This window comes from Acartia tonsa, chromosome 3, assembly GCF_053477335.1.
Source record: "Acartia tonsa isolate MP-2025a chromosome 3, ASM5347733v1, whole genome shotgun sequence".
Lineage (NCBI taxonomy): Eukaryota > Metazoa > Arthropoda > Copepoda > Calanoida > Acartiidae > Acartia > Acartia tonsa.
Window position 1 is genome coordinate 12,982,483 of NC_137262.1, and position 111,561 is coordinate 13,094,043.

General features: G+C 30.9%; 1 protein-coding gene across 2 annotated transcripts; it reads left to right on the forward strand.

Moving 5' to 3' along the window:
• The first annotated feature begins 8,696 nt into the window (after window positions 1-8,696).
• LOC145313354 (uncharacterized) lies at window positions 8,697-111,213 on the forward strand. 2 transcript variants are annotated; one of them, XM_080152714.1, is made up of 3 exons: window positions 8,697-8,770; window positions 37,643-37,784; window positions 107,572-111,213. In XM_080152714.1, exons 2-3 carry the CDS (start codon window positions 37,739-37,741, stop codon window positions 110,382-110,384), a joined length of 2,859 nt encoding a protein of 952 aa, XP_080008840.1. In that variant the 5' UTR covers window positions 8,697-8,770; window positions 37,643-37,738; the 3' UTR covers window positions 110,385-111,213. The 2 variants fall into 2 exon arrangements, with proteins under 2 accessions (XP_080008840.1, XP_080008838.1); XM_080152712.1 differs by lacking the exons at window positions 8,697-8,770; window positions 37,643-37,784 and adding an exon at window positions 105,876-106,003.
• The last annotated feature ends 348 nt before the right edge of the window (window positions 111,214-111,561 follow it).

Below are 111,561 nucleotides of genomic sequence, written 5' to 3' on the forward strand. Positions count from 1 at the left end.
GGATTCGCCCCTAGCCTCTAGGAGCTTTGCCCCAAGAGGTAATTTTAAAAACAATAAGTACTACTTGTTATGGTAATTTCAAATAATTTTTAAAAAATTGGACGGGGTAGGATTTTTTTGTTTTTTGATGGGTTGGGGGTGTCCCACCCCAAAGGAAATAGCTTAAAACCACCTCAGGACCAGTAGATATATTCCCTGAAGAGTAGAATCCAATCGGTTCAGTGGTTACCGAGATCCACAAATTATTTCGTTACTAATACATCGGCTAAACTTAATGTCAATGATATCCCTTTTATAATCTAAGTCCTTACCACTTTTATTTAGGGTTAACGTAGACAAATAGACAGAATTAATGCAATTATGACAGACGTTTCACGATCCTCGTATATTGTTTACATATAGCTTTCAAACTGTTTCAATAGAACACTGCCTAAATTTTTCCACTCTTTATTTCTTCCCTTTTTCCCCCAACTCATCTTATGTAAATATATTTTTGTAAATTCCATGGGTTTTTTTTGATTCCTTGTATGGCACAAGAAGCTGACAAGAATTTTTATCATTTTGGCAGATTTTTATTAGCCCAAGTATTCTTTTGTTCTAAAGTTATTACACAATTAACTAGCAATGGATAGAAAACAACCTAAAACCATCCTAGACTGCTAAATGATTAAAAAAACAGTATAATACAAGAGGAAAGGTGCCTTATAGTTGAAAACCTTTCTGCGACATATGCAATTTTATTCTGTAAACTGTAGACCACCAGCTGGTTCAGCGGCTCATAAGATCTTCCTGGAAATACATAAACACATCCAACTTTATTATTAGATATGTTTTGTACTCTGCTTTGATTTGATTTAAAACAGTTTACGAATATCCATGACAAACTAAGTTATGGATAGGGCAAAGAAGAATATTCTCTCACTCACACAAATTTACTAACACCTAGAAGTTCAATGTTTATACAAGACCGCCAAAGTTCACAGAGATTCTGCTATCCAAATTTTTTCTTCTAGATTTAGGAGAATTTTTTTTATTTTATAGGCTTGCACTTTATATTGACACTAGCGGCTCCGCCTTTAGAGGCATATACAGGCACTTGAGTAAGTTGAATTTGATAACCCAATTTATTATTTTAGATTTAAAAAGTAAAAGTAAAAAAAGACCTAGCTCCCATTTTTAATTTTATTTAAATTTTTTGAAGATGGAGAGTAATTTTTTTCTAGGGGCGATTTCTCTTGGTAGGGTGGATATACCCTCCACTAAAATAGTTCTAAACCTTCCCTAGACATATGAGAAGCGTCACTGTAAAGGAGAACCACATCAGTTCAGTGGTTAGCGAGATCCTTCGCTACACACAAAAAAAGCACTACTTTATATAATAGGATGACAGGTAAAATAAATTCAATTATTTTACCTGGAGAAATTACTGGGATTAATGGGAAACTCCATTTGGTTTAATTTGGTTGAAATCAGGAAAATTACAAAAATTGTTGATAGTTTAAATACATACTTTTAGCTTACAACTAACATTTTAAACAATATTTATTGGAATAGTTTACTATTTAAAATGCAAAATATCAATGTATTTTGAGATGATCGACTTTTTATTATTAACTTTTATTATTTTAGTGTGAACACCAGAACCACATATGCTAACTATTTACATTGTCAAGTAATTTTAAAATCACCAGATGTTGAAAATTATCTAAATATAAAACATTTTGGTGATAGGGAAGGGATTGGCTGAACATTTTTGAGTTGGAATTACCAATTTTAAAGATTAGAGTTTTTTTTTAATTTGAGAAATATCTATCAAACTTTTTTTTTCTTACTGGAAAAAACTGGATTTGTCGACAATGTTAGGTGATTAATCATTATTGAGTCAAAATGTGTTACTAATATCTCATCTCATTGTAAAAACATGCTGTAATTTTATTACTAAATTTCATTTAAAAGAAACTGGCATGCACAGCGATTCATCAGGTTGGTGTAAAACCATAAGGGGGGGGGGAAGAGTAAGGCATCCTTTCAATATAATTTTAAAAGGGGGTATTGACATCTCTTACACCCCTGGGCAAAAGAGTGGAGTCAACCTAGATTTCTTAATGTGAAATATCCCTGCTAATAAATTATTTTAATTTAGTTCTTTTAGAAAAACTTTTTATTGATTTATGACGTAAAAGATAGAAATACTGTACCTGCAGTTATTGATACTGACTATACATTTTTATTGAGTAACTTTTTATGCAATTTTCATTGCACTAAACAAAATATATAAAATCTTGAGGGATCCTATTTTTTTCAGCATATTTTGCGTAAATTTGCAGTTACTGGTAATAGTTGCATGCCATCACGTGTGCCCTACCCCCCGCTGCTCACAATACCTTGCTAAACATCTTGAAACATTGTCCAGTTTAATTGATTAGCACCAACATATCATACCACCTCCCATCACCCCAAAGAACTTTTTTAATGCAATTTTCGGATGCGTAGAATTCGAACACATTTTTTTAAATGGTGAACCAACATTAGTTTGTTTGTAGAGGTAGATTAATTTTGTCCTGTATTTTTATACATATTTAGGCATAGTTTTATTATCTGTTATTCATAATTTGGCATATAGTTTTTTTTAAAGCAAAGCTTTTCTATAATAAGGGTCGGTCCGTCTGTACGTCTGTCCGTCCTTGATTTAAAATGAATTTTGTCATCTTTGTGCATTTGAGCAAGTCCGAAGGAAATTTTCAAACTAATACAAAGGGATACTGACAAAACATACATACATTAATTTCCACACATTCCTAACAAATATTTTCGGTCAATCATTTTTCTAAAAAGGTACATTAAAAGTTTATTTCAGCAAATATTAATAGAATTTGGTTGTTGTGAAAATGTTAGATTTTCATTACAGAACTTTTTTAACAAAAGTTCATTAAATTGACTTTTCTTATCATTTTTTTTGCTTCGTTTGAAAAACATAAAATATTTCTCTTGATAAACAAAAATTTGCAAGCTATAAAGCTTTCATCAAATAGAACCGTAGCAAAATTTTAAATTTTTTATCTTTGCATTTATGTATTTATTACCCATACACTTTATTCTTTGTTTTTGATATGTAACTGTATTATGATTTTGTTATAAAACCTCCATAACACAAGTTTTCGTTTATTACAACAACTTAAGAATCTGATGCAGTCAATAATACAGTGTGTTTTTTTTATGAGAACTTTTTTGAAAGCAATTTTACCCCACTTATAGTTATCAGAATTTAATGATTAATGGCTTATTTTCTTCGTTTTTTAAGGCAATTAATAGAACACCAAAAAAATATTTCAGTTTTTATTTAAAAAGTACAGAAAAATCTAAAATTCAAAACTTAGGTGTCAACATCTAAAAATGGTTTTAGCGCATTTTTCTTATGCTCAAATATTCAACCTTTTCCAAGAATGGCTGCTAAACACTTCAAAGTTGAAATATAGAGCTAAAAATGTATACAGATACTATTAGGGACATGTACTAGAACATATCAAAGTTTGAAGGTTATATCTCAACCAGGGAGGGAGTACTGGCCCCCCAAAGTCGACTACAGAAATCCAATTTTTTTCTTGCAAAGAGTAGAAGATTTAGGCATAAGAAAAATGCGCTAAAACCATTTTTAGATGTTGACACCTAAGTTTTGAATTTTGAATTTTTAAATAAAAACTGAAATATTTTTTGGTGTTCTACTAATTGCCTTAAAAAACAAAGAAAATAAGCCATTAATCATTAAATTCTGATAACTATAAGTGGGGTAAAATTGCTTTCAAAAAAGTTCTTATAAAAGAACACACTGTAAAATGTTCCTGGAATCAATTATCTCATAAACATGAGCTCCAAAAGCTGCCAACGGCCTAAAGACTCAAAATAATTATTCGAACATCATTGTAATCTATGAAAAAATTCCTACAAATAAACTTGAATAGTTAATAATCAATCATGTTTGATTTTCTCGCAGTGCACATAAATGCGCGAAAGAATACTTGTTTTAAGTGTTTTTTCTTTAGTCACGCTCTTCCTGTGCATCAATGGATCTTGGCTATTTATAGGTCTTTGGTATGCCACTTATAACGATATGCTGGTAGTACGTTAAGTCGTTGAGCATATAGTGTCGTTTAACGTTGATAATAATTTTGGAGAAAATCTATCTCAGGAACATTTTACCGTGAGCTGCACAAGATCCCAACTTAAATTTTGGAGATGATTAACCCACTAAGACTTGACCTGGACTTTACACAGTCCTGCGGGTTCTTCCTTATCTGACTGTTCAGAATAAAATACGATTTCAATGGCTCTTAGGGGCTGTATCAAATTGAATTGAACTACTTCGACATTATTTCCAAGATTCTATTTTTGTCATTAGGACTTAAGTCCCAACTTGCTAAAATAAGGAATCCCACAAATAAAATAATAACCAATTATATTCATTTTCAGTTCGTTTTCCTTAAGTTTTATTACAATTTACAGTTTTTTTTGCCAATCATTTTCTAAATTATTCCAACACTGCGCCATTAAAATCTAAAAAGTGTTATTAAAAACGTAAAAAATTGCACATTATCTATTAAAAATTGACCATTTAGCAATCAAGGCAACGAAAAAAAACTACCCAATGCTTACTAGGCACTAGTAGGCCCATACAATTGACTGAATAATAAAGATAACTTGTTTTTCAACAAAAATTTATTATTAAGAATTTTTTTACTTTTGCTTCTCTTTATAAAGTATTTAATCAATAATGCGCCAGTAGTATTATTAAAGAAAACTTTTGGACACATTACTTATTGATTAACGAATTAAAATCTATAAAATTAATTGCTTAAAGAAGCTTTACTTTGCCTTGCTATTAATGAATACTTATGGCTTCGCTCCTAGCATTTAATCTAATGGGGACGAAGCGTTAATAGACCGCAAATATTAGATTCGAAAATAAAAAAAAGCATAAAACCATCCAACGAACTATGCTAATCTTGCCTAAAATGGACAACTTAATTGTTCCAGCGGTTGGCGAAATCTTAACGGACACAGACACAATACCTTTCCTATTTCATATAATGGGACATTAGTCCTTTTTTTGAGTGTAAAAACTGATTCTCTATATGTATCCGTCTATTGTAAGATAAGGCCCACAGTGCTTAGCTAACATTAGTTATTTTCTTAATTACACGATGCTACAACTGATAGGAAACAAAACATTGCTGCCCATTAGTTTTCATGACGAAACATAAGAGTTTTGAAACCGTTACACTCGAGGCATCCCCATCCTTGATTATTTGGCGTTACAACAACACCACAAAATATAGCATGTTTAGGTTCTTTAATATGATCCAAAATGATCTGCTTTCTTTTTATTAATGTTAAAGACAGAGGACCATTTGACTGCATGACTTTTGTCATGTTTTTTTAATGTTGTACCTGTTCAAAGGTTAAGCCATTTTCAATGCCCACTGTTTTAAAAATTCGCATGACAATGTATTTTAATCTCTAGATGTTTTTTTTAAATTTATTATTTTTACTGTTTTATTTTGACACAATACTTGATTATTTATCTAGATATGATGTATTAAATTATCTTCATCATTATAAACCAGAACCCGACAGCCGCGAGGCAGCCGCCTTTTCGACTTTGTGAAAGTAAGGCGCCAAAAATTGCCGTCGAGCGCAAAATTTGAAATAATATACAGAAAAAAATGTTAGCAAGAAATAGCAACTGCAACCAAGACATAATGAAATTTAAAGTTGCAACAAGGGGCGACGTTTTCCCTCAAAGCACCTTGTCGAGCAAAGAAATCCCTCACTTATTTTTTTTATTATGTGGAGTGGTTTTTTTTCCTTTAGGTTAGGGTATATTGAGTACTGGATGGCCCCGTAGGGTTAGGGCACCGCATGTTTAGGGCCCAAGGGTTAAACCCTCCCCACCCCCGGAGAGGTTAGATCTAGAAGAAGGAATAATTAACCATCTCAATATCATCAATTTATTTTAAAAATAAGGAGGGTTTGTCAGTGCTCAATAGGCACATTGTGGGAAATACCCAAAAGGCGACGTCAAAATCTTAAGCTCAGCTGAATCCGTAGCCGCTGTCGCTTGTAACAATGCACAGCTGCAGATCAGTCAGCGGCTGCCGAACCCTGATTTTTAAGTTGATGCCTTCCAGTTAAATATGTATCTCATCACGCTTATGTAACAGTAAAAAATATAAATTATAAAAATGATATTAATATTAATTCTAATAATATAAATTATTATCAACAGAAATCAAACTCATGAAGTCGAGACTGAGATAAAAAACTATTTATTTTATTTTCAAATAAAGCTTCCTAATTTGGCGCAATTTTAAACTCAAAATAAAATCTGAAGGCATAAGTTTAAAAAAAATATATTTAAGTTCTTCATTCCTATATCAAGATTGCATTTTAAATTTTTGGTAAGATGTTTAAGACTAGCGGCTACGCCCCCCTAGAAGCCTCTAGGGGCACTTAAGGTAGGAGTGGGAAAAGTCGACTCCATCCCATTTTAAATTTGAGTTTCAAAAGAGTAAAAATTTTTTTTTTAGGGGGAGGGGGGTCAAGACACCCTCCCAAAAAACCTTCCCAGGACCTATAAGAAGCTTCCTTGTAAAGGAGAACAATATAGGTTCAGCGGTTAGTGAGATCTTTCGGGACAGATAAAAAACGTTTACTACTTTATATAATACTACTTTGTATTATAGAAAGATGAAAATAAATGTTTGAAACGATACTTTATTAAGTTGCGTTAAAGTCACTAACAAATCATATTTGTTAGACAAACGTTTCTATTAATTTCATCTTCAAGAAAAATTTATTATCTCGTTAGGGGATAAATCGGACCTTTCTTGACAAAATATTGGCGAACTCTGTTTTACTTGTTGTTTTTGGCACACTCTGCTTGACTTAATTCAACTTTTTTCCTAAAATATTGCCATACTATGCCTTACTTGATAAATATTGGCATTCTCTGCTTAACTTGATGAACTATTGGCATACTATATTTTACTTGGGGGATTATTGGCATACTCTGCTTTACTTGAAAAAATATTGGCACACTCTGTTTTACTTGTTGTTTTTGGCACACTCTGCTTGACTTGATCCGATAGACTTTATATTAAACCGACGAAGAACGGAAACGAAGCTTCCCCAATTAGCATAATTCACAAAGTAGTTTAGAAATATTTTGCATCAAAATAGCAAAGTATCTTATGTTATTGATTAAATATCGTTAGTAAAGCACAGCTCAAATAGAACCGTCCTTTACAAGAACTTGTTGGCTAAATTGAACAACATGCCACTTTATTTATAAAATATTTACTTATGAATGGAATTTTATGAAATCCTGTTTATTCAAATCAAATTAAAAGGTGTTGTTTACTTAAATAGCATCTTGCCTCTCATTACAGATTTAAACTAACCAGCCCAAACTAGGTTGTGTGTGTGTGTGTGTGTGTGTGTGTGTGTGCGTGTGTGTGTGTGTGTGTATGTGTGTCTGTTTGTGTGTGTGTGTGTGATATGATGTAACTAAAACTAGATACGTAAGCTTCAGGGGCTATGCACACTCTAAAAAATATAAATTTCAAAAAAAAATTTTGACACATTTTTCGTGATTGTTTTCCTATAGGTAGACTTATTGTAAAGCTAAATATAAATCATTATAGAAATATAATTAATATCGAAAAGTCGAGTATTAAATTTGCAGCAAGAATAAAGAAAAAAATATGGAAATTCTTTAATGGACTTATAAATATAACACCTTTCTATACCTCATTTCAATTTTAAAAACTGCCAATTAACAATTATGATGCTTAAGAATTGCTGTGCTACTAAAAACTTCAAGATTATAAATGTTATTTAGTTTTCTGTTTAAGCTGACGTTTTTAGAGTGTATGTGCTCCATCTATAGTTGTTTTTAAAGAGAGAGGCATCTCTACATTTTGAGTCAATCTGTCTGTTCAGCTGTGACTGACAGCTACGACTATTAATTAAGTCATATTTATATCATCCCTTGACATTAATTTACAAATAAAAGACGAAGCATTTCTATAGTACCAAACAGCAATATCGTACGTCAATATTAAGATGTTGACTATTTAGCATTTTTTTGTTCTGTTGATGGTTTTGGGATTAAGATTCTTTGAACGAGTAGACACAATAGTGTAGTTGAAGAATCTCTATAAATAAGTCTTTAGAGATTTATAGAGTATCCATTATTTTTAAACATACCGTATTCAACAATTTTGAGGAATATTTAAATGGAACTTTCATTTTTTTTAATAGTTAATTTGTAATATGGTTTTGTCTGATTTTCTGATAAGTCTCGAGCTACGATTCTATGTATGTTTACAATCTAGTTTGTTAAGAAAGAAACGGATGCCAAGAGGTCACACTCCGGTCATTTGACCACACCATAGTATGTGTCATATACGTCGTATTTGTGTGTGTGTGTCTCGGAGGCCTTAATAGCTGCGCCCCGTATATTACGGAGTTACATACCAACAGTACTCTAAAAGCAACTCCGTATTAACACACACACACTCACACACAAAATCAAGCAGCCATCGAACGACGTCCAACGTCGTGAATTCTAAATTCACAGGACACGCACACACACACACACACACAGGCCCGCTCACACACTCACACATTCCGCAGTAACACCGCATTCTATAAAGATTTTGAGCGCCTGTATTCAAGTTTCAGTCAGTATATGAGCACAACACCACACAGAAGGAATGTTTAATGTTTTTTTTCCCGCATTTGCCAAAATTTTTGCAAATATTTTTCTTTTAAAATTAATAACTTGCTCATATATTATTCGAAAGAATATGTCTAATTTTCACAAAAATTAGGTTATATTCATTGAAAATGTGATTTACCATGAACTAAAAGTGATTTTTTAAGTGACGATAAATATGAGACGAAGTGCAAAAAAGTAGTCTGGTACACCTTTTTGTATAACACAGATAAGTTGGTATATCTCTGGATACATTTTGAGAATAAATTGTGGCTAGACAGCTGATAACTTACAATATATGTTGTTAAGATAAATTATGTTTATAATTATTGCATTGGCTGGGCTGGAACCCGCGGCCTATGCAAATAATTTTCACTATCTTGTTTAAATAATGGTCGTTAAAATTGATAAATTGGAACTGGTGCTATTAAAAGAAACAACAACTATGGAGCAGCCCCTTGTCTTGCCCATTATTCATTACACATCAACCTTAAAAACGTCATATTTTTTTTATCGATAAATCCCTTTTATTTCCAGTCGGCCATCTAATGGTCCCTCCCGTTAAGTTTCTTTTAAAAGCTTCTATGTGTAAAGTTAAGTTAGGTTCAGGAATATCATAAAGAACCTGGCAGGATTTAAGTTTAGTGGCTAGAATTTATTAGGTCAGAGGGGAGAGGCAGGACAATGGTAGATTTAAAGAATATAACCTTTTCATCATATTATCGGTCAAAAAAGCTTTAAGTAGGGAAAGGACTTCAAATATGTTTTATGGGTACATGCATGTTTCTGTTAAGTCCGGGGTAATAAAAGTAGGTGGTGCTAGTTTCTTCTATTTATTACAGCCTTATAAATACTAAGTATATCTGATCAGTTAACAAAATAGAAAAAAATATTTTTTTTCACACATTTCTTCGGAGTTTTTTTTTACAAGATTTTAATATATAGGACATATCGTTTTTATTTAATTGTTGCCTGTATAAATATTTAGTTTTTTCATTCAATTGCCTTATATAGACTAAAACCATCTCAGAATTTAAAAATAAAACTAAGATAAAATTGGTATCTGAGAGATTCATTAAAAACATGAAACTAAACGCAAAAAAATTCTATATGGACTATATTTTAACTGAAGCAAATATTTTTGTTATTTGACACAAAAAGCCATTGATGAAAAAACTTAAGGATGTGGTATCTTCATGGAATTTAAATTTGAACAGCTTTTATATAAATACATCCATGTAGTTTTATCTTTTTATAAAGAAAAAGATTTTAAGATAACATTGAAAAGAATTTGAGGAACTCTTCCTCATAACTTTGTGGCTAAAAACTAAAGCATATCAGTTATCACATTTCTGGGGGTTTAAATTTCATCTTAAGATTCTTTAGACATTTTTACACAACAGTTTAAATAAAAAAACATGCATATAACTTTACCATAAGAAATTCTTGAATTTTTTAGCTGTTTTTTGTTTTTATGATAATAACTTTAAGAAAAAAAACCTATTTTTATAAAGAAGCATATCTTTTTAGATTTTTAAAAGTTTTTTTTCTTTTAACTTAATTTTATATAATCATGAATATCTTAAAAAGCATATTCATTCAGTAAAGTACTACAAGTTTCTTCGCCCCTAGTCTTAAGAAGAAGGGGAAATGGCCTAAAACCACACCTTAGACATTTAGAAAGCAAAACATCATTATATTAGACATTTCTGAGATCTTAAGCTTCAGACAGACAAACCTTACTACTTTATATAATAGGATTTGAAAATATCTTAATAAAGATGTAACTTAAGAAAAGGCCTATAATTAGGTAACTATAGTGCAGGTATTATCAACAAACATTCCCTATCATCTGATAAACATGTCTTTAAAGTTGTATTTTATTATTGTTACGCAAAAACAAGGAGAATCATATCCATAATTAGTATCCATAGTATCCTAACAAAGTAGCATGAGAAACTTTTTAAAATCTTATTGAATATTTATTATTGAATTTATAGTTAAGACATCTCTGCTAAATAACATGGTGTAATTTTCAGGACAACCTTTTAATGGTTTTACTTAGCGTAGCCCTTACATCATGTATTAAGTAAAAGTTTTTAAATCCAATTGATATTGGAAGAGAAAAAAACATTTATGTCTAAATTTCTTTGGGAATGCAAATATTTTCAAATATTAGACATTGCGAGTTTTTGAGTAGCTTTAGGACAAAAATTCCATAGGTATGGTACAAACACACACAAACACGAGGTCTTCCAGTCAAAATTTATGCTTATCTCCACCTTTTAGGGCGTTTCAAATTTGTACACGTTTATATATACATTCTTTAAAAACTTGAAATTTACAGATTTGCCGTGTTTTTTATTTGTCAGACTGTTTTGATATTTGAATTTTAGTATGTAGCATCTAACAATTTGTAAAAAAACTTTTATTTTAGCCTGAGAATCCAACCCTTTTCAGTCAAAATATATACGAGATTAAATATAAAATATTTTAATTTTACATTCTAAGTTTCAATTTCATAAACTGAAAGATTTAAACTCAAAAAAGGGAGGGAAAAATCTGAGGTAAAATAACTCAATTCAAATATTTGATATTGACATGAATTATAATTTCAACAAGTATGTTCTTAACTATTATAATACAAACACAGAAACATCCACAATAGGTATTTTATATTGAAATACAAAAGGTCTAATCTTCACCAAACGCCGAAAAGGTACACCAAATATTATTTAGGTGTATAATTTAGACACAAAATTACTAGGGATATTTTTGCAAATAAAATATTTTCAACAAGTCATGTAAAGCTGCTTTAAACAAATTCATTTTACTTTTATTTAAAAATAGAAATAGAAAGATTTTTAATTGTAGTTTAAGTTTTGTATCTAATTTTTGTACAAATGTATAGTAATTTGAATATTAAATTAGATTAAAAATAGTATAGCCTATTATATACATAGTATTTTCTCTTTAGTCTATGCTAATAAGAATGAATTCCTATGATTGTAAAAGTTATATTATTTACCTCACTATGAAATGATGAAATCCTTAAAATGTGTTACATGCTGGCAGGGGTTCTAATAACATCAACAAACATTCAACACATACAAGTTATACTATCAATGTTTGATTTAGGATAGAGCAGGGGAAAACTAAACTTAGAAGCTTTTTTGTATTAAAATCTTATATTTAGAAAAAATCTTAATTAAATAACTTAGGGAGGGAGGGCATATTGGTAGTTTATTGCACTAGTCCTCAAAGTTTTATGAGAACATTTTCTTATTTGTTAGCTTAACAACTTTGGGGACTTTAATTGAATTTTAATTAGTTGGTTCATTAAATTGAGTGATTAAATGTTTCAACTACTTATTAATTAATGTACATAGGGAGTATTTTTGTGTATCATGATTGGGGATTAATTTATTGGCCATTGTCTTATCCCTTTAGATACCTGAAATTACTCCACTTCACCCTTTGGGATGTGTTATGAAATCAAAATGTACAAAAAATAAGATAAGATTTGTGTAAAATGGAAAAAAAGTTTCTTAATTCTTTCAGTCAAAACAGTACAAAAAAGCTTAATATTATGATCTAAGATTATATAAAATTATTGGAAGATTTATTTATGCATAAAGCTGTTAACAAGCTAATAGGGTCAGACCATAGTTTCATGCTGATATATAACTTTGATCACAACCTTTCCTTATCAGTGTTCCCATAGGGTTAAAGTGGTAATATAAAATAATATAGATTAAGCTTTAATGCGGAGATCAGCAGTCGCAAGTAAGCCCGCTTGGTACCTTTAAAATTTGCCTAAACAGAGAGATTGTAAATTTACAACCATGTTTATGCATTAAGACAATTTTTAAAATATAAAGTTGTCAATCCTCATACGGATTACAGGTTTCTTGCGCGCGGCTGTTGAGCCTTTCTTTATAGGCTAGTATTTAGTTTCCATCACAAAGGTTTTATTTAAAAACTATGCAAATTAAAATTTGAAGTTATGTTTATGTTATAATTGTTGTTAAAACAAATTTTAAATGTCTTTTTTCACTTTATATTGAATATTTCAATGCTAGAAAAAGTCACATTTCAAAATTGATTTTTTAATCTAAGAAATACTGGTAAATGAGACATGATTAAAGAAACTGAAAGAGGTTACATTAAAGAAACGAGCATCTATGAAATTTTTTTATGATACTTATTAAAATCAATATGGCTTTGGTATTTAATACTAAATGCACATTATTAATCAGACCTTGCTCAAACATAAAACTATATTACAGAGTGGCTCTTTAATATAACATTCTTTGTAACTATTACTCTAACAAGGATGCGAGCATTCAAATTCTATAGCTTGCAGATCAAAAACATACCTGCAACTAAAAGCAAAGAAGTGCTATTGTGCAATTTACTTTATTTAATAAGATCACGCGGCTAACATAGCAGTAATAGATACTATCATTAATGTTTATTACTGCGATAAACATGTTCGTCCGTCAACTTTTTCATACATTCATCCAACCAATTGACATTAAGGATTAACATCAAAATTGTTTGACGAAAAAATAACTTTGATACAGACGAAAAAAAGTTTCACTTCTGCAAAGAGCTCCCCCTTTTACCCTTTTCACTACTCATAGGCTGTCATTAATATTGTTGAAGCCTGTGAGTGTATTTTTGAAACTCATTATCTAATAATGCTCACACTAACAACTGGCCATTAGTGCTGCGATGATTTTGCACATTCTCGACCTATCATTCAATCAGCCTGGAAAAAAATCAGAGAATTAAAGGCTTAAACAGTTGTAAAAAAAATTATGGGGGATTGGGTCATTTTTTTTCTAGAGGCGACTTTTCTTGCGAAGTTTTTGAAACTTTACCTCAAAGTAGTTCTAAACCTTACCAGGATCTATGAAGGAGAACCATAACGGTAAATAACATTTTGGTCGGCGAAAATCCAATTAGACTTTTTTTGTATTCTCATTATTCAAAATAAAATGATTTGAGATCTCACTTATCATATTAGGGCTGGCTTTCCAGGAAAAAAATCTTTTTGGTTTTAGGCTATTTTCCCTCCCCCTTCTGGAGTCTTAGAGTGAAGTTTACTAAAGAAGAACATATTTCTAAACTTTAAAAAAAAGAAATGTTTTAAGAACAAATGCCTTATACCTTGTAACGCTTTAAAGGGCCTTCTAGTTTTACATGAGATAGGGGAATAAAGAAGTTAGATATAGAAATATAATTCATTGATATGTAATATTTGAAAATTTGATTAGTAAGCTTCAATTATTTACATCTTCTTAATCAAGGATAATAAAGAAAAGATGGGAATACTGTGTTCTAAATATGATATTTTCATTAGAAAGCTTATTTAGGTTAAGCCAGAGAGAGAATGAGAGGGAAAATTTGCTGTTTATTACACTAGTCCCCAAAGTTTTATAATAACGTTTTCTTTTCCGTTGGCTTGAGAACTATGGGGACTTTAGTGAATTTTGATTGGTTGTTCATTAAGTAGAGGGTTCTAACGTTTTAACCACTAATTTCAATCTGCAGAATTTGAAATTTTTGTGTCATCATTGGGGCTTTACGTCAATTTAGCGGCCATTGTTTTCTCCCTTTACATCCCTAGGTTTATCAATTTATCTTTTAAATTTAAGAACCTGTCAATAAACAAGATGGCTAATTTAGAAAGTTTACTAAGACCTACGGACCTATCCTAGTTGTATATTAGCTACGCTGCTCATAAGACACACTTTTTAAAAAGATTAGCCATGTTTATTCTAATACCTTTTATTATGATGAGATTAGCCGAGAATTAAGCCGTGGCAACAAACAATATATTATAACATCTCAATTTTGAAAGGTCAGAACCCAAATATCAATTAGTGATAACAGATTTTATTTCATACTTATACAGGAATAAATTAACATGTTATTAATTTTATATTTTAGCTATACCTAATTTGGTAATTGTTTATGACTTTAGATGCATATGAAGTAGAGGGACAAAGTAACTAACAAATCAGCATGTGACGTCATAAAAAAGAGGGAGATGAGAGGAGATGTGGGAAGGAAAACCCCTAAAAAAGAAATGGATTATCCCTCATTTTTATGACGTTACATGGCTGATTTTTGAGTCACTTTGTCCCTCTACCATATAAATCCTTTCGATTGTTGGTTAGTGTTTGAACATTAAGAGCTCCTAATTCACAAAAGAAATTTTTTCTATAATTTTTTTTGCTCTTCAAAGGCCTACTCTCTATTTAAGTTCTTTTAAAAAGTTTATCTGTTTAAGAGAACATAACTATTTTCAGCATTTCAACTGGTATTAAATCTTACTTATGGTAACATTTTTAATAAAACATTTTAATGATTTCTTTTCCTACATGACTTTGGTAACTTTTAAGCCGGATATTCCATTTAGTTTTCCAAAACAGATTGTTAAAATTGGTTATTTGCATATTAAATTCATAACAAATTTTGTGTATTGATGTTTTTCTAACCGCAAACTTAACCAAAAAGTGTATTTTGGTGGCGTATGTGGGGTGTGAATTCACATCTGCAAAAAAAGGCATTTCTTAAAAAAAAAAAGCGAAGTGATCAAATGAGTTTATTGGTCTTAGTAATGAATAGAAAGCCCCGCTGGGGTTATGACTTCGTGTGTGTGTGTGGTTCACCTAGTGATTACATGAAAATCTCGTTGGATTACATAATACTTTTCTATTCTTATCTGCTAAGATGTTTGAACACTTATGTGGGAACAGTTTAAAATAGAGGGAGGACGAAACAATTTATAGGAGATTTTTACTGAGGGGTGAAATAGCTTAGCTTGCTTCACCATGAAGTTTGCTAAATTGAATTGAAATGAGATTTACGTGTTTTGACTGACTGATTGATTTCGGAACAGGGATCGTCATCTGCACTTAAAGTGACTTTAAGGGCGTTGCCATTTCTACAAAAGGCTGAAGATGTTTTTTTTTGTCAAAATTGTTTGAATGTAAATTTAAACACATAATAAAATTTGACAATTTTTAAGTTTCTTATGTTTTATAAAATTCTGATATAAGGTCTCTTAATTGCAAAGCAAATCAATTAACTGAAAAGCACTTCAAAATTGGATTTGGTTTGAAATTGCTTTTTTTTATTATCTTTAGAATTAAATTATTAAATTTTCCCATTAGTAATTCTCTTAGCATTAAGATTTTTTGTTTGACATTGCTGACTCAGCAACTTAACTTCTCAGTGGCTTCTGTTTTTTGCCATTCTAGCGGTTTGTGGCGGCTGCTAGCTGCTTGTTATCCCTGATTTAGTGTTACAACTTGCAAGTCCAAGTTTCCAGCTGAGTTAATGCGCTAAATTATCATAAATTTCTTTTAAACCTTTGCGGATTTGGATTTAGAATGAGGGAAGTGTATGTGTGGGAGGGGGGGGGGGTGGAAGTAATAAATTTAGTTTTTCAATTTATACTTACTTTAATTTAATATTACTACTTTTATGGCTTTTTGGAATGGTCAATCTTGATTTAAAGCAAAACTAGCTAAAGTTCTACGTATGAAAAAACATTAAATTTCTAAAAAGCCCTACTTATGTAAACATTCCAATTTTTGAGGTTAATTTTACATGAAAGATCAGAGGCGTGTTCTTTAAATATTGGCAATAAGTTAGTGGAACCATCAACATTATATTGATACATTTACTCCTTGAATTATCAAAATAATGTATGAAAGAAGTTTTAATAATCAAGTATGATATTATTCAAATTTTGAAGATCTTTTACAAAGCCAATTGACTATTTTTTAAAGCCAAAACTTCATTTAATTAAACTTGAAAAAAAGCTTAAATTTTTATAATGATGTAATAATCTAATTCTATTTTATTAAAACTATAACATACATATATGTTTTGTGTATGATATCATACAGATACAACATCTTAACAAGACACCTTTTTATTATGAAACTATTTCTTGTAACAATTTAAATTGGCCAATCATCGTTGTCTACAAGCTTTTTGTCTCTTTATTTTCTTACCAGCCCTAACAGTATAGAGACCTCATGTTTTTGTCCTTAGTTCTCATAAATACTAGCCTAGATGCTTTTTATTCCTTCTCCTTGTGTGTCTGCCCAGCGTCTAGTCTTCATATACTTATCATATTAGGGTAACAAAAAAATCAATGTTTAAATGAGTGTGTGTGTGTGTGTGTGCTTTTATAATATATAGATACTAGGTCGGTTACTTAAAAAATGAAATAATTTGAATGGAAACTGAAAAAAGAAGTTTGTGTGAAATTGTTTACATAATAACAACATTAGATTTAGTCATGAAGCCATTTCAATTCATTTTTTGATCATGAGATTCTTGTATCTGAAACAATTATGCTCTAAATATTTGTGTTATTGACCATACAACCCATAGTTATAGAGTAGGTGCGCTTGTTACAACTTTTAAACTGCAAATATTTTAAGAATTGGACCTAAGGATAGCCTGATTATTATTTTGTAGAGCTTCAAAAAGACGCAAACCAAAATGTTGGCAGAATGGATATACAACACGTGGATATTGTGAAAAAGGGGAATCTTCATCGTCAATTTAGGTTGTTAATAAAGTCTTCGGATATTGGTCAATACATTCCTCCTTGGTTAGGCGATTGGATGGGATAAAGTAATATGGGAGAGATGGTGGGAAGTATGGTTATATTAGCCAGCTGGGAGAAACATTTTATCAGGGTAGGCGAGAATCTTCTACAATATCCACGTATTCCATATCCATTGTTGGCAGTCAAGTTTATATTTTAGTCCAGAAACAGAGAGAGAGAGAGAGTGAGTGAGAGAGACAGAGAGAGAGAGAGGGAGACAGTGAGGGAGGGAGAAGGAGGCATGTCTTTAAAAACAAGTCTAGGCAACCCATTTTTATACAGAAAGGGTAAGGAAGGATATTATACATTTAATGTGGAATTATCAAAAATGGACAGTAGAAGGGGAAGAATGAGGGGGAGGGGTGAGACAGGCCTAGTAGCCAGACACTCATTTTTAACTGTTTTAACGTCGTCAGTCAAAACGCCTTTTAGAGTTGAAGCTGCCTTAATTTCATGACTTCTCTATTTTAGATTTTGGGTAGCGCAGCTACTCTTCATTTTAGTTGTCTGGACATTGAAATAAAATACCAGACAATTCAAATTCAATAAATTTGATTTGTTGTGTAAACGCACATAAATACAAAATTTGTGCCCCAAAATATTAGTCATTTAAAAATTATAATAAATAAATTATTTTGAGATGTTGTCAATAAAGAAATTAACAAGAAATTATTTATACTGATGAAAAAATATATAGACAAAATTATTTATGTTGATGAAAAAATATATAGACAAAATATTGTTTTGTTTGTTTAATATTAATTGATTATTTTCAAAAGAATTTAAATATTCTCTAATTATAATTGCACTTTTTCCTCTGTGCATGATTATCCTTGTTTATTTTAAAAGGAAGGAATATAGTTGCGTGAGAAATAGTTTACTAACACGTTTATAACTAGTTACAAATATTAAAAGGACCCTCCTTGTTAAAAAACATCTTAACAGAAAGTATAAATCTTTGTATTCATGAGATCGCGAAGCCCTTTAAAATTTTTTAATTTACACATCGCCTTACAACCTTACGGATTGTATTACACAGCTGTGCATCGCTATTGACTAAATTCGCTTGCCGCGGTCTGGTTCTAAACAAGAGGACTGCAAGCAAGTTTAGATTAGCGGCGTACAGTAATGTTCAGCGATGATAGCCGTCAAAATATATTTCTTAAAATCTCTTTCATTATTGGTTTTGGATTAATTTGTTTTACTTAAAAAGAGAGTCCCTTTAAATATATGTTTCAAAGGTTTGTGTAAACATGCCACTAATATTATTTCAGTGCACCAAGATAAATACTAATAGGACCTAATAAAAAAAATATTAATAAAGTTTAAATATGAATAATAATAAAAGAATTACTTCCTTGAACAAAGACCAATTTTAAAAACAACTAAAAGCATAGATTGCTGAAATTGTTAATCCTTTAGCTCAAATGTAGATTACTAGCGGCTGCGCTCCTATCATCTAGGAACTCTGTATTCGAATACGTAATTAAAATAGGAAAATAGCCCAAAACAAAACTTAGGTTAAAATATTAAACAGCTTATGGTTAAGTAGTTATCGAAATCTTAAGCTATCTGAACCTATAAAAAGCTTAATTGTAAAAGAGAACCATATCGGTTCATCCGTTAGAGAGATCTTTTGATACAGACAAAAAAAGCTTACTACTTTATATAATAGGATAGCATAGAGTGATCAAACAAGTTATTTTTATTTGATAAGTCAAATACACGGTGTTTCATGTCAAACAATCTTCAGTTGGTTTATAAATAAAAAGACATGGTGCTTAAATGAGTAAAGATTGGATGATTACAACAAAAAGAGTATTATGTATGTAGAAAAGCACCTCATTGATATTATTTTAAGGAAGTACCAAATTTCAAAATAAAAATCCCAAATATTCAACTATTGAGCAACATAGTGTTACTTATAAGAACAATAATCTGATTCTTCTGACTGTTTAAATTGAAATGTTTGAAAATATCTGAGGTTGTTATTTGAAAGAATTAGTTAGGTATTGCACAGTATTGCACTGCCTGCTATCATAGTTATTTATTCGGGTTTATGCATTAATAATGCATCTTCAATTCTAATTAATCGATTATGCATAGCTTTATATATTTTACTGAGAAATGGTGAATATATTATTAATTGAATCTTACACCAGATTTTCATGTTCTATAATAAAGCGAGACTTGCATAATGCTAAAATAACGATTACCCCCTTCAACTCCCTTTAACCCATCTCCTCCCCTTCAACTTGATGAACGAACTGACCAATAAACGAGTTCCATGTTAGCAACCTAAGCTGACAATAATTTTTTCCTGTCATATATCCATGATTAGTCTACATCCATTTACAGAGAGTAAGAATTTAAAAAAAAAATAATATAATCTTACTAAAAACAAAAAGCTATTTTTTGTTTTGTTGATTTTAAATGTTTTCCTTATTTTATTAACCCTGAGATGCATTTTTGTGCCTCTACCATACACCACACACACCCACACAAAAACACACGCACACACACACACTCATACAGAGCCCTTTAATTTATCTTTGAAGATGTTAAGGGTTGGGCAGGGGGGGAATACGTGGCAGGGAGGAGAGGGCCTGGGGGGGATAAGTTGCGACCATGCAGTGTTTTTCTAAGGAATTCCTATGCATTTGAAGGCACATTTGTAATATGTAATATGTATGCATCTATTAATACAAAGTAGCGAAGATACTCTATAAATAAATTTGTCATTTGGTTATCTTTTAAAATATGGACAGTTTTTACAGATGGAAGTCTATTTTTTTAATAATAAGACAGATCAAACCCAGAAAAAGGGAAAAATGAGCTGATTTTACACTAGTCCCCAAGGTCCTATAATAACGTTTTCTTATTTGTTGGCTTAACAACTTAGTGAACTTTGATTGGTTGGTTAATTAAGTGTTCAAACGTTTCAACCAATAATTTTAATCTACAGAAGGGGTAATTTTATGTATCTTCATTGGGGATGTATATCATTTTATCAGCCATTGTCCTATCACTTTAGATTCCTCGATTAAACCATATATTTTTCATACATTATATTTTCTGAATAGATAGACAGATTAAATATTCTTCCATAAGCCTATCCCTGTATTTCTGAAATGCAAACCATATTCACAAGTAAAATCTATTTAAAAAGCTAGACTGATAATAAGGGGGTAACCCTGTAGCTGTCAGGCTGTTTTTATTAAAGTTTTTAGTTGTAAAAAGTGTAACAGAATGACTGGTTCATAAGATCTTGTTAGCTTCCCTCTAGGGCAAACACTTCCCAATCGCCCGGAGTTCATTTTCAAAGCTTTTTTGCCACTTTTTTGTCTAAGCTTTTTGGTTGATTTTCTTGCCTTAATGTCTGTCTGTCTATCTGTGTGTCTATGTCTGGGATTGAGCCATTAGACAAAACAATGGCGGCTTAGTGAAAATTATCCTTATTAGCCACAAATTAAGGCTTTTCTCATTTTTTTTTATTTCTTAAAATTATCCCTCATTATCATAAAATCTTAGTCAAATTTTCTAGAGTAAGATAATCTCAGATTATTTAAGGTTATAGTTTTGTTGTCAACATTTAATGGTTATTCATAGCATCGTATTATAGACATATTTCCAAAAAAAGTTAGCCCCGAGGGATCGAAGTCACTGGCTAACAAAACTTGTTTAATTTTATGATTTTTAGTTTAATAAACGTGGAAAATTGACTATATTACGATGTTATACATGATTTTTCAGGAAGGCCTGATTCCCGGATCTAATGCAGCGAATATAAATCAGTTTCGAAGCCATACTGCAAAGATCATTTTGGGTCATTATTAATCTATTTTATTCATAAAAATTCATCAATTTTTCCTTAGATTTGATTACTATACTTAATTATATAGAAAAGTAAAGGATGATTTTTAATAGACTTTTTAAATACCTAAAGTTTTTTAATACAATGGAAAGGAGCCCAAAAATGTATATTTTGTACAGATATAATGGTTTTCAAATCTTAGTATCTGTAATATATTATGCAGCACTGTAAAAAAAAAATACCGCATAACTAGAAAAATAAGATATTCATAGGTTTAATTAATTTTATTTAGGCAATAATACATTGATTAATCCTATGATTCTTTATTCACTTTCCATATAACATGAGATATACATGTTTTTACTACGGTTAAAAAATTGTTTTTATGTTGCGCATACGAAGACATGTTGGAAAATTTTGTAAAAAGTTTAGTGTTAACATTTTTTTAGAGTGCATAAAAGTGTAAAGAATAGGGAAGGATAAATGATAAATTGGTTCTCTGATTTGAAAAGAAGACAAAATGATTAGATGGATGGATATATCAAATATCTGATACGGAGTTTTGTCCATTTAGATTACGCTTTTGTACTGAAAAACTTGGTTTTAATCTGAAAAGGAAAAACATAATATTTTCATGTGAAATGTAAGAATATACCAGTATTTCATTAATTTAATGTTTCTTTTAAAGTTAAAATACCTCTAAAATAAAAGTTTTCAAGGGAAAAAAGTTTGTTGTTCGTGTTCTTAACATTTTAAATTATAAACCTTTAGGCACTTGGACTGTAAGCTGAGAGGGGCTAATTTCTGTTAATTTCTGAAGTGCTTGTTTCTAAAAGATCAAAAGATCAAATTCCTTTACCAATCCAAACATCATTTTGAACCTTGATTGAAAATTTTAGGGGACAGGGGGGGATGGGATAGTTGAGGGGGGGGGGGCATGGCTTAGCGTGACACAAGATATAAAAATTACTGTAAATGACATTTTGTGTTTGTTTTACATCTTTTTCGTACTTCTTTTCAGGGGCTCAGTTATCTGAAAATACATTCTACTTATCTCTGTACTTTCAACTTAGAATATATAAAAAATTTTAAAATGATTTTTAGGTAAAAAAAATAGGCAAAAAACTTCATTACAAAATTTACTACAATTTTAGCCTAGATATGACAACTGGCACTTTAATTAAACAACTTTTGTCTTAAGATCCATTATTTATTGGTTTATCTTAAGCTTTTATGGACAAGGCACTCCTACTACTCATGATAAATTTTCTTGCCTAAAAGGAACTAATTTATCTCAATTTCTTTGATGTCATTTAAAAGGTTTCTCAAAAATTAGTTTTAGAATTTTGTACCCCAATATAAAAACTAACCAAGAATTATGTTCACTAAGTGCACATATCAATTTCTTGGAACAACGGAAAAGCTTCACTTCCTCTGTTTGATATATATTTAGGAAACACATAAATTTTCTGTATTATCTTATTCCAAAATTAACAAATATTTTAGATTGAGGTTTACAGAAAATAGTCCTTAAAATAATTAAAATTGGATTTAAGGAGAGTTTTTAGAGAATCTAGACCAATATCATTTCTACTTTAATTTCTGTTCAGTGTTATTTTTATGATACGCGCCCAAAAAAATATCTCACTCTAACTATACTAAATGCTCAATTGGTTATACTGTTACTGGCATTAACTATTCTGTTATTTACAATGTTAATATTGGTTAATGTCTATGCTTTTTATGAACATAATTGATCTTGTTATGTTTTGGTTTGAAATAATGATTACTAAAATTTGAATTTGGCTTTATTTAAAATTAGAATGAATAATAAAATACATTTGAATGTATTTTATATGAAACTAGCGTTCGCGCCCTTAGCATCTAGAAGCTCTATATTAGAAAGGGTATGAAAGGGCAGAAAAATAGCCTGAAACCATCCCAAGATTTTAATCTGAAAATAAAATAGCCTAAAACCATCCTGGGACGAATTTGAAGCTCCATATAATATAATAAAATGAACAGTACATTGTTTAGGAAATTAAATTATTTTGAATTTCATGATGTCGCAGGAGTATAGAATTTATGAAGAAAATTAGCCAGTCATATCCGACACTACAGTCTGACTAAACTATTAATTAGCAGGGATCTAAAGAGATAAGACATTGTTCGATAAATTGATGTACATCCCCAATGATGATACAGAAAATTACCCCTTATTACACTACATAATGAACCAACAAATCAAAATTCATTACTACCTTAAGTTGTTAGGCTAACGAAAAAGAAACCGTTAGTATAAAACTTTGGGGGCTAGTGTAAGAAGCAGCCCCTTCCTTTTTGATTAATTAGTGTCTCACCGTTTTTCAGTTCTGTCTCGAACTGCAAAATCCTTAAATTAAAACAAATAATATATCTAAATTTTGTAAACTATTCACATTTTTGGAACTTTAAAAGGTATTCTAATGAATTAAGGTACTGGCCTCTTGATTGATAAAATATGTAGAAATAGTTTTTGTCTAAGAATGATTTCTTTCTTAATTTAGGTAAAGTTAGAGGAAGGTTAGTTTTTCCTTATTTTTAAATCCCAATTAGTTGGGCTTAAATATAAAGAATCAATTCTGATGCCAACCTTTACACAAAACATTGGTAAATTTGCTTAGATTAAAAGAGTAGGAAATGCTTTCAACGCGACACATGAGGAAGACAGGAAATATGAGTATTACTTCTGCAATTCTAAACAAAATTTATACACTCCTTCGTTTTCCTGCTAATATTTGAGTTTTGATCAGTTTTGTGTAAAGAATTTGGTTGATTTTTTTTATCTTAGATGGATTCTTTCTACTGCTGTGGAACTTACTTAACCTAACCTATCCTATCTGTGTCTAAAAGCATTAAAAGCAGAAATGCAAATTATTGAGTTTGCTGTAAAACAAACTTTTTTTATCTTATATTTGCAATAGATTATACGCAATGATTCACTAAATTTAAAATTGCAAATTATCTTTGTTTATACCAAAAAATGCAAACTTTGCACACAAAAAAAATGCCGCGCAATAATTTCAATTTTTTTTCGCGGGAAATTTTCAATTATGTTTTTTTTTGCCGACCCGTGTGTGTATGTACTGGCTATATAGACTGATATAGCTCCAGCTTCCTGTTAATTTCAATTTGATTTGCGTTGGCGGTGACTGATAGTTCCACCACACCAATAGGAACATTTTGGAGGGGGAGGGGGGGGGGGAGTATTCTCACAAAATTACCAAAACCAATTTTGACAAAAATTGCTTGTTAATATTAATTGGACAATTGCAAGGCATTGGTAAATTTCCATTAAGAATAGTAAAACTATTTACAGATTGATACTAGAAAAAGTAAAAAAAATACTATCTTGTTTTTTATTGGGCATATTATACAGTTAGAACCAATTTTGCTTATTATTTTTTTGCTGTTAAAGGTTTAATACCTAACATTTTTATAGAATTCATTTTTTTCATGTTTTTAGCATTGCACTTTGAATAGCTAATTTAGTTATATTAGATGAACACAATTTAGTTTTAAAAAGAGAAATAATTAATGTATAGCGCCTACAATGGTAACCATTAATGTTACTGCGCACACCTTAACTCTTTTACTTAATTAATAAACAGTTCAGCCAGGGAGGAAGGGAGGGCACACTGGAATATAGACTGCACTAAATTCTAGTAAACTCATCCCACCATTCATTAGCCTTATTGGGTTGTCAAACAATAATTTTTATCTGTTTAAAGGTTAATTTTGTAAATTCTAATTGGAAAGGTACATCAATTTACCGTTCATTATCCCATCCCCTATAACCCTGAGTTTACCAGTCCAATAAATCTTTAGTAAAGTACATATTAAATTGAAAATAACAAGGTCAAAAAACTTTTTTTTAGCAATTAAATTTTGTTAATTAAACAGTAATTCTTAATTAATGATATTAGTTTCTTTTTCTTGCAGAAAAGAATTGCAAAGACATACATATATGGAATGTTTTAGAATAGCTGCACATGTAAGATATTTCAAACTTATATTGCATAATCATATCTTAACAGTTGTAAGAAAATCAGTTTTTTCATTTTATTTTCTTGACTAGCCGACTTGGCAAAAAAAAATGTTAGGGATAAAACAACTAAATGAAGACAGTTTTACCCAATACTTTTTCACCTGTCAAAAAAGAAATATTTCTAATCATTTTAGACAATAACATGATGCTTAGAAATGCTTAAAAAGGTATATCAGAAGAGATTGAGACAAATTTTTTTTGAGACGCATTATCCCTATTTCGTGTGAAGTGCACAGCTCTAAAAATGATTGAATATCCCAATGAGAGTTTTGAAATGATTAATCAAGTATATCAGTTTCTTTGAATTAGTTTGTAGCAACTTTATTATTAATTATATCATTTACCATGTTGATATTTTTGTGCATTTTTAGACTAGACGGATAGATTCTTAATTTATTATTATTGTCAGGGATACAGAGATGGAACAATGGATGGATGGTATAGTACCCCCTTCCCCTTACCAGTTTGAATTAACAAAAAACTTTTTTTAAATATTGCTTCGAAACCGATTAATATCCGCTGGATTAGAAGCGGATCTCAGCCATACTGAAAAATCATTTATGTATAGCATCGTATTACGGAAAATTTTCTACCAATAATGTTAAAATTAAAAATCATAAAATTTCTACCAGTTTTGTTAGCCCGGGCCTTTGACCACTCGGAGCCAGTAAAACTAGCTTAAATCTTTTAATTTTTCATTTTTATATCCGCGGAAAGCTGTCTATAAAACGATGCGATAAAAAAAAACTATTTTAGAATGCAGATTAAAATTGTTGGAGTAATACATTCAAAATCCTTAGTTACATAAGTCATATTTTTCAGAAATTTAATTTAGTTTTCCAGTATGGCTTCGAAACCGGTTAATATATACTGGATTAGAACCAGTTTTCAGCCATGCTGAAAAATCATGTGTAGTATTGTATTACTGACAATTTGTGCATTACAAAAAAATATACCTGTTTGGTTAGCCCCGATTTTAATATTATAATTTTTCATTTTAATATCTACGGAAAGCTATAATACGATACGATAAATAACTTCTTTTTTATGCCTAACTTTTTCATTTGAATTCCTGTAGGACTATTATAAGACTGCTGTTTTATATCCAGTTAAGAAATAATGTAATGTTTTATTCTGGCTAATTAAGTTTCTAAACGATCACATTTAAAATTATTGCCTGTAGTCAATTTTGCACTGTAAAAAATGTTCCAAAAATAATTGTCTTTTTTCTATTACGGTTTTTGTTTTCTTGATATGTGTAATTTATGGTACTATTTGGAGTTTTCTGGCTGTAACTAAGAGTTTAATTTTGAAACTTTATAGTGTACTTTTACTACTTGCATTTTGTGATTTAGATAGAAAAGTAATAAATCAAAATATTTTTTACAGTGTGGGCTGGATTTAGCTACTTGTCCTACAATTGGGAGGCACTTTTTACTTGATAAATTCTAGAAAAGGTTCAGTTCATTATCAGTTTCTTAATTGATTATTGTCAATTTAATAACTTTAAGGTGTCAAAATCACAAAAATTGATAAAACTTCCAACCACGATTTAGGTTGATCCATGTGGAAAAAAGGTATACTATGTATATCTATTTGGATATCGTATAGGCATTTATTTAACGTAAGTAAATCATTATTAACAAACTTTTTTAGTAAAACTGAACCTTGTATTGAACCTTGGAGCACCTCATTTAACACTTTTTGTCCCCTCTAGAATACAAGGCTTGAAAAATATTGTAGATCGGTGAAGATATAACCACAGGAATTGTGGTCATTGCGGTCATTAGACAACCCACATTTTTAATTATCCTGTCCCCATTCATTTAATTGATTTTGTCACGCCTCTAGACTGAAAGAATTCGGTAATTTCCCCCCAAGGTATATCTGTACCACAATCCACCCCCTTCAAGATTATTTTAGAAAAAAGGGCCTTTACAACATAGGAAAGATATGAACTTTAATGCCACATTTTTTTAAAAAAATTATTCCATGGGGGGTGGATTATGGTTCACTAGTTAAAATAAAGAAAATTGTCGAATTTGCTATGGGTTCACACTTGAAAAGGCATTTAAAATCTATGTATTCTAACTTATTTAAGAGCACCATTTTTATTTCAATTTTCCTTGTTATTGATAGTGAGGCTACTCTATAACTGAAAAAATCCTACTTTAATTCCTTGTTTATTGGCGGATGCATTAAATTAGTTAGGTAACTGGAATATCTGTTCTTTAAAAATACTGTAACGCTTGATATTGCTGTGCTGCCTATGAAAAGAAATGTTCTTGTTAATTTTATTTAAGTCTGTTTTCTAATTTATTTTGTCAACTTAATGAAAATTTTTTAAATTAAGATTTAAAAAGATTGTCATATGCACAATATAATAGGATTAGAAATAAGTTCATTATTAAATGTATGGCTAAGTATGATTAATAGGGGAGGATAATAATGGGGTTTGGTCCAAAGACACTTGACCTTAAATCCCATAAGTGACAGGAATATGTCACCGAAAGAAAAAGATATTTTTCCTCCATAACTTTTCTTGAGCTGCCTTGACCCTGTCCTTTCAAAGTTGCATGCTACCATATAGGACTACAAATACTTTATGAGTTAGAATCCTAATAGCTAATAGGCTAAGACAAAAAAAAATATTAGGCTTTTAGGGGGGTAAGATAAGATCTTTATTTTTAGTAATTCTATAAGTGAGATTTATTATTTTAGCTATTCAATCTTAATAATAAGAGTGGGACATATGTTAAGTATAGAGGCATCAATAGTGCAGCTCTATTTTTTTGAGGACTAGGTTAGGTTTTCTCATTTGATTTTTGATCTTCAGTAATATGTTTAATATGTATGTATTCATAATGACCTACTTATATTGTTGAGATGGAGTTAAAGCATGAATATCTACTTAAATGCATTTTTTAACCAGGGCTCGGCAGCCGGGCATTAGCTGCCAATTTAAACCTGACCCATTGGGAGCTTATAAAATTTATTTAATGAACAGGTTTCCATATTTGGAACAGGTTCAGATATCTGTTGGTTTTTAAAAGTTATGTAACGTCCTTTCAGCTTACAAACGGCTGCCGAGCCCTGTTTTGAACCGTTTCTCTATCTATCTCTTTTCATAAATGGAAGCCACAAAAAGTTTGGGCGTGTTAAAGGAAGAGGGAGGGAGTGGGGGGGATTTTAGGGAGTGATGGGGAATCAGGGCAGGGAAGTGGTAATTAAAATAAGATTTCCCCAGTTACTTTCTGCACCACTTTTAAACAGTCTTTAAACATAAATCATATCATTTATATAGGAAAAAACTTAAGATTTCAAAAAGCACTTTTATACGAGAACTACATTTTCAGGATAGCTTAGTATGAGGCCTGGCAAGGTTTAGGAATGGATAGGATTTTATCAATTAGAAAATTTAGATCCTAAATGTAATATTGAGTATTTATTTGACTTTATAAACTAAAATAAAAATTTCAGCAAACAGTTTTTGTGCTTCTCGTGTGCATAACTGTTCTTGTTATAAAAATATGTTAAAGGCTTGATCTCTATGGCAAAGTTAGGCCTATTTGTGCCTCGTGCCAGTTTCCGCCAATTTTTGCCACAGTAGGACTCTGCTTCTAATCCTAGGATAATCACCTTTAAACCCCCCCTGCCTGCCTGCAACCTTTATATAAGGAGCGTTTATTCTCCCACCTCTCTATTGCAACCTTTTTGCTACCCCCCAATCCTCCCAGTAACCCTTTTTAGCACCATCTTAATGCAAGTTAAAAGGCAATTAGGGTTAATTGATGAAACTTGAGTATATATGGACTTGGCATGAAAAAAGAATTTATAACACTTTTGTCAATAGTTGTTACATTACTGCGTTCCTAGCCTTTAGGGGCGACTACGTTATTGATATGACGTATTCTCTTTACTATCTACAAGTAAATAGGCTAAATTTTATCATGATTTAAAAAATATATTTTTTATCAAAGTACTATTGCCATTTACAGATTTTACTAAATTAATAGAAACACATTTAATTACTTAAAGCTTGGATTGAAAATTTTTGAAATTAAGATTGGAAATTAAGATTGAAATAGATTGTCATATGCACAATAAAATAGAATTAAAATTAAGTACATTATTAAATGAATGGCTAAGTATGATTAATAGGGGCGCATTAAAATAGGGTTAGGTCGAAATACACTGGACCTTAAATTTTATTTATTAATTACTTAAAGCTTGGAAGTATACTGTACATTGCAGTTGATAGATCTCAAAATAAAACAAACTTGAAATGATTTTTCTAAAATTAGGATATTTTTAGCTTTACAGTTAAATTGAAACACATTCTAAAGTGCTTAGAGTTCAATTAAAATTAAATTTGTTAATAAATTTTTCTAAAAATTTAAATAGACAAATTTTGAATGATTTAAACTATTTTAAAGTTAATATGTTTTTCAACCTATTTTTAAAAAATACACTATTCTAAAAAAAAAAGAAATATTTTGATTTTAGCCATCAATTTCAATTCATTTTGTCTGTTGTAGAAATGAATCAAGCAATATAAGCTGGGTCGTTTTAAACTACGTATAACAAGCATTATAAGGGTAAAACTGAGATGAAATATAAAAAATTAAAAGATGAATGAAGTACTTCTATTGTTAGCATACCCTAAATTCTTACAGTTCATTAAATGTAACGAATGAAAATTAATTATTTAACAATATCCTTATTATCAAGAATATGATTTTTAAATACCTATTACTATATCCAGTACACAATTAACAGAATTTAAAAAAAATATTGATTTTGTTAATCAAATATACTATTAGCTAATTATTGACAGAAAACATTGCAGTTTTCTTTAAAAACTCCTAAATTCTTTTTATGCCCATTTTACAGTGGTGTAGGGTTGTCGTTGGCTAATTGTAAAACAATGGCTCACCACTATAACATGAATATTAATTGGCCATAATATGGAGTTTCCTTATTGCTGGGGTTTGCTCAAAGCAAAGCTTCTCTATAAGTCATCCTTGTTGGTATGTCTGTTGGGCATGTAATATTAGCCTGTAATATTTACTTGTCCAGAATTGTACTTGTATGACTATGTATGAAATTGACTTTTACTCTACCATCAAGAGTGTTTATTTTGTCCTCATATCATTTATACTTGCCTATTTGTGCCATGTTAGAATAACTTTTTCTAAAAGCTTCGCTAAAATTTTCTGTAAACGTTCTTGTTCTTCTTATCACGATCACTTATTTATACTTTATACATATTAGGAGTACTTATACAATATATATATATACAGCTTTACATATTATAGAATTAAGGGCTTATATTGTTGGTGTTAGAATTATGAAAAAGTGTTAATCTACAGTAAAAAAAACAACCAAATCATCTTCTTAACACAACTGAGTTTAATTTATTCATTTTATGTAACCAAAAAACATAAACACCCAAAAATGAACTGTATAATGTGAATTATTTTGAAGGGTTACATTCCAAAAGTTTGAGTCGTGACAAACGCCAATACTAAAGACAGAATTTTAAATTAAGCAGGCGTACGTCGTACACACACAAAAATTAATTTTCATTTATGCTTAACGTTCTTAAAGTACTGTTAAATAGCTCCTAAATTTTCTAAGTAGCTTAAAAATGCTATAAAATACCATCCTATTATATAAAGTAGTACGATTTTATAAATTGATTTAGTTCTCCATTTTCGGAAAGCTTCAAATAGATCTCGAGATTGTTTTAGGCTATTTCTTTTTTTCAATTCTAGTCATGGTAAGGTTTTAGGCTATTTTTCTTTCCTTCACTACAAGTTCAAAACTCTTGATTATAGGGGCGCAGCTGCTAGTTTAAAATAAGCATACAAAATCAAATAAGATCCAGTTTAATAAAGCTAACCAAATTTGATAAAAACATAACATATTTTGTCATTACTAAAATATGGCCAATTCAGTTAATAGTAGGTAATTTTATTTTCCCCGGCTCCTCTACGTGCAAATAATTTAAGTAAAAATGTGCCTTTTTTGAAGGCCATTTTAGACAAAGTATTATCCAAACATAACATTTAGGAATTTAAAATATGAACAAAAAATGGATAAAATACAAATTTTGAATCACATTATTCGAGTGTCTGAGGCCAATACTTAAAAAAATTTAGTTTTAGATAAATTTATGACTTAAAATCTTTATTCTATAGACTTTAACGCAAGTTAAAAAGCTATCGTAAAACTAATTAGATTTTGTTAATTATATTTTTTTGTTCTCCATAAATAAATTCATAATAAACTATGGAAATGTTTTAAGAAAATAATTCAACAGTTTATTAAAATGTCAATTTTTAAGTATCCGACTATTGAGCCTCGATCAATCTGTTACATAGGCCTGTGTGTCCGAGCCTCGCTCAAAATTCTAATAATTTCCCGTATTTTATTGTTTTCAACACAATTTGTGCCATAATGGTGAGCGTGAAGTGTTGGAAGTATTTTGTCTGGACAAAAATGCACCTCGCTCGATGGAGCCAATATATGTTAACGAAAATTATTTTAAAAATAATTAACAATATATTAAACTTTGAATATTACCAGTACACAGCGTTGGATTAAAAGCTTATTTAATTGAAATGCAAAAATTGATATAAATAAAGTAGCATTATAGTTCCACATACCGACAAATTAACTAACACGGTAAAATGTTTGGTGGCTTCGCTACAAACTAAAACTTTTAGCACTATTTGTCTAAAAAAACTGTAATAACAAATAAATGAAGACATATACTATAAATCAAAGTATCACCATTCTAATTGCAAACAATTTTATATAACATATAATTATTCTTATAAGTAAATGATTTATTACTTAAATGTGAGAAATTTTATTCAAAGTAAACCTTTTGTGCATTAAAAATTTAAGAAAAATTACTTTAATAATTTATTTGAACTTGCATTGCACACACAGACACATGCGCGCACTTACACACACACACATACACACACAAACACACACACCTAGACACACAGACAGACATACCACAGTTATAACTAATTTGCTTTTTGTTTCTTATTATCAATCATAAATATAGAATCCACTGATTGGCTCATTAAGTTACATTTTTCATACAATTTTAATTCTCATTTGTTGCGTAGATTTTTTTAGTATGTAATAATAATGAAATAAAACATTTAATAATATATTTATTTATTTGTCTAGCTTCATATTAAATTTGATTTATTGAAATTGATTGAATTTATGTAGAGCTTTTCTATAATTTAAAATACAATTTTTGTATAACTTGAACTTCTAAGGAGATACGAAAAGTGTCATGTGTGACGTGATAAAATACCTCTTAAAAGATAAGATGAAAGGAAACCACTAAAAAAGAGATGGATTAGACATATTTTTATGACGTCACACCTGACATTTTCCGCATCTCCGAACTTCTAATATAAATGCCTGACCAACCAATCTAGGTTTATTTCCCTTTCTATTTCCTTTTCAATACATTTTGCATTTTTGATGATAACCAACCAGTATTTTCATCAACTAAAACTTTAATCTTAAGCCCACGTAGTTTTAACAAGTATAAAAAGGTTTTAGGACTAAGAATTTCAAAATCATAAAGTAACAAGATAACTGACTGTATGTGTGTATTTATAGTCAGATTCTAGAATTTTTTGTTGACCCCTTTCCAGTATTTCAACTAGTCAAGTTCAGATAAGATTATAGAAAAAAACCTATGCATTTAAAACTCCCAGATTTTTTCTTGGCCATAAAAGGACATAATCTAATTATTAAGAAGCAGTGCTTAAAAATAATCCTTGTGGCAATTATAATCAAGTGCGTACAAGGATATATCCATGATATATTGAAATGATGTGTTTAGGAAGAGGGGGGGAGGGGGAGTGGGACTTTTTTTTGGATTGTGTGACATAGAGAGAGTGGCACATGGGTTTTAATTTAGGGATACAGGGATAAGTAAATGCAGGATAAAATAATATTTCTGGAATTTTTTACAGCGCTAAAAAGATGCAATTAGATTCTTACGATTTTTGATAGAATAATTTATCCTCAGTTAACCAATCTCTTGATCCCTGGCCTTAATTACAATCTTGGACATATCTATGATAAACACAGATAGGTTAGGCCTAGTCATTATACACTTGTAGTTCCAGGCTAAATCCTATTTTTGAGAAATAGACCATACATCCACCCCCCCCCCCCCTCCACACAGTTTCTTGTTCTTTTTGACATGCTTCGCTTAATTAGTATAGGTTAAATAAGAATCATTTTAGCCCTACAAAAAAAGAGTTGGTGTCCCGTATGGTTTTCTGCGGAAAAAAACTTGAAATTGTTGAAAAACTGTAGGGATGGGGTGGAATTTAGTTTGGCAAAAAAGGAGTAATTGGGCTCTATCTAGTTCTAAATGTGTTTTATAAATGTTTATCTCATTCTTGCTCATACAAGTTTTTTTTGTTTGTGCAGCTCTTCTTTAATTCATATTTTCATGGCAGATTTTTTAGAAAATTTACTGCACTTAAATTAATATTTTCATATTTCCTCTTCTTTTAAGTTGTTTAATTTTGCTAAATGATAACTTTTTCCAACTTTTAATTGAAAATTAGATAGGTACAAAAAAATACTACAATTATCTAAACATTCAAATAACTACTTGTTTCACTACTTCAATTTCAGTTTTTTGCCGTTTAATGTTTTAACTTTATTATCGAGGAAAAATTGTATCATTAGAGTAAATGATCCCAATCATTTCATATCTCAATTTTCTGTGAGAAAATTTGTAAAAATTGCAGGATTAGTCCCTCCCGCCTTCCCCTATGATAATATTAAATCATCTCTTGGCTTTTTATCCCGAGTTTTTGACCGAGACTAACTCCGTTGAAAAATTCTAGGAAGGACGAATCTTTTTATTATGCATGGACTCTTGTCTTTATATCAGTGTAATAGTATAGTTCTTTCAAATATGAAGAAAATAAATATTTTAAATTTTAGCAGTTTGGAAAAACTTACATAGAAGAAAAAGAAAGATTATCAACATTGGGACAAAATATATTGTTTTCTGTGTGTTTGTTTAAATCCTATTATATAAAGGAGGAAGCTTTTTTCTGTCTGTAGCGAAGGATCTCCCTAACCGTTCAACTGAAATGACTCTCTTTTACAGTGTAGCTTCATATAGGTTTATAAATATTCTGGGGAAGGGTATGTACACCGCCCCCAAGAGAAATTGCCCTCCCCCAACCAAAAAATAAAACATTTTTTCCTTTTTAAAAATAATATTAAAAGTGAAGGGCTGACTTCCCCCTTTCTCTCAAGTTCCTAGAGGCCTCTAGGGGCGTACCTGCTAGTTAAGGATAAAGTAACATTTGTATTAGAGTACATGTTTAAGGTAGAAATATTTGTTTCATGATGAGTTATCTCTTCTTGTTACTTGAATTTATTGTCTGTAAAACATTTAATTGGTAGTATTGAAGAAACATTGGTCAATACAGACTAAAGGAAAATTTGGGAGGCATTTGATAGTCACAAAAAAATAGGGAAATGGATGGGAGGATGGGGGAAATTCATTAAATGGATCTATTGGGGAGGTGGGGGGGGTGTTGAGAGAGAATGGGGAAAAGGGGGCAATTTGACCCCATTACATTTTCTCAATGATAGATGTTTTTATCATTTTAAAAGGTATAGAGAATTTAAGAAGAACATTTTTGAAAAATTACGGAGTTATATGATATTTAGGTATTAAAGAAAAACATGTGCTTGATACGAATAATTTTTTAAATTTTGTTATTTTACCTCCCACAATTACTTGGACCCTTATTAGGTAAAGTTTTTATTCGATGCTTTATCCCAAAAATCTTGACAAAAAAAAGTTTCAGCACAGCCTCCTTCCCCAATATTATCATCATCAATTGGATATGACTGGCTTTTTATTTGACTAGAGACCTTCACTAAACTTTTTCAATGCTTTTTCTCATCATTTTTACATAATAATTGAGTCTTTTTATTTAAATATGCCTTATTTGAGGTGGTTTTGGGTTTTAAGGAAAATTATATTTTGAAAAAATAATGAAGGACATGTTTTACATTTGCAGCGCCGCAAAAGAAAGAAAAAATATATTATTTTTTTTAAAAATTTGCGAACCTAATTTTGAACAACTCCTAAAAATAATAAACGACAAAACATTGTTTGGTCATTAACCCTTAAAATTTGCCTGACATTTAATGTTGAAATGATCGACATGAATAACCAATCATAGTCTATGGTCTGCTGTGCAGGTTTTAAGGTTTTCTACACAGATAAACTCTAAAAGCTTTTTGGAGAAACCTATCAGTTGCCAAAGAAAAATTTTTACAAATATAAATTTGATGAAGATTTTTCTTGTTTTCTAATATTTTATTTTAAATATATAAAACATGTAATATAATATTTAAAGATAATTAAAAAGTGAAATATTAACCTTCGGATTTTTACTATTTTTTGCGTTTGAGATATTAGTCATTAATAAGTCTACCTTTATTAAAAATCTTGGTGCATCAATCTCATCCCAGCTCTAGCCACATACATCGACGACACGCGTAGTGGTAAAAAATGTAATAAATCAAAAGTGCAACAATTTTACGATCCTTTGTCACCGAAATTATCCATTGGCGGCAGTTAATTTCAATGTAGCTGACAATAAAACGGTTGTAAAATTGAAATCATTATAAAGGTGAAACAAGGGTAATTATGCTTCATTATCGCGAAGCCTGTAAAAATATTTTAGCATATTTGCGCGTAGGAGGTACATATATTAAAGAGGTAGGGGATTTTGGGCCGTTTATTACACTAGTCCCCAATGTTTTAACCTCAACAGCTGTGGGAACTTTTATTACATTTGGATCGGTTAGTTCATTTAGTTGAGTGTTCAAACGTTTCAATCACTAATTGTAATCAACAGAAGGGGTAATTTTGTGTATCATTGGGGATGCACAGTACATCAATTTTGATCCCTGGACTAGTAGAGTAGCTTCATTTCAAATTTTGATTTAGTTAGAGAGGAATAAGTGAGTGAAGTTCATGCATCGTGTCCTTTAGCAAATTAATTTCAAAACCGAAATTAAAATGTACATTGATATTTTGTTTGTAAAATGCACGTACACATTTAATTTCTTTTCTCAGTAAAGTTTTGATGGATTTTGTCTAAACCATAACACTTTGGTTAAGTGTGACTTCCGAATTTGCGGGAAGTTCTAGAGATCTTAGTCTTACAAGGCAAAACCCCCAACACCAGGAACCATCAAGTTCAACAGCAGGTTTGAGTATAGATTTATTGACACAAACTATTTCAAAGTCCTGAAATTACAAAATCAATTAATACAAAATTCCAGTTTTTATATCCACACAATATTATTTGCTTTTTAAAAATCTTTTTTTCTACGGTTAAAGAATCTTTGGGTACTTTGGCTTTAAAGGAAAATTATTTGGTTTAATAGATCATTGTTAAATGCATAAATATAAGCACATAAAAATTACTAAAACATAATATTTGAATCATAATAAAGTTTCACATGTAGCTGGCTAAAGCCTTAAAACTTAATAAATCCGTCCTATATGCCATACAATTTATCTATAAAATGAAGAAAAAACTACCTGAAGTTCTTATGGTTTAAGCACCTGGCATACTAGGGTTATTCACGCACTCTGAGACCAATGATAGGCCTGACTCAATTCTCCAAATCTTTATCCACACACATATAATTCAAAAGTAACGTGGAGAGACCCAAACATAAACAATATTCAAATGCCGCGACTCTTTAGGAAAGTTAAACAAAGACGACATTTTTTCTTGACTGGAATTATGGAATAAGGAAATTAATTTTGATCTTGATAAACACAAAGCTTCCTCGAAAAGAGGTTAAGACAGATTTATTATTAGATTTAAGAATTTGGTTGAAAGAAGATAAGAAAAATTATTTTCCAGTATGGCTTTGAAACCGGTTAATATCAGCAGGATTAGAAACGGTTCTCAGCCATACTGAAAAATCATGCCTAGCATCGTATTACAGACAATTTTCCACTAATATTAAAATAAAAGCCATAAAAATAATAACTGTTTGTTAGCCAGAGCCTTTGGCCCCAGGGCCTAAACAGATTTGTTTATATCTTAAAATTTTTCATTTCAATATCCGCGGAAAGCTGTCTATAATACGATGCAATAAATAACTATTTTTATTTATGATTTATTTAGATCGACTACTTTTTTGCACTGATTGGTAAATCACATTTATTTGATAAAAGAATAAGGAAAAAAACATAAACATTGAAATTACAGGAAAATCTTATGTTAACCATGTTGTGAAATATGGGTTTGTGATGATTGTGTAGACTGTAACCTACAACCCTTTCTTCAACCATTCCTCATCATCATGATTCCTCTCCTCTCCTCATCCTTCCTCCTCTCCACATTTACAAGTAAGTGCTTTTTATTTTATTCTAAGCGACGCTTTTTGCATTTAGGGCCCGTCTGTCCGTCCGTCGGTCGTCATTTTTATCGAAAAGTATGTATAATTTGGAAAGCAAAGCATGCGTTATATGACCTTACTAAAAAGTCTGAACTTCTATGATAAGCAATTCAATTTTTAAGCTATTTTTACAGCAATGTCTTATATGATTCCTAGAACAACAAGAATTTGGGACCAATGTTTGAGAAAAATGAACAAAAAACAACTTTACGTCGAATTTTCCTTTTCTTCTTTTTATTCTAGATATACAAAAACTTTCGTTGAAAATAGATATTTTGCTGTTAAATCATATTCACATATCTTTTTAGATATGGCATTGTGTAATGTGTAAAGCAAAGAATTTGCGATACCCCTTTCTAATTAATATGCTTTTTGGTTGCCTTTTAATGTCCGTTTCAAGTTCAAGTTGAACAAACTTTAACCACGCTCATGCACAGACAAAAGTTGTTTCAAACAAATTAATGCAAGAAAATGGTACGTTCTTTGGCGATATTTGTAAACACAGTGCACATTTTCTGTCTGTTTGGTAATGGACGACAAGGCATTCCAAAAGGTTAACTTTAGATGTCATTTACCAGATACAGCACTATGATCTCTTATAGTCTCTTTCGTGACAACGCCTCTTAATGGGCGTTTCGTCGTATTTTTACAGTAGCTTTTGACTAGGTTAGGATAGGTGATTTCCCCGCAGGGGCTTGGAATGGGAGAAAAGCTACTGTGAAAATATGACGAAACGCCACTTAAGAGTCGTTGTCACGAAAGGGACTGTACAAAAATTTTGCAACTTTAACATAGTTACATTGGCTAAGAGACGGATGGAACGAGTTTAAATGAATATTTACGCAAGCTTAAAAATTAAATCAAGCTCCTTTAGAGTAACCGGACACTTCAAATATCAATCTAATGCCAACTCAAATTTACATACAAAGTATTCTTATCATATAAAAAATAAAAAATCAGTTTTTCAAATTTGCTAAAAAAAAGAAAGTCTATGACTTAACATCAGCTATAAATTTAATGCATTTTTTGGTATTTAAAGAAAATATTATTTATTTTGTGGGCTTTCGTTAGTAGGCTTTTAATATAGCATATAGGCCTTAAACTAAGCTATTTATAAAAAGCAGCAAATTTTAAGGTTCTTGTATAGCAAACTAACTTATCAAAATTATTTGAGAGTTTTAGTCGAAGATGTTTAAATTTGATAGAGATGAAAAACTTTTTGGTGGATAAAACTTTTGAATCAATGTAAAAATCAACAAATAATCAATTAACATTCAATATTTTCATATATTGTATAATTATATTCTCTGAAATTGCTAATAGTTAAATCCAAATAGATTACAAAGTGTGAACACCGCAAACTACCACTGGTTGAAAATAAATCAAATTGCAATCCTAATTTTCAACGGGTTGCAAACTAAAAGCCTTTTATATGTACACATAGTGTTCTGTATTTTGCAACTGAAGGAAGTCTAATCTTTCCCTTAGCAAGTTTTAAAAATGAATTTTATCTTTTACAGCAGCTGAGAAAATCTCAATTTAATAAGTAGATTTTAAGCACGTACAGACTTTAATTATAATGTAGCTACGCTTCTGATATTTAAGGTTGGGGTACATGCAAATTAAGAGATTATATGTACTCAACGTTTCTTTCAGTTAGCTATGAGGCCAAATATTTTCCAGCTCTTTTTGAGCGTAGCTGTTCTATATTTTATTAGTCTATTTCCATAGTAAATTTGAACAAAAATACTATATATTAATACACAAAACATTTTTATATTTTTTTTTTCAATTTTATGTACAAGTTTTGGAAAGTTAAATTAAGAGGAACAACTTTATTAACGATTTAATATCTATAATTACCAGATTTTTTTTGCGACTTTGTAGATTGAATTAAAAGGAAGTCCTAAATTACCAAAAATATCCAAATTAGTCCACTAAATACTCTCCAAAAATACACACACACACACATGTGCGTAATGTGTGCTGTATGCATATTTTACTCAAAGGTATGTGCACACACACACACACACACACTCACTCACACACACACACACACACACACACACAACCCATCAGAGTGTACAAGCTGTCAGATTGCCCCATAGATTACATACTAGGCCAACGTTTTTTGTGGCCTAGGTCAAACGCGTTTGCGACTTTTTTACTTGAATCGATTAGACATGCGATGGGTTGCTTGTTGTAGTTTTAAGGCTTCGATGAGTAAAAGGGGGGAAGATTTTGTGGATAGAAAGATAGTTTGGGGGAGAAAATGTGTGCTAAAAAGGTCTTGGACAGGATTTTTAGAATGTAATTTGGACACACCAATTTTTTAACCCCAAAATACTTGAGTTAAGCATGGTTTAGAAGGGATCATTTTGTGATCATATTAGAATTTTTCATACACGGTAAAAAAGATATTTTTACTTTTAGTTTATGAAGGTAAGCTTAAAAACTTAATGGAAAATTACATTCAACTCCTAACTATACAATTGCTTCGTAAAAAATGTAAGTTGACAATTATATTCTAATTCATAGTCAAATTCAAATAAAGATTAAAGTGTACCTAAATTTAATTTTCTATTCTGGGAAAGTTTCTTAATTCACACTATTTTGCAAATGATCAAATAAAATTTTGGTCCATTTTTTTCTAGAGAATTTTATATTCAAAGAAAAAAATATTTTTATTTTATAATACAATCTGCAAGTAAAACAATTAACAAAGTAATTGTTCTTCGGGTGCTAATAACTCTATCACTAATCAGATAATCTTGAGTTTAACCTTTTGTAATTATTTATTGCAACACCTGAAAGCTAAAGCAGCTTGAGGAAGAGAAAGATTAATAGGATTTGTGTAAAATCATATGTGATACAATCACAATAATTATCACCCATTCAAAAATTGTACATAAAGTTTCGTATTCTGCACTGTAGCAACTTAGCAAGCTGCATGATTAGAAAAGGCATTGATTTCAGGAATCTCTATGATGATAAACAAAATTACCTGCCATGCTGAATTATTCGTCGAAAAGTTTAAATATTGCAATTTTCAACCAATAAATCCTTATTTCATAAAAGTACCCAAAGTTTTTGATCCAACGGTTGAGAGAGCATTATTATAAAATATTGGGTACCAGTGTCCCCTCTCCCTGATTGATACAAAAAATATAAGCGCTTTTGAGAATAAGAAATCAAAGGCTTTGATTACTTGCATTTAAGCCTATTTCCACTATATGTATATACATATATATTGGTTATTTGGAAAAAAAAATTACTCTTCTATGTATCTTAATCTAAAAATCCTAGGATCTATTAATGTCCGTTTAAAGATCATTCTAACCAATTGAAAATAAAAGTTTTCCTTTTTAGGAAAGTTTCTGGGCAGATTTATTGTATCTTTTTATATTAAATGGTAGCTCAACCATCCTAAGAGAAAATTTGAGAAATCTTTTTGTTCAAGAAATGTAATCTAAAGAAATGTCGTTGCATTGCCTAAAACATACACCTTGAAAATAATTATTAACATAAAAGATTCTTTGATAAATAAATAATGTTAATTTTAAAACAAATTAATTGTAATATTAATGCAATAAATTAAGAGATATGATGTAACATAAATTAACCATTAAAATTATCAGCATCACAAGCAATAAGTTGAAGCATTTTTGCATTATTTTATCACTTTAAACCACATCAAATGTATTTACCAAGTGGATGAGAGCACCCTAGGGGGATAAAAGCCCTACGGGAATCAGGGATAAAGGTTTAAGAAATTATAAATAATATTTTTGTAATGAAAATTACACTATTTTGATATTAATAAAGTGATTCATTTCTAAGGTAGGTTGGCTGGTTCTTACGTTCGTAACTGATAGAATTGACTGTTAATTTAGGCATGTTGAGATAACAATTTTAAAAATATATCTACTCAATAAGCTAATATCAAATTAATAAAATCCATCATAGATATATACATATGCTTAAATGCTACACTGCTTGCCATGTAAACAACATTATTGTTCTTGTTTTAGTTTTAAAAGTTTTAAAAATCTTTGAAAATTATTGATAAAATTAACTGAGAATTAGTAATTATCACTTTTACTCTGATGTGTATGGATGAGTAACTTGAACGCGTTAATAAGGATATAGCGTAATTACTTAACACATAGATTCAATAACAAATAAAATATTATTTAGCAATCTATAATCATAGCATTTGACTCCATAGAAATAAATTATAATATCTTTATCATGGAGTTAAACATGATTTTTTTATCATATAAAATTAGCATATTAACATAATCTACTGATGTTTTATTTAGAAACTCGGTTGATATCAAGGGATTGGTACCCGCGAAAAATCTGTAAATTTTAAACTTTTTCGTTGCTTTATAGTTTTTTATAACCTTGTTATCTAATTCGTTGGGTTACAATTTTTTTGAACTTTTATGAAATCTTGATTGGTTGATATAAACTAGCACTGAATTTAATCTAGTGAAGGGTTAAATTTGTGTATCATAATATAGGGTGTACAACAATTTATTATCCAATGTCTTATCCCTATATATCCCTGAGTATATTATATATGTATATATTTGTCGGCCATAAGTTTGATAATTACAGGATCTATAATCAGTGTTGCTAGCTTGTTATACATTCTTATTAAATTTTACGCTCTGTTTGATGTACTAGGGACACATTATAATTAGTTTTGGAAACTAAACATTAAATCTTCGCTGCAATATTAAGTAAATTTATAACAAATTAAAATAGATTGAAATTTACAGAAAAAAATAATTGTTTTGTATGAATATAATTAACAAGAACAATACTATGAACGGGTGGTGTGGATTTCAGCACATTAAATAATGAGATTAGCTTCTTATTGATCCGAAAATGTGTGGATAATCCTTATATAAAAGTAACAGGATGTGAATATTTCTATGTATTGCTTTACAGTAAAGCTTCTTATAGGTCCAGGAAAATTTAATGCCTATTTTGGGGGAATGTAGCTAGAATTGAAAATCAAAAGCTGAAAATTGAAAATTGAAACAACTAAAGTGCCTCAAAAGGACTCTAGGTGCATAACTGCCACACTTAACATAAAATAGTAAGAAATACGGAAGAATTCTATGTTTAAAAGGTTTAAACATCCAGCTGGCTTAAAAACCTCGATTTCTCTGCGGCTTACAGCTGTCGAGCCGTGCTTGCTATTATCCTTGTTAGTCTAATAATTTGTCTTCAATTGAAGAGTTGCCTCACTGTATAAAAAGTGTAATAACCAGGTCAACCTTAAAAACAAAGTCAAATTCATATTTGCGTGATGTGCAATTTTTCAGGGGCGAGGGAGACAAAAGAATATAATTTAATTCAAGCTTAAAAGATCGTCAATATAGAAAACTTAATATAAAAGCAGGGTGGACGGGGACATTGTACTTTAAAGTACACAGGTACCCAAAGTTTTATAACCTCAATATCGTATTCGTTGATTTAAAAACTTTGGGTTGAATTTTGGTTGTTTCTAGACTAATAATTTTGTCATCATTGGGGATTCAAATCATCTAAGCATCTATAGTCTTATTAACGAATCTCAGGGTAAAACATTTTTAAAATGTCTATGTACCTAATCCCAATAACATTCTGTTGTATGCGCATTCATGTGTTAAAATTTAATATACTTATTGCTTTAGTAATTTACAATTTTAATATTTTTATTGAGAAAAAATCATATATTTGTTAAGGTCAATATTCGCTTGCTAGATTTTTTTTGTAAATTCAGTTTTTATGCAAGCAGTTAATTAGGCACCAAAATGTGTTTTAGTTGGCGGCTTATCCGCGGCTGCGAAGCCTAGATACATAAAATGGCTATTAAACCCTATATAAATTTAGATGGCATGTTAAGTATTGATAAATGTTTTGGCAGGACTAGAGTAAAAATGCAGTTTTTGTGCAGATATTTTTATTTTTGGGATAGTTTAGAACTAGTTGCCCTGCGCAGACGTAGCGAGACTGCTCTATTATCCCCCTTTTACAGTTAGTATGTTCAACTTTTTTCACGAAAACCACATTATTGTTTGTATTAGAGCACTTATTCTTTAAGCAATACAATTTACTTTGATTCCAAGTTTCAAAGAAATCAAAAAAAAACAAAAAAAGACAGTTAATTCATGATAGATAGAAATACAAACCCAATAAACTTAGTGAATAAACTTGGTGCGCTACTTATAAATATTTTATCCTTGTGTTTTACAAAACTATATACATTGCTTACAGGCATACAAACGAGTTCCCTACAAGGTGCCCCTGCAAAACACCACAAAAAAATCATCCTAAGTAGCATTATTGTCAATAAATACATCTTTTAATTTTATTCTATGTTATGAAGAAATAAAATCAGCTTCTTGGTAAGATTTTTTTAGTAAAATCATAATGTTTCTTAGATTAAATAAAACATAAACTTTAGCTAAATAAATTAAACTTTTTGTTGAAATGTAGAGACGCCTAATTCACAATCCTTAAAGATCTAAGTTTGGTGGACGTCCCGTGAAGTGTTTTTTTTCTGGCAGCGAAGCTTCTCTTTTGTTTTGCACGTTGGTCTGTCCTTAATTTTATCTGTAATTTTCTTAAAAGGATATAAAGAGCAATCAATTTTGGGTCTTTACCCTTACCCATTCTGTGTTTCCCTCTAGTGTCTTTCAATTCAATCCTTTGTAACCAAAAGCTTTTCAACCTTCGGACGTAATCATCCTTGCTTCATTTTTTCATGGTGAGATTGTTCATTACTCTTTTTTCCTTAACTGACTTCATCTGAATAAAAGTCAATATATTAACGTCTTTCTCAAAATATAAGACAGTTCACTTTTGTTTTAGCCGGATGAGAAATGAATATTTTTTTACATAGGGTGACCTAGGGTAAATTTATCCAATAAAAATATTTTAATCATTAGGATACAATGGTGATTTGTCTGTAGATTAATGGGCTATAAATGATTCTTCCCCCAAAACTTTATAAGCTCGTTTTGCCCTAGATTAGATTACAATTGTAGGGGGATTTGACATTTCTGATGTAGATCATCTTCTATTGTAATATCCCTGATAAAACACAAAATAAAATCTCAAATTTAAAAGTTAATCAACGGTTTCATAGTCAAAATTACCCCGCACTACCCGTCCAAATATCTGTTACACTACTTGCTGTGAAATAGATTATATTCATTAGTTATTTATTATTACATCTAGCTAAAACTAAGATTTGGTTTTCTAACTTCTTGGGGTGAATCGTTGTAGGGGGTGACTTAAATTAATAAACTGTCTATAAAAGGTTGTTTTAGTTAAATAGCGTCGCCTGTATTTCTAGAAATTAACTTAAGATTTTTAAAATTTAATAACTTTAGCTACAATAAGGACAACTTAGGTCAAGGTCAAGGGGGAAAAATTGCGGAGAAAATTTATAGAAAGATGATATAACACGATTTCAGGTTTAAATGTTTGTCATGTAATAAAAGTTTTTGTTTTTACTTGGGGTTGAAAAAAAACAAGGATAACCTTATTCATAAAAGTTAGAGTTTGAATTACTTTTTAAAATGTGCTGTATATTTATACCAGCAGCTATGTCCATAGTTGTCACTAGGGGCACTTAAGGTAAATGACCCCATAGTCTTTTAAAGAAAAAAATTGGAAAGTAATTATTTTGTGGGCGATTTTTCTTTGGAGGCCTGAGATAATAGTTAAAACCTTTCCTGAACCTATAAGAACCTTCACCTTAAAAGAGAACATATTGGTTCAGCGGTTAAAGAGATACTTCGCTACAGAAAAAAAGCTTACTACTTTATTTAATAGGATTAATATTTTCAACTATGATATCAAGTACCTACGAAACAAATTTTTCAAAAATATTCTAAACTATTTTTTACAAAATATTTTTAGTGAATGATGAATATATGTATTATAGAGCAGCTTTTATTTTAAAATAGTGTGAAAAGTCAAGATCAGGGTGGGGGCATTCAGGCAAAAAGGTGCTATCATGATTCGCGTATAAACACAAAATACGCCAAAAAATGTTTCTTTTTAAACCAAAAAGTTAACAAGGTTGAAAACATTAAAAGCATCAAAGCAAAAGATAACAAATATTTAATCTATTTTTATTGGCAGATGAACTAATACCTTTACCCCCCCCCCCTCTCCCCTGCCATTTCCCTTATGTTTCAAAGCATAAGACTATCAAACTTGTAGTGTAGCATTGCTACAATTAAGTATTTACAAAAAGCTTATAGACATATAAATATACACATTCCAATTACAAAATATATGTGTAATGTGTATGTGTATGTGTGTGTGTGTGTGTGTGTGTGTGTGTGTGTGTGTGTGTATGTATGTGTGTACAAACGTGCACATGTTAATGGTTTAAATAAAGAAACAACGTTGTATATTTAGCTCATGTCCATATAATTTAGCAAATTAGCATCCAGTAAACAAAATAATAATAAGCAAAAACATATTGCCATCTATCAGTTCTATATTTGTGCCTCTCAAATTTTGCAAATTATAGAGCAGCTTCTCATTTAAACAAGGATGATTAAAATATAATTCAGAGAAAAAAAATAACACAAGTCAAATTAAAAATTTTAACTGATATTCTTTACCAAACGTTGATTTTTTTTCTAATTTAAAGAAACACTTTTTTTCTCTTTATATTTGTAAATACATAATTTGAAATTGTATAGACAGGGTAAAAGGTTGTGTTAAATTAATCTACAACCATCCCCCCCCCCCCCCCACTTTCAAACCCCATATTTATAAATTTTCTTATTATATAAAATTGTAGGGTTTTCTTTGTATGTACGTATAGATCTCACTAACTACTGCACCTCCTTTTTTTTACGTTTGAAAATAAGGTGCTAACTTCCCTACTCCTTATTCAATATGCTCCTAGAGGCCAATATGGGCGTAAAGTTGATTTTAACGTATATTGTCCTATCATTATTTCCCTGAAGAAAGGTAAGAAGGAAGGAGGAGAGGTGAGGAGTGACGTCTGTTTAGGGTTAATTTGATTTAGAGAAGCACGAACATCATATACACAGCTAAATTATTACATTATACTGGCGAATAAGGGCGTAGTTTGAACAGCTAAGTCTAAGGTTCACCTTTGAACATGAATAGGAAAGATATAGAGTTTTATTTCAATTTTAAATTTGAATTCTTCACTTAAAGCATAATGTAAAATTCTATAGCTCAACATATCTGATTGCAGTATCAAATTGACTGTAATTTTCAGGGAAGCTTTTTTGGCAAGCTTTTAGGATGTTTTTAACTAACCTAATCCCGCCCTAAAAAATTAGAATTATCATGATACCTGAGAAATAGAAGGGACATTGGACTGTAAATTTATGCTGCTAACCAAATTTTCATTAACACAATATCTCATTAATTAATTGGTTTTTAAACTCTGGTTAATCTTTTTTTTATAGTGAATTAAAAAAAGCTATTTAAAAATCATATCATTTTTAACGAGAATTATTATGTGTTTTCACTACAACTCCTTGTTTTTTTTTCAAGGACTATTAAAATCTTATATTTTGCTAAAAGCATGAAATTCTACTTTGTTACAAGTTGATATTAAAACTATCTAATCTTTGAATAAGATCAAGTTTCATCAAATGGTATCTTATGTATGATACCTTAGCAAGAGTTCAACAAAAGTATGTATATATACTTGCCAAAATTCATTGTGTTTTATGCTTTGCACAATAGTAATAATAATAAAAGTCACATTTAGAAATGATAAAAATCGCATGAATGTGTTATGGTATATATTTAAAGACACAATGTTCTGCTATTTCACGAATTTGGGATTCTTCCTCTGAAAATTTTGTAAGTTCGTGTATTTTTTTCTTTTTATTTTGGAATATTTTTTCCCTAATCTTTTTCATTTGACTTGGATAAAGAAAACTGTATTGCATGGTTAGAGAAATAATATAGGCAGTTTTCCGCGGATAAAACTTTAGGTTTAATTTCAGAGGTGTATGATTTTTAGAATGGCTTAGAACCGGTTTTAATCCAGAGGATATAAATAGGATACAGGGCAATACTGGAAATATAAAAGATTACACTAAGTAGTTATTTGGCATTAGCTTTGATCTCTGAATTTTTAACCATAAATTACTCTTTATTCATATTATATGTACCTATGTCTCTGACACCTTTTCACGTAGCATATATTATTGTGACGATTTTACCCATAGTTTGCTCTTTAAAATGCTAAATACAGCTCAAATTTAAATCATGTAAATTAAATTTTTGTATGTTTAAAAATTCTAAAACACTTTTAAAAAGGTTTCATTTGTTTGCTTCCTTGTAAATAAATTTACTAAACAAACAACACATTTTTTAGCGAATAAAATAGAATTTATTTGTTCTTTTCATTACATGTATGTAGTGTTTTTATTTTTAGAAATAAATTTGATATATTTTCACATTAAAAATGCTTTTGATAATTGTACTTCTTTTCAAATCCAAAACTACTATTGACAGGCCTTGAATGACAAGATTTCAATGCATTATGGGACAATTTTATTCCAAAAATAACAAGCTAAACATATTTTTTATTGGAAAACAAGACCGAAAACGGTCATAAAACATAAAAACTGCAATGAACAGTATTTTATTATTCATATAGTACTCGCTTTGTGTGTCAAAAACTTTGATTTTTTGTAACAGCTTGTAACACAAGTATATAAAATAGCAATCTTAAGATTGACCTGCTACCGCTGAGAAAATTAAAAGAGTAAGATGGACGAACAGATGTTGTTGTAGAGTAGCTGCGCAAGTAATGAATATTTATGATTGAATTAGCGTGTAAAATGTAATGTAGAAAAGCATTCTCAGGGGGCTCAGGGTGCAATCAATTCTAAATTCATTCAGAGTGTTTTTAAAATTGAGGAGAACAAATATTTTTAGGAATCAATTGATTGATTGATATTTTTTTTTAAATAATGATTTATACATCAATAAGTTTTAAGGATTAAATGGTTTTTAAATGTTAAAAATATCTCAAAAGCTACTTATCTCATTTTACTTTGATTGTTCCTTAAATATAAGGTATTCCTTATTAAATCACCAATTTTGATAATTAATCATGTTACCTAATTGGTTATTAAGAATCAAAAATCCCACTTTTTATCAAATACTAGCTGCTGCACCCCAGCATCTAGGGGTTCCTTATTCCAAGGGGCAGAGAATATAATTAAACAACACCAAAGGTTTTATTTTAAAAATGAAATAAAATAACACAATCCAGGTGATCTATATAAAGCTTCCCTAAAATAAAGAATTCAATCTTTTTATTAATTAGCAAGATTCATTACTATTTAAAATAAGATGATATCATGCAGCAATGTATAAACAATGTGCACATTAGTTTAGTGCATGGTGCATAGTATAGACTAGGTGTGCATAATAGTTTTGCATGGTGCATATCGTGTATAAACGATTGTGTAAAATTATTAAAATAGTCAACACAATGTCAACAGCACGAGTCTGAAACCTTTCCTTCCGGAAAAAAAACAGACATATTTTTCCAGTAGAAAAACAAGTATTCTTCAAAAAAAATTTTGCTTTCTTTTTATTAAAGGTCGTATATGATAGACAGAGGTTCAATAGTTTTTCTTCTGGTGTAATATCAATCTTTCTTTTTATTCTCCGTTTTCATAGTTTATTTTTAAGCTTTTACCTTTCTTGATTTTTTTATGTTCTTATTTTTAAAGAATTCCCTGTTTTTTTTAGCAAATTCTAAAGCAAAATATCATGTAATCAGTAAACTATAAGAAAATAATGAATTAAAATAGCTGAATTTTAACATATAATGTTTAAATAAAATAAAAACTTTGTAATTTTTACATTATTGATTAAACAACTTTTTATCAGAGCTCGGCAGCCGCGCGTCAACCGCATGTAAGCATAAGGGAAATCAACTTTTTGCAATTTATAATAGCAGAAGATGCGCGAATGCCGAGCCATGCTTATTATACTCAATCATGTTGATGTGACAGAGGGTGCATAAAGTTATACTCATCTAAATAGAGATCCATAAAATGCATTACTCAAAGTGGCACTGTGGTGCCATCACAATATAGTATAAAATCTGCAAAAATCTTTTTATATTTAATCCTAAAATAAGTTCTATAAATTGATCAAAGAGGTATCTTCTGAAGTTTTTTGTTTGTTTTAACCTTAATTAAAAGTAGAAGGATGTCTATTTGTTTATTTGTCTGTGCAAAATTAGGTTCTCATTTACAATGTAGTTTCTCATAGGTCCAGGGAAGGTTTATGACTGTTTTTGGGGAAGGGTACCCCCACCCTCGCAAGATAAACCTAGAGGCCTCTAGTGTTGTACCCGCTAATTTAAGTACTGCATAAAAATCTAGATTCCTTCTGATTTATTCAAATAAACCACCAGAATTTATAATTTTTACAAAAATAAACCTATGCCTCCCAAAACTGTATTGCAACATTTATAAGTTGTATTTGCTTAATATAACTTTGTAATTTAGCTGTTATATGACAACCCTACAGAAGTGGTTCATAAAAATAAAATTAAACATTAGGCAGAGAGGAGAAAAGAATGGTTCTGATTTGAGTTTAGATAAAGAAAGCATAAAAAATGTGTAAAGTGCAAGTGCCATTGTCATTTTGGCGAAGCCAATTTTGCCCCCTTTGTAAAAAGGATCAAATAAAAGTAAAATTTGTAAAAAGAATACATATATACGGCGCAATAATTTATGAAAGTATTGAGGAGCAATTACAAGCTTAGATCATTTAAGATTTTGAAAATAACAATGAAATATTGTAGAAAAATATCTTGAATTAGTTTTTATTTCAATCATATCTAATCCTAATTTAACTTTTTTCTTACATGAGCACTTTTCGGCATTATCTTATTTTTTCATGTTGATGTGCCATATTATTTTGTTGGGAGATTGCAACAAAATTGAAATTATGTGACAACTGCGTCAGGATAACTTCATTTACCCAAACTTAAGCACATCCGGCCATGGTAGAATCCTGTATTTCATGTGGAGAGCAAATGAGCACCCCCCCCCTCCCTCTTTTCTTTAAACTATATAAAGAAAAGGCTATTTTTTCATAGTGTCACTTTACAAACGATGAAATAAAAAAATATGATCTAATATATATATTTAAAATTTATTAGAAGTAGGTTAAAAAACAATTTGCAATTGTAATCTTAGATTTAAGTTCAGCAAAGCAAAGTGCTAGTAAAGACTGCCCCCCCCCCCTCTCGGAGGGCTTAATAGCTCCCTGCATTTTGCCTGAAAAAGATGGGAAACTGGGGTTTTGATTCTTTGCTTAGAAAGTAAAGGATTATACGTATTTTTTTATGATAAGGGCTAATTACAATTTCTACGCGTTAAAATGAAATATTTGACTTGTAAGCACCCATGACTTTTTTAAGCATTAAGCTTTTGTGCAAAAAAATTTTGCATTTCTTATTAGCCTTTTAAAATTTTAGGATTAGGATTTTTAGATGAAGCACTTTTAATTAATTGACAGTATGTTTGAAATTCCAAAGCTTTATTATGAAAAATATACAGTACATACTAACTATCATGGCTTAATTATATTGTAGCATTAATATTACAGAATAATTGAGTATCTTAACCAATATATTTTGTTTTTAGATTATGCTACACTAAAATTAAAGTGTTATAAAAACTACTTTTTATCACTAATTAATCAAATCCTTCTGAAACCTAATTTTTTAAACCACTAAACCAATTTTGTAAGATAATAAATAATATATTGTTGATCAGGCCCGATATAATTATAGGTAGGCAGCTTCAATCTAATACACACACACACACACACACACACACACACACACACACACACACACACACACACACACACATACACACACACCTATATAGCAGGAGCTAAAATATTTTAGTGCTATGATAATTGTAGTGATAGTTAATTATGTATTACTGGCGTAGTCTATAATTAAACCAATATATTTATACAGGTCAAAACCTTTTTTGGCTGCTCTTAAAATCAGGGATAACGGATTGTCATGGTAAAAATTAAAACATAATTAATAATAAACAAGGATGACAACATCCATAAAAGCGAAGCACTGAAACTGTAGGACAAACGGACATTAACACTTCTATAGTATCTGAACTGAATAATCAGAATTTAAAAGTATAAGAGCCAAAGCAAAATTGTAAGTAAATTTGTTGAAAAGCTGCTTGAAGCAGGATAATGTTTATGGACATACTTAAATTTTTTGACTTGATTATAGAGTTGCTTCGCTTATAATATTGTTCTTTGTTGTCCCAGGAATCAATATACCAAAAATCAGATCAAACGGATAATTAGAACACTTGAAAATTTGTTGTTAAAAAAGGAGAAAAATCAACATGTTTAAAATGGACGTACGGACATTCTGGTAATGATTATAGAGTTGCTACGCTTTCTAGATCGTACCCAACTACTACAGGAATCATCATGCAAAGTTTGAAATCGATAGGACAATTCTAACATGCCTAAATTAACGAACAAAAGCTATCTATCTCGGACGGACGTACGGACGGACGGACGGACGGACGGACGGACGGACGGACGGACGTACGGACGGACCGACTCTAATTATAGAAAAGCTTCGCTTTTTAAAAAAAGACAAGGAACACAAATAAGGTAGATCAGAAAGAACGAATAATCATTTTTTCTGTGGAGAAGGTTAAAACCGCGAAAGGATGAGGGGTTATTAAATATAATTGGTTGGGGGTGGGAAAAACAAGGCACGCCTGAAAAAAATACTCTTTGATTTTTTTTTATTCCCTTCTAAATATTACAATGACAGACTAACTTACTACACAAAAAAAAATAGTTATTCATTTTTTTGATGACACATCCTTTTCCCCTGTGTTCTCTAACTAGGTAGGCATACTTAGTATAGATTCATACACATGATATCTCTACAGCGCTGTAAAATTAGGCCTTAACCCCTTTTTTAGAAAAAATACAACCGATCTAATTGTACTCAAGATATTTAATATGCAGACAGCCAATACTAGTAAAAAAATATATATTGATATATTTTAATTTGTTTATTACTTTGCATTTTTGCAAAATTAAATGCCGTGTTATATACTTTAGTATTTAGCTTTTTAATAACAAGAATGATCATTTTAGAAGTATACAGACAATTTAATACTGACCTAAGTTCTTAGGTTTTGAAATTTTTACAGTACATAAGGCCCATGTGCATAACTTCGACTGCTTAGCACCCTGGCGCATGCCTTCTGTAGGCCGCTAGGAAATCGACGTTTTATAGCTTTAAATTTCATCTGAGAGTCTAAACCTTATTTAAGTATCCAATCAGTATATTGTTTAAGCATCCTGAAAGTGGCGGCTAATGGCCGTCTGCAAAGTCCTGGATTACACGACAGGCATTTATTGTAGAGAAACTTTGCTACTTAAAATACAGGACTAATTAAGAATTACATGGTTCAAATAGTGTCTAGTCGCTTAAATATAGGCTGTACTAGGCTACTGCAATTATAATCAAAGGAAGACAAATTTTGCCTCACCTAGGAGCTAATTATATGCAAAATTAATGAATAATATTCATTTTTTCTTAGTAATTATTTTGATCCAGTAGTTGTATACCTTTTTTAAAATTAAGATATGTCAGTCCATATTTTATTCAGTTTTAGTATATGAACTTTAACATTTATATTTATTGACGGATTTAAAAAACTGAAAAGCCTAAATCATCTGATAAAGTTTTATGTATATTCAGTGATTTAATTGCAATACATGCTAAAGATCCTCTTCCGATTACAGCTTATTAATAGTCAACATATGCTTTTACTTTACATCGGTTCATTCAGGAAAAGTATTTTTTGCTTCTTGTGGATATAAATTTAAATTTTTTATTTCGATTAACATCATATTCACATGATCTTATAAAATTTTATTTTTTTAGGTAAGTTTTAAAATTCTGGGAATGCTTAGAAGTATTAAATATATTGTAAGTATTAAAAATAACTCAATCATTTTTTTTGCAATATCATTTTCCTGCAATTAAAACCTTTAACATGACATTCATTTAAAATGATTATTAATTGCAATTTGGGTGTAGAAATGTCAATATTCTGCAAGGCAGGAGAGCCGCAGATGAGTTCCGCAGCACCGTTTTCAACAATCCGCGGTCGCAACCACACCTATCCAGAAATCTTTAACACATCGAGAATGTTATTGATTCAGAACTCCATATCTTTAATAAACAGTTATTATTTACGTAAAAGCCGTTCTTTTTCAATAATTTGCTCTTTAGTTTATTTGAATATGGTCGGCTGCCGAGCCCTTAGGGAAGTGTCAAGACATTTTATTTAAAATGAAAAGCTATTTATAACAACTTTATTCCATTTGATTGAAAATGTTTATAAATGTCATACTTTTAGAATTTAATTTTTTTGCTTGATTTAGTTTTTTTTCATGGTTATTATAATGAAAAGTATTCATAACATTTCAATCGAACAAATTAAAGTCACTTTTCAAACAATTAACGGCTACGCCCCTTAATGCCTTACGGGGCACAATAAAAAGGGATGAATGAGGTCGACCTAACATCTAAATATTTTGGTTATAGTAAGAAATGTATTACAATAAAATATTTTCCATGGAAAGGAAGAAATTTCAAATGTTGTTTTAATTAAAGCAGGAAATAGGTTAGGAAATGATTGAATTGAATTGAAGTTATTTTTTCATTTCTTGTAAAAATCTTCAAAAAGCCTTAACCAAATATTTTTCTTGTTTTAAAAAAATATATTTCAGCTAAGTTAAAACAGTAAAATTAGCATTTTTTACCATAACCCATAACAACTAGGCAATGACAAAAGTGACAAATATTTAGGAAGCCAATTACAAAACTTTTTGCCATAATATAAGTAAGCACGGTACACAAAGGAAAACATTTTATTTTAATGCAAAATCCTTTAGTGGGGACAAATTGGCAAAAAGTTTGAGCATTCCTCGTTTATAATTGTTAAAAATACATTCTTGTGTTAACTAATTTTTGTCAGCTCAAGGCTGCGCTGAGTATTAACAATTGGATAGTTTATGCTAATTTGCCATTTTTAGGCCCCCTGGATTTCTTTCATTACTACCTTTTTAACAAGAGTTAGGGTTAGTTGTCCGTTTAGGGTTTGGGAACTAAAAGGGCCATATAAACATAATGTTAAAAATTAAGATATGCTTATGACCTATTTTAGAATTTTATTTTGTACTTTTTAAATAAAAAATTTCGGAAAAAAAGTTGCGACAATGATTTGGCAGATTTTTGATACTCGTAATTCTAGGTATTGATATTATCATACCCATATAATGTCCTCTTCCCCATAGTATAGAAAACAAGGATGATAATATTATTAGAAACTTAAGCAAAGTATTTTTTTACTTTTTATTTATGTAATATTAAACTTTTGCTTGTTAAGTTTTCTTTTTCCGCAGCGCAATTACTATTCCTTAACCCTTTACAGTCGGGCCCCTTGCCGCACCTTAATCAGTCGGGGGGGGGGGGGGGGGGCGTTCAACGCCCCCCCATGTTATCTCAGTTCCTATTAGAGCTAGAGGGCTAAAAATTTTTGTGTAAGTCCCCTGTGTTATGATGAATTTCCGACCTTAAGTAAGTCAAGGTCAATTTTCGCTTCCTTCACCCTTTTATTTAACAACCTTTGTTTTTATGTCCTTTTTTACTTAAAAATTTCAAACGGCTGTAATTTTTTTATTTTTTAAGCTAGAATAAAATTTTTTTGCAGAAAATGTTTCTCTTTATGTAAATTTTATATTTCAAATATCAAAATATAAATTTCAGCGGCCGCAGCTGTACTTGGCAGCTGCCAGCCGCCGCAGTCGGCGGTCGGCGGGAAAACGGCGGCGGATCTTTATGAAATTTTAATACGTTATGTAGACATGTAAGAAAAGCTTAAGTTTTAAATTTGAAGTCTCTAAGTCAAAAATTGAGGCCACAGGAGCCATTTAAAGATTTCTGGAGACCTTGAGGATCAGGACCTGCAGGATCATACCTGGAACCTGAAATTGACTTGAACACCTGTATTTAATATGAGGATGTACTACTAGAGGATATTTTAGTATTTTGGTAAGATAAAATGCTTTTTTTAAGTCAAAAAAATATTTTTGCTCTTTACCTGGATGACCCTGCCAGGTTTGCTGGCATCCTGTGCCCGCCAGGATGGAGATATTCAAAAAATTCCAACTCTCGGTTATGTGTCATACCCAAACTTAAAAAGTCACGCAGTTTGGGCTCTTTATCTTTCACACACAGAAAATGAGATAGAAAAAACCGGATGGGGGGCGTTCAACGCCCCCCCCCCCCCCCCGACCGTTAAGGGTTAATTATTTTCTATATTCTCACTCCATAGTATTTTATTGTTTTTCTTTTAAAATATCTAAGTTAGTTGTTGCTGCTTTAGGTGGCTTTTAATTGAATCACAAATATCAGCACAATGTGAACGAAAGAGAAGCTTCTCAACCAAAAAGGATTAAGAATTCCTATTGTTGGAGAATTAAATATCATTTTTGTATACAAAGCTCGTGACGGGGAGATAAATTGAAGTAAACATATGTTTGAATCAAAGCACTGGAATTTCAACTTGGAGGAGGGTGTTGGCAGGACTCGCCAGCCGCGCCTAAGCTGCGCATAAGCCCTCAAGTTCAACCCAGAAAGGGAGAGGACATTGGAATTGAACCCACAGTTTTATAAGCAAGTCTTTTCATTCATTGCCTTAATACAATTGTACCTTTAAAAAACTGTAATTGAATGGTTGAAACTTCAATTGTCCAAACTTTTCAACCAATAAATTAAGCATACAAAACGGGCAATTTTGTTTATCATAATTGGCGTGGCGAAGAACATCAATTATTTGTTTATTTATTTTTATGCGGATTATTAGAGGCTTATATGCAGCTGCCGAGCCTTAGGTGTTGTCTAAGGTTCATTGGACAGGTAGACTGATATACCCAGAGAGAAAGAGGAAAATGGAGATAAATTACGTCCTTACCCCCAATATTTACCAGCTATCAAATGCAAAATTTCACGCATTAGAAAAGCATGTTTTATCCATATTTTTTAAGCAATTCTTTTTTGGTTATCAAATCAAAATTGTGAATTTTTTTCAAAAAAAATCATTTTAAATATTATTTTTATTTTTTTCTGAAGGTCCCTTAAATGTCATTTTAAAATTTGACCTTAAGGACTGTTACTTTTTAATCATACTTGAATTAATAACAAAAAGGGTAAGTGTACATTTCTCATTTTTGGATGATTAATTATTTAAAATGTTCAAAAATTCAATGGAGTAAAAAATACATTTTTTCAATAAAAGAATTTTTAACTAAGATTGGCCAGTGAGAGGGGAGGGGTGGGGAAGGGCTGAGAAGTCCCCTTACCTAACAATTCTATTAATTCTTGAATGCCATCAATATATAATTCAATTTGACAGCCAAACCCCCCCTTCCTTCCCTCCTATATCTTTCCTTTTCTGTGACTTTTGAAAAATATTTTAGATTTTTGATTTAGTTGTAACTGAAATTTTTTAATATTTGATTAACATACCAACATAGAAAAAGTGACGTCAAAACGTAAAGCAGTTTTTCTTCAAATAAAGAAAAAATTATGTCGATTTTTGACCATTTTACCGACAAGTCATTTGAAGGACTAGATCAGCATAATGCAAAAATTAAACATGTGAATGTTGATTAGCACAAACTAATATTGTAAAATAGAAACATTTTATTTTAAATTAATACATTTAGATTAAGTATAGGGAATGTCCTTTTGAAATGAATAAAAAATCCGAACAAAGAATTTAATATTATAATCATTTAGTTTCTGGAGTTGACCCAAAATTTATTTTTAAAAGCGAAGCTTTTCTATAATTAGGGTCGGTCCGTCCGTATGTCCGTCCGTACGTGCGTCCCTGTAAAATATAGTTACAATTTAGAAAACGTAGCGACTCTATAATCAAGTCCTAAAAATAGTATCCTGCATCAAGCAATTTTTCAACAAATTTACTTACAATTTTGCTTCGACTCTTATATATTTACATATATTCTGATTATTCAGTTCTGACACACTTACAAGTGTTAATGTCCGTTTGTCCTACCGTTTCAGAGCTTCGCTTTTATGGATGTTGTCATCCTTGATTTTTTATTTGAACAAATCAATAAATCTTGAGCCTTTGTGTGCAAACAATTTAGATCAATTTCATATCTTTTATTTAACACTGGAAGATTTATTAGTCTACAATGATATATTATATTTATATTTAGAGCTTTAAAATATACTCAGGATAAAGTCTGTAGTTACCTCCCTTGTGACCATTCAATTGATATTTTTAAAAGTTTTAAATAAATCTAAGTCTGATATTTTATATCATCTCAATTTTGTATATTCTTCTAGTTATTTTTTATGAGAGAAGATATCATTTAACATCAAATGTCCATGTAAAATAATTTGGTTATAAGGTTATTTTCTCCTATCAAAGATATATGTCTAAAGTTTTAATTATTTTTTCAATGACCAATGTTCATATATTTTTTTATAATTTAATTTGTCCGTCCGCCTGTTATTATTATTTGTGAGCTTTACTACTTATGGAAGTTGTCATCCGTATTTTTACAAAATTTTGGTGGCTTTAGAATAGGTGTTAAAAATGCATAATATTTGATTATTGAATAATTCCAAAAGACAAAATTCTTTACCACATATATGTACATCCATACATAAATATGTCTATTAGACATTTTGAGCATTCCTTCAAAATTTATTTGGGACTTTTACAAACCAGTAAATTTTATAATAGCTCGGGGAAACATTTGATACTTTAATAGTCTATGGCGAGCGACTAAATTGCATAGAATCAAAGTGACTATTGCTAACATTGTAAAGAAATATCGTTTTTTATGGCAAATATAGCATTAAATAGGTACATGGCATTTTTCTAATTAAATGTCGTAAGTTTTTAGAGGATTTTTATTTTAAAGAGTTGTTTTATTTTGGCTGTTTTAGTTACTGCATTAGGTAAATTTGTAGGAACATCCAGTTTAAGGAATGTGAGATTCTGAATAATTTAAGCTGGTGGAATAAAAGTGATACTGGTAGTGGTAGTCGTTGTGAACCTTTTTTAAACATCCGTATTTCCTTTTTTGGCTGGCAAGTACAAGCTTTTGGCGCTACCAAGTCATTAATAAGATACAACTTAGACTTAAGCTATCTTAAATACGAGGCGTTTAGCCAATCATTAGGCCTCATCATTGTGAATAAAGGGGTATGGGGGCTCAAATATTTGTGTTTACATATGGGAGGGGGGAAAGTAGCGCAGCTACTTTACAATTATCCATTTTTCATTACAAAATTAGTTTAATTTTAATGGCGGATAATTTTGAAGTCTAATTTTAGCTTTGGATTTATACATTTTCATATGTTAAAAAAAAATAATTTTGCATTTTTTCCCTTTTTTCATCTTTATCTTACAGTTAGGATGTGTAAGGTTCATTAGAGCCCGGTTGGGTTAAAGTTTCTCACAAAGGCTAGTAATGTTTATGTTGGTACCATTTTTTCTTAAAAATGGTTTTGTTACGCCATCTTGAATGTTGACATCCTTGTTTAAAGGGTATAATGAATGTGAATTGGAAACTATGATTAGTTTAAAGATTATTTCTATTATTACTGTTTTTGGTATTTTTACATTTTTTTCTACCGTTTTCCTTGTTCATTAACTGATTGCCAAAAAAATAACAATAAATATTTCAACTTAATTGGAAACTTCAATATTTTCAGTTGGTTTTATTGCTAAAGAATTTATTCGCATATGATTCGAAGTATGTTAGGATTATCATTTTATTAGTTGATTTCTATTTTTTAAGCCGGTCGCTACTTCTTTATTATTATTAATATTAATATTATAAGTATTTTGGTTTATTTGTTAGATACTAAAATGATAGGTCAATAGCTCCTAAACATCAATCGATTCCATTCTTAAAACGGATTATCAAAGGCCCGTACAGGGAGCGAGCAATAAGAGAAAACGCGCGTTTTTTTTGCGGGTTTTCATTCGTTGGCTTTGGCATTTGTAATTAATAATATGAATTCTTTGTGGAAATATGTTTTCCGTTGCAATTACCAATCCATGTTTCCCTGGCACGCGCAGAAGGTTTCTAGCTTACTAACTATACTAAGTAGCAGATTTTTTGCAAAGTACTCCATCAAAAGGCATGTGCCTAATTCTAAGCCAAGGAATATGTAGTAAGTTAGTTAATTTGAAATTACATACACAACTGAAAAAAAAAACCAGCTGTATTAATTAACAGAAACGGGGGAAAATGTTTGATTTCTAAATTTATAAATAATTAAATTTATTTTCAACAGCTTAGGTAACAATATTCAGTTTTGCGAAGACTAACTAAACATTTTGTCGCAAAAATTGTCGTTTTAACTAGCGAAAATGCTGTACTTTATAAAATAAATCATCGAATTTGATTTGAAAAATTGCGCATTTTTTGTTGATAACTTAACATAGAAAATTTAAGCCTACTCTTGAACAAATCACATTCATATACCAACTAATAATGTTTGATGCCTAAACATTTAGGGTGTTTCTATTTTAGTAGTGAAGATACTCTATAACTTTGTTCTTTTGTATGTCTATTAGTTCATCAATATGTTCATTATATCTGATATATTTTGCGAAAGTTCATCAACTTAGAATCTATGTTTTTCATTCGTATCTGTAATTAGTTTTTCATTTATTTCATATCTGTGATTCACTACTTGTGAAAGTTGCCATTCTTGTTTACTTTTTGTTTACTTAGCGTGTTTCATATTTCTGGTTTCCTTTTTTTATTAAATTTCTTTATATTCATATAAAAATTTGATACAATTAGATAACAAAAATAACGATTTTAGCAAAATAAATCTGCCGTTTTTGTGGTATGTATTCAAAAAATTAGATCTTTGACTTTAGGCTAGGCCCAACTTATACAAAGGCCCATGTTAATGTACAGTTCAAATACACAAAAAATAAATTTTACACGGGTATAAAATAAAAATAGCATTTTCAACATTTGAACATGGGCCGTACTTTAAGGCAATGTGCCTTAAAAATAGCAAGGGAAATAATCTTAATTTTATGCCTTTCAAATGTTTTTGTATTGCAAAACTTTTTTTTTCAAAAATAAAAAAGAGTGTCAGAATATTTTAAATAAACATTGAAAAAAAAAACAATAAAAATACTTTAAAAATAGGTCAAATAATTTGTCTAAAATATTTTTTCAATCATTAATTTTAAATCACACTCTAAATCTCCCTTTTGTCGCTATTTACCAAAGTTGGTCGCGTATCAATACCTATTTTGGTTAACCGACATAAAAGATAATTTATTTTATTCTAGTGTCACTCCACCCTCCTTGGGGCACCCCCATACCTTAACCAACCCCCCCCCCCCAAACCAAGAAAGAGCTATCTGTATGCAAAGGAAAGATAAATCTAATCCCCATACACTGTATTTATTTGTTTTCTGGTAAGATCTGGCATTTGTCAAATAAATATTGTCACCTTTTTTGTTTTTTGCTTCGAAATATTTTTTATTTCGTAGATTTTTCATCAATTTTTAAAGTAAATTCTACGTTTTTTCTTTAAAAGATAGAAATAACAAAAATATTTTGAACATCCTCCTTTAAAATCCTCTTTTAACAACATATTTGTTTTATTTTCTAAAATATTCAGTAATTACCATCATTATTAAGACATAATTCATGTTTTTGGTTCAATGAAATGTGAGAATGTATGAAAATGCATTTAAATATGTATTATAAACGTTAAAAGCTGCTCATTATCAAAATATAATCATTTATTTGATACATTCTGTTTGTTTTTCTTAAATATTTTATGTATGGTGCACAAAAAGATTTTGTAAAGACTCTCACAATTTTCCAAAATGTACTTTATTTTTTATATGGCAACAACAAAAAATGGCTTAAATTTTGCAAAAAAAAACGTTAATGCCTCCAGAAAATATGGAAATTATATTTCAGACATTTTTCTATCATAATTTCATAACTTTGCAGCATTAAATTTTGGGTAAACTGGCTTTTGACAAATTGATTAGACATTTCCTTACTTGCTCATAGACATGACTTAAATTTATATATACAAGTTAAAATACTTAAAGTTGTTTTTAGAATAAATAAATTTAAAAATTGAACCCCTAAAACAAAATATGACCAATAGGTAATCTAAAAAATTCTCCTTCAAAGTTACTACTCAAAACCTTGGCTTTAAATGAATAATTATCTTCGGTTCTTTTAGAGATCTTAAGTATCGAATAAGATTTAATTTTTCTAATTTTTAAATTAATATTGTGTATAACAGTTAAATAGCTAGTTATTTCAGGGAGGGCGGTGACATTGAGCTGTTTATTACACTAGTCCACAAAGTTTAAAATAAAGTTTTTTTCATTTGTTGGCTCAACTACTTTGGGGACTTTTATTGCATTTTGACAGGTTGATCCATTGAGATGATTGTCCAAAAATTTCAAACATTTATTTTAATGTAAAGAAGTAGTAATTTTGTGTATAATTATTGGGAATGCAAAACACATTATCGGCCATTTTCTTATTCCTTTGTATTCCTGAGTTATGTACCTATTTCACTTTCTTGTCAACTGCGCTACCCTTTATCTTACTGCAATGGGATTATAATCAATAGAATTACCCAGTTGTCTCATTGGAAATGTCTGATAATAGGATAATGAAGAAAATATATAGAGCCTTTACAAGATATCAATACAAATAAAAAAGTGTATAATAGTTATTTATCGAATCGTATTATAGACAGAATTCCGCGGATATTGAAATAAATAACATGAATTAAAGCAGTTTTGTTAGCCCTGAGGGGCAGAAGGCCCGGGCTAACAATACTTGCTTTAATAATATCATTATCATTAATATTCGTGGAAAATTGTCTATAATTCTATGCTATACATAATTTTTCAGTATAGCTAAGAACCGGTTCTAATCCAGCGGATATCAAACGGTTTCGAAGCCATACTGGAAAGAATTGTGTTGAGTCTATTTACCTATCACATTTTATTGTCTCCTTATCAGAAACACACTTTAAAGCCAATTTTATCTTTGAAATTTAGGTCTATTTGAGAGAGTTTGTGCAGATTATGATACAATTCAAATAAGTTAGCTACTAAATGGGAAAATTTAAAAATAAACAAATCTTAAAACTGTAATATGTCAGTAATTAGTTAATTACAAGGCTATAGGTTTTACAAGCAGTACAAATCTCTTATATTATAGTACAAGGCTGGCTATCCGCTTTTTTGATACTTATTCCACTTGCACAATATATAAAAACTAGCGGATGAGCTCATAGCATCTTGGAGCTTTATATTCGTAGTGATATACAAAGGCAAAAAAATAGCCTAAAACCATTCCTGGACCAACGTGAAACTTTCCCAACATTAGGAACTCAATCAATTTAGGAGTCATTTAGATCTTAGGCTGACCGGACTTTAAATTGCGTTGTAGCAGGTTGCATTTTTTTAGTTGCGGCTGGCCACCCCTGGCGTATTCTAAATCTGAGATTGTGAGGAATCAATTTTGTGGAATGGAGAAAATTTGACAAATTGAAGCTCATTAATAGTTTGTGGCCCGGGGCTCACAATATATGACATATTCAAACAGATGCATGCGAGACCAAATTTTTAAAGGCTAGCCCCCAAGTTATTACAACAGTTAGACGTTGTGAGATTTAGATTTTTCCTTTGTTTAAAGATTTAAGTTTTTTTAATGATAGCAGATTTTTAAGTGTCAAAAAAATTAATATTTTTTTTTACTTATTTTGTCTGTTAAACAGTAGTTTTAACACATTAAATCATGTATTTCTGACTATCCACTATCTATCTATCTACTTTTTCTATCTGCATCAACGTTCACTAACTCAACAACAGAATAATTCAAAATTTGAGAATTGTTCATGGAAAGGAAGTGGGAAGTTAAAAAATTCCGGAACTTTACTGATTATGTGTTGTTTGATTGTGAGCAGTCATATCAGTAAATGGTTCAGGGATTAAGGGATATTCCATGGTAAATTATATTTGTTAAAAATTCCTTACTTTTGTCTCTTAGCAATAGCTGATATATTGATCATTCGGAAATGGTTTAATTACTTCACTTTAAAAATACTAGGGATAAAAACTTAGTCGACCCACCTTACTTTCAATTTTAGTTTTTTAAAGTAAAATTCTCTTGGTAGGTTGGTCGTACTCTCCCCCCCCCAAAAAAATTAAAAAATTTCCAGGACCTATGAAAAGCTACACTGTAAATGAGAATAATATCGGTACAGCGGTTAGTGAGATCTTTCGGTACAGATAGATAGACACAAAGACACAGTTCCTTGTTATTTTAAGGATTAAATGAAAATAATATCAAAATTCAATGTTTTTAAATTCCTCTACATAACAATATTTTGGGGTAATCAATTAAATCAAAAGCAGATAAAAATATATAAATAAATAATTGTGATATTACCCATACCTTTATCCCTGTATAAGAACACAATATAGGAAACATCTAATCATAATAAAGTCCTCAAAAAATACATTCCTAATAGCTCATTTACTAAGTCATGTAATATCTGCGGTTGTATACAGTTGGTTTTGTTTGGTTTGTTCTTTCAAATATTTAGCAGGAATTGGGTGATTTTTATTTATCATTAAGTTTGGTTTTTAATCTTTGAAATTAAATCAAAATATGGTCTAGGTGCTCAAAAATTCATATTTTAAATTGGATTAAAAACGGTTTAGATAATCTCTTTAAAATATAAAGTTTTTTTCTTTTTCTAAGATTAATGATTAATTCTAAATTTAACATAAAGCATAATTTAAATCAATAATCCAATTTGATTTTATTATTTTAATCAATTTTGATTTATGGTGAAATTCCTTTGGGTTAAGAAAACTAACTCAAAATCCTTAATCTTATTTTAAATTTATGATGGAGATATGTAAATTTTCAATAAGCATTTTATATTTAACGGGTTGTAGGCTCTTAAAAGCTTGGGAAAGAGAGATAGAAAAGGAGATAGAGTGAGAAAAGAGAGTGAAAAAAAGAGAGAGAATCGTAGCTGGCCTAAAAATACCAAAGTCAGTGGGAGGCCGTCTTTTTTCTGGGCTGTGCGCTTTTTTCAACTACATACGCACAACTAATGCACGCACAAACACACAGACAGACACACACACACACACACAGACAGACGCACACACACGCAGACAGACGCACACACACACACATGTAGATTAGTCTCTGATACCGCATCTAGGCATATGTATTATATATGTACATATTTCTTATGCAGATATATACGCAGATATACATATGTAGTGCAGACTTTGTGCAAAAAAATATTTGCAGAAGTCCTCAGTCAAAATAGGAACATTTTTTTAAGCTGGCGTTGGAATTTTCTACCACGGCATTTGTATAGCATTCCGATGTCATTTTCTCTCATTTTTTTGCGAGTGCAGATAAGTTTGAATTGCTCTATCAGTCCATCTAGATTTTTGCATCAATTTAGCTTGAGAAGAACGTTATACTATAATTTTATATCACGATTATGTTTTAATGCTTTTGATTACATATTTACACATTCAATAATAAAATCAATATTTTTTGTATTACAAGTCAAATTTTAAGTTTTCAAATGAGTTATAATCGAGATTTTCTTTGGAGACTTTAACTATAATCAAAAAGACATCGCTTTTATCAGTTTTAATAGACTGAGTAATAACAATTAAATGTTTTAAAAGATTTTTGAATTCAACTAAGATAAGTAGTAGAAATTATGATTGCAAAAGATTAATTTGATTGAGTAACAGGCGGAATAAAAACAAGGACGAATGCGTTCATTTGTAGCGAAGCTGTTTGAAAATATAAGCAGAGTAGAAGTTTAATTGAGAGTTTTAAAAAGAAATATGGAAAGAAATGTAAATTTTAAAAATTTCAATAGATTCTCGAATCTTAATTCAGAATTTATTGGAAAGAATCTTTTAAGGATACTGGGAGGGAGGAGACATTGAAAAGTTTATTACACTAGTCTTCAAGTTGTATAATAACCTTTACTTATTGTTGACTTTTATTAAATTTTGATTGGTTAATTCATAAGTTGAGTTTCCTTCACCTATTAATTTTAGCCTGAATTTTGTGGACCTGTTGATATTTTAAGCTTTATGCTGTGTCTATAATATTTGCATTTAAAATTTAAAATTACAGTGTTTTGCAATTTTCCATGTCTTGTTGCTAACAATTGGCAAGACTCCAGGTAGAAAGGGATAAACTAGACCTTGTCCACAAACATAAGAACTATAATAATAATTGCATATATATCAAGGCGACAATGGGGCAGTTAATGAAAATAGTCCTGTTTCCTTCGATATTTTAATCAGCATGTACAAGATCCTTATATGTATATACCAAATTATGCAATTATAATAATGAATTCTTAATTTCATATGCTTTTTTAGGTAAGTTTAGTTTCGGTTAGGTTCTGAAAAGCCCTGCTAGGGTTGATATATTTAACAAGGTTAATGTTTTTTGCTGAAGCAAAAACAAGTTTTAGTATTAATTTTTATTGAATAAGATAAATAATATATATAAAAAAAAAACAATAAAGTTTGTCGTCAAAATAAGAAATCAAATTTCATCGGTGTGCGAGATCTATTTGCACAGAAAAACATATATTTTCTAATATATTGTATTGTCTAACTTTTTTATTCCCTTTTTCCATGAGATAAAAGGCTTTTCTTCCTTCTATTCTGTTTGAATGGTAGTTTTAAGATAAATCTCTGGTGTATATTTATTATTAGTAGGCCGACTGACAGCTAGATAACATGGAGAGAGAGAGAGAGAGAGAGAGAGAGAGAGAGAGAGAGAGAGAGAGAGAGAGAGAGAGAGAGAGAGAGAGAGAGAGAGAGAGAGAGAGAGAGAGAGAGAGAGAGAGACTGACAGCTAGATAACATGAGAGAGAGAGAGAGAGAGAGAGAGAGAGAGAGAGAGAGAGAGAGAGAGAGAGAGAGAGACTGACAGCTAGATAACATGGGAGAGAGAGAGAGGTAATAGCTCAGTGCCGGCTAAATTTATATCAACATAAATGGAATTCATCTAAAGTAGCCCAATTTTTAGAAATTAAGATGTTTGTCTTTGTATACTAGTTAGTTCTTCACCTCTAATATTTTTTTAATTTCATTTATTTACAAATGGCTCTTTGGGGTGTGAGGAAGCCCAATACAAAATTTCGGTTTAAATTGGAATTTTTTGAGGTTCTCTTCAAAAAAATGTAAACATTTTGCGATAATAGATAATCAGCCATTCTGCTACTGTTATACACATTTTCAAAGTTAATAAATAGTAATTACATACCTTTCAATTTAAATTTTAATATTAATTTATTTCACTCATTCACACACATAAACACATCATTCTGATTTGTTCTACAAAATTGACCTACCAACTAAGCTGATAGCCTGATATCTAGTTGCCGAAAGTGTACGCAGTTTCCTGAGTGTTTCCTCATCCTAGCTCAATATTTACTACTAGCTAAAAAAGCTTCAAACTTCAAAAAAAAAAAATCAAAATTTAAAAAATTCAAATTTATAATGTATATTGTATAAATCGTTTACACATTCAAATTTTGATTTTTTTAAGGGAAGTTTGAAGATTTGTAGCTAGTAGTAAATATTGAGCTAGGATGAGGAAACACTCAGGAAACTGCGTACACTTTCGGCAACTAGATATCAGGCTATCACTAAGCTAGACGAGGGACAGGGGAAAGTTTTCTGAAGAAAAAAATAGAATGAAAAAATGTAGTGTTTGAACCTTAAAGGGGTGCAAAATAAATTGGAAAGGCAGAACTACCAAATGCAAATATAAAGGAGGTTTTGACATCCCTAACACTGCCCCTTCGCACGTTTATATAGGCAACCAATCTTTAAGCCCCTACTGTAAATATAAAAGTCACGAGCCAGACATGGCAGCTTTAAGTAACATATCTATAATAAAATGATGCATTCCTAAAAACCTTTGTTCAATATTTCTCGATGTTTAATAAATTTTAAATAGGAAGCAAACATACAAATTTTTAACTTTCAAAATTGAAAAAAATATTGAATTCATTTTTCTGAATACAAGTTCCTGTTTCTGACCATATCTTTAAGAAGCCAATAATTTAATGAATTTAAAATATGTTGTGTGTGTGTGTATGTGTGTTTGTGTGTGTGTGATTGTATGGAGTATTCTTATTCTCTATCTCATCACGAGTTCACTTAATGTGGCAGTGTTGGGATTAATCGATTTAGGTTTTTATAAATATTTCTTTTTTATCAATAAATTATTTTAACAAATTGAATATAAATAATTTAAAATACAAATATCAGAGACAATTTTGTAGAGAAATGGTTTTATCCCTCCAAAAAAGTAACGGGGTCTGTGCCTGTCTGTGTATCTGTTTGTTTGTACCGAAAGATCTCGCTAACCGCTGAGCCTACAGAGTTCTCCTTTATAGTTTTAATTGACATAGTTCTTTTGGAAAATTTATAACCATTTTGGGGGTACAACCAACAATCCACCCTTCAAAAACAAATTGCCACTTGAAAAAAATTATCCTTCTTTGGAAATCTTTTTAAAACTAAAATTAAAGGTTTCGGTCGAAATAACCCCCCCCCCCCCCTTAAGAAAATATTGCAATACCTACCCCTTGATTGATAAAACTTCTCGTTTTTGACCTTAGGATAAATCAAGACCTCTATAGGCTAAGTGCGGAGCCTCTTGTTAGCAATAAATATGTTAAAAACAGGTTAAAATTTGAAACATAAAAAAACACCAGTTGATTACATTGTTAACATTTTATGATGTCATTTTATCAGGAAACAAAATATTTAAAATTTGTAAATAAGAGGTATTTTTACAGCTATGATAAAGTCCAATTAAAAAATCCAGTCTTTTTTTTGAATGGGCAGGGCAAGCCTTTCAGGGTCTAATTCTTAAAAATGTATCCTAATCCTTAAAAGTTTAAAATCAAATTTATCTCTTTTTGTTTTAACTTTGTAAATGATCAATCTATATGAATTCTATCTTTAATTAGGTCAATTTTTAAATTCATTTTAGATATTCGCAAATATTTTAAGAATTGTACTTTTCTGGGTTTTAAACTTATGGCCACCTCCTAAAAATATTCATTGAAAAATAATTTTTAAATCAATTATTAATTCGTCTCTCAAAAATTTATCATCATTAAAAAAAAGCTTTCGACAAAACAATCTTATTATATAATATAGATAAATATTCTTGTTCAAATCAAAGTATACCATTAAAAATTTAAAAATGTTTTATCTTTTGTTTATTTATGGGTTATATTAACCTTACTTAAAAAGTACTTTTTTGGTTACCAGTTATTTTCTTAAGATTAACTGCAATGTTTTAACATTTCTACTAAAAAAAAAGATTATTTTGTCATAAAAACTCGTTTCTTTTATCTTGTTTTTTGGCTGCCATTTTATCGACATAAGATTGAACGCTTTAAGCTCGAAAACTGGCGAAATAATTATGAGGCAGAATAGTTCTTTAAAGTAAGCAAGAAAAAAAATATATTTCATAAATGAACGTTTTTTGTTTGAGCATATTTCTGTGTTGGTTTGATGCATTGATCCAGAAAAAGAGACTGGACTTTGACTTAATTGGATTTATTTTGGGTTTGATGGCATATATCAAGATTAACAGGGAGGAGGGAGAATAACCATCCATTCATGAATAAAGGGATTAGGTTTCAGGGAAAATTAAATTTGAACCTATGAAAAATAGTAAGAACAGCCTGATGGTTCAGATAATTTATTATACTTACACTTTATTTTGACTTTCTTTTCTTGATAATAATGTTTAATAGTTATTTCTCGCATCGTATTATAAACGGCTTTCCGCGGATATAGAATGTACAATTATGAGATTAAAACTAATTTTTTTAGCCCCGAGGTGACGAAGTCACCGGCTAAAAAAACTAGTTTTAATCTTATGATTGTACATTTCTATATTCGTAGAAAGCTGGATATAATACGATGCTAGACATAGTTTTTTCGTATGGATGAGAACCGGTTCCTATCCACCGGATTCGAATGAATACGAGAATAGTTATTTCTCGTATCGTATTATAAACGGCTTTCCGCGGATATAGAAAGTACAATTATGAGATTAAAACTAGTTTTTTAGCCCAGTGGTGCCGAAGGCGCCGGCTAAAAAAACTGGTTTTAATCTTATGATTGTACATTTCTATATTCGTAGAAAGCTGGATATAATACGATGCTAGACATAGTTTTTTCGTATGGATGAGAACCGGTTCCTAACCACCGGATTCGAATGAATACGAGAATAGTTATTTCTCGTATCGTATTATAAACGGCTTTCCGCGGATATAGAATGTACAATTATAAGATTAAAACTAGTTTTTTTCACAGGATTCGAATGAATACGAGAAAAACAATTACACATCTCTTTCTATTTTCTCTTTATAAATTTTATGTTATGAATTATATTTTTATTTCTGATTTTGACTAGGTTTAGTGTCGTTTAGAGTCAGCAAATAGATAGTAAGCGTTATAGGGATAGAACAATGAATTAAGAATTAATGTACACCCCAATTATGATAAACAAAATCATTCATTAAGCCTTTTTTTAATAATTGATGGAAAAGCAGTAACTTTGTACAATCTTAGCAATCTTTAGGTTCTCAAGCTTGCGAACGGCAGAACGAGTTTAAAACATTATTCATTATCCCCCTTATATATTTTTCCTTTATTCCCTTTCTCTTTTGAAAAGGGGAAGATTATTACTAGATTTTTATGAGGAAACTTTAAATATCAAATTTTAAGAATTCCAATGAATACATATTACAAAAGGGAATTTTTGGCCCTAGCTTCTAGGGGCTCTGTAATTGAAAATTGAAAAAAAACCTTAAACAATCCGAAGACTGGAATTTGATAAAATCCTGGCAACCATGTGGATCTTCCCTACTACTTCCCTACTACTTTATAAAATTGGATTTAAGATTGTTTTTAAATATACTTTTCAAAGGTTTTTTCAAATATAAATATATAGGCAATTTATAAAAAAAATATAGTAATAAAATACCCAAAAAGGCATTTCATTCTTATAAGCATAAAAATGTAACTAAACGTTTCGCAGACAAGTTAAGGCAGCCTGGGAAAGGTTGTGGGATTAAGTAGCCTTATTCATCAAATTATGACATAATATATATAATCCTGGTAGGCATGAAAAGCATAATAAATTCAATTTTCAAAACATATTTTGGGACATGAAATCTTGATAGCTTTAGCCAAGCAGGGACATGGGCAGGTTTTATGCTATCTGAATCTATTGGTACAATAAACAAACTATGTGATAAATTAGATCCATTCATAAAAAATTGAAAATTCAAGCGAATAAAAGACGTTAGAATATAAATGAGAAAAAAACATAAATACTATAATAGTCAAAATACTAAATTTTGCATATAAAAAAATCCAATAAAAAAGATTAAATATGCGAGAAAGTTGAAAAAATATACACATATTGCATGATTTAATCAATTAGTTTAACAGAATAAATGTCCTTTATCCAAAAGTGAAGCTAGGTTGTTTAGTTGGAGGAAGGGGGGACAGACAAACTTTTGACCCAAAATTTGAATTTAGTTGGTGTGAACTTTTTCTTTTCAAAATATTTTTGTTCCGTTGTGCGACGCCTTTTTTCTGTCCTTTTATCAGGAATCTAAAGGGATAAGACAATGGCCGATAAAGTGATGTACATCCCCAAGGATGACACACAAAATTACCCTCTATGTATAATGTATATATAAATTAATGGTTGAAACGATTGAACACTCAACTTTAAAAATCAGCCATTCAAATTCATTAAAAGTCCCCCAAAGGTGTTAAGCCAACGAATGAGAAAACGTTATTGTAAAACTTTGGGGACTAGTGTAATAAATAGCTTAATGTCCCCTCCCTCCCTGCTTTTTATATTACATCCTCCCCTTTATCTACCCTAGTCCTAAAATTTGACTTCGTCTTTTCAATTTCTTGTTTATGTGGCATTTGACACGCACTTTTTACCATAATAATTTTTCTGAAAATGTTTAAGAATGCCTTTGTTGATGTTAAAGCAAATTTGTCCTTATTTTGAAAATAAAAATAAGTACTCTTGGAAAGTATATTTGAAATGTTATTTGCCAGGATTTAGCAGTCGCCAGAAGGCCGATAAAAAGCCGTTAACGTACTTTCGTTTAGTTGCTTAGAATTTATTTTTTGGTTTTACTTGTCGATGATTTTCGGGTTATCTAGTCTTTTTGACTATCCTATACTTTTAATTGTTATCATCCTTGTTTATACGAAGACATTTTGTGCTTAATATTCAGGAAAACAAAATGTTATAATTTTAATATTTTTTACTTTTATAAAGATATAATAAATATTCATATGTTATGTATGTACTGCATAAAACAATTTGTATGTAATATGACTAATATGTAGATTTCATACAGAATTGGGTACAACAAACAATTCATTTCAAAAAAATGCAAGAAAATACAGATATTTATATAATTAAGATTTTAAGTTAAAAAAAATCATTTTAAGAATCATCAATAAAATTTCTTCAGAATTGGGTTTGCAATAGTTTTTTTATTTAAAATTCTTATGATAATTAAATACAATTTATCTATCTTTTAATTTCTGAATTAAAACGAGATTCCTTTGGCCTGTTGTAGGCATATTTAGCATACGTAGATTCAATAATATGATTGGCCCTAAGTAGGCCTATTTGTTTTAAAACCCATTCCTGCAAATTAGCAAATTTCATATCCATCTAAAACAGCTAAATTTCTAACTGTTAAAAAATTGCGGTCCATTGAAATGAAATTTAACTGCATTTAATTTATCTTAGTATCTTATATCTTAGTAATATATTACTAAACAATAGTCCTATAATTTCTGTATGGAAATATATTGTTATTTTTATTATTTTAGACATAAAGCTTAATTTTGTTACGCTGCTTATGAACAAAATCATTCTTATTTTCTCAAATTTTTTCATTTAATTTATTAGGTTTTCTACAATTCTTAGGCTAAAAATATATAAGAATTTTTTGTTGTATTGTATGAACATTTCATAACTTTAAAGTAGGATGTCTGGAAGTTTAGTTATATAAAATACGACGTAGTCTTAATTTCATATTACAAATATTAATGGTTCTTTAAATTTAAATATCTTGGACTATAAATTATAAATGCTATCCTACTAACATCCTTGAGTACAAAAATAAACAAGGATGAAGACATCTTTTTGTAGCGAAGCACCAAAATAAAAAAATATTAAGAAAAATTTGGATAAAGTCAAATACTTGGTGGTCTATACATCTTCATTTTATACGTTCAAGTCATATTGAAGCTATATAAAGGCTTTTTCTACCCCAAAAAAAAAACTTTTACTTGATACATATTATAGAGAAGATTTGCTCCTAAAAAGGCAAAGAATTACATTTGGTGAATATTAATGATTTTCCTTTACATTTCATTCCCCGTGGCTACACCAGAATTGACAAGTTAAATCTAAATTCTAAATTCGCAATATAGGTGTCAAAAGTTTTTTTTTCTATTCTCAAGTGTGTGTGTGTATGTGTGTGTGTGTGTTTGCATATGTGTGTGAGTGTGTGTGATGTATTCTATAGTAAAGTAGTTTTGTAGGTTGTTGGAATACACTGACTCACAATTATACATTTAGATACAGGGTGTCTTAGTTTTCTGCCAGTGTCTTTTATTGCATCAAGATTTGGGAAATAATTAAAAATTTTTTTTTTTTAGCTGTTTACCAGTGACAAAATACTTTTGTTAAAATCTCGATCGGTATTAATTAATCAAATGGGGTATGACACCAAAACAAAATTAGAACTACTTTAAAGCTTGCTTGAATAGTACATATCAAAGATATAAAACATATTTAAAATGAGCATAATACCCAGACATACAGACGAACATGTTTATATCACTCCTTTTGGTGTTAGAAATTAAACTATGCCCCACCCTGTATCAGAATATTATACTTACAACATTTATATGAATATTCATAAGTAAAGAAATCTCAAGGCGAGATGTTTCACTCCAAATATTATTTTGCAACAAATTCATGTTCACGCTAATTTTTAATTTTCAATTTAAATCAATTTACTTTAAAGAGTTTTGTCTTAAGTTGACTTAAAAAGAATCAATCAAATACACATGAACTTGAAGACTTCTAGGTCCATTATTCTCTAAGTATTGATACTTTTAGAACTAACCTGAATTAATGCTATACAAATTATTAGATTATTTGTGGTGTAAAATGTTCTGTTTTTATGTAATTTAGTACTACTTGTATCCTGTACGCACAAAGTGCGTAATTGATTTTGCGTTGGAAAGTTTTGGTTCGTCCTTGTTGAATGATGTACGCAGAATATGCGTATTTGCCTGAGCCTATTATCAAAGCTCTAGTTTTACGGTTCACATATTTGCATATCTTTCCCTTTTTCTCTTTTCTTTTTTCCCCTCCCCTTTTCTAATTTCAATTTAACCATCCATTACACTATTTCGTAGTGTCCTATTTCTTTTTTCTCCCCCTCCACCACTTTTGGCCCCCCTCGCCATTTGTATAATTGGACTCTTAGTCTGATATTCAAATTGATTTAAATGTTTTTGGGGTAGATTTTTATAGGATTCTAGATTAGATTGAAATGATAAGGGTCGCACCTTTTACAGCAGTTAGGCAAAACTTTTAAAGACTTATTAGATTAAACAGTTTTAAATCACTAAATACCTTAATAGTATATCTAAAAAAAATTATTCTTTTTGGAATGGTTCCAAATGTTACATCTTTTAAAACTAGTAACGAAGCTTCATAATAGTCAAGTAAGGTTTTAGGCTATTTTATGTAAATAAAAAGCATGAAAGGCAACCTTTCACAGCTTAATTTCTAAACGAAAAGCTCTTTAAAAACTATGGTAATTCGTTCGTTTGAACGAATAGCTCTAATCGCTAACTTAGAATCCTGAATAGATTTTTCATTACTTGCATGAGAATTCGTGTGAAAGGTCTATTTTAGTTGGTCTATTGTACGGGCTAGAAGCTTCTCACCACACCAGATTAAAGTCAAGTTTTTCCCTGTAAAAAATTATTCTCCCTTTTTAGGATGCAAAAATCTTGAATAGGTCTAATTCCTTGCCCGATAACAGCATGGATGTGGCACCTGTAAAAGAAAAACATATTTTACTTGCAAGATAGCTCCGAATCCAATAGTTTCAGCTGGAACCATGCTTGAAACTCATGTCTCGTATATTTTTGTATGAATTATCTAAAATAGAATTATAGGACCTTTGGCGTGCGTGTCAACTCCCTTTTTAAAATTATATTTGGAAAAGCCTACCTTCCCCCTTTTTCACCCATTGGTTTACATCCATCATGTTAAAACCCTGTGCACGCCACTGCATAGGATTCAACCCTTTATTATTAGTTTAGGTCTTGAGCACCTAGGGGCCACCAAAAAAGGGTTTGTTCCTGTATTTTTTATATGCCTATCCCCAGACAACTGTCATTTATATTTTAAGGCAAAATAGATTTCTTCAGATTCCATATACCTCTCCCTGGATAAAGTGAGAGTGATAGATTTAATCTTGCCACCCCCCCCCCCCCCCCCACCCCTATTCCACCTCACATGTAAATGACATTAAATAAAATAATTAATTATATTCATCAACGCGATGCTCAAATTTAATAATTTTGTGTGCAATATTGTGATTCGAAATCAGGTGGAATTGCCATATTTATCCTATTATATAAAGTACAGTAAGCTTTTTTTTGTCTGTAGTGAAAGACCTAACCACTGAACCGATCGGGCTCTCCTTAAAAGGGTAGCTTATCATAGGTCTCGGGAAGGTATATAACTATTTTAGGGGAGAGTACCACCACCCTCCCAAGAGAAATCGCCCCTAGAAAAAAATTACCCCCCCCCCCTCAAAAAAAAACATTTAATTTTTTAAAACTTAACTAAAAAATGGGGAGGGGGAACTCCCCCCTGAAAGAAAATTTTCCCTCCTCAAGTGCCCCTAGAGGCTTCTAGGGGGCGTTGCCGCTAGTAGACATTAAAGCAAACTTTAATTACTTTATTAAGTCAACATTTTTTATTATTGAGTCAAAAAAACTTTAAAGGCCAATTTCCTACATTATATAATTATCTTATCAGCTTAATTTTGGAATGGTGATTCTTAGGATGTTTAGGCAAAATGTTGTAAGTGAAGCAACTATTTAAAGAAGTTCATCTTTGTCAAGCATCGATCCTGTAAAAAGGCAACTTTTATAAACAAATACGTTACTTTAATGCAAAAGCGCTGCCCCTCATGCGTGTTTGTCCGATTGTCTGCCTTATGGAGCTTCTTTACATGGAAATTGTCATCCTTGTTGGCTTAAAACATTAGTTGTTAATGATAAAATCCAAAAGAATCCTCAAATCTCGCTATTTCAATGTTTATCAGTGTTTGAATATAACAGGGAGGGAGGGGATATTGGACTGTAAATTACATTGGTACCCAAAGTTTTATAACCACATTATGTCATTCATATTAAATTGTGATTGGTTGCTTACAATCTAGTAGTGTCCGAACTTTTCTATCAATAATTTTAATCTACAAAAGGGGTAAATTGGTTTATCATCATTGGAGATGTACATCGGTTTAGACTTCCAATGTCTTATCCCCCATGATCCCTGGTAAATAAGGAGGATGGATTTTTGTTGACATCTACAAGATTGTGATGATATGAACATTACATATTACACTGGGAATCCTATGCCTATAACTAGATATACACTCACATACTATTTTCCAGGGCTCGGCAGTCGTGCGTCAGCCACCTATAAGCATCAGGGAAATCAACTTTTTTAATTTTCAGCTAGGAGTCTAAACTTGACCCAAATATGGCAAAATGTAATAAGGATAGATGATACAATAATATAGTATCTGCACTTTTTAAGAGCGAAGCTTTTCTATAATTAGGGTCGGTTCGTCCGTCCGTACGACACTATGTCCTTCCGTCCGTCCGTAACGGATTGCTTTTTTCGTTAATTTGGGCATGTTAGAATTGTCCTATCGATTTCAAACTTTGCATGGTGATTCCTCTAGTAGTTAGATATGATTTAGAAAGCATAGAAACTCTTTAATCGTAACCAGAATGTTCTTACATCCATTTTAAACAAGTTGATTTTTTACTTTTTTATCAACAAATTTTTAAGTGATCTAATTATCGGATTGTTCTGATTTTTGGTATTTTGATTCCTGGGACAACAAAGTACTATATTATAAGCAAAGCAACTCTATAATCAAGTCCTAAAAATATAAATATGTCCGTAAACATTATTCTGTATCAAGAAGTTTTTCAACAAATTTACTTACAATTTTGCTTTGACTCTTATTCATTTATATTTTTATTATTCAGTTCTGATACTCACTATACAAGTGTTAATGTCTGTTTGTCCTACCGTTTCAGAGCTTTGCTTTTATGGATGTTGTCATCCTTGTTTTTAAAAAATCACAACAAAGACAGACACACACATACACACAAAACACGCATGTCAAAAATTTGGATTTACTATCCATGACTTTTTGAGCCTACAGTTATTTTTATCCCCATAGGATTATCTTTTATGGCATATTTGTACTTTAAACCATATTTTAGATTATCAAAAGAAATTCTGTTTTTTAGACGTACTTTTTCTGTAGGGAAACTACTTTAAAAGTCTGATCTAATAGGTAAATTTATATATTGTAACTCTGTATATTGTAATTCTAATTTTTTTTTTTTACTGATAAAAATTAAAGGTTAAGGCATTTTGACTATTAATTTTATTAGAGGCATGAATGTTTTTATCATTTGTATTATGAAAACTAAGGTGGGTTTCTAAGTATAAATAAAAAAATTCTAATTTAATCCAAAAAAAATATGTAAATATTGTAATAAATTTTATAGTCATGGCTTTTTTATAATTTTTTTCAACTTTTTTGAAACTTAAAGAAGAAATTATACAAAATATTGTAGCACAGCTTTCCTTAGCCATTTTTGCCATTCAATATTTTTAAGAACCCAACCTATGGTGTAGTATGAAGAACATACTCCAAATGAATCTGCATATTTTAAGGTCTGCAAATCATTTAAATCCTGTGGACCTCCATGAAATTACATTGAGACTAGATTAATTCAGCCTGCCTACCATAATTCACTTGCTTTGTTATGTTTTAATTTATTTAATGCAAAGATTTTCTATATTAAAGATCTGCTCGTACGTCTGTACGTCAAGTCATTAACGAATGATTCTGATTGTAAATTTAAAGCAGTATCTCAAAAAAAGTCTATTCAATTTTTTAGATTTTCAAACAAATTATTTTTTACATTAGCTTGTGATGATGAAACCTAAGAAGGATGGGCATAGTTTTACAAGTTAAGAATCCCTATGATTAAACGTCATAATGTACGTCAGTATCCTGTACATCATTACTTTTTTGTGAATATTTCAGTTCATTTGTTAGTCTTCGCTTTTATGGATGTTACCAACTTGTTATGCTTATTATAAAGTACACTTTTGATTATGCTTGTAAAAACCATAATTGAAATATTAATTGTTTTCTAAATTATTTTTATATTTTCATAAAGCTTAATCTAAATTTCTAAATGATTGTCACACCGATTTCTTTTTTCTAATTTTATTTGTTATTTGATTTTTAAAAATATATATAATACTATTTTAAAATACTAGCGGCTACGCCCCTAGAGGCCTCTAATGGCACTTTATATGTTTTTGTTTGTTAAAGTTTACGATAATTATTTATGTTACGGATACCTCTTAATGTTACGTCAAAGTCTCCCAGATTTTAAGAAAATTTTCAATTTTTTTGTCATTTCTTTTGGGAGGGTGGTAGTACCCTCCCCCAAAATAGTTAAAAATCTTCCCAGGACATATGAGAATCTACCCTGTTAAGGAGAACCCGATCGGTTCAGCGGTTAGCGAGATCCTTCGCTACAAACAAACAGACAGACATCGTTCTACTTTGTATTATAGATAGCTTTACTAAATTTGTTTACATTATTTAAAAGACAAACTATTTTTAGGAACACATTGAAAGCCATTTATAAAATCATATTTTAAAGAATAAGAATAGTTATTTCTCGTATCGTATTATAAACGGCTTTCCGCGGATATAGAATGTACAATTATGAGATTAAAACTAGTTTTTTTAGCCCCGAGGTGCCGGAGGCACCGGCTAAAAAAATGGTTTTAATCTTATGATTGTACATTTTATATTTGTAGAAAGCTGGATATAATTCGGTGCTAGACATAGTTTTTTTCGTATGGATGAGAACCGGTTCCTATCCACCGGATTCGAATGAATACGAGAAATTTGTTTATATTATTTTAAAGACAAACTATTTTTAGGAACACATTGAAAGCCATTTATAAAATCATATTTTAAAGAATAAGAAAGATTATTATATCATGTTAAAATAAATTTTTAAATTTTTAATTTTATTTTGTTATTTTTTAGGTAAGTTTTTCACATAAGTCGCATTTTTGCAGAAAAAAAATCAGAAGCAGTAAAATAACAATTGATGGCAAAGCATTTTTTCGCCATAATATATCCTAAATGTTATCTTATCTATCGGCAGTAAAAAAGGGTAACTGATTGTTACATTTGAGAGAAAAAATGCCTACCGGAGCAATTGATTTGTGGGGGGAGAAAAAAGTATTCAAAAGATTGGCGGCTTTTTAATCTATGCAAGACTTTGGACAGGTATATGGGTCCTGAAGAAAAATTTTAATCCTCTAAATTGATTTAATGCATGGTTGAACTAAATTATTTATAACTAATCAATTGAAGAATACTTTTTTTGTCAATATTATTGATAATATCTTTTCGAAATTATATTATTTACAAAAAAAAATGCACACAGATGCCTTATATCTGTCGCTGATGCAGTACACTTACTCACAAACACAAAAAAATACACACACACAAAATCCCACAGGTAGACTTATTTGGGGAGGGGGGGGGGATAGCCAACCAACCAATGAATATGTAGCCAGGTCCTGTCAGCCGATAAAGCCCATTTTTGCATGCATTTTTTTATCCAATTTGCAAGGTGCATTTTTGCAAGATTAAGATGATTTGCGCTGGATATGCGTGTGTGTGTGAGCGAGTGGGAAAAAAGAGCGCAAAGTTTAATCAAAGATTTCTTTTTAATCGGTTTAATAAGATATCAACTTCATATTGTAATTAGATTATTATTAATTCTTAACACGCCCATTTCACTTTCAATGATTTGTTGCTGATTTTCTTTTTTCATATTTCTTAACCATTAGATTATGTAATTTCACTTTAAGCAATAAAGCTTTGTCTTTAAAAAAAATAGAGCTACATTTAACATTTATCTATGCAAAAGCAACATAATAAATTATTGAACAGTACTTTTCAAAATAAAAAATATCTTTCTAATTAATATTTTTATAGGTGTTTCTTTTCTAATCAAATCATTTTAAATATAAAACATAGTATATGCTATTTTTTTAATGATTGTCCCTTAATCCACGGGAAAAAAATTACTAAGATTAAACTGAGAGTCGCACCAAAAACTATCCACCCTCCAAATATGATAAGCTAAAATAATCTTAACATCTACAAATGAAACTCGATTTTTGATAAGAGAACGAACACAACACATTTATGGGAAGTGTGTTTTTTTTCTATGTTTGTGTGATTTTGTTTGAATATTCAGTGGCGTGTCTTTTTCTGTGTGTGTCTGTGTGGTTGTGTGCGTGTGAGTGTGTGCGTGTGTGTGTGTGTGCTGAGACTTTGGCTAAGAGTTTGAATTATCTCTTTTAGATCTTTCACCAGTTTAGCATTAAAAATGTCTGAGATAGATAATTTGAGGAGGTGGATACCCTCCCCCCCCCCCCTTACCCTCTTCCGCTGCTTTTAAATTTGATAATATTTATGGGGAACTAAAGTGTCGGGGAAGGGCGGAATCAACGTTCATTGGTTTTTTTGAGGGGGCTGCCAGAATTTTCAAGATTTTGTTTGTTAGCTTTTTATAAAAAAAAAAACTAAAATTTTGAGCCAATTTTAGGTCTGCTTGGTCACTAACTGACCTTTACATTTTATTTGATTTTTTTATAATTTTATTAAAACTTTTATGACGTAAAATAAAAAAGAGTTCACAGAAGCCAAAATTTAAATAAGAGTAAAAAATCAAAACGCTGTTTTTCTATATAGCCGTTCAAGTCTAATTGTTATCAATTTCATAATGTCAAATTTTTTATGGCAATTTTCTTTTAAGTGCCCTTTTAAAATAAGGTGGGTGGTTTCACCGATCGATACGCAGTTTGAGGGAAACCACCGACAGTAATCTTTGAAAGTAACCTTTAAAAACGTGGACAGTTACTAAGCTTCCTTAAAAATAGAATATTAAAGGTTTCAGCAGTTTCCGAGATTATGTTGGATAGACACAAAACAAACACACCTAAAACTACTGTAGAATTAATTAGATTATGGACAAAATAACTTTGAAAGTAGCCAATCTAATTTTAGTTAGAAAATAATTTTATTTTGAGGTGTGAATTGAGATACAGAGCTCAATAGAAAAAAATTAAAAAAAAAACAATTTTCTTATCAAAAAATTAAAGATATTTTGGGAATAGTCCCCTTCGTAACATCGCCCCATAAGGGGCGACTCGTCGTATTTTTAAAATGGCTTTTATAGGTTATTTTAGGTTAGGTTAGGTTATATTGGGTTAGGTGATTGCCCCACAGGGTTAGGTAATTGGCCCCGCAGGGTTAGAGCCCCCCGCAGGTGCTAGAAATAGGAGAAAAGCTATTGTGAAAAACACGAAGAATCGCCCCATACGGTGCGATGTTACGAAAGGGACTATACCCGATATTGTTTATTGGGCTCAAAAAATATATAATGGAAGATTTACAAGTTTAATTTATCATCCATTTATCTATCCTTGTTTCACTGAATTTCTATAGGATCTGCCACTTGACATGTTTAAGAGTGGCCAATATCCTTAGCAAGCAGTTTTATTGGCTTGAGTGGAAAAACATAACAAAAGGCCTCTTTTCTTAAGCACCCTCAAATTTTTTATTTTATTTTGGTGGCAGTCAGATATTTAGCCATAAGTAAACTGCTTTAAAAATACAATTAATAAATCTTTAAATAACCTACCTCATTAAAGGTAAGTAAAAAGATTAAATTCTTAAGCTTAAATAGATTTGAGTGTGGGGTTAAGTATGATTTACCTATCAATAGAAATCATATAAATAAAGAAGTCATGTTAGGTTTTTTTACACCTGCCTATATCTATGTAAGTAGCACACTCCTAACTAGCGTTTTGTGTACTTTTTAAATTGTCCGTAAATAGATTATTATCTGGCACTATTTTTTTAGGCGCAAACATCAAAAAAATGTAAATTTGTAACTGTAGATGACACGGGAGTCTGTTTAGTTAACATGCAAATATTCTCAAACTTCCAAAGCTGTCTGTTTTATGTTAATTTGGAGTTAAGTAGCGCAGCTAAAAAAAACAGGAAGCACCATTAATATTTCAAAGAATATTTGGATCTGATTTTTATATTCAAGTTTAGAAAATCTACTTTTTATTTAAGAAGTGTTAAGATTCACTATTCACTATTTTGGTGCTTTCCCTCATAGTGCCTGCCGAGCACTGTTCCCTTTTCCCCTTAGTTTTAAAATGAGTTTAAAAAAGGAAGGGGAGTATTTTTTCTTATTCCTACATATACCTGCTTTGCCCTTACCCTGCGGGGCTAACCAATGCCAAATATAACCTAACTTAAATAATAGCAATAAAAAGAACAACTACCCCCTCCCATATTTTGAATTATTGAGTGTTTTCTGAGTTCTACATTTTAGAATCTACAAGGTACTTTTAGAGAAAGAAAACGACACAATTTTAGAAAAACTACCCAGTAGAAATAAAGGTTATACAAATAAAAAAAACTAACCATTACAAAGTTGATGAGTAGCTGTGGTACTAATGAAAAGATCTATTTAGCTATCATTAACAGATAACAAAGTTCCTAAATTTTCAACATAATTCACACAAAATCATTAAATCGCCCACCCAAAAATTCCTAACAATGTTGACACAGTCACCCCCTCCCCCACGGTCCATGTCTTAATTATTTGTGAACGTGTTACAGGACAAATTAGTTAATGACTTTAACAGATAAAACATTTCAAATCTGGCCAAATTTGGGAGCTCCAAAACAAGATGGAGGGTAGTTTTTTTTAAAGATGGGAATCAAATCAGGGTATCCTTTAAAATGATCTAACAAAAAAACTAATGAAAACTTTAGCTTATAACATAATTAAAGTAGGAGAACAGTTTATACATTTTTTAAGATATTAAAATGAAATTCCAAAAAAAATAAAATTGTCCTAAATTGTTTTAGGACCTTCTGGAATTTTTATTAAGAATTTTTTTTGTTTTTGTTTTTTAATTACGATTTTTTAATAATCATTTTTTTAAATAAACTAATTTGTAAATTTAAATGGACACAAAATTAGAAGCTTTAGTATATATATATATGTATGTATAATATATTTCTACGTGAACAGAATAATTGTTCTCATTTTTGGCTCACCATTTTTTTCTGTTAAAAGCTGTCAAGATTTGTATTGGACTAAAAATGAGAAGTAAATGATTATATGCATATTTTTAATTTGCACTCGCGGGGTACTGCGGGGTACTGTGCACAAATTAAATTTGATCTAGATTTAGATTTCTAGATCCGTGTTATACACTGGTAAGCACTGCAACTTAAAATTGTTTTAACATGGATGTAGTCATCCATAGATTTGAATTTTAAAACCATAATTTTTTATATACTTTTGAATAGAGTTTTTTTTAACTTTTTTTTCCTTTTGTTACTGTTGTTATTATGTTATTTCCATTAGAAAAAGACATCATACATCCCAAGTATATCTCTTGCTTGATTATGAAAACAAGGACGTCCATGCTTTTATTTTGTGGGGTTTTGAAAGGTTTAGGGGGGGGGGTAATCTAATGTATTAAATGTGGGGTTTCAGGAGGTATACACTCCTTTCGTCCCCCCCCCCCCCCGTCTTGGACGTGTAAGATGATAATCTAAATAAATTTTCAGAAAAATTGTAAATGATATGTAATTCTGAATGTCATATTAAGATCTAACTCGAGGTTGTAAATGTTGAAATAAAATATTTTAAATACTTTATCAGTTTTCCAAGTAATGACTTATTCATATCCATAAAAAAAACTTGTTACATTTTATAATTAAAATGTCAATTATCTCTTTTTTCTCTCTCTCTCTCACACACTCTCTCTTCCTCTCTCTCTCTCTCTCTCTCTCACTCTCTCTCTCTCTCTCTCTCTCTCTCTCTCTCTCTCTCTCTCTCTCTCTCTCTCTCTTTTTCTCTCTCTTTTGTATAAATGTTTAGAGGGGAGATCCTAACATTGTCTTTCTTTTTTTTATCTCTCTTTCTTTCTTTCTTCCTTTCTCTTACCCTCTCTCTCTCACATTCCCTTTCTCTCTCTTTCTATCACTATCTCTCTCTATATATTTTATGGGAATTAATTTCAATTAAAAATTAAAAACATTTTTAATCTAGGTTGTAAAATTTAAAATGATATAATTGTAAATGTGACTCTGCAATTTGTCAGTTCAGTTGCAAATTTTCTTTACCGAGAAAAGTCATTTTTTGCCAAGTGTTGCATGCCAAAGTATTCACACAATTCATCAATGTTTTACATTTTTATATATAACACAAAAGAGGGGAAAATTCTTTTCCAGTATCAGTATTAATCCGATTAGAACCCAGTGTATTAGAACCGATTCTCAACTGTACTGAAAAATTATGTATAGTCTCTTATTAATTCCAGAATATAAAAAATGTACAATCATAAGATTAAAAATAGTTTTTTAGCCCGTGAACAATCTTATGATTGTACATTTTTATATCCGTGGAAAGCTGTTTCGATAAATAACTATTATTGAATTAGTGATTACAATACAAAGATTTTGACGTTCCTCATCATTTTTTTTATCAAATCATTGTTCAAACAATGTAAATAATTTTTATTACCTGTTTTGTTATATTTTTTGTAATGTTAAAACACCGTATGTCAAACATGCATTTGTTTGCAGAATAATTTTCTCTAAATAAGAGAGAGAGAGGTTAATTTGCCAGTTTGATAGTTTCATGTTTGAATGCTCTAATTTTCTTGTTTACCAGGGGGTGAAGTTTTGTCTTTGCACAAATATAATCAATGTATATATGAAATTTAGTTGGACATTTAGATAATTCTTTCAGTAAGTTAGGTTGATGAGATACCTATGGGGTTAGAAACTTATTTGTGTAGGTAGAGCTTCAAGAGCATACACTTGGGGTAAACATATAAATATGAATTTAATTATAGAAATATTATAATAGAAAATCTGCCAAATTATATTTTCAATGTTTATAATGAGATTTTCTAAATAATCAATAAATCCTTCAAATTTTTATGTGAATTTTTCAATTTTCTATATCATACATTTTCGGGAAGAAAGGTGTGCAGATTAACTGTCCATTTACTGAATACTATGATACTGAAATCTAATTGTAAACTGTATGTCTCGTGTAAATTGGCTGGAGGCACTAAATCCCCTGGTGTTAATAAGGATTATCAGCCATGTATGAAGGGCATAATCTGCCCCCACATGCTCAACACCAAAGTAATGTCTTTTTATCACTTTACACTGCATATTATGTCCAGATTATGTTTTGTCTTGCGGGGGGGGGGGGGGGGGTGGGGGTAGAGGGTGAGATTTTAGATAGACAACACGGTTTTTTACATTTATACTTAAGTAATGGTCCAACATTAATTAATGCATAAACTATATCAAAGCAACAACATAGAATATAATCAAATGTATTGAGAAATTTCCCCGCTGGGGGAGGGGGCAATGGCAGAATAAAAAACAAGTACATTTTATCCCTCTCTTCCGAATATTTACCGAAAAACAGGCGAAATTCTAAAGAAAAGAAATGGATAGAAGACTTATTTTATCTATTTTTTCACTATATCAATCTAAAAGAATTTTTAATTTATTTAAAAGAATAGTTATTGTTAAAGACGTACATAATTTGTATTGGATGTTTTGTAAGAGGCCTAACCTCTTTAAAAATGCTGGGAAAGGTTTTTGAAGGGTGGGTGTTTTAGTTCAACAATAGAAATTAAAATTTGTCTGCCATTTTTTGAATTTTATCCTTGTTACTGTTGCAAAAGGGCCTTTTATTACAAACTAGATATCAACATAAATAATTAGGAGAAATGAAAAAAAACCATCCCATCCCACTATAGGAAAAATTTAACGTCCTTGCCCCAAAGTTCAAATCATACTAATGACATTCAAATAAAAAGTATTAGTTGTGTTTTTTAAACCAATAAATATAAGTTACACACACTGAAAACTAATAAATTCCACGAGAATGAGAATTGAAAAAGTTGAAAATCATCATTACTAATACAAATCTTACTATAATAAAATTCAAAGAAAAGTTAATAGATTTTTTCAAGTTTTAATATCCAAAACAAAATTCTATTATTTTTATGTTTTTTTCCAAAAAAAATTAACATTCAAGTTTTTACTATTTAATTATTTTTTCTATGCATCATGATAGCAATTATTTCCAATCCTGTCATTATTAATTCATTGTTTTAATTTTATTAAATGATATTATTCCACAATTTTTCATTTTCAAATTAGCAGACAACTGCACTATTGCCATCTTATATAATAGCCATTTATCACATTGTATAATAGACATATTATCGCGGATATAAAAATAAAGAATTTTAAGATTTAAACCAGTTTTGTGATTTTTATTTTAATATTCGTGAAAAATTGTCTGTAATACAATGCTCTACATGATTTTTCAGTAAGACTGAAAACCGGTTCTAAATTATCGGATATCAATCAGGTTTGAAGCCATACTTGAAGTAAATGTTTTAAATTAGACATGTTATCCATAAATAGCTGAATAGTTTAAAATCCACTGTTATGTGGATAAGGTATTTTTGTGTGTCTGGTTGATGTATGCATGTATTGTATAGGTCATACTCCATACACAACAATCTACACAAGAAAAGAAACCTTTATCCCTGCTGTTTGCATGTCTATTCTTAGTCCAGGTCACAAATATAAAACTTTGGGTTCTATTAATAAAGGATATAGGGATAGATCAATGAACAATAAATATCTCCACCCCTCCCCTAAATTAGTATTGTTAAGAATTTCTTCTTTTTAGATGAAAATTTCAAACTGAATGTAACTTTGCCAAATTTAAATCTGCTCTAATTTTTTTTTCCCAACGATTTTAAGCTATTCGATGGTAGAACGAGTTAATTAAGTTTTTGGGGAAGATTCATTTTGCAATCAATGATCTCCTCTTTCGTTGCTGTTTTTTATAATATATTATATTAATTGTTTAAAGTAGAATAGCCAATAAAATGAGTTTGGTTTTTTGAAATGTAAGGGTTAATTCTTTAGTTGATTTTAAGACATGGACTCACAGGAATCTGAACATTTTTTGGCATGTTCTCCTGGTTGGCCACAGAGCTTAGACTCAACAATGTCCTATCAATTCCATGATCATGTAATTAAAATTTGGAAACACTTCCCCCTTCCATTTCCTTTCCCTTGTAGCGGAGCTTCTCTATAGTTTTTTTAGTCTGTCCATTCCCAAAAATGATAAATATACCTTTATAGAAGATTGAAACACTCACGAATATTTGAATATCATTTCCTCTACTATAATAAATCCTAAACATTTGATTTTTGAATAATTATTTCTCGCATCGTATTATAAACGGCTTTCCGCGGATATAGAATGTACAATTATAGGATTAAAACCAGTTTTTTAGCCCCTAGGTGCCGTAGGCACGGGCTAAAAAAACTGGTTTTAATCTTATGATTGTACATTTTTATATTCGTAGAAAGCTGGATATAATACGATGCTAGACATAGTTTTTTCGTATGGATGAGAACCGGTTCCTATCCACTGGATTCGAATGAATACAAGAAAATATCTTTCAGGTTTTTTTTAGATTTAATCATTTTATTACATTTATAAAAATGGGATTTCTATCTTTTGGGTTCTGGATCCATTTGAAACAAAATTTGATTTTTTGTGAGGGGCAGGGACGTCCAAGCTTTTTATTTTCAAGGAGTAATATTAGGTGGTTTAATAGGATTGGGTAGGGGTTAAGATACTGTATTTTTTTATTTTGAGGGGGGTAAACACCCCTCTAACCCCACCCTTAGACGTATATTGTGAAAGGTTCCCATTCTTGTGACCTGAATAATCAACTACTACATTATATAGCTGAAATAATCACAGGATTGATAGTAAGCTTATTTAGAAAGATGAACACAATCAGTTTAGCCGTTGCTGAGCTCTATAATTCAAAACAAAAAATTATGTATAATACCTATTAAATAAAATATAAAATATTATTTATTGAAATACTACTACATGAAGAACAACGTGTGTCACACCTAACCACAAACTCCTCATTTTCAAATTACTTCACGATTCCAATCTTGTGTTGACAAAAGAGACTGTAATGAAGCCAGCACAGTTAGGACTAGCAAGGACTTATTGTAAATCTTGTGTTGACAAAAGAGACTGTAATGAAGCCAGCACAGTTAGGACTAGCAAGGACTTATTGTAAATCTTGTGTTGACAAAAGAGACTGTAATGAAGCCAGCACAGTTAGGACTAGCAAGGACTTATTGTTAATCTTGAGTTGACAAAAGAGACTGTAATGAAGCCAGCACAGTTAGGACTAGCAAGGACTTATTGTTAATCTTGTGTTGACAAAAGAGACTGTAATGAAGCCAGCACAGTTAGGACTAGCAAGGACTTATTGTTAATCTTGAGTTGACAAAAGAGACTGTAATGAAGCCAGCACAGTTAGGACTAGCAAGGACTTATTGTTAATCCTGTGAAATGTATCAATAGGGAATCTTATATAATGTATCTTGAAAAAATGAAGGTTCGATTGAGTTGGGCTTTTCAGGTTAAGTGTCTTATACTCCATTTAAATAAAACGAGCCAAGTAACTAAATCTGAAAGTTGTGTTATATAAAACTTTTTAAATTCGAACTTCGGAAATTTTTGTTTAATTGGGTTTATATTATACTAAAAACTTAAAATTTTGATTATTTAAAAATAAAATTGTACCAACTATTCTATTTATAATTATCACAAAGTCTTTATAAATCCCAACTGTATGATGTCAGCCTTAGGGTCAATTCTAACCAACAAATTAGATTTTTTGATGTCCTCAAAATGGTGCATTCAATTTTGGTTTTCGTCATTCTGTCAACATTGGACTAAAAAAAAATCTAAAATATAATTGAAAAATTTTCATTATTTTTAAGCAGTTATATGAAAACCTAGCCCATCATATCTAAAAAGCTCTGAAAATTGTGATCTTTTCAGTGAAGTGCCTTTAGAGTTCGTAAGCAATCAAAGTATATTTTTATCCTTACAACAAAGTAACTGGATGTCTATGATATAGCCCGATATGGTTCTCCTTTACAATTAAGCTTCTCATGAAGGTCCTGGCAAAGTTTAAAACAATTTTAGTTTAGTATATAATACATACAAACACCAAAAAGTAAAAAAAAAACTCTATTCTGGTTATAATACAAAAAAGAATGAAACAAAAAAAGGTTTTTTTAAGTCATCCTGAAGCAGTAAGAGGGTCCCCAAGGCATTTATTGAATTGTAACCCCTATAGCCCTTGGGTAGCCCGGGGACAAATGAAAATTTGTCTAATGTCTTAACTGCATTTATTGTGTCACTACAATTTTAAATTAAATCCTTTTACATTTTTTTCCAAGATTAAAAATAAAGGTACTGATTTTAGAATTTTTTTCTTTTTTTCCAAATATTATTATTTTGTCAAAATTGCATTAGATAGAAAGGGGGGGGGGCACCGTACACAATGGACTTTTGCGGTTAAGTAGCTTTAAAAGGGATGGGTAGATATGGATGCAAAAAATTACGTTCTCAGTTCATGCAACAAAAATTGAAATTGTTATTTTTGTATGTTTTCTGGTTAACTAGTTGTCCGTGATGGTATGTTATTATTTTGGGGACAAAATGAGATAGTTGTTATTGATAGAGGAAAACTACAAAAAATACTATGAATAGTTATTTCTCGCATCGTATTATAAACAACTTTCCGCGGATATAAGTAAAAAACATTAAATATACTGTGCCTAGAAACAAGTATTAGTAAAGAAACTTCTCTATAATTTGAAATGGCCGTCAGCATATAAGAATGAGAATGGGAGAAACGTAAATTTGACGGCTGCTCTCTAAGATAGACGGCTGAAATTTTCTGTGTAGATTCTGTTTATAATTGAGCATCAAATTATATGATTCCTAGAAAAATTGAGCATAAAATTACATTCGTGGCCCGTAGATCTTTGGTCATTTTACAACAGACCAATAATTGTTTTCGTTTAAAAGAGTTTGTGATTTTTTTTACTTTCTAGAAATACATGTATGTACCATTCATATTTTTTGGGTTCGTTTCTTATAGATGTTGTCATACTTTTAAATATAAACTGTTGATGTAGTATTTGAATAAAAATGTTACTTTAAACTATTTACTACGTGTATGTGTGTATAGCATGTGTGTATAGCAGAGAGGTCGTAAACAGGCCATGCCAACATCTTACAGCTCTTAAAAGTCAACTGAGGTTCTTCTTATTAGCATTACACCATAGATTAAACAGTTCTAGATAGGACACTTTGAAGAATATAACGCCATAGACTACAAAATTACAAAATTTAGGAAATATTAATTAAAACTTCACCAAAGATTACGCAGTAATAGATAGGATTTAGGAAAATCAAAGAATTCACACCAGAAGACAATAATTGTTTTCCATTTGATTTGTCTTTGTGTTCTATTAATTCAAATTTAGAGTGTAATAAAGCAATTTTGAGATAAATATCTTTCCCGATTTTTTATTGGTTTTAAGAAATATTGATAAAAAATTATACCCTGAGAATGAAAGCCAATTATATCATGTTTACTTTAGGTCAGGTTATCTGAGATTATGTGTAAATGGTAGCCCCGCAAGGTTAGGGCACATAAGTTACAAGCCCGTTGGGTTAGTGCACTCCATTGGGACTAAGCATAAAAAAGTGTTCAATTTCATGGATTGCACTACACCGGCCACTTTCCCTACTTATTCGATAATGTTTATTGTTTTGCTTGTTGTTTTATTTTATTGCAACTATTTTGCAATTTTGTAGTCACGTCTTTTCATTTAATTGTACACATGATGCGTGCGAATTTCTTTTCATTTAATTAATTAATTAGCACAGCACCCCGAGCCAATCTCCCTCCCCTCACCCCTCCATCCTGCCACTTTGAGAATATAAAAAGCAGAACGAAATGAATCAATGCATTTTCTGAGCAACAATTGACCTTTTTACATGATTGCAATTAGCACTCAATTTTTCATTTCTCCTTTTCAATTATCAAAATGTTTTTGATGGATTTTTTTGCAGGTGCAATTGAAATTCATTTCCTTGAAAGTTAATGAACTATCCTTTAGGTAGACCAAAAAATTAGTTTAGATTTGAAACAATAGCAGAAAACCAGCTTTATATATATACCATACTGCTATACTCTTACTTCTGTGACTACCATAAATGTTTTCAGAGAAGCTATCCCCGCATGACACCAGCTAACCTAATCTGTCTTGAGTTATTTTATCTCTGCTAGCACAGCTATTTGCAGAACAATACTACATTTAAAATTCCTCCCCCCCCCCCCCATATACTAAGGACACATTAGAAATAACCATTACAGAAGAATAACTCTTATTTTTAACAAACAGCACATTTGAATTATACAAAATGTGCACTTATATGCAAGTACAATAACCTTACAAGGTCAAAAATGTCCATTAAGATTTATCATACCATAAAAATTAAAACGCCTTAAGCCATTATTGTATATAAAAAAAAATTAGATGGAGTTATGTTTTTCTTATTTTTCTTAAGCACAATTTTTCATCACATTACATAACAAGCATGATCATAGACCGACTGAAGTTATGTCAAGTAAATTAAAGAATTGCTGCGCTTTAAAAATGAACCCGGTATTAGTGTCTTAGAAATTATCTTAGTGACGTAAAAAAAATAGGATGTGTCGATACTACTAGGATTTTTAAGAATTGTTAATATAGGCCTGAAATCAAGGTTTTTTGTGCTTTTAAAAAATATTAAAAATATTTCTAAAAATTCTACATTATTTTTGCTCACTTTTAAAAAACAAAATCAACTTTTTTTTATTTTTTTTATAAAATTATCTTTCAAAATTGAAACAAGATCTATCATCTGATATTGTACTTCTTACATAACTCAAGAGTTGACTTACAATGTGTAAATATTTTATAGATTATTTAGCAAAATAATAAAAAAACTATATGTAATTTCGTGATTAATAATTGGCTTAATCTTACATTAAACATTGAATGATTTTAAATAATTTTCAAATATTTGCTTTTATAATTATACTTATTGTATAAACATCTCATAAGTTAGCGCAAAATGCTATATATTTTATCACATATGAGCTATTTTTTAAGCCAGCTTTTTAGTCAAAATTTCAAACCAATAACAATTAAATCAAAAGATATTAGGTTAAAACTATATATAAACGAGAGTAAAGAAATAAGATATTGCTATCAACAACAACAAAAAAGGGGTTTGTCTAGTTTTTGGTAAAAATAACGCATATTTATCATTTTAAATTAAAGCTATCTTTTCAAGATTACATCTATAAATTCGTCTTTATTTTATAACTTATAACTGTTACCATGAAGAATCAATTGATTTTCCATAATAATTTTATTTCTATATTAAATTTAGAGACAGCTAATTTTTCTTTAAATATAATGAGATGTTTATCAGAAATTTTTAATTAAGCATAATAATGTATATATAAAAAAGACAATTACGAATAAAAACAAAACAATCAATTATTAGATTATTTATATCAATAAATTTAACGGAATTTGAACGTAATTGTTAAAAAAGCTAGCTTAAACAGTTTTGCCATTAAAAAATAACCTTCTTTATGAATGGTACATTCTAACAAGGGTAATGATATCCAGTAGAGCAACATATTTAACAAATATGTCTTTAAATAATCAGTCTATTTAACAAATATCTTTTTAAAATGCATAAGTTATATTACCTCTCACAAGATTGTTTAGTCCTTTGACACTGTACATAATTATTATTTGATTGATCTATCCTTAATTTTTATTCATATTCAATTTTATTGTTTGTATATAAATATTTAATACCTGTATTATAATACGGTTATTATTTTTTTGCTATGTTTTTATAAAATAAATATCTAAGCAAATGTTACCAATTCTTATAATTATCTGGAATTGAAAAGAATTACTTTCATTCGGTTGCTAAAAAGAGGAGAAAAAGAAATGTATTGAGTCAGATAGTAGCCTTAACCTGTACAGCTTTACATTTATTTCATAGATAAATTGAAATTGAAATTAGATAAAATTATTAATTGATTTTAGATTATTAAACAAGACATGTTAGAATTATCCTATCAATTTCAAACTCTTCATGATGATTCCTATGACAGTTAGGTATAATTTAGAAAGCAACTCTATCATTGTTAACAGAAAGTCAGTACGTCCATTTAAAACATGCTTTGTGTGTTTTTTGGCTGCTATTGAAGAAAGACAACTGAAATTTTAAGTGAAAAGGTCTTTTAAGAGGTGTTTTAATGTATTTTTTTTACAGTAGCTTTTGATGGATTATTTTAGGTTAGGTTAGGTGATTGCCCTGCAGGGTTAGGAAAATGGCCCCGCATGGATAGAGCCCCCTCCCCCCGCAGTGGCTAGAAATAGGATAAAATCTACTGTGAAAATACCAAGAAACGTCCCTTAAGAGGCATTGTCATGAAAGGGACTATACCCAAGATATATGTGCATCTACTTAACGACTTCCAAAATTTGAGGGTGCCCTCAAGTAATCACCCCTTCCCCCCCCCCTGCATCTACTCTATACATTATTTTGTCTGTCTGACTGTCGGTCATGCTTAAAAAACCTTATTGTTGGAGAAATGTTATTTTCACGACTGCTTTTTTAGATAGCCAGCTGTAAGTTTTAGTCAAGATACCTTATATTTATACAGATCTGCTCCATATATTTATTGTCTGTCTGTCTGACAGATATACTTAAAAGGACAATTTAGTTTTAAAAGAAAAAAATTTAAAAAATGTTGGTGGTTTTTTTTCTAAGCGCGTGAGGGTGCAGGTACCCTATCCTAAAATAGTTATAAACCTTCCCACGACCTATGACCTATGTCCCTGCAAAGGAGAAGCATATTAGTTAGGAAGATCCTTCCATATAAATAGACACACACACACAAACATTCTTTTACTTTGATATAAGGATTAGCATTTTGTTACTGTATCCTATTACTAGCGGCTACGCCTTAGAGGCCTCTTGGGGCACTTGAGGAGGAGAGAGTCCAATTTAATAAACCAATTTATTTTTCTAGATTTTAAAAGGAAAAGACAAACAAACAAATAAAGAGACTTTATTATATCCTATTATATAAATTAGTAAGCTAAGCTTTTTTTGACTGTAGCAACGGATCTTGTTAACCGCTGAACCTAAAGGGTTCTTCTTTACAGTGAAGCTTATTATAGGTATAGAGAAGTTTATAACTATTTAGGAAGAGGGCTCTCCACTCTCCAAAAAAAATAACACCTAGAAAAAAAGTACCATCTCCGCAATTTTACTTTTTTGTTTTAAAACTTAAATTGAAAATTGGAAGAATGAACTTTCCCCCTTACCACCCTAAAAGCTTCTAGTGATGTTACTGCTAGTGATAATATATTATAGTTTATATCAACATAATATGCGGATTTTAAGAAAAATTTAATCAAATATGCGGACTTTTTTCAACCTTTTTTTGACAACATTTATTAGACATATTAGAATTATACTATTGATTTCAAATTTTGCACGGAAGTATGTCCTTTTACTGTATGCTATATTTACGCAATTTTGCAACAAATTTATGTGCAATTTCATTTAGACTTCAAAATTAATATTCTGCTTATTAAGTTCTGACACTCTAGCTATTGTGCGTTTGTTCTACCTTCTGATTTTTGTGCTTCGTTTTTATGGATGTTGTTATCCTTGTCTAGAAAATACAAATTAATTAATCTATGGTAGAAAGTACAGAGAGTATAAATTATTTCCTACATTTTCTTTATCAATTATCAATTATCAATCACCTCTATTATCCATCTCTTTTTTAGGGGTTACCTTTCCCACCTCCCCTCTAATCCCTCGTTTTTAGTTACGTCACTAAGATAATTTCTAAGACACTAATACCGGGTTCTTAAAAATGCATCTATTGTGTCCTAACCTATATGATTAAAGTTTCAATGATTTGCTTCTTTCGAATACTCAGGAATACAGGGATAGCTTACTTGGAAGCAATTTTTCTGCAACCATAATTGATAAACTTAAAAAAATATGATTTAGATTTATGCTATTCCGTTATAAAGATTTCGTTGGGGTGCATTAGCATTTGTAGGAGGGCATAAAATTGCCCTAAACCATTCTGTGACCTGTATAAAGCTTCCTTCGGATAACTCAATTAACCCTTAACGGTCGGGGGGGGGGCGTTGATCCGCCGCCGTTTTCCTGCCGACCGCCGACTGCGGCGGCTGGCAGCTGCCAAGTACAGCTGCGGCCGCTGAAATTTATATTTTGATATTTCTAATGTAAAATTTACATAAAGATAAACATTTTCTGGAAAAAAATTTTTCTCCTGGCTTCAAAAATAAGAAAATTACAGCCGTTTGAAATTTTTAAGTAAAAAAGGACCTAAAAACAAAGGTTGTTAAATAAAAGGGTGAAGGAAGCGAAAATTGACTTAGACTTATAAAAGGTCGGAAATTCATTATCAAACAGGGGACTTGCACAAAAAAATTTAGCCCTCTAGCTCTAATTGGAACTGAGATAATAAGGGGGGGCGTTGAACGCCCCCCCCCCCCGACTGATTAAGGTGCGGCAAGGGGCCCGACTGTAAAGGGTTAAGTAAATTTATCCTTTATTAACCCATCCCTTTGTCACTGAATATTCTGTTGTAAAACAATAGTGGTGCAACATTGACTCCCCATAATGGTCTTCAAGTGGTCATGCAAATTTGGGCATTTTCCTAGTTTTAGAACGTTGAAGGCCCTTTCCCATCCCTCCTTTTAACAATTCTCTAAACCTGCATAGAACCATTTGAATACTATGACATGAAATTTATTTTGAAGGGGGTGATCTTTACTTTCCTTCAGCCGGACACAAAACCTTTTTATAATACGTAAATAGGTACATTACCTGAAAAATATAAACTAATTGGTCTAGTGGTTATTAGAATCTAATGAAGCTTCATACGGATGGACACCAATACATTGTTCTACTTTGTAAATATGATATATGGGAAGCAGGAATATTGACCTTATCATGTTTGATATCAGACCTAAAAAAAAAAAAAAGGGGGATTATTTTTTAGCCTAAATCCCCACAAATGGAAATTGTCTAAAATTGTGAGCAATATGTACATAGATATATATACGGCTCGGCAAGGCATGAAAAAAATTAGCCAGGTTATCACTTGGTCGTGCACAATCATATGCAACTATTCATAAAGAATGGACATAATGGCTCTGCCTAGCACATCAAGTAATAAAATATACTTTTATTGCTGTTACTATGTTAGGTGCATGATAACGAAACAAATTATGTTGCTTTCCGACAAAGTTCCTAATTTGAAATAAGGATTAGGGGGAGATTGGATTTTTCCCTGTGCATAATCCCTGTGAGGGCTTAAAAATTAAGGAGCAGATGCCTTCGGGGCTGCCCAGAACCAAATATAACCTAACCCCAATAAGTACATTCTTTAATTTGAACTCAAAGCATGAGATTAAAAAAAGGGGAGATTGAAAAAAAATTGGACAAGCTTTTTTTAGAGCATGAGATGTGATATTCTCAAGATGTTTTGGCATGAACACTATGTACACCAGGGATAAAGGGATAGGAGTTGGGGGGAGGATTCAAACAATCCCAATTCAAGTAAAAGCTATCTATCTTTACAAGTGATTTTGGGGGTGTGTTAACTGGAAGTATTTAACGTATTTAGGAATTAATATTTTCTACTTTTAAATTTCGTAAATTTAAATATTTTTTAAAATGAATATATTATCCATTGACATATCTCTGTATTCCTGCAATGACCAAAAGGTATTTGTATATATGTGTTTGTATTTGAATTTGATTGTTTGTAGATTTTTATAGGGTCTATCAAATTGCTCTATTTTGAAAAACTTAAAATGCAAGTGTTCAAATTTTCTTCGTTTGTTTCATTTTTTTTAGCCAGAATGTCCGTAAAGAAGCAAAATGCCTGATAATGTCTTAAAAAATTTGTCAGTATTTCCTTTAACAAAATTGTTTTACTTTTCTGTAACGGTTTTTTGGCCTGACAAAAACGAATAATAGACCAAACCCTGGCATGCCAACACTGCAAATTGTTAACTAGCCCCCCCCCCCCCTCCTCCTCAAATAAAATGTACTTCCGCTCGTGCAAATATTTTGCATAATCCCCCTCCCCCCATTCTCCGCCTCAGATTAAAACAGAGGCGTTAAATACAAGAATAGAATGTTCACGACTGTTTTTTTGGGGGTGGCAGGATTTGAGGTATAAATTGTCCAGTAAAAAAATCATATTAAGTTTCTTAAAATTAAACGACAATTACAAAAAAAAAGTCAAGTTTTTGTCAACTTGAAAAGTATTCTAATACTTTTGGTAGCAACCACAGCCCATTAATGGGGGGGGAGGGACAGTTGATATCTACATTTTCCCCAGAGGAATTAACCAATATAAAACTTTCCTAAAAGCACGTAGACCTGCCTAGTCATCTGAATAATATAACTCAAATACAGACAATCATTTAACTACTAAATAAAAAATAATATAAGAGCAGCCTATCTGCCTTTATTCCTGTGTGGCCTATAGGAGGTCAGTCAATGCCAAATATGTTCCGTTAGAGCAAAGGGTCAATAGGGACAAGTTGGGATAAAATAATTATGTGTGTGTCCAGTAAGACCTCGTAGACTTCTGAACTGATGGCTCAATATTATTCAGAAAGGCCTTCATTCCTGTGTGGCCTATAGGAGGTCAGTCAATGCCAAATATGTTCCGTTAGAGCAAAGGGTCAATAGGAACAAGCTGCGATAAAATAATTATGTGGGTGTCCAGTAAGATCTCGGATGTTACTTAACCTAATATCCTTGGGTGTTTGGACATAGAAGGGTGCGTAACAGTCATCCTTAGTTATCCTGGATTGCTGGACCAGGACCTGGACAGTACATCAAGTCGATAAGGTCCTTGGCTGCAATCCCGCCCATACGAGGTAATTAAAATGTAAGGTAAAGATCTCGTAGACTGCTCGCAGATGGCTCAATAATATTGAAAAGGCTTACTATTGGTCCTGGTCATGTTATTAGCCATATTTTAAGGGGGTAAATGTCATTCCCCAAGAGGAATGGTCCCATGAAGAATTCTTCCCCCCCCCCAAAAAAAAAAAATAATATACATATATATATAGTTTTCCTCTAAACGTTTCAACTCTAAGAATAAAATGTGGGGAGTCAAACCCATCCCCTCCTTTCAATGGCCTCCGAGTGCCCTAGAAGCAATTTAAACAAAAAAAATCTTCTTAATAAATACTTGTATTAAAGTAACACTTGCGTTTTAATACATATTTAGAAATGTATTAAGAAGTAAAATGATTCTTAAATTATAATTATTTTTCAATAATCTCTGTTTCCTATAGTTAAAATGATTTATAGGACACTCTGGTGTAAAATTTTATGAAATGCATTGTTTATGCAAGTATTTTAAATTTTCATCCAACATTTCTATAGAATAAAAATATCATTATTTGGACAAAATGTACTGTTTTAGAAACATAAATTTTCCCCCGCATTTCGTATAAGGCAAGAATTTGAATAATAAGTCTTTTGAAAATTATAATTATTTAAGAAAAAGTTTGAAGAATGTTACTTTGTTCCACCCATACGTGATTCAATCTTATCCACTTACATTTTTAAGCTAACAAGTAGAAGAACAAGTTTACACGTTTAAGAGGGAATTTATTTACATGTCACTGTATGCCTCTGATGAAAATGTAAAATCTTAGCTTACAAATTTTCATATAAAAAAAGACTTTACTAGTTTCCCTTTCTTACTGTTAGCCACAAATGAAGATATTTTAATGTTATTGTGAGAGCTTTTTTTCATCAATTGATTCATAAACTATTTTTGGTCAACATGATGGTGGTGGAGCTACTTTATTTTGTATTTATCGCTTTTAAATTATGTTCTTTTTATTAATCTCTCAAATTTAACTTATAATTCTTATCTTTTTGTCAAAGCCAGAAGATTGGCAAAAAACTCAAATCTAATATTTTTTTTCTAGAAATTCTAAAAATAATGTTTTTTATTTTTTTTCATACTTAAAAGGAAAAAGTCATTGTTTCATTAAATTAGATATTTAAGATATTGTTTAATTATAGGCAAAACTTTAAAGAGCTTTTAGTATTTTAGGCATTTGTGTGTATTTATATTGGTCGTAGATACAGGAATAGGTAAATGGAGATTTGGCGGTGCCTAGTCAAGCACAGAAACATTCATGCATTTTAAAATTTATTGAAAAAAATTTATCTTTATTTTAATTTGGAAACGATTAATACACCTTCCACTGACATATCTCTGCAATCCTGGGATTAAGTTTATGTTTGCAAATGTGTATAATCAAAGTAAGCACATGAAGCTTTCATTGGATACACCGAGCACAAGAGAAGGGATATTAAACAAATACAAGAACCATCCTATCTCTCTATAATATAGGAATTGAAAAATTACCACGTTAAAAAGCACATGTGCATCTGCATTTAACACACGGACACACACACACACACACACTTACATGTATTAGTGAAGAGCATGAAATAAATACTGTTCTCCTTTTATTAATTTCCAAGAACACTATTTTAAAATCAAAAGGAATGGAGTTTTAAAATCCTAATACAAAACAGTCTACATCGAACGAACCACTACATATGTTTAGTTTTCTATTAATTTGAAGCTTCATTCTGGTCATATCTATCTATTTCGGGGAAAGGAAGATCAATCACCCTCAAGAGAAGTTTGTCACCCACACAAAGAAATATCCCTTATGTCAAAAACTAAGTCAGATCTATATGAATCCAAATTGCCACGATGATGATTGAATTAGCATTATTAGATTAAGGTAGGAGAAATATTTTCATCCACCCAACTATAAAGACTAAATATACTATTTGCTTGACGCCCCCTTCTCCTTGTACTTGTGTTTAGGAAACTATTAAAAGAAAAAAACAGCCATTGTTTTTCCCTTTTCTCAGGCTTCCCCTTTGACTATTTTGTTAACAAGAATAACAATATTTTTTATAGGGTAGCTAAGGCCAAGATTTCCGATTAAAACTATATAAAACTTTCTCTATGGTATGTTATTGGAGAAAAAATCTTTGATTCTTTCTTTTAAAACTTTCTACAATAAATAAGTTTTTGTATGTTATAATATAAAAGATTAAGTAAATTAGGTATCACAAGTTTTCTTCCGCTGGTGAAACAATTTAGCATACAGACAACTGGACAAAGTGAACTAAGAAGTAGCTATACTCCCTAGCACTCTCATGTGATCATCAAATTGTAATATTCAGATACTTAGGCCCCAATCTTAGGACACAATGCACTTTTTGCAGTGAACAGGGGTATGGATATTCATTAGTCGAAAAAGTCTAAATATTTTCAAAGTTTTTAGTATAGCTTTGAATATTAAGGATTTTAATAGATTACAAAAATTAGAGGGTTAGGCAATCCAATGATTACAATAATTGGAAAATTGAAGATTTTTCAACTTGCCTTCTCGAGATGAATTTTTATTGAGGTGGGAAGATTAATCTTTCATTGAATTTTCCCTGTATTCATTAGTAAATCTACACTATATGGACTAAGCAAAAAATATAACTTGTATTAGTTTAAGGTATAAATCAGACCTTTAGCTACTAATTTTATGTTCAATATGCTTTATCTGTAGTTGTATATATATTTAGTTTTATAATCATTAGAACAATTTTTCCTTATTATTAGTTCTATCCGTGATAAGCAAAGGGGGTAGAAGAAGGCCCTGCAACAACTTTCAGGCCTTTTCTACACCTTACAATTTAATGAGAGATCCCACTGCGTAATTACATTCTTTTTTTTAAAGGAGTATGACTTCTCTTAAACTTGCGCAACATTGATACTTTACTTCTAGTCTTTTCAACTATTTTTTTTTTATAAAAAAGGAGAAAAGTTTTAGAATGTGCAATTTTATTGTCGGGTCTATAAATCTTCCAAATGGCAACAAACCTGCTAAGGACCAATAATAGCAGATCGGTCTAGCTGTTTATTAATGCAAACATATATAATATATAAACATACACTTATTGATTAACTTACTACTATAGTAATTAAGATTTATATCACATTAACAAATCTAACCCTGATCTATAGTAGATAAAGTTAATTTCTGTTAACGATTTTTTCTTTAGAATTTAAATGTCCTTGTTTTGGTTAAAATTCCGCTATTACTTATGCATACTATACAAATGTGTACTATACAAGTATATACTTATAGGCAGTTTCAATATGTATCTAAGAAAAAAAAACATAATCTTTTACTTTTTAAACGAAACTTTCTGAGTTAATTTCAATGTTTGTCACTGATTTCTTAGTAAAACTTATTAGCAGAGGACTTAAGTTCTTTGACATCACAAGAATAGCGTTATATAATTAAATTAAAATTCTAGTAGAATACAACCACAAACTCATTTCGATATAATTTTTTTCATAATTGACATCAATAATCCTATTATATAAAGCAGCTAGGTTTTCTTAGAGTGAAGCTTAAGATTTCAATAACCATTGAACCAATTGGGTTCTCTTTTATATGTAAGCTTTGCATAGGTCCTGTGATGATTTAGGGCTAATTTATTTTCATATTTAAGTCTTGGGATGTTTTTTTTTCTTATTTTATATTTTTCTTTCTTTTCATTCCCCTTTAAATACAGAGCCCCTAGATGCCAGGGGGGTATTAACTAGTTTTTATTTAAAGCGCTATCAAAAGTGAAAATTTGTATCTTAATAAACTCTTTTCTCTAATAATTTGTGTATTTATGCCTTAGCTTACAAACTAATTAGAGGGCCCAGGAATGCGTTCCACCCAGGAAGGGAGGGGACATTGGGCTGTTTATTGCACTAGTCCCCAAAGTTTTATAATAACATTTCCTTATTCGGGCTAAACAACTTTTATTGAATTTCGATGGGTTGGTTCATCACTGGGGATGTATATCAATATATTGGACATTGTCTTATCCCTTTAGATCCCTGGTTCCACCAAAGTTTGTCTTGATAAATTTGGCCTGACCCCAAGGGGGGGGGGGGAGCCTATTAGGGACATGGCCAAGTGGAAGGATTAAAAATGCAAAATGCACTTTGAAAGAAAATCCTGATATAAAGTTATTATCAACTATTTGCCCCCCACTTACACTACAAAATTGAACATTTTTTACCACTAGAGATGGTCGGAACTGACAGTACATCATAGTCATGTCTCAATTATGAATTAAAGATTAAGATATTATATTTATATTACTTTTTTGTATATTAAAAATTATTGAGAATAGATTTGCAATAAAAATTATATTTCATTTTTACTTATAACTTACATTAGTGTTTTTTTTTAATTTTCCTCGTTTTTAAGAGTAATAGCATGTTTAAAAACACATAGAACATTTTTACAATCCTTTCATGCCATTTTCGTGTTAACCTTAGTTATAGATTTGCATTGTAGCCCTAGGCTGAACTGTGAACAGCCTACAGTTGGAAAAAAAGATGCACTAACCGTTGAAAAGGCTAGTTAAACCAGGATGATGACATCCAAGAAAACGTGTAACAAATGAACATAAACAAGCACAGAATGAGATTGCTTATAATTTTAGGGGAAAAGAATGCTAATTATAAGTTATTCTCATAATTGCTTAGCATAAATTTTTAGACTTAGATTAAAGATGCTAAATTTCTACAATTATACTTAGTCCTCGTTGGAATCACAATTCCAAAAATAGACCCCTAAAAAGATTTAAACATAAGTTTGGAATTTCTGGTAATTATTGCAGTAATTTTTACCTAATTATTACAGGAATTATAGTGCACACTATTCAATCGATTGACCATTTTAAAATGCTTAAAGCAGATCTACCCATTATGGCCGAATTGACCACAAATATAAAAAAGCTTCGCTTTAAAATATTGGATAAGTTGAGAAGCTAAAATTAGGGACCATTATATGGATGTTTCAATGTATTTATACACAATATACATATTTTAGCCTGAGAAAGAAAGAAAGATTGATAGATAGAACAAAAATATGCATATCTTTTTTAAAAATATTTTTTAATGTATTTGAAAGGGGTCTAGAGAGTCGTTCGGATGATTCCCTTAAAAATATTCCTTTTTATATGTTAGTTTATTAACAAACTGGCAGATGCGCAACTAGCCTCAAGGTGCACTTTACTCAAAGGGATAAAACTAGGGCATCAAATAGTCTAAAAACATCTTAATCCTTGAACCTAAAAACAAAATAGACTAAAACCACAATGAAACTTCTTTATATAATTTGATATCTATTGTCACAATGCAATTATTACAATAGCGTTATATTACTGGGTAAATTATTTATTTAGTTATGGTAATATTTTGCTTAATTGATTGATATATTAAAATGATTCTTTTTAATAAAATAATTACTTTTAGTACAATATTGAATACACATAACAGTACATTATAAAATGATATTATCACATACCAATGCAATTTTGCCACTTTAATTTTATGTTCCAAGTAAGGGTCCAAAAGCAATTAATTATACAAACTATGTTTTGGTAATAGACATAGTATAATAAAATATTTCTACACGGAGCATTAGAAAGATTATTGTTTTTATTGGAGGATTTTTTTTTAATGTTTTTCAGCTCGAAGATTTTTTTATACAAAGTTTTTGAAAAAATTGGAAAAAAATGAAAAAATATAGAAAAAATATATTGAAAACCATGAAAAAAATCACGAAACGAAATGAGATAATAATAATAGTTTTATCAATGATTTTTAGCGATAAATAATAGTTAATAAATCTATTATTTACGTGGCTACCGCAGTCGGACAAAAAAGGGACGTACATTGATTGAGTTAGGAAGGAGAAAAAAAGAGGTGATAGATAGATAAAGAGAGAGAGAGAGAGGGGGGGAGGGAGATTGAATGAGAGAGTAAAGCAAAAAGTTTGCACAGTTTCAGTAAGTTATTGTAAATGTATATATCCACATATAACATACAAATCAAAATGGTTCTCAAATAATATGAAGCCAAGTTATATAAATCTAAACTGATTATATTTGTGTATGGACAGATTTCTAGCTGCTCGCCATGTTACATAGACTTGGCACTAGTTACCATTCCATCTGTTCTTGCCTAGTTAAAAGTTTGTGATATAGTTGTCTGAATAAATATGGTGATATGTGAGCTCTGCTATGAATACACATTTTCTACAGGGCATGTGGGTTTTTTCAAATTTTACGCGCCGATTTTAAAGTCAAAACTCAAATATTTCCTTCAAGTTTTTGCAAAATTTCTCTAGATTCTCTTTACAGCAGCTTTCAAAATATACCCTTGTCTTATTTTTTTTCTATGTTTGTTTTGATGTTAGGTTAGGTCAAGTGAAATATAAAAGCTTTTAAGGCCTATAGTTACCCCAAGTGGCTAGATTAAAGTTTTAAAAAGTGGCTGAAGGGATCATTAGTTATAATTAAAGTTAAATAGTTACAAACAGACGTATATACAGAGTGAGGAAAGTAAAGTTTTACAGTTAAGGCATTCTGGTAATTAAAATATTGTTAGAATTAGAAACAAAAAATGAATTTTTACTCAAATTTTAAGTTTTTTATGTTGAAAAATCAACTTGCCCTACCAATGAATTTAAAGATATGTTGTGTGTCTTTTCCTGATAAAAAATTCGCTGTAAACATTCCTGTGTAGAAAATTGGCAGCAGGCCTCGACTCGTAATTCATGGGTGCAAATCAATCCAGTAAAGATCAGGGAAACAGGGATAGGGCAATATTAACTCTCTCAAAACTTTGTTTATGATGCCTCTACTCTGTCAAAATTGTTAGCATTCTATAGATTTGCATTTTAATGTAATGTTTATATCTACTACCATATGGCTTTAATAAAAAAGTGGTTATGGCTGAAATTAAATTGACATACCAACAGTCTAAATTGTCGACATAATAACGGCACAATATTTTTGATAGAGGATAATGATTTATTCATTAACCTTTAGACTTTAATATCCTGTAAAAATATGACCTTACTTTGAAGGCTTAAAAAAATTGCAAGCTTTTTCTCATTCAGGCTTAACTTTCAATATTAATTATCCCTATAATGTATCTAAGTGGACATTGATCTAATATCTATCTATCCATGCCTATTGACCTATCCCTGGAATCCCTGTCTGAAACTTAAAGCCATGGCTCAGCACCACGCCAAGCTGTGGATGGAGGAAAATGTGAATATAAAGCAAGCGATAACATTTTTCTCTCAACTCCAACCATTGTTCCTTTTTATGTCAGGTAGCAATGCAATGAAGAAAAAAACAAGGATTTATAAGTTTATAAGTAGCATCGATAATATGATTATATTTTTTTATTCTTAAACAAATGACAGTAATAAACTATTTACCTTTGGTATATTTGACTTTAAAAAAAATCAGTTTCTAAAAAGTTAGATAAGTTATCCTATCTCATAGATAGGCATACATTATAACAAGGATGTCATAGCTTTTTTTGAGGGGGGTGAAATGAATGGTTTGAAAGGTTTGACAGGCTTCTAATGTATTCTTTTAAATTTTGAGGGGGTTAATATGAGGGGTTTCAAAGTTTGGGGACGTCTATGCAAGCACACCTACTTTATATATTTCCAAATTTCAAGTAAGAGTAAATAAGGAATATAATGTAAATGGTGGCTATACTGACGGACCTACACTAGTTGCAGAGTAGCTACTCTACAATATTGACAGCATCAATGCATGTTCACCATGCAAAAGAAGACAGTAAATTCTTTAACGTCAAAGTTGGGAACATTGATTAGAATTCTGATTTATAAAAATATTGTTAATTTTTTCTTAAATTTTTATATTTATAATTTCTTTTTATTCTTTCAGATTTTCATCTAATTTTTAATAATTTCTAGTTTGGCTTTGAAAGCGATCAATATCAGCTAGATTATGTCCAGTTCTGTGCCATACTAAAAATCATATACATTATCGTATTATGGACAATTTTCTACACATACTATTATAAGGATAAGTGATAAAAATCATAAGGTATATGAACACTAGTTATTAGTAGCATCGTATTATAGACAGCTTTCCGCGGAAAGGAAATGAAAAAATCATAAAATTAATACCAGTTTTGTTAGCCTGGGCCTTTGGCCTTTCGGAGCTAACAAAACTTAATCTTTTTTAATGATTTTTATCTCAATTCCTTTTAATAGTTTGTGTGTATATGTGAGTGTTTTGTGTGAAAATTTTTATAAATTCATAAAAAAAACTTCATCAAATACAAATTTGATTTTATCTAAATTCATTTTATTATGAAACTAAAAATTGAACATGATATTACAAACATGGGAATTCGAGTTTTTTTTTACATTCTTTATTGTGGTAATTAAACTAATGCAGGGGATATAAAACAATAATTTAAGAATATGCTTCTTGTAGATTTTTTTTCTTGATAACAAATATTATTTATAACTTAATAAAGAAAAAACTTGTTATTTTGCTGCTCTGATTTTTAATTTAAAACAAAATATATGTATATTGATATATTTATAATGTTTAATTTTTTTTTTTGGGGGGGGAGTGGTAATGAACTTTGCGCGCTTTTTTTTGTACAAACAGACATACAGTCAAACTCCTTTTCTATTTAAGGATTGCTAAACTATTATTTTTGGGTTTTTTTCTATTATATTTAAAACTAAAAATAAATGTACATTTTTTATATTGGCCTTTCCACTCAATTTATGAGTGTATAAATTCAAATTTATAAAAAAGATGATGCCTTGTACATTTTATATTATGATAGGGTTTTATTAAAAAAAAAATCTATTCAAATTAATAATCATCTTTTTTTTATTTCAGGTTTGCTCCTTGTTTATCCTGTGCATGGAGACAAATCATTCCAGAATCCTGATCCTATAGAGAACCTAATCCCTACCTATGGCGAGGACCTTGTTCCCGGTTACTCGCAGCTGGATGCCTCCCAGGTGGCAGCCGCCGCCGACGCGATGCCCGTCATGTCTGGCATTGACATGTTGAGGATGGCCGTACCGGGCACGCCAGGCGAGGACTATCCCATCTACTCCAAGATTCCCGCCACCAGCTTCAGCTGTGAGGGCCGTATTGAGGGAGGTTACTACGCAGATGTAGAGGCCAGGTGTCAGCCGTTCCACATCTGCACGGCCGACGGATCTGGCGCCCTTTCTCCATACAGCTTCCTGTGCCCAAACGGCACTCTGTTCAACCAGGAATTTTTTGTTTGTGAGTACTGGTTCAACGTTGACTGTTCCAAGACTGAATCTTTCTATAGTCTGAATGAGGGTATAGGCGACACAACCTCCGGGGCCGCCTCCTCACCTGTCAGAGGCTTTGCACCACCATCAGAGCCTGAGGATGAATCCCACTTCCTGTCCTCGCCTGTTGCAACGGAGCTTGATGAATCAGCCGCCCAAACTGCGGCCCAGCCAGCTGATGACGAATACGACGCTCCAGATTCGGCCGCTTCAGCTCCGCTCAGCTCATATGAGCCGACTGTAGACAGCTATGGAGCCCCAAGTGCTGATCCGGCGCCTATATCCAGCTATTCTCCACCTCCGGCCGCTCCACCTCAGCCACAATACAATGGCGACAACAATATCAGAACGGGCAGAGTACAAAGTGACAGGAGAAAGCCAGCACCAGCTCCCAGACAGCCTCAGCCGCCACCTAGACGTCCCAATCCTGCGCCAGTAAATAAAGTGAAGCCGAGTAACAAGCCTCGCGGCGGAAGAACTCAGTTTAATGAAATTAGACGTCCAGTATCGAAGCTTCCAGTTCCTGCTCCAGTGCACAGACAACCTTTCTTTCCACAATTTAATGAGCCACAGCCTATCCTTGCACCAGTAGCACCAAACAGATTCAACAAGCCTCGCCAAGAGCCACGTGGAGGAAGAACCCAAAATGGGAACTCCTTCCCCTCACCTAGCCCAGCTCCACCCCAGCCTGAAACAGGTTACGGAGCCCCACCCCCAGATTATGATGAACCAGCTGAAACTTCCTACAACAGCCCAGCTCCTCAATATGATGAGCCTATTGAAATAACCACAGCAGCTGCCCCTGTTGAGGAATATGGTCCGCCCCCGGCAGCACCACAGAAAGATTACAGCTTTGCTCTGTCATCTCCCCAGGGTGTTGAGCCACCCAATGATGATTATGAGTATGAAGAGGAGCCCCTGCCTACCTACAAAGGATCTGGACCAGGCGGAGAGTCCAACTATATAGCTCCAATTGTTCCTGCAGAAGAACCTGTTGTAGTAGCTGCCTTACCTGCTGAAAGTCCTTACTATGCTAAAGTTACATCCACCATTTCTGATTATGATGATGAAGATCCTTTGCCAACATACAACAGAGATGCTGTTAGCTCAAGTGGACAAAGCTATAATGCTCCTGGATCTGAAAGCTTGTATGGTGCCCCACCCCAGGCATCTGATGCTCTGTATGGTGCCCCACAACCAGCAGATTCTGGCTACAATAACCCGCCACCAGTTGAGACAGGCTATGGTGCTCCTCCACCCGACCCAGTTAGTGTAGCTGCCACTGCTCCTCAGGCCGAGACTGGATATGGTGCTCCTCCTCAGGTAGAAACTGGATACGGAGCCCCACCACCTGAAGATTTTGATGAAGATCCTCTGCCTACCTACACTGGAGGCATTTATGTTCCAGCCAATCCTGCTCCAGCTCCAGCTCCTAAAGTTCCTCAAACAGGATATGGAGCCCCGCCACCTCTACCTGCCTCCAGCCCAGTTCAGGATTATGGTTCACCTATTGTTGATCTTACTGTTGAGGTTGATGATGATCCTTTGCCAACATATTCCCCAGCACCAGTGTCCTCTAACTCTGTTGACAGCTACACAGCGCCTGGTGCGATTGACAGCTATGGGGCACCAACGCCGGATAGCTATGGATTACCAGCTGCCGCTGCCAATCCTATTGAAAGTTATGGTCCTCCTGCTGCTTCATCAGTTGACAGCTATTCCGTCCCTGCTGCTCCAACAGTTGACAGCTATGACTCCCCAGCTGCCCCGGCCATTAACAGCTATGAATCACCAGCTGCTCCAGCTCTTGACAGTTACAACATACCAGCTGCCCCCGCTCTGGACAACTATGACTCCCCAGCTGCCCCAGCACTTGACAGCTACGACTCTCCGGCTGCTCCAGCCTTAGACAGTTATGACTCTCCAGCAGCGCCTGCCCTTGACAGCTATGACTCCCCAGCTGCCTCACCATTAAACAGCTATGAATCCCCAGCTGCTCCTGCCCTATCTACATATGGCCCTCCGCCCCCAGCATCATACAACAGCCGTCCAACACCCATAGTAGATATCTTACCAGAATATTATAAATCAGAGATCAACCTTGGATTAGCAGATCCTAATGATTTACCAAGGATAGAACCTTTCCTAGCAGACTATGGAAAACCTCCACAGAAGGGCCCCGCGCCCAGAGCCCCAAGACCGCCGCCACCACCTCCTCCCCCGCCATCAGCCCGCCCGCCGCGCCGAAAGCCGTTGCCGCCCCCAGACACAGGCTATGGAGTACCGGCCGCGCCACCCCTGGGCCTCCCTAGCTATAAAGCACCCAAGAAAGACCATAGAGGAGGATTTAAACGTTCGTTGTTCCGTGTGTATGGTAGATAAACCTACTCTTACACACAAACACATATTCTAACACAAATAAAACATGGTATTGACTGAACATGTCATTAACCTATCTGTTGATAATTACCCTCAGAGTGATTAAATTCAACTCTGCACCTCCTATCTCCACAACAAATCCCTACAGTTAAATAAATAATAAACAAGAACCAAGCTATCAAAAGAACTAAATTCCTGTATTATTATTATTATTAAAAACTCCTCAGCCCTATAAAAGACTCCTACAAAGTGAAAATAATGAATTTGCCTTAATGTGATGCTTAGTCAAGCTTTGCACAGTCATCTCTCTGTTTTAGTTTTGATTTGACGGGACTCAGACAATCTCTCCAGTTATATTTTATCCATTATTTATTATAATTTAATATTATTTATTAATCCTGAAGTAAATTATCATTATTTATTTATTTATAAATGCAAAATGTGTTTATGTACTCTCCTTTTTGTGCTGTGCTAGTTTTTAAAATAGAAATTTTAAATTTTAAAAATAAACATAAATAATATATAATAAAAATTTTTTGTTCAAAAATACACAAACATGATTATATAGAAAGGTGCTTTTAATTCATAGTTCATAATCACAAATAAATTTAGCTCGCAATTTTAATTTATTTAACCATTTAATTATTATAATAGAAAACAATAACCTAATCACATTAGAACCCTAATTGCACAGCACAAACCCCGCTCCAATAATCTCAATCCTTGTATCATACATAATAATATTATTCTTCCTTTATTCTAGTTCTTACATCTTGTGAAAATCAATTTTTATTTCTTATTGTCATAATATAATAAATGCCTTTCTTTTTATTTCCCTGATATTTGTATTGTCCTCTAGTCTGCTTACACTAGTCCTTTACAATGTTACCGATATACTATGTTAATAAATTTGTTGAAAAAATATTTGTTTTTATTGATTTGTATTAACTTAATTTGGTTGAAAAGCAACATACGTTGCAGAATAGTTAATTGTCGCATCGTATTATGGACAGTCTAAAATTAATATTAAGATTAAGAAAATTATAAGATTGAAACAAGTTTTATTTGCCCTGATTGGCCGAAGGTTTTAAATCTTATGATTTTTATTTCAGTTGTCGTAGAAAATTGTCTTTAATACGATGCAATACATGATTTTCATGTCTGAGAAACGGTTCTAAGA

Excerpts from the sequence above, each read along its gene's own strand:
- LOC145313354 (XM_080152712.1), top strand. The coding sequence starts at position 105,901 with ATGGCTCAGCACCACGCCAAGCTGTGGATGGAGGAAAATGTGAATATA. Across the intron at positions 106,004-107,571 it reads ATTGTTCCTTTTTATGTCAG|GTTTGCTCCTTGTTTATCCT; the intron begins GTAGCAATGCAA and ends TTTTTATTTCAG.